This window comes from Mugil cephalus, chromosome 12 (genome assembly GCF_022458985.1).
Source record: "Mugil cephalus isolate CIBA_MC_2020 chromosome 12, CIBA_Mcephalus_1.1, whole genome shotgun sequence".
NCBI lineage: Eukaryota > Metazoa > Chordata > Actinopteri > Mugiliformes > Mugilidae > Mugil > Mugil cephalus.
Genome location: NC_061781.1, coordinates 7,467,740 through 7,575,613, shown reverse-complemented (window position 1 = coordinate 7,575,613; position 107,874 = coordinate 7,467,740). Strand labels below are relative to the sequence as shown.

The 107,874-nt window shown below is 43.4% G+C and overlaps 1 protein-coding gene across 5 annotated transcripts; it reads left to right on the top strand.

Moving 5' to 3' along the window:
- Positions 1–17,378: 17,378 nt before the first annotated feature.
- Positions 17,379–106,573, top strand: LOC125017365 (neuropilin-2-like). Of its 5 annotated transcripts, none has more exons than XM_047600401.1 (18): positions 17,379–17,449; positions 32,721–32,901; positions 44,249–44,430; positions 51,834–52,061; positions 54,106–54,261; positions 54,369–54,538; positions 58,291–58,446; positions 66,579–66,723; positions 70,285–70,460; positions 71,165–71,338; positions 72,534–72,678; positions 82,688–82,762; positions 83,667–83,834; positions 88,333–88,610; positions 88,902–88,998; positions 90,666–90,698; positions 101,498–101,560; positions 102,694–106,573. In XM_047600401.1, the coding sequence occupies exons 1-18, from the start codon at positions 17,407–17,409 to the stop codon at positions 103,017–103,019; spliced, it is 2,796 nt and encodes a 931-aa protein (XP_047456357.1). In that variant the 5' UTR covers positions 17,379–17,406; the 3' UTR covers positions 103,020–106,573. The 5 variants fall into 5 exon arrangements, with proteins under 5 accessions (XP_047456357.1, XP_047456355.1, XP_047456358.1 ...); XM_047600399.1 differs by lacking the exon at positions 17,379–17,449 and adding an exon at positions 20,658–21,801; XM_047600402.1 differs by lacking the exons at positions 17,379–17,449; positions 90,666–90,698 and adding an exon at positions 20,658–21,801.
- Positions 106,574–107,874: the final 1,301 nt, after the last annotated feature.

Below are 107,874 nucleotides of genomic sequence, written 5' to 3'. Positions count from 1 at the left end.
TTTCCAGGGACAAGATGACGAAGACTCAGTGAAGAGGTGCAAACATACAGCGATCCGATTTATCCATTCTCCTCATGTTCTGTTCTGTCAGTGTGAACGTGGGGAAAAAAATGATACAGCTTCTAATTCAGCTGGATGCAGCTGTGCATGTGAGTGTGTATTTTATTCTTAGACTTTATTTGTCATTTAGATTTACATCAAAATGAAATTTCGGTGCAGTGGCTCAGAGCACAGCAGGAATACTGACATAAACAAAAAAAAAAAGAAAATATATGCTTATAAAAACTTTTGTATAAAAAAAATAAATATATTACTAATTACTGGGTAATATTGAGGGGGAGTCTCCTTCCAGAGGCCAGCAGCCAGAACGTCCATGGTGGGACTGGGTGGGAGGGGTCTGTGGTGATGTTTTGAGCCCTTGGGAGGAAGTGGAATCCTGATGACTGTCTACAGCCCCTGACCACACAGATGCAGCTAGTGGTCAGTATGTTCTCTGTAGTTCCTCTGTAGGAGGTGGTGAGGATGTGAGCAGGTAGGTGTACTCTCCTCATCTCCCTCGCGTCTCCCCTTCTACACGTGTTCCAGCAGATCCGGCAGAATGTAGACAATCGTCAGCAGGTTCACCTTTGTTTTTCCCACTTTGTTGTGTTGTCATGGAAATGTTCCTCCGTCTCCCGTGGCCTGCGCTTGTGTTTGTTCATTAAGCTGATTGTAGGAGTCGCTTTTGATGCCGACACGTCGACCGGGAGACAAAGTTAAACGCAGGAAAGATTAAAACTGAACCAGATTATTTGCTGCTGGGAGGCCAGACCGAAGCCCTGCACCATCAATGTGGATTAAATTGAGAAGGACATTGACGTTAGTGTTTTCAGATCATTAAAAGTTTGTCGACACGCTTGTTGCAGCCTGCTGTCATTAAACATTATGAGTAACACACCAAATTACATTTGAAACGCAACATCTGCAACATTGAGAACGTAGTGTTTAGACTTTTTTGTCTAAATATTACATGCTGATATTACACTTTATTCAGGTTTATTGCGACTCAGGTCGTCATTGCGACTTTTCTTTGTAATCACGCATTGTGCGTTCCAGTCACACTGTGCGAGTACACCGTATGATCTCTCTACAGTCTCAATACAGCTGCTGAGGAAGATTTGTTTATTGCTAAACTTCAGTGGAACTTGGAATGAGTAGTAACACAAAACCTCAGGGTCTGCCTTCTTGGTTCGTCAGACTGCTGATGCGTCACATTAACATCGACCAACGCGGACGTTTCTGCTCTGAATGTGTGAGACTCCCTTAGAAGGACGAGGCAGGACGCCGTCCACCTCGGCTCTTTTGTTAGTTTATATTTATTAACTGAGGTATAAACTTCTGATGCAGTCAGATCGTTCTTCTCCCGCTGCTTCTGTCTTGTGTGTGTGTTCGTGTGAATGTGTGTTCTGTTCCTGAGGGGGAAGGGAGAAATGAAACCAAGCTACGTTTTTTTTTTTTTTTTTTTTTTTTTTTTGCCTCATCCTCTTTTGAACTGCCTCTGACTTCTCCTGCTCTGTCAGTCCGCCTTTACTATCACCACATGCGCAGCACAACTTGGAACAGTCGCAAAAATTCTCCTTGGCTGCCTCATTTATGTTGTCCTGTTGAGCCAGTGGTCTGGTCTGTATTTATTTTATTATTGTTTATGGCCACATCATTTTCTTTAAAACCGAGTCATGTGGACTTTTAACTGTTTGCACAAAGTTCCTGATGGAACTTGTTTATCAAAGGTGTGCAAAGCGGTCGATGGGTGTTATCAAGTTGTGCGGCACCTCTATTTCCTGCAACTTCATGAGCACCGCAGCGTCTGAGGAAACTTAATAATCACACATTTTTATATCTTCGAACGATCAGACATCCTGTTACACCAATCAGACAAACACACACATAAACTGGGCTCTGAAATTCACTCAAGTATCTGTGTGATGATCCACAGAAGACACTCCCCTCAACACATAGGACCCAAAGGCCCCCACTCACAACATGTTAACAGTCCCAACTGTTCCGGAGGCACAAGGGAGACCTACACAATACTGGGAAGGTGGTCATAATGTTTTGCCTATATACAGTATATTTATGTGTGTGTGTGTGTGTGTGTGTGTGTGTGTGTGTGTGTGTGTGTACACACTCACACGGCTGCAGAATATTGTATATAAGGTAACTCATGCTGCCGTGTCCTGGTAGTTGCCTGGCAATGTGCTGAACTGCGTTCCAGAAATAAACACAAAGACCACTGAATACATGTGGAAAAGTATCTGTTTGTCAGAATGCCTCTGCATATTCTTACCAGATGCAGCAAACGCTCGCGAAATGAAAAGCAGTGTGTACACGTTCAGGGAGAAATGCATACATACCTTTACCAAAACGCATCATTCCTCAGCTTGAGAAGTTTTCTCCGGCGCCTTTTGATTTACTTCAATAACGCCGATGTCCTGTTTTCTTCTTAATGCCCTTATAACGTGCGCGCAAAGCATGTCGAAGCGCATGCGGGTTTGTGTGCAATGAGACGAGGCGAACAGACAAAAGGGTTACAGACATTTGTATTTCTACAGCTGCTGAGTGTGTCTGAAAGAGAGTGAAACAGATTCATTCATCATCTTCACATGTGAAGGGGAGGAATGCGTCGGTTGCTAGCGACCGATTTAATTGACATACATCCATACATCAGTTGCGTGTGTTTATATTAGTTAAACACATCAAATATTACCCATCCAGAAATGTGTGTGTATGTGCGCGTGTGTGTGTTGTTTGTAAGTGGGTGTTAATTGATGCGTTCCCTCTTTTTGTCTGTTTAATGGAAAAGCACTTCTTATTAAACTGTCACTCACGAATCTGTGCTCATGTGTGCGTGGAACAAGAGCGAGGAAGAAGGCTGGGAGCAGGTCATTATAATACAGTGTGAAAGGAGAAGAGATAGGTTGTAAAAGGAGAGCACAGAGAGACAGAGAGAGAGAGCAGGAGACGTGCGGCAGGACAGACCATTACAACAATTAGCGTGCCTTTTAAAAAGCTTTCCCTCGCAGCCGTTTGATATTGAAATGAAACAATGTGTCTCTGCAGGAGGCTGTTGGGAAATTAGCCTAACAATACATTAACTGACACGCACACACAAACTCGCTCTTCATCACCTGTGGAGGGCTTGTTTCCCTCCCTCTCCAAATTCAGTCGTTTCATTTAAATTAATTTAAATTCTCTTCTGTTCGAATCAGTTCAATTATGTTAAATACTTTTCCGGGCTACCTCGGCGGAGTGTGCCGCGCTGCGCTGTGTCGACTCAGTAAATATTGTTGGCCAGACATCAAGATGCAAAAAAATTAAAATTTCAGGTTGAATCAGTTCGCTTTGGTGTCTGTTCGGGCTTCTCCGAGATTGTAACCCACCGCTGGTGGTCAGCTGGTATGAAGTGTCTGAGGAGTATTTCTGTTGCTCCAGATAAAAAAAGAAAAAAAAAAAAGAAAGCCTATATTCAGGAGACGGACTACAGTTTAACAAAGAAAGAGGTGAAAGACAAGGACAGGTGAGGATAATGAGTCTTTACTCTCTCTAACTACACACTTAAGGGCATTTTCTCCATTTGGATTCACACAGCCAGTAGAGCACTGAATTGAAAATAGCCAGCTGGTGGTTAGTATAGTGACATCACCTGCACAACAATTATTATTAATATTGCATGTAGTCTCCATAAAGCCTGGACTTGACTGTCGGCACGTCAACAGTTTATTATTATTTTTTTCTTATCCTGTAGCAGACACTTATAATTGGATTAAAATGCATTTCCACATGCGTCCCCAGCCAGCACGTAAGATCTGATCTCAGTTTCATGTAGCAGATAAATGCAAATAAACCCGACATAATTTGGGGGGCAGAAAACCCATTGTATCAGCCCCGCAAACCTCTATTTGTTGTGTGCGCATCAACATTAGTTATTATTTATTTATTTAACTCTGCTTTCAGTGTACTCATTTAAATACTTTCTTGTTATTTCTTGTTGATATTTATTCATTATTTAGCTAGTTAACAGCTTCAATGACCAAATAGTTATAATCTCATAACTAATTAACGGAATGAACAGACAGTGCTTTGTATGTATATGTTATGTATGTTAATGCAAGGTGAAGGTAAAGACATGTAAAAAGTGAATATTTCCTCCAGCAGTTATAGGATCTACGAAAATATTTCTGTAGTTCAAAAGCACTTATTGAAATGACTTTACCTCGTCCAAGACTGTTTAAAAATGCAAGAATACTGAGGGGTTGTAGGTGTACGTCAAACTCAACAGAAAAAGCTAATTATGTACAGTATGTACATACAGTGTATATATATATATATATATATATGTATTTAGTATGAGGTCCCCACTGTCCCTCCTGGCTGGTGGTTACATCATCCTCAGTGAAACAATAACAAAGGAACTCCTCGTCAAATTTAGTCAGGTCACAGCTTTTCAAGGATCATTTCCCAGCCTTTCATGTTTGGCAGACACGCTGGACATAAAAACATCCTTTGTCAGTGTGTTGTAATCTTGTGGGTGCCTGTCCAACAATGTGACTGCATTCATTGAGGCTGAAAGTAAAAGTGATTTATCCAGAAGTGACCAGGGTGCTTATTAAGACATGAGGCCAAAGCATTAAATTGCTGTCTGATTAACTGAGAGGGTTGCACGGCTGAAAGAAGACATAAACTCCATTCTTTTTGATGGCACGCTTCAAAGCATGCTGCAGAAGAGAGCGCAGTTGTTGAAAGCACATGTGCGCACGCATTGTACTCCGTAGGTGATGAATACGCTGCAAGGCGAGTCGTTCACTTTAAGGCAAACGCATTTTAAACATTCTAATCATGTGTGTCACCACGTGCGCTTAATTCAACTGCTGACCGTTTTGCACAAGTCGCTGTAATTGAAGAAGTGTTTTGGGAAAGTGCTGAAAAGGGCAGAGCTGAGAGTTTGCGCCCTTGCATTGGTTAGGGACACATTACAGGGCTGGAAGATTAGAAGTTATTGGGTTGCAGCGCGAGATTCTTCAACAGGGCTGGGACCTGGTTGTCGAGGGCGAGGCGGTAGCAAGTGTTTGGCTGCTTCTCAGCATGTGGCAGACGCTCTCCTCTGCTGCAGCTGGGGGCTCGCCACAGACACCCATTAAATCCAGCCCAATCTGAACCCGTGGGCCTGTTCACAACCACCGTGACCGCTTTACAGCTATCAGTTTGCAGTGTAACACAAAAAGAATCTCTCCTTTGGATCACTGACGGTTTTAAATGTGACTTGTCAAAACACAGAGAATTATATAATATATCATTGTGTCATTTGTAACTGATGTGGAGATGTATTTTACTTTCACAGACTTTTAATCATTTCTACTATTTTGGACACACTTCATGGGTTTTATTTCAGTTTTCTTCTCAGTCCTCTAAGGTGACACAAAGCGAGTGCTGTGCTGGATCGTGTGATTGAACAGACAAATCAAATTAGCAATGCAATCTTAGTTTTGATCATAACTAAGCCTCACAAAAGACCATTTGAGTAAACCTGTTGGATTCCCCCGACGGCGGCACTTGTAAGTTAAACATGCGTGCAGTGATCCGTACTCGTCCTTCAAACGCTTTAGTAATTTAGTGCCTATTTTACGCTTTTCTTGTGACTTGTACTGTTTTTGAAACGCTTCATTTTCTCACTGCAGTAAGTCTGTGTCCCAGTGGCGCTGGTCTATCAGAGAAAGAGGTCTGAAATTCCCGTCTTTTTATTTTGGTAAAGGCAAAGGACTGCACACTAAAGAACAAACCGTACAAAAGACTAATACATGTCCCAACATGCCTCTGAGTCCAGCAGGATCTTGCAGTGTAGTTACAGAAGAAGCTATGGGGATGTTCTGCTTCATGTTTGGCACCGGAAACTTGGAGTTGGACAAATATAAAAAGAAAAAAAAAACAAAGATGGATAAACTAAGGTCCTGGGTTCCATTGCTTTGACTCTAGAAGTGTATAAACACTGTAATGTAAGGATATTAGGGCTCACGAGATTCTTGAGACAGAGACAGACAGTATTCTAATTTGCGTGTGTGTGTCACAACCCATTAGTCATGATGGAGTGGGGCAGTAGTAGGGGGCCATATCAAGAGGCCAGCTGCACTTATTAGGAGGAGAAAACAAGTCTCTACATCACGTTTTTCATCATCACCCCTGGGACCCCCTACCTACTCTATGTGCTCTGTATAGAACTCAACCTACTGCTATTAATAAATATACATTGTTGTCATTTTGCATTCAATATTTAGCTATTCAAATAATAATAATAATAATAATAATTCATTCATTCATTCATTTATTAGGTAATTGGCTGATGGGAGCGAGCTAAATATGTAGGATTCATGTTGACGTGTATTTAAAGAAATTTACAATCGTGAGGAAAAATTTTTAAAATGTATGAAAATGTCTAATCAACCAAAGATTTTGAGATCCCCCTGCAGTACCTCTGCGGACCCCCTGTTGAAGACCCCGGCTCTACATGCTTGTCTATTTGTGTTTGTGTGCCCTTGCTGTGCAGCGAAACTTTTAAAGAACTTTCTTTCACGGCCATATTTTGTTTTTATGTATTTTTTTTTCTATTTTCTCTCTTTCTGACTGACTGTCTGCTGACTGGCAAAAAAAACAAAAAAACACTTTCTACTTGACACCTCCCTTCACTGCACTAAAGCACAGAAGTGACTGCCTAGCCACCTGGGTTGGGCACTGACTTACTATATGGTCGACGTATTGACTGGCTAACTGACTAGCTGAATGACTAAAGGCTACTAAACACATCTTGCGGAGGCAATTCTTCACTGACCATTTGTCCTTTGTCTCTTTTATTACACCGCCATAAAACCCCAGACTGAGAGAAGAACCCTAAAAAGATAGGGCTGTAAACAGAAAAAGCTGTGTGACTGTGTGCGAGAGAGCGTGTGCATGCTTGTGAGAGAGATATGCTTCATTAAATCCTTTGTCTTTCATCCTGTGCCTTGTTCTAAGGCCATCCAGAACTATAAAGACGGGAGAAAGGCGAATGGGAAAGAAGAAAACATAAAAGACTGAGTTATGACCATTACACTGGTCTTCTTCAGTTTCATCGACTACCACCGTCTCAGCCTGCACCCCTTTCTCCTATCGATAAATCTGCGAAATTTACCCTCATCCCAGAACAAACGCATTGGTAGTAAAGCCGCAGACCAATGCGTTTCAATACAGAAACTCACGTTGTTTCATTCAAGCTACATTTTAGGGCACGCGTTGGTCTGCTACATGTAGAAAACACACAGATCTCCTGGCTGGCTGTGATTTGTGCTTTGGCGTAACATAATGACCACAGCCCCGTATAGGAGTTTTTCTTGGGCTGCAGCACCATGTCAGTTATCATTTGTGACGTGGATCAAGTGTCTGCAGAGTGAGCTTCTTGGGTTCTTGTCTAATACAAAGTGGGCAGACCTGGCAACACAGGATATCTGAGAATTTGTTAATGATTTCTCATTGGAAGTTTAATATGCGTCCTTTAATGATGAATCATAAAAGTTAAATTATAAAGGGCCGTCAGTCCACAGACTCAGGTATGAGACTGCACATGGACATCTATGGGAAGATGACAAAACGTATGACTCGTGGGCCCTAGTAAACAAACGGACATCAAAAAATGGCCTTTACGGACTGAAAATAAGAAAACTCTAAAAGAGAGATCTCTGAGGGGGGTATATTTATTATGTTTTGATTTATTTAGTATATCTGTTTAATTTCCCTGCCTGCAGCATTGACCAATGACCAGAAATCGCTGCAATTTGTCTGTTTGACTCATAATGAAATATATATACAAAAATACAATACTGAGTTCTAATAAAATTCACATCTACATGTATTTCTAGTGTTTAGTCATATATTTTGGCAGCACAGTGGTGCGGCGGTTAGCAGTGATGCCTCACAGTAAGATGGTTCTGGGCTTATGATCTCCCTGAGCCTGCGTTGTTTTTTCTCCATGTACTCCGGTTTCCTCCCACAGTACAAAGACATGTTAGGTTAATTGGTTTAATTCTAAATTGTCTGTAGGTGTGGACCTGAGTGTGAATGGTTGTTGTTGTCTTTCTGTGATAGACTGGCGACGTACCCAGGGCGTACCCCCGCCTCTCTCTGAAGCAATATGGATGAATGTTATACTTCAGTATGAATATATACATGCTTTGCACAAACCTGATCATCGTCACATGGAGCTCAGGATCACTGGTATCATATCATACATATTAAAGGCTTGATCAACAGCTCTCTTCCATGCACACACCCCATCACACACAGGTCAGTAGCAATATTCTTTTAATCCCCTATCGTCACTATGTCCCAGATGAGATCTTTGTAATAGAAAAGTTAGGGGGTGACAGATGAAGGGACCACATGTCTTTATATCAGAGAGAGGTACGGAAGTTGGATCGGTGGAAAGAGGCAAAGCGTGCAAATACAAGACAGACGAAGTTTATTACTGTTCATTGCTGCTCTTGTTGCAATATAAACATTTTCAGCAGCGACAAACAAACTATGCGATTTACAATATTTCATTTGTGATTCAATGTAAGGAGGTATTCAGACAGTTCTCTGTTTACAGTGAGCTTGTACAGTTCTTGGCACTGTCCTAAAACACAAAGCCGGCTATCATTTTAAAACAACAACGGAGATGTTGTTTATATACAGTATGTTTTTATCATTCAGTCATAGAGCCCGGAGCCCATTTGCAAAAAAGGGGATCCTTAGTCTGTGACCCAGATTTCATGTTAATGATCACACATGATCACTCATGTTGCTCATAAACAGCCTAAAGGTGACCTGACAGTGCATGTTACACTCCCATGGCTGAGTGTGTGTGTGTGTGTGTGCACTGTAATTTTTGGGTGAACTCAGAGACGGGGCACTTTTTTTTTTTTTTTTTATGTGTTCAGTCAAGCTTCTATGACAGCCGTGTTTGTGTGTGTGTGCTTGGATCCGTCTTCTCTCTGTGTCATCAAACCATTCAGTGACACATGACAAAATGACACACTTCTTTTTGCGTTTGTGTGTGTGTCATCGGGTTTTTTTTTTGGTGTCCGTTAACACACTTTTGTAGGTCTGGGAAATGAAACAGCTGTTGACCCCTCCATCCCCCCCCACCCCGTGTATTCCATGCGTCTCAGACGCTGCCCATCAGCCAACGCTCCTCAATCAATTAGTGTCCACTAATGTGTGTGTGTCTGGATGGGGAGGGTGCCGGTGAGGGAGGCAGTCAGGCATTTCATTGAAGCTGCGGCTCCAAATCAAATTTACGGGCCAGGATGGCAACCTCTCATTTCCCCTTCTCATCGTTTCTTACGTAGTGCGCACACACATTCTGGTGGGTTTCTATCACTTCAGATTGACCTTGTGTGACTCAATTTCCCGGAGGCGCAGCCTTTCCGTCACCACTACTTGCCAAAAACAAACCTAAAACAAAGGTAGAGTTATTGTTCGTCCTTACAACATGAGCGATACACTCACTCACACACACACACACACAGTGCACAATCTGGTTATTTCCTCATGGTAGATTATTATGCTAATCTGACGACTCCAGGTGCTAAATCTACCAGCTGCAGAAAATAGGATTTTAGAGGAAGCATTTCATCCATCCATCCATATATCCATCCATCCATCCATCCATCCATCCATCCATCCATCCATCCATCCATCCCATCCATTCAGCCATCCATCTATCCAGCCAGCGGTCTCTCCTTTCCTCGAAACTAGACTGAAAAAAAAAAAAAAAATAGGATTTTTCTCCAGAAAGCAACTCCGTCTCCTCCAATCCTCCTTCCATTCACATGTCCCTCTATCTCTGCCAGACTGCAAAATAGGATTTTCCCTGGAAGTAACTCCAATTATTATATCACTTCCCCCTTCTGGTCCTCACTCCCCCTCCCCTCCCCTCCCTCCTCCTTTCCTGTAAACAGATACATAACTACAACTGCGCATTTGTGCGCCGGTAACGTTCTCCTTAATTCACATCATCAAAGTGGCAGTCCTTGAGTTTGTCACTTTTACAGTTTGGTTTGTGTAGGTGGAGTTATTCTCGGTTGTGTGCGATTGCAGCACATGCTAACTTCCTGCTTCTGCTGGTGTTTACTCTAAATAGACGCACTACTCCGCAACTGCCGGTGCCACAGGGTGAATCATTGTTGTACCACAATGCATGAAGTCACATGGACTCTCATTCATATCTTAAGGTTGTTTTTCTGATGAATGTGAAGTGGTACTACGTGCAACAATCATTCTTTTATTAACGTTTTCTTCTAACAGCAGCCCTGTATTAAAAATTTTGTCTGCACTTACTGTATGTAACTAAAGTCCTTAAACAGTGTGTAAATGAGAAACTTCTTTTGAATTTGGGTCAGAACACCACAGAATGTTTGTCCGCATGGCTACATAACTTTGTTCCTGGTTACTTCAATCAATCCAAGTTTCTGAGGCCACTGAGTGTGACACTTGGGGAGTCTGGTGAAAAACGTTGCCTCAGTGCATGTGAGTGCACATTCCAAGTTGAGAACATTCATGTTGCTGTTCATCGTGCAAATGTTCGCCACCATAAAAACTAGAGTTCTAAATGAATACATCGTTCTCTCCGTGCTTTGCCGCTGTAACCTTGTAGCGCGTTCTCCCAGCTTTATGGTTTGTGTTTCCTTATGTGTAGCAACATTCAGACACCAACTAAGCCCGTAGCATTTTTATGACATAGTGTTATTTTTAGTCTTAATGCTGCCTTACCCAATATCCCTCTCAATCTCCCTCACCCTGCACTGCCTGATTTTTGCCTTCCTAGTTTTCTCTGTGCTGATACGTTGGCTAAGCCATTTCCCCATTCCTCGGCTCTGCCGCCCTGCCCGTGTCTCACACCCCCCTGCAATCGCTCCCGTCTGCCAGTCTTATGTGTATGGTTGCATAAAGGTCAAAATATTTTTCATTTCAGTCACCTATGGGAGATGGAAATGCCACCTGTACTGTATGAGCTTTAGTAAACCTCAGACCTGAGCCGTGTGAACAATGCAGGCGCAAAGGGAGTCCTCTGTGTTTTTCCCGTCCCTCCAAAGTTAAACACAATCTTTGCAAGTAATAGTCCCCAGGTAAATAAAACAAACCTAAAACACTCTGGAGTGATGTGTATTAAATGTCTTTGCTGTAGCCCTGTTTTGGGATCAACGTGGCTCCGTTTGTGAGTATGCTTTCCCTTAATGGCATGTCAAGACAATATAGTATCACCTCAAGTTGTTTACGGTCCAGATTAGCATACAGAGGCTACTAAGGAAGTGGATCACAAATGCCCTCTTCCATTATTCTCTAAATAAACATGAAGGAAGGAAAGTGGGTAAAGGAGAAGGAAGTGGTGCAGTATAGAGAGCGCGTGGTGTTGTCTAATAATGGTTAGAATGAGTCGGAAAGAATGATGTAGGTGATATGAAGGCAGCAGAATAAGAAAAAGGCCACGTAAAAGAGGGAGAGACCGAGAGCCAGAGGGCTACAAATGCTGCAACGTGATACACAAACGCACTCACAAATCCAGTTTGTGTGATCAACCCTCTGAGGGGTTTCAGGCCACTTAATCAGTGTTAGGTTTCCTGACCCATCATTTTATCTTGATCACAGGCTACTCCGTCTCCGCGTGTGTGTGTGTGTCTGTGTTGTGTTTGTTCATAATTAAACCATTAGTGATAATCCTATCAGTTTGTGTCATCTAAGACCAACAACTCCTCCACCCCCCCCCCCCAAAAAAAAGAAAACCCCTGTTATTGTGCTTTTCACAGCCAAATGGACCCTCTCCTTAAACACAGACAGACCCACTCGCACACCTCCCCGAGGCTGTTGTTATTGATAACGTGATTAGACAGGGAAGGATGTGAAGATGCATTCTGTCATTTGAAGTGTGTGTGTGTAGACGTGTGTGTGCGTGTGTGTGTGTGTGTGTCTATACTATGTACTGGTGAGCAGTGACCCGTGCCTCTCTGTAATTCCAGTGTTACAGTTGAGCGACTTGCCGATAAACAGGTCCGTCTTTTGTTTCTCTTTAACAATGCCGCCATACATACGACTGTGCTGTCTGCGAAACTGTGAGAGCGTGCGCGTGTGTTTCCCGTGCACTACAGTACAGTTAGTTCCAATTACCACAATTCTATTGGAAGTGGCTTAAACGGAAATGAATGGGGCGACCAATGAAGAGATCTTAAGTTAGAATAATAAAAGAGTGAAGGAAACAATAGAGGCTCATGAAAGGGGGTAGAGAGCCGGATTGCCGTGGAGGGAGGAGCGGAGTGTGAAGGGTTTTCTCACCTCACCCCCCTTTTCTCCTCTATAAAGTGTCTTGTTGTCAAACAGTGACTGATGGTGCTAAACCCAGTGCCTCAGCTGTCACACCCAAACCACGTAACTGTAAAATTTCAACAGATCCCTGTAATCACGCCGATGCCCTGGCTCAGTGCCTGTACAAACTCGATGTTTTTGTTCTAGCAGGATGCTAAAAACCTTAAATAATTAAAGATGTGCCCCGCTCGTGAAAGCTTTTTCGCTTGTTCGATGTTCGCCACTCTGAGCGCCCTGTGCTCAGAGCCAGTATTCCATATATTTACACTTTATCATCAAAAATTCAATCGAGAATGGTCCAACATAATTGTCCCAACGCACCGAACATTGCGTGAAAAGCATTCAAACACTAAACTGAGCCATATTAATTTTTTTTTTACAAGACGGAAAAGTAATTTAAACCAGCTCACAACAAAGCTCAATGGCCATTCATCTTATGACTTATGATCCTTGCTCGGCTGAACGTCTATTTACACAGGACACAATTTCAAATCTAAATGTGTCAAACGACCGCTGCGAGACCACACATTAATCTAACCTCGAACGATAATTAACTCTTTAACTTATGAGCCCAACGTACTTCCAATCCATACTCTGTGCGGTTCAATAGTCCATTTGAAAAACACCTGGATATCAATTTATTACCTTCTCCACGCGCGCGCGAACATTTCAATTACAAGACTCCGACGAGTAGTTACAAAGTCAGTTTGACATCTTTGCAGCACCTGTCATTTCCCCACTGAGGAACACTAAGCTGCTTACCGCTGCTGCTGTGCTACCAGCTGAGTCAAACATCCAGGGAGGACATCCTTATCTACAACCGCGCAGAGGAGAGGAAGAGAGGGAAGGGAGAAAAATATATAGTACGAGAGAGTAGTAAATGAGAAAGTCAGACAGGGTGAGGCAAAAAAAAAAAGGTATAGGATGGAAGAGGCATGAAAGCACAGACAGTGTAAAAAAAAAGTGGGAAATGAAGAGGAGAGAATGGGTGAAAGATAGTTCAGTGATACAGAGTAAAATGAAAAAAAGCACAGAGACAGAATATGTGGGAAAACTGGACAGTAATTAGAAAGAGAGCGGGCATTTTTCACAAACTCTGCACAGCTCTGAAGGCCTCCAGTGATCCCTCTGAGCCGTGTGCATGAATCTGTGTATCAGTGGATGCCTGCGCGTGTCTGCCTGTGTGTTGCTGTGTATATATTTGTCTCTATCTATCACCTCCATGTCCTTGCTAATAGCTGAGTGGACTCCCTGCAGTCTCCACAGGCTGTACTGTGATTATCACTACTTAGATGTGCACCCACACAGGAACACACACACACAGCAGCACTAAGTAAGTATGTCAGTGCAGCCCATGTTAACTGTTGACACGCTAATTTATGGTGGCTTCCCGTAAGATCACTAATATGGCTTATTGATGAGGCCGCAGGGAGAGAGCGTGTGTGTTTCTGTGTGTGTTTGCATTACTTAGTGTTTTCAGACTTAGTTTACCCACACGGAGATGAAACATGTTTGGCACTACAGATAAATATGGTCAGTCCGTGGGTGCTGGTAAGTGTTTGCTTTTTCTGTGTGAACATGTCCGACACATGGAGAGCTGTGTTTCAGGTGACGAGTGAAATGGGTTTTCTTTTTAATTGCACATGTTTGTTTTGGATTATATAGAAAGCTTTCCGTGGATAGGTTTATGTACTTGACTCTATTTGTTTAACGACCACGATTATGTTCTAGTGAAGAGAAGAGAAGAGAAGAGAAGAGAAGAGAAGAGAAGAGAAGAGAAGAGAAGAGAAGAGAAGAGAAGAGAAAATTTCATTTTGGCCCAGAAATGAAACCCTGGCCAAAAATACAACCCTGCAGAGTCACTGGAGCCTGAAGGTATCAACAGGTCGACACTCCGCACACTCACACACAGATAAAAAAAAAAAAAAAAAATCCAGCTTCCAGCTATGTATTCAGACGTCTTTTAACACTTTGACACACAGACACATGCACAAACATTTACTCATTACCACACTCATGCTCAAATGAGGGGAGGCTGATGGACACAGGGCTGCTGGTCCCTCTGAGATCGCCACATTCTCCATGTGCCATTAACCTCCTAGATGGATGGAGGGAGAGAAGCAGTGGCAGAGTAATCAGGAGGATTGAAAGAAATCTCAGTGGGCCGGTAACATCTCGGTGTGATTACTTTGGATATACTAACATTACTGAGACTCATAGCACCATGAACTGCTTAAGCTCTGTGTGTGCAAGTGACACGCTGGCATCCACTCTGCGGGGAGGTAAAAGATGGACCTTTTCCCCAAAGTGTCGCAGTCCTTGTGTGACCTGATGTCTCAACAGTGGTCTAGGTGAGGTTCAGTTGTAAAAGGTGTTAAAAAAGAAACAAACGTGCAGTGATGAGCCTCTCGGTGCTTTTAAGTGCACAGCTTAATCAAACTATGCTCGAAATTCGACTTTCTGGATGCGCTCCTTGTCCCAGTTTACATGCAACGGAGAAAATCGAATAACTGACTGGAACATGTTTTCCTCCTCCACACTAGGTGGCGATACGTGTCTTGTCAGCAGGTTAATACAGCCCCCTTTCTAGTTGACCTACTACGTTGTATAATAAAGAAGAGTTGTTCATGTGTCAGACCAGCATTTCAGATAACAAGATGGCTAATAGTGATCTCCTATGTAATGTGCGCGCTACTTCTGGTAAGGTGCTATCCCTCAGGTGGTCCAGTTAAAAGTGATTAACTGTATACATGTTGGAGAAAATTGATTTCCAATTACATTATTTGGGTGTCTCAATCGGATAAGGAGAACTTAAATTGTCCAGTTAAAGTCGGATTAAGGCAATAATTTGTTTTGTTTTTTTCACGTGCATGTAAATGTACTGACTGATTATTATAAGAGAAGCTGATAATATGATTCCCTGCACAGACTTGTTATCAAAGTATGGTTTACGATTGCTTTCACTGTTAGTTGCAACTCAAATCTAAATTTGAACAACATTGTCCTGAGGTTGGGTTTGGAGTCAGAGGCTTTTGGTGGTTTATGGTTTGTTTCTAGTGGCCAGAGCTGTCCTTCAGTCCAGGGATGGGATTCTGGTTTTCCTTTGTGAGAACCTGGGAGAAAAAATATATTAAAGCTTTGCTTCCTGTATAAAAAAAGATTAGTTGCTGCTAATCGCTGTTAATTCAGGTTTGACTTTATATAAACAAAGCAAGCGTACACAATAACACAAATGGACTAACTGATGGAGGCAGTGGTAGACCAGCAGTTCCCATGGTAAAATGACAGTGTTTGTCTAAAGAGTCTGGTGGCTTTGAAGAAAGGATCGATCGATACAGCAGCTTCAGTTCCAAAACACCATTTAACAGAAAGGTAAAGTAGAGATCATATTCTAAACATAGCAAACATTTACACTGATATTGATGTTTTAATGTGGACCTTGTTTTAGCTGGCTAAAATAGATTTTGTTGTTGGCGCCGTCTACAGCAATTCATTCCTTGGCTTCTGTATTGTTATTCCTATCTGGTTCTGCAAACTAGGGGTTTTTCTGTGGGTGTGTTCTTGGGAACAAATATGGGAGATGTTTGGAAAGAAGCCAGGAAAGGGAAATAGAAGACGAAGAGGGAATAATAAAAAAAAATAAGGCAAAAAGAATAAATGAGATGAAATACAATGAGAAATAAAGCACACTCAAGTATAAAAGTGAGTGTGAGTGAATACAGAAGGAAAACAAATGAGAAGGTGGTAAAAATGAAACATGACAAAGAGGTTGTGCTGACAAGAACACAAAATGAGAAAACCGTGCGATGGAAGAAATGATTTCATTTCATATAATCAGTCAACAAATAACCGAACAAGAGAGAATAGTAAAGGTGCCGTGTGTTGGCAAGGTGTGGACAGGGCGAGTATTACTTGTCGACAAGCCAGCCAACAAGTTCTTCCCTTGACGCAGAGGAAGGATCATCTTACTCTCTGATGGTTTCACAGCTCTGTTGAAAACACATGCACACTGACACTCATACTCTCACACGTAAGAATGTTTTAATAAAGGGCCAATGATGTTTTAGTTATCTCCCGTCCATGACTGAAAAATCTAACAGGTAGAACTTGGATACTGGCTGCACAGCTGAAATGACTGTTGGAGTGAAGCTCCACGTGAGTGAATAAAGCAACGATATGTTTAAATGGATTTTCAGATTTTGGTTGTGTTTTGTTACAAATATGTGAAACTGGAAAAAAAAAGAAAAAAAGATTAAGTTAAAAGTTACATGGCGACAGGAGCATTACAAAAAGTTTGTGTTCTGAAGTGTGATGTGTTTTCATAGTATTTTAGCATGTATTCGCTGTTCACGTTCTAATTGTCGTTATGTAAGGTTGTCTAACAAACTCATTACATGCTCAGTGAAAAGAAAGTTTTTTTTACTCGCAGCCCTCATTTTAGAGTTCTGCGGCTTGCTCTCAATAGAACGTTTTTTCTCACGCGTCTGACAACTAGTTTGTGATTGGGCTGAAATTTGAAGTGGGCGTGTTTAGTGCGGAAAAACGGAAATGCTGGAGGCGACAGAGCGGCCGGCAAGGTGGCGACCTCTTATCTGAGGCCACTGTGAGCTCCCAGATGCTTGTCATCAATTTTATAGCTAATCCGCAAGAAGCAAAAAAAATAGTTCTTGTTGTCGAGGTGAACAAGAACAAACTTTGCTCTGTCTGTCAGTGTTTATACTTTTTTTAAAAAACCCGAGGAAGTCCTCATAGGGACCTCCCACTGCAGCATACGTCACACACGTTATTATTACTTTCGGATTACTTCATTTTACAAACACCCACACACAGTATGCATGCAGCACAGTACACTGCGAATCTTAGCATTGGGAAGCTCACCATTAGCTCACAGAGTGGACGCTGCTTGCATTTCCGCATTTTCGAATTGACCACGCCCACTTCAATTTCTGACCAATCACGGAATAGTTGTTGGACACCACACACAAAAAAAATGCTGCCCCGATTATGTGCCGAGAACAAGCTGCGGGAGACGAGGCTAACATCGTGGGTATGTATCGCTGTCTAAATATTGCCAGAATGTGTTTTTGTTTCACGGCTAGGACAGCATTGATTTGGCTATGTTTTCTGTATGTTGCGGTTTCACACATCTCATGTTGGTAAACCTGTGGCCTTTAACAAATGTTAAGGCAGAGTTAAGCTGGCTATCAGCTGTTAAACTCATGCAACGACCAAAAATATTATTACTACTATATAATTCAATCAGTATTAATGTTAATATAGTCAATATTATGGGACAACTGAAAATGCATTTGTTCAGTTAGGAGTCAGATGTAAAGATTCTGCTTTTCACACTAGGTGTGGGACAGCATATTAAACATGTTTTGGGTCATTCCTACTATTCTGTGCCATTTGAGTCCCCATGACTTAGTATGGTATATTTTGTGTAAAAATGGGCTAATACTTATTTCTAAAAGCTTGGCTTACGTGGTTAACTGCCCTCTACCATAGAATACAATGATATGTATGCAGGATGAGTTCAATTTAAATAATTACTCTAATTTTACCCGAGTAGGTTAAACTGCTAAACTGACAGAAGTTGAATAAATTCTACATTTTTCATTACTGCTGTATAGCCTCATTCATAATATTCCTCTCCAAATATGCTGCATTGTAATTAATGTTTACAATTTTAATGTCCATGTAAATGTTGAAAAAACTTTTATCAATGAAATGTGTTTTTCACTGATAAGAGGTCCACGCTGTTACGCCCTGTCCACCGTTACTCTTCTGTCCACCCTGTTACTTGTGTGTTTTTTTAATAATAATTAAATAACAATTACAAATATTAAGCATTTCTTTGTCTTTACTTGCAGTGTATGATTTTCCAAATTGAATTCACTTAAAAATAAAAGAAAATTCCACTGAAATTTCCTTTAATTCGAAAGAAAGAAACGTGTTGACATTACTGTCCCTTAAAATAGAGCAAGACTTTTTTGTGAATATACTTGTGTGTGAATATATTATTACTGTACTAATAATAATGATACAAAAAAAAATTCTACCGCCCGCTTAAAAACTTTACTTTTTTTAATGAAGTAAACCAGGTTGAAATGGCACAGAATAGTAGGAATGACCCTTTTATAAGATGCAGGTTAGATGAATAATTTGTGGAGCTCTCCAGTGTCACTGTGCCGTGATGGCAGGTGATAATTTTCAACAATATTTGCAACCCAACATACACCGACGCTGCAGTGAGCAATAAGGAACATTTCTGTCCACTGCCTTAAAGTGGATTCTTGGTGAGGTCTGCTGGAAACCCAGTCTACTGCTCGGCAAGCAGGAAAGTTATGCAGAAGAATGTGTGAAAGGAAAGTCTCTAAGGTTTAGGTCCATGCAGCGTGGTGTTGCGCACAATAATTCGCAAAGGTCAAAGGTTTCTTGAGGATACAGTCCATATTTGTTTGCCAGTTGGAGGATACTAAGATTTCAAAGTAAATTCAGCAACACCTTTAGAATATTTTCAGTATTTAACTTCAACTGAAGGATTGAATAAAAAATAAAAAATAGGCTATTCATTTATATTCAACAACAGCAGTGGCAAACAGCCTTTCGTCTTCTCAGCTAGGTCACTCGCAGAGCGGCGTCTACCTGTTCTCCACCGCTCGGAACAGAACGATTTCGTAAACAGTGACTCCGAGAGCTCAGATGAACGATACATTACCATGTGACTGTTATGTGCTCTCATCGCTTGGCACGTCCAGTAAACCAGGCTGGCTTTAGTTTCAGTGGAAAGACCCAGGACGACAGGAGCAAGAGGGGTGAGAGAGGCAGGTTACAGAGGTCGAACGACGAGAGCGACCTGAGGAATGAGTGGGGTGACAGTTACTCCCTCTCTCTTCGTCACACACACACACACACACACACACACACACACACACCGATCTGTCACGGAAAAAGAACCTAATACCTTGAGACCTCCAGAGATGTTTGAAAACATCTGAGTGACAGTTTGACGGTGTGTACGCGCGCCCGTGTGTCATGTGTCTCTGTTCTGGACTCAGAGGCTGATACAGGACACATGAATCTGATCAACAAACTAGAAAATTTACCACCTACCCACAATAATCAGGTATAGAGATGCAGAGAAACAAGTGATATCGCTTTAAGTCTGCTTGTTCTCAGGGAAACGTTCAAGGGGCTATAAATAATTGGCACGAGATGTAAAAAGCACCAGCAATCGTGTTATTATGTTCCCACGAGATCTCGGCGCACGGGAGATTTTCCTATTTTTTTTATTTTATCTTTTTCACCAAGTGGTCAGTGGTGAGTTCAGCTGTGTCATTATGGCCCACATGTGTGCGCATCTGTGTGTGAATGTGCGCAGGGTGTGTCCTGGGAAGGCAGCGCAAGAGCCAAGATTGGGCTAGTGTTTCAGACCACAGGCTTTGGTGTCACTAAAACACACCTCCCTCTATTATACAGCTGAGAGTGGATGAACAGGCAAAATGCGGAGCGTGTGTGTGAACAATAGCGCGCTTTTAAATTCAAACTCTCACGTCGGTAAACAGAGACAGATCCAGTCACCTTCTCATTCAGCCCCGTTAGTGTGTGTGTGTGTATCAATGCGTGCCCATGCCTGCGCCGTGGACGTCTTTATTCATGCGCGTGTTGCTATCCGTCCTCTGCCTCTTGTTTAAATTCTGTTTGCCACTGACCCGTGCGTCCTTGGTAAACTGCTTTTTGCCCTGGCTTGCAGACAAGTGTTTGTGTGTGTGCATAAAAGTGTGTGTGAGAATTTTTTTTGCATCCAGGAGCTCTGACATCATTACCACAATGGCTGCTCTGCATGACAAGTAAATCGGCCTCTTCCACAGAAAAGGCAGATTAACTTATTCAGCCTCATACCGTTACAGTTGCAGTATTTTTGTTGCCGATCAGACTCATCTGCATTCTGAGTAGTCTCCGCATGCACGGTGCTGCTACAGTACGGGGTCAGTGTTTCTCTTGTCGTGCTTTTAAACCAACAGCAGGTTGTTTTTAATGCTCCCAGCACAGCACTACAAAGCTCATAAAGCTGTGCTCTGGGCCCCTTCTCTTTCTTCTTTCAGCCTCCCTCCATTTCCCTTTATAACAGAAGGATTGAAGGAGGAGGGGAAAGTAGGACAAAATCCAGGGATAGAAAGAGAAGGTAGAAATGCATTTGGTGAAAGCTGAAGAAAAAAAAAATGAAGGAGATAGTAAGATATGTGGTGGCCAGGCAAAAGGAGAGAGAATGGAGTGAGAGGGAGATGAAACTGCTCTTTAATCAGTGAGGGGCTATGGAGGCGGGCCGAGGTGCCTACTGTAATCCGATACACGCGCGCGCGCATGGCGTGCACGCACACCGAGGCAGGGGACTGAGTGAGCAGTCCTGCTCGCTGCCACAAACCCGGCGGAGATCGGAGGGGAAGGAGCGCACTGTCGGAGCCTGCCGGGAAAGGGAACGAGAGAGAGAGACATACAGAGACAGAGAGAAAGAGAGAGCGGACATAGAAGAGCGCGTTTTAGAAGAGAAGCGCTCAGTTTTGTGGGAGGAGAGTGGAGAGGCACCACGTTTATTTTCTCCCGACCAGTTTTACGCACGCAAGTCGGAGCTGCCTCTTCCAGGAGATCTTGGGTTATCACTTGCCCGAGAGCGGACTGTTGTTGGGACAGCGTTGCAAGAAGAGAACTGATGGAAAAACATTTCGTGCCGTTACCAAGAAAATGCGTCCCTTGTAGAGAGATCCAGACTTGAGCCTAGATTTGAGGATATTTTATCGATCCGAGGAGGGCGGACAAACTTAATGGTTGTCTGCGGGCGGTTCTGGTGGTTCTCTGCGGCTACAGTCACTGATCTTTAGCCGACTTGACATTTATGATTTATCTGTCAACAAGGTGTGTATTCTCACGCGCTTTTGGGCTGACAGAGGGACTCAGCGCTGCCGACTGAGCGCACCGCAATGGATTTAAAACTGTGCGCAGAGAACCAATTTCAAAACCTGATTTCAGACTGAGTTGCACTGAATCAGCAGACTGGTTTCCACCACAGAAGACATACCGCCTCACCATAACGCAGCCTACACAAACTGTACCTTAGTACCAGCGTGATATTCTTGGAGAGCCCAGTGAACGCACGCCTGTATTTGGATATCGGGCACCAGTCGCGTTGCGCTCGAGAAAAATAGAGACCTGTGTGGAAACGCACAGGAAAGTGGAGACTACAGCTTCGTCTCCAATAAACTGAATAAAATCACACAGCAGGAGAAGACGTGTTTTTGTTCCTCCACACCCGAGGGAGAAAGATGGATTTATTCACATGGTTCTGTGGATGTATACTGGCTTTTCTTTTGCCTTCAGCAGTAAAAACAGAGGCATCGGGTAAGTTTGACACTCCTGCCGCCCGCTTAAAACAATGTGTCACACGAGGTGTTAAGTGGAAATTCTGAGCGAGAGAACTTCCCCTTGCGCCTCACAATTGGAGTAAAAAAAGAAGACGTAAGAAATCCCACGTTTTGTGCGGGAGGAAAAAGTTGTTTTTCCAATTCAGAAACAGCAGTGAATGTGAAAATGTCCACATTTACGAAAGCCAGTATTACGCATTTTGCTTTGTACACCTGCCCTCACTCCACTCCATGTCGCTCGTTGATAAATGATAGTGCTGAAGGGTATTGATTAGTTTGATTTAGCTCTGTTCAGAGATCACTGCTCCGGGATGGCATGTGTTGTTTTAACTAAACTGAGCTGACCAAACTCGCTCGGACTCCGGTAACCAGAAAAGCAGTGCGATGAAACGATAAGAAAACAAACTGAAACCATTAGTTCTTTCACTCGAACCAGAAATTTTGATATTATATCAGCCAGCCAGCTATATGTTTCCCTTAATTCACTCCACTTGTAGTTTCACTCCGCCCTAACTGTTGGCATATATCAATAAAAATGCATCACCTGGAGAAAACATGTAAATATGATTTGTATCTTAATCTGTAGATTAATTAATGTCCGTTCTCGGGGCGGCTGTCCAATAATGCAAACGGCTCTAAGTGTTTTGGAATATTTCGAAATGTCAGTATCTGCGATCTGCGATGTAACTTCTCAACAGTTTTTAGTGACCTTCTCGCACTTCGTTTTATTGGATAATCCGACTCTGGCGCACTCTGATGAAATTCCTCGAAACAGTTTTTTTTTTTTTTTTTTTTACTGAGAGTCTGCCAGCTAAATGCGCTTCATAGGTTTACGATAACCGCATGTTTGATACCAGTACGGAGAGATTGCAGGCGGCGAGTCAGACCGGGCCACTGAGCTCCTGCGCTCCGCGGAGTCCGATTCCTCTCCAAGACTCAATCTGTTACGCTCTGTCCAGCCCCGAGTATGTGATCTGCTGCCGTGTAACCTACATCAACCATTTACCTTATATGCACAGATTCTGGTGTGAGAAACCTCACAAGCTACGCGCATCATTATAGGCGGGTAGGCAAAATGGTACGCTGTGATGAAATTTGTGCGTATCCGGATAATCTTTACGCACAGCATACTGAAAAAGTCTAGTACGAACTCCCCGCAGGTTTAGTCTCTTTGGTTGTAACAAAACTACTTGACTTCAGGCAAAGATATATATATCCACACTTAAATTCGATATTAGGTCTTTTCTGCCACAGGTGTGCATTTATGGAACCTCGGCCCAGAACCGAGAACCACGACTGGCTGTTTTATAATCCAAGTTGGCTAAAAACACACATACAGACAAAAAGAAACGGACATATCACGCTGTATAGAGAGTTTCTTTCAGAATTTTTAGCAGCAAGATTTTTTATAATCTACTTTCAATGTGACTGATAAAAACAATTTAGGTTATTTGTTTAACGGAAACAGACATGGGGTCTAATATTTTCTTATCTATGCAAAAAATAAAAAGTCTGAGAAGTTAATACTTGAATCTCTCTTTAAGATTTGAGACGTGCATTTTCATAAAGGGGAAGGAAGGGCGTTGGGGTTGAAAAGGGGTAGCTGCACAGAAGGTTCGTTGCATTCTAGGTTTTATTGATTTAGGACTCTTTTCCAAAGCTTTTGCAAATCTCGTGACTTGGATTGAGTGGCCCGTCTGCCAAATGTTGTTATGGAGAGTACAGGGAGCACAATGGGGGCATTCTTTACATCATATTCACTTCTGTGCTGCTGTGTGCTGTGTCTTTGTATTTGTGATTTAAATGAAATCTGAAAGTGAGTTTGGGGCGCTGTGAGGAGTTGGCAAAGGACGTCACATCTAAAGGCTTTTGAATGATTTTTGCTGATTTTCACAAGCGATTAATAACTGCTGAGGTCGCCCTGACTGGACGAGCAACATCTAGTAATTTGATCAACGGCTTAGAATGTCTCATATTTACAGTACGTCCAACGCCAAAGCAGGAGGTACGGATTGAGGCTCTTATTACAAACGTTCACAAGGAAACTGTTGCATTCGTGGTGGATGAATGAAGTGTTTCACTTCATCATCACTGACTCTCAGCCAGTTTTCCCCTCCGTTGATCATTACTGTCCTAAACATATGTGTCATCTTGAAAGGCGCTGACAAACAACAGAGTTTGACCTATTTTATCTGAGGACCTGTTAATATTTATTTCTCGTTTTCTTTCTGACAACAGAGTATCTGCTGACAGTAGGCGAAGTCTCATATTTCTGGGACTCCACTCGAGGTACACCGAGGCCCACTGGAGCACGCGCGCACATTCTCAGCATTAGGCAGTGCAGAATGGAGCTTCCTCAGCAGTAAACTTTTATAGATGCCTCTGCCTCTGTTGTCTCCGGAGAGATGAGCAAGGGAAGCACAGTGAGACTAAGAAGTGTATATATATAGCGGGAGGCAGGAGGGATGGAAGTACAGAAGGGAGGAAGTAACCGAGACTGAAGCAGGCAGAGGGAAGCAGCTAAAAGAAGCGAACGAAACGGAAGAATGATTTTTTAGCCCCGCTGCTTGAGCCTGTTTCTTCATTCCGTTTGATCACAGCTGTGCCTGGAAGAGAGATAAACGGACATAATTGGCCACTCAAGACCAGCTGTCTGCTTCTATAGTGTCTCTGCTGATATATGCTGGATGATGAAACAGGATCACCACGACAGTGTGTGTAAGAAGTACACGAGCAGTGTGGCAAATTGCCCACAGGTATGCATTAAGGACTGGTTTTGATGGCTCGAACTAACCGTTGTTAGACTCCTGCTACGTATATGGAAATGAGTAGTTTTAAGTTTAGGTTTAAGGGTCACTCATTGATTGCGTTTGTGTTATTTATGCTCCAAGAGGTTGCACAATCCACAACAGGATATGTTCACACACCTGGATGTGTTTGATCATTGTGCTGCAGAATCAAAAGTCTTTTGCTGCTGCAGAGCCCCATGCTCACCGTGCATGGCGTGACCGGGCTTCCAAATGGATTTGTTATTTTTTAGCCTCGAGCTTCAGCTCCACATCTCACATAACGAGGTGCTGTGGTGCCCCATGGGGGTCAGCCTGTAATAATTAAATGTTACATTGGTGTGGGTCATAATGCTTTGTAAGCGTCATTTGTCCATCAATAAAACAAATCATCCGTGTCATTTGCTCACGTAGTGGGGTTACAGCCTTGTTTTAGCTCGCTACGTAATGAATTGACGCTCCGCCACAAACACAGTCCATCTAATTACTTTACATTAAAAAAAGATCAGCATTTAGCTTGAAATATTACACGTGTTATATGCTATAAATATCAATTTCACTGTGTTTGTGTCTTCCAGTTGTAATTAGAAAGGACTGTAATGCAGCTGTGCATTATGAAAAGTCAAGTAACGCACAATATAATGCACAAGTAATGCTCAATATTAGCGCCAAAACGCTGCAGCTGGCTATAAAAAGAAACGCAATTAGTGACTTTGAAACCAGTTTCTTTGTGTTTGCTTGTGTATTTCTCCTGATTTCATATCATTATTTCTTGCCCCCGTCGAGACATTCTTTATTACCACTGCATTGTCAGATGCTTTGAGTGATTTACTCGTCCTGGGAGGAGGAAATTGTAATATAGAGTCTATTTATGACGCTTAGCTAACATGGATTGTGAATTTTCCACCCTGCAAAGCACGCTCAAACAATGAAGCCAGAGAGATGGATAGAGCGAGGAATCATGAGTGCCCTGGAGTGCAAAAGAGAGAGGGAAGGGGAGAAGCCGAGGGGGAGAGAGTATTATAAGGCATTAGTGAAATAAGAGGAAAGCAGCAGAGTGTGAAGCTGTAGTTGAGTGGAGCCACCTGCAGTAAACCAACCCAGATTTATTCCTCAGCCTTTATTCCTCCTTCCTTTGCCATGCACAGGACTGTTCCTGGCAAAAAGAATATCGTTTTATTAATACGCACTCTGATTATGATACACAGAAGGTGAAATATTTTAAAATATAATATTTTATGATCAGGGGTCTTCAACATTCTTCAGGCCAAGGATCCCAAACTGTTGGAGAAATTAAGTAGGGACCCCTTACCTACTATATGTGTTCTATATTAAACTCGGCCTAGGGGAAATTAGAAATATACATTATTATTATCATTTTGCATTCAATATTAAGCTATCCCTTATCCTGTTATCAAAATATGTTTAGTTCATGTTAATGTCTATTGAAAAAAATTGTGTGGTGAAATAAATGTATATATATGTATATGAAAAATATCTAATCAACCAAAGATTTTGGGACCTGCCTGCAGTACCTCCACTGACCCCCTAGGGGTCATGGTCTCCCTGTTGAAGACATGTTCTAGGTTACAATTTCGATTAGAATTTAATTAAATTACAATTAAAGGAAGCAGTTGTCTTAAAGTAGCACGGACAGTTTTGTTCAATCTTCGCAATCTGCCTCTTCGCGGTGAAGCATTTTATTTGACAGACGAGTATCTGCGGTAGGTGAAGCTTTGCTGGAGACGGTTCTTCACAACCGATATCCTTTCATTATCCAGCAGTTGTCTTCCGCCTGGTTTGAGGATTAAGAGTCATCCTTGTTCATTCAGCGACTCAGGCTGCTGTCTTTTTCCCTTCCTTTTAAACCCATATGCAAACACGTTTCAATTAGCTGTGCAACTTAAAAAAGAGAGATGAAGGAAATCACGCGAGGTGGCATTAGTGTCTCAATTGTTCCTGTAATCATAGCCTAATAACAGAGGGCCTGTTCCAGTGACATCAACAACCTAGTTTGCAATGAGCGAACAAACATTAGGTCAATTAACCTTTGGCACAGTCTCCTTCTCTCTTTCTGTCTCTCCCTCGTCGTAAAAAGGGAAAGGACAATTAGCGGGTCCAGCAGGATGTTCTAATTACAGTTATCATGTCATTAGTAAACTGTTAGTATTCTAGTGTCTTCATTGGCCGTTGGTAATGACTGGAGTAATTAGGCAGGATAGGGAGATCAGCATGTGTGTGAGCGTGTGTTCTCGCGGCGGTACATTTGTGAAGAACTCGCGTCCTCAGAGGGAAACCGAAGATCATGGAATCGCTTCAAATGAGGGTATTTGCCCGTCCTCGCTCCTTTTAAGACCTCCCCTCTCAAAGGGAACTGTCTTGTGTGTTGTCGCCGAGCCTTGTGTTTCTCCGGCGGTCCCTTCAGAGCAGAGCGGTGCGAGGCCACAGGTTGTTTCCCTTTTTCTCCCTCCCTTCACGCTGAATCATCTTGTTGTTTTCCCCTTTTCACGGCGCTCGGGCTCTTCTTTAATGGCGCACTCTGTCTCTTTCTCCACACCTCCCCGTGTCAGTGTTTTCCCTCACCCCGATTAAGGAACCTCCCTCACCTCCGTTTCGCTCCACTTTGCCACGGTGGGAAATCTCTTTACTGTTCTGGGCCGCTCATTGTTTTTTCACCCTCAGACTCTGTCAATCCATGTTTTCTCATACGTTCACATGGCGCGTTAGAGAGCCTCATTCATACCCGCCCCAAAAGGACGATGGTTTTGCTACTTTTCCCATGACTTAAATGGAAAGACTGGAAGGATTTAGAGCCTACCGATCAACACTTATTCTTTACATCATCAGTAGCGTTTTAGACTGACTGATAACGTTGCATGGTAACAGAGGACAGATCGTCTCAGAATGACCAAACCTTTCTAAACTCATTCAATCTTTATTTCTGTAGAGCAGATTGGCTGATATATCTAACAAGTCCAGGTGGTGTCATGTTCAGGTTTATTCAACACAGGTTATAATCTGTTTCTCTTATCGTGTTAATTCTTATGTCTGTACTTTTTTTTTTTTTTTGCATTACACACGCAGCTTTATTTTTTATAAGTCATTTCCGCGTCCCCAGGTTCTTTCCCAGATCCTCTGTACTCCTCCACCATCGCCGCCTCTCTCTTCTTTATACAGATGCGCACACAAACACGCACCCGCTGTAGTTTTCCACTGTCTTAATGCAGGGCACCTGGAGACCACTGCCCCACCTGTTTGTGCGTATGCGTGCCTGCCTGTGTGTGTGTGTGTGTGTGTGTGTGTGTGTGTGTGTGTGCGTGTGTGTGTGGATTGTATTTTCTGTCCAATGAGCTTTTCTGAGCTGCTGACTTTCTCTTTTCAGATGATGAAAGACAGATGTTCTGGCATTAATCTCCCTTTCTTATTTTTCTCCTGCTCTGCCTTTTCTCTCCTCCCTCTCCTCAGTCTCTCTCTCTCTCTCTCTCTCCCTCTCTCTCTATCCATTCCTGAGGTTTCCCAGGTTTCAGTGACTAAAAGCTCCTTGGTCCTGATCCAAACAATACATTTCAGGTTGTTATTGTCAGTATTTCTCATATTCCCAGAGTCACACAAAGGGTTTTTGCTACAAATGTATCTCTATTTCTGCCGTTTAAGGGGACGATGCCGATCGTGAGTGCTTTCTGATCTTGGAACCAAGCCACTCCGCTAAAAAATGCATTTTAAATGCTAAAAGAAATGCATAGAAATCAATGGGGAAATTAGCGTTTTCCCTCAAGCTTTGGTGCAGATGCTCTAAATATATTGATTGTCACATTTTGGGACCTACTTCCCGCAAGGTCACAGTAATGAGAACGAGGCTGAGACTCGCTGGGTTGTTGGTGGATAATAAGTTGGTAGCCTTCGCCTTAACAAGCTCTCTGGTTTGGTGGGTAAGACACATTTTCTCAGTGTCATACCCAAACGCTTACCCAACCACTAATGCTTTCATTATGAGGTCTGGGCAATGGAAATTAATGCGGACTCCAGCGCATTAGCCAAGTTCTTGCGGGCGAGCAAATCGATCGGTAGAGGCTGAAAAGTGTCTGTTTGGAGTTAAATCAGACGCCCTCAGAGGGAAAAAATGAATCTGTAAGAAAGCTCAGAAACAGGGTCGGATCATTTGCATTTAGGGCCAACAAACAAGTTCTAGTTCAGTTGTGGAGCAAAGCAGCCCCATGTGGAAATGTGTGCATTTAGGCGTGTTTGGGACTGCGAAAAGTGTGATACATTTCTGTGCATGTGTGTGTGTCGAGGTATGTGGGGAAAAGTTGCTGAATAGGTGTTATCAGGATGCAATACTAAACGTGGCAGAGAGCCATAAATAATGCAGTGACCTGTCTTTATATCCCTGCTTCGCCGCTTAGCGCCATTTACCGCTGCTTATCTCGTGCGTGTCTGTTTGTGTGTGGCGTGAATTCACTGATGTCTAAGGCAGAGAGGGGCATAAGGGGCGTTCGGCAGGTTGCGTTTGCACATTTTGTGTGATTACGAGTGCTAAATGCAGTCTCTCCGCGGAGATCACGGATGCAGATGGGGCTTAGGGAAAAGCTGTGGGAAGAGGGGCGGGGATCAAGAAGAGGGAAGTGTTCGTGTGAGGGACAGACGCACTGAGGTAAAGTGTGTGTAATGTTTTGATGTGGTGCCTTTTGTCTTATTTAAGCACCCGGCGTATGATGCAGCACTGGCACCTCAGTGGCCGACTAGAGCGGGCTGGTTCGCGACATTAAAGGATGATTCTGTCTTTTACCTGCTTGATCATTCTTGACATGAATTCAGTTTTTTTTCCCCCAACTCAGCATCTCCTCTTTTCTGACTCGCACCGTCTCCACTTCCTTCACTGCAGGCCAAGTCTGAGTGCTACAGCGGGGAATGCAAATGAGAATCGCTATAGATTTATTTCTGCAAGCGGCATTTATGCACTCCCTCGTTTTCAGACGTAAAGATAGCAGTTAACTCTCCCTCCCCGTAACAAATACGTCTCCACCCCTATGCCGTCCTGCGGCTGCAGGGGCTTGACAGCCCCGGTGTGTGTATATCTGCAGCATTTATTTACTAGAATGGACTCCCTTTAAACGGCGCCTCGTGCAAGAGGACGTGTTGTCGTCCGTGCACCCACCACCTTGGTTGTGTTGCGCGCCGCCCTGTTGGGATGCGATAATAGTTGAATGACTTTGTGTATGTGAGCGTGCCTGGAGATTAATAGACCCTTAAAGCGGAGCAGACACAATACTTCATGCGCGCACAGCACCTGCCTCCCTATCACGCCAGCCTTATTCATCAGACACTCTGAGGTGCCGTCTTTATCGGCTGCATGCCAGAGGTGAGAAGGGGGGGGTGTGGGTAGAATGAGCCAGTGTGTTAAGAAAAATGATAAGCGTATGGAGGAAGAACTCTGAAGACAAATTCTGTTGGATTATGTCGTCTCGCAGGTGTAAATGTATCCACCCACTCCCACACCAGTTGGTTGGTTAACAGTCAGCTGGAAGAAGAAGCTAGGTGTGCGTCGTGAGTTCCAGGGAATTGGTTTTAGGCTTCAATTTCACGGCACAGCTACGGTGACGGCATCAGGCATGTGCAGACCCTAATGCTGTACCCTGACGTGCACTTCACTTCCACAGAAACGTAATTAGACGCTAAAAATTAACGCAAGTGGCAGAAAAGCCACAGCGCCGACTAGAGTTAGAGTGGCATTTTTACATATAAGCGTACAAAAAGCATAATTGGCTCGCGCCGGGGTAGGTTACTAGGACTGTGTCCTGCAGCACCCTAAAAGAGCCTTTAGATTTCACTTTCAGATTTTACAACCCCTGCATCGCCTCCCCCAGAGTTTTTGTTAGATACAGTTAGCTAAGCAGTGTGCTAAAAGTGGTGTTTGGCTGATGCTGCTGTGAGATTCCAGAGTGGTTAAACACTAATCCAGGTGGTGCTGAGATGAAATGTATCTGGCTGGGTTACATAGCTCTGGTAACTCTACTCTTGTATAACTGTATGTCACCAGGGAGATTGGATACAGAGAGGAGGAGATGGACGGGACTAGTTGGTTCACAGCATGGGGGACGAGGGAGCGGGGGGGCAGACAGACACAGAGAGACACTGACTGCGATCACTAATTGTTTGCGGACAGGGTGAGGTAGAGACCAGATATAGACGCCAACGTGTCAATCACGCTCTGTGCTGAGTGCAGAAATCTGACCTCTGCTTCAGCCTCCACTTGAGTCCCAACCGTGCGGTATTCATGAGACCACGTGCTCGCGCGTTCTGCATCCATGTCACAAAAGTGTGATCTTGAACATGCACGTTGGTCTGACCTTCCCTTAGAATTGATTTGAAAGACGGTGCCTGGGAAAGTGTTTATTTTGCGCCTGTGCATGTTACTGTTTGCATGTGTGACTCCTCTCAGAGTAGGTTTACAGTAGCCAGCCTATTAATAGCGGTAAAACATGTTGTGTTCTGCTGAGTAGTTTGACTTGGCCGTGTCACCCCTCTCAGCACAGCGGCAATAAATAAAACGTCACAGCGAAGCGGCCTCGGTGGTGCAGACCAAAAAGTCCTACAATCTTTGCACAAAGATATTGCTTCTTCTTCTTCTTTTTATTTTTTTTTACGTGGAGGCAGGTTCCTTGATGCGTATTTAGCCGTGATTGAAAGAATAACACAGACAGTCAGGAGCTTGATTGCGAGTTTGTTTTTTTCCTTTCCTCTCAAAAACAGGAAATTATTTTAGGCGTTGCTTTCCAGCCAAATATTTCCCATCAAGCAGCTGGCGTTCACAGATGCTTCTTTTATTGAAATAACCTGGCCCATTGTGACCATCATTTATTCCAAAATATTTGCTGAAAGTCCATCTGCTCTGCTGTAGATCTACTGTATCATACATTTTTTGTTTGCTGAAATAATTAATTGGATGCAGTCAGTTTCCTCTATTATAATTCATCCATAGAAAGTGTTTAAAGACTAAATACTAGCTACATATCATGTTGGAGATGTTAAGTGAGTAAATTATAGAACCTCGGTTCTTGAGTCGTTTCCGCTTGATTATGTCTCAGACCGTGCCATTATATTGGCAGTGAATGGACTCTACAAGGACCGCATTCATCGTACGTCAGCCCTGATGGTTTAACTTAAGTTTTTTGCAGATCTTAAACAATGAAGAAGTTCATCTCAGACAGCTAGCCTGCCCCTTGTGGGGCAGCCGGCGTCTTGAACAATAGCTGCCACAGATGTCATACAGTAGAGTTGTGTGTGTTATGCCGCTGGGTGTCACAGACATGTATGAGTTGCCCATCTATGTCAGGGTACATCTGCGGCGGTGAATGCGCGCCATTGTTTATGACATGACACAGACTTACGACTGCTGACAAGTGGATCCGCTCTGTGACAGTAACCGCGACATCTGGAAAGCCGTGCGCTGGCGAGTCACAGTCGGCCAGAATGAAGCCTCTGTGCATCGCGATGCTGCGTTGACCTTTGTCACCGTGCGCGCCGAGACACATGTGCACTTTTTTTTCGCTCGCTTCCTGTTTCTGCAAACGCAGCTCTTATCTGAATTTGATCTCTTCTCCTCCCCTTAGAGGGTAGAAACATCCACGGTGTACAAATATGAAGTATTTTAAGCTCATTTGAATGAGTCACACGTCCGGCTCGTAACATTGACCCTGATGTTGCTCTGCGCTTATCTGCTGCTTGGAGGGAAGTTATTATAATTACAAATTCTATGCTATTTTCATTTTAACTAAAATATTCTTTCTCTGGCAATAGTAATTTATTTCTTCACCATAGTTCACTCAACCTATGCCCTCTTGTTCTCCCGTTCTTTTGACCGTTGCCTGTTTTATCATGTTTGCAGTGTGTCGGCCTGTCTGAATATTAAGCACATACACCGGTTCTGGCAAAGTTTAAACGCTTAAAATACTCCAGTAGGTAGAGATCCATGTTGCACCAGGTGATGCAGTCCACCAAAGTCACGAAAAGCAAACAGGTCCACTTCTGTCCACTCGACTTCCCCCTCACTTGTCATGAGACGATGTCACTTTCTCTTCCCGATCCTCATTATCTTTTTCTCCCCACCCAGCAACCGAGCGATGCGGCGGCCGCTTAGATGCCAGCGACGCCGGCTATATCACCACCCCCGGCTACCCGCTGGAGTATCCGCCTCACCAGAACTGCCGCTGGATCATCACAGCCCCTGAGCACTCGCAACGCATCGTCCTCAACTTCAACCCGCACTTTGAGATCGAGAAGCTGGACTGCAGGTGAGCGCCAGATGCACGGCCGTCAAGGGTTGGCTGGATAACGAAGGGGTTTAGACCAAAGTAAAGCGAGCGGATTAAAAGATCTAAAGTTGCCGAGAAGTTAGAGGAATGATGAGAAGTTTTACATCTTTCCGTTTACCTCTGGAGCTTCTGCCTCCACCAGCTTGTCTCTGCGTGAGAACTGTGGAGAGGTATGTTTGATGAACTTCAGCCCACTCTCCTCCTGTTTTTCTGGCTTTAGCCGTCCCATAATAATCACTGTGGGACCTCCCTTGGTCCCACGTCTCTAATTATCAGAGTCTAATTACAACACATTTACTGTTCCAGCATTGGTTTTCGCACTTTGGAAGAATTAACACAGATTAGAGGATTTGGTGTCCATTGTTGTTTTTTTGGTTTTTGAGGCTGAATGAAAGGCAGGCGGTTACGCAACAGGAAATAAAAATACAGCGATACAGCAGACTGAAAGACAAACGGGCACGCAGAGAAACAATTAGACATGGTGCCCTTGTGGTATGACACTATTTAAAAAAACACAGAATATTTAAATGAGGGAGCGACTCAATACACACAACTGTAAAAAAACATTTTTTTTTTTTTAACAGTTCTTTTAATTGTGAATTTAAAAATTATAGAATTATAAAAAAAAAATAATAAATGACACTATCCCACCCCACCAAGGATACATACCCCAACCCCAGCTGTAACACAAAATGCGATATAGGTCCATTCTGTTCAAGACATGCCCACCTGATATGTATCTACATACTGAACCATAAAGGCATTTAGAAATAGAATACACGGATAAACGCGTTGATAACATGACAATAGTTTTATTAAAAATGTTTTATTAAAATAAATACTAATAATCACACAGATGCAGCATGTTGGGCCAGACCATATCATTCCAGTTCCTCCCAAAAAATACTGACGTTTTTATGAAGCTATCACATCAAGCCCAATGTCATGTGCTGACAAAAAAAAAACAACAAAAAAAAACCACATTGCTGATCTCTGTGACTGCTACGTCAAAGGTAGGTGAGTGTGTCCTACCCCCAGCAGGAGAGAGACCTTTGAGGCATTATGAGCACTGTGAGCGCAAAAAGCTGCCGATTTAAACCCAGCGACACAGAGAGGATCCACACTGATACTGAAACACACACACACACACACACACACACACACACACACACACACACACACACTCACACTTAAAGTTTTTAACCTCTCCCCTTATATCTCTGTTCCGGTGCTTTCCCATCCAGTTATTAACATTTCAGCCATATTAATTATAGATGGGTGAATTTCCCCCACTCACATGTCCCAAAATCATTCAGACATTTCTTTGTTGGAATTGAAGCATCAATATTTCACCGGCTGCCTGTTTGTTGAAAGGCTGAAAGGTTGAAAAAAGGCCCACTGTGCTTTGCTCTGTTTTGCTTTTTCTTTTTGCACTGTGGTGGGTAGAAATGAAGAACATGCTTCTCTCGTCTGTCTCCTCGTCTTTGTCATTTTTCCTGTCAGTTGCTCATCTCAGATGCCCTCTGTTTCTGTTTCCCTCTCTTCTCATGCTCAGCCCTCTAACCTCTTTCCTCTCTTCTTCTACCTCCGCTCTCATTACCCCTTCCACTTTCTTACATCCATTTAAGAACCAGTGCTTTCCCAGGAGGAGAAAATCTAGTTGAACTACAAGAAAAAACAGCCTCTGATTTATTCATCGTGGTGCCAGCGTACAGTATTCTGTGTACGAACAGTCAGTGTCTGTCTACATACTTTGTTCCCAGTTATGACAAAAAGCAAATGTCATAATCCAGCCTTTAGCAGTGAGAAAGTTGCAGTGTTGGTGGTTACATCTCAAGCTTATTCATTAGTTATTTACAGGTGACCTATGGTGCAGAGCTATTTAGGTCTACACGCGCCTAGTGCCCTGAGTGTGTGTGTGAGTGTGTGTGTGTGTTTGTGTGTTTGGGTGCAGCAGTAGGCTGAAATTGAGCTGTTGGGTTCAGGGGGTAAAGAGGCCAAGGAGAAGAAGCTGATGGACTGTGTGCACACAAGTACAGAGGTCACAGACCCTGACACACACAGACACATGCACACACATACACCAGTGTCACTCATAACAAAATGATCTACACTAGCAGACAAAAGTTTGGACACACCTTCAGTTCAGTGACAAGGTGTGTATATGCTTCTTTCCCCAAGCTGGTAGATTACATCTATGAAAAGCAGAGCCCTGCTGTTAATCGTCAGTTTATGGAGAGGAGAACACACACACTCATCTGCTTGGGACAAAGAACACGTCTATGTCCGCAGACAAAGACAATATTATGAACAGGCATATGGTTCCTCCTGGTCTCTTTTCATCATTTAAAGAAAAAAAAAAATTACAGTGGCATCTGTCAACGCACAATACACACACATTGCGCTGTTGTAAATCTGCATGGCCGAGTCAGACAAGGATTGTTATGTCACCATTATGAAGCAATCTCATCTATCATGGCCCTGATTGCAATTTAACATGGGGATCTGTAATCTATAATGCATCACATTTTGTCAAGCACTCTGCTGGCTCTGTAGTCAAAATCGATGGAGTGGTTGTCAGAGAGAAGAGAGATGTTTTCATTAAGATTCATCTATAGCAGCAACTTAAGTGCAAGGAAACAGCTGAGGGGACCCAGATAAACGAACAGGGACAAAAAAAAAAATGTCCCTGCTAAGATAGCTATATCCACGGCCTATCATGACACACTATGACTGTCCTTTTCCCATCCCATGGTACTCACCATGGTACCACAGCGGTCCATCATACATGACAAGTTTCTGTCGTATATCTGCTGTATTTTTAGGGCCTCTGCGTGTTTCGTTATGACAGATCCACATGATACACTAATACACAAGCAGGCTTTTCAGTTTCTCTTCTGCCTCTTCTTGAAAGTTTTACGGATGATTTATGATGGTTTCTATATGAAAAGTTTGTCAGTCATTAAGATCATGGTAAATCTCAAAACGAAGCTAAAGCAAAGGCAACTGGACTGAAACAAGTCCAACTAGTTTGAGGGAAACATCAGGTGCCCAATTATGTGGTGTCTTCTTTATTTAATCCTGGAGAGACTTGTGTTTGGGTTAACTTTTAGCCAACACACCTACAAGGGATTGTAGGAACCATGAAACAAATGGAAAACCAGCTGTCCTGGACGAAGGTTAGACACAGCCTTGTGTAAATATGTGTTTCTCCTTAAAGGCCTTGATAGTGTTGCGTTTGGTTGGACAGGCGAGGGTTCCACAAATAGTTGCGTAATGAATGGAAAAGCCATTAAAAGAAAAGCGGACCAAGCATGCTTTCTCACTTCTGCATATGGCATGGTGTGGGTGTGAATCTTGGATCTTAGGTTTCGGAAAGATAAAGAAACGGTCTGACTCAGCTGCCCTGATCTGGTGCTGGAAAATATGAAGGGAGGCTGTTTTGAAGCCATGACTATCCAACCAGCCTGAGGTCTTGTGGCGCTTCATCAGGCTCCAGTTCTCAGCAGCAGTTTGACGCCGGGTAGAACAACAGCGGGGAAGGATGTTTCAATCAGCAGCTCAAACGAATCAGTTTTTGGAAATATGCTGATTTGCTTTCTTTCTCAGAGTTAGATAAAAGTGAATGCCCGACATGCGCACATTAGATATGAAGCTCCAATAACGAGAGGGTTAGCTTAGCTTAGCATGAGGCTTAGGCTTAGGGTTAGGGTGATGATTTGACTGAGGATTCTGTGGCATGTTCTGTCATTTTTTTATATGATTTAATATATTTAACAGGCAGGAACAGTGTATATCCACCTCTTCTGACTTTTGGCAAGAAACAAAATAAACTTCAATGCAAAAATGTCAGACTGTTGCCAACGTCAAATGCCAAATCTCAAACATCTGCAAGTCCAGTTCTCAGACAGTTTTATTTCTAGATGTAGTGTTTGTGTTTTTACCCAGTTGTATTTGTGGCAAAATGTACTTGTTTTTGCATTCATAGAATAGAAGGGAAGCGCCTCTCTTGACTGACACCTTCTGGCACATTTAAGGTCAAAGCAGAGCTAAAATTAAAATGTTTCTCAAAGTTTACAGTATGTTGCCTTTTTTCAGCCGACGGTTGGTTTTGTACTTCACATTTTCCTCTGAGCTCACTGCACCGGTCTGTCTCCGCAAGCAAGATCTCTATTTGGAGTGTTGGGAAGGAACACATGGACGCACACACACACACACACACACACACACAACCGCTCAGGGAAAAGTGCAGCGTCAGGGTCCGTTGAGGGCAGGCTCAAATCATCTTGACAGCTACCTCTTCGCCCTCTCCCTCCTCTCCTCTTTCCTCCTGGCTCCCCCCTCCCGTTCTCGCTCCTGTATTCATCTCACCCCTCCTCACCCCTCCCGCACCCCCGCGCCACTGCCCATTGGACCCCATCTATCATCTTTCATCTGCTCTTGCAACTTTGTCAGTCCCACCTTCTTTTCCCTCCTCCCGCCTGCCTCCTTCCTCATCACCTCCCCTCCTCCTTTGGCCTCATCTCATCTCTCCGTACGCCTCTCTTTTCCCTCCTTCCCATCCTATCCCACCGTCTCCTCCTCTCTTCGCCTTCTGCTTTGTGCTGGTCTTTCACGTGCACATCATTATTACGAATCAGAAAACGCCAATTCAGATGCCGTAATTTCCCCTCCTTTCTCTTCTCCTGCTATTTTCATGTTTTCCTCTCTCTTTCTCTTTTTTTGTATTGGTCCCCATCTCCTTTTATCCGTGTCTACCTTTCACGTCATCCTCTTTCGGTGTATCTCTTTCTTCCGTCCTTTCCTCTCCGTGTTAAACTCAGATCATACCAGGCTGTAACGTACATGTAATTTAAGGATTGCAGAGGATTTCATAGAGAGTAGGAGGATAGTTAGCTGTACCGTGTAAGCCCAACGGGCTCAGACAGTCACGTAGGTCTTTTCATGCTTGTGTGACTTAGACAATAAGTGTGGAGTAAAGCAGCGAGTTAAGAAGTGATTTATATGACAGAGAAGCTGCAGTCAACGATAATGGTTTCACTAATGATTTAGACCTTGTCTTTGTACTCCGCCTCAATCAATCATTTAACTTCATGCCAGGTCTCTCTTCTCTTCTCTTCTCTTCTCTTCTCTTCTCTTCTCTTCTCTTCTCTTCTCTTCTCTTCTCTTCTCTTCTCTTCTCTTCTCTTCTCTTCTCTTCTCTTCTCTTCCTGTCCGTGCCAAGTATTGAATATGAACATTTCTACCTTGTAATGTAGAATTAATTCATCACACATGCACATAATGTACACGCACACCTGTGACTGGGAGGCAGAAGTCCCAGGGACGCGGCAGAGAGCAGAGCAAAAGGGAGACTGATGGGATGTGACACTGGCCTTAGGGCAAAAAGGTAAAATGGGAGAGGTGGAAAGACTGCATCAACGGAGGGGGGGTGGGTGAGGGGAACAGCACGCGGAGTGACAGTGGCTCTTCCACTACCAGCTGTGTGCATTTAGCAGCTGCCTGCATGTTTGAATTAACATCACAGTGACTGTGCCAGCAGGAGAGTCATGCATCCAGACGGGCGTCCTGACACAAAGCTAAAGGATGGTGTCGTTACAAAGCTGCAGAGAGAGACATGCTAAGAAATGCCCTTAGAACACAATGTCTGTACAACACGTAGCTTGGGGTTTATTTACCTACGGTTGCAGATCAAAATTCCTCACCAGGCCATCTTTCAGGCTCTGACTGCACCAGCTGCCTGCAAAGAAATGTGAACCATGCTTTTACTCCCAAAGCAGGGATCACGATCAGATTGCTCTTCTTGTAGAAAGACATTTCTTGTTCTGTTGTTAGGAAATCATCTGTTTCCCATTTGCCTGTTTTTGGCAACCAACAAAACAAGTAAAAAAAATAATCTATTTACTTAAACTGCTAATAATGTAAGATTATATTATTTTGTTTTTAGATGCTTGAGCTGTTCATACTTTCTCATGATGCCTGTTTGTTGAATCTCCCATGTCTGATTTTAGCTCCTTTAGTTTCACAGAAAAGTGAAAGATTTCTCTGGCTTTAGATGCTGATTGTTCTAGCACAAACAAGACAAAGGGCCTTCGGACCACAGCCAGTGCAGTGCTAATAAACACTTAACCCCGATGGAAGTTCTGATTAAGTTTCCCCTCACTGCTTAAGAGATGCAGTGTTATCAAAAAAAAAAAAAAAAAGAAATTTAAAGATTTGTGAAGCTCCAAGTGGAGTTTTTTTTGTTTGTTTCTCTCACACAAACACCCTCAGGTAGATTATATCAGTGCTGTGATTTACAGACACTCCCCAGGGGCCCTGAAGGTCTGTCTGATCGATGTCTGTTACTGTAATAACCGAGAGCGTGTGTGCGTGTGTATATGTTTGGGTCTGAATGTGTGTGTGGGTGAAGGACTGATCCTAATCAATGTGTGCTAAAGTCATAATGAGGAATCGATTGGTTGTCCTGGAGACTACTGCCGGACACACACGTGTACACTCCCATACTGTCCGACTGCCCGCAGTAATAGGCCTATTATTTGATATCAGTGAAGTGAGTTATCCTCCTCATGCTCTGTTAACTGGGTCGGTGACGGCCTCCTGCTGCTGTGAGTTTACACGGGTTTATGAATATACTAAACAGTGCCAGTGTGTAGGTCGTACTAATGTACTTCATATCTAATTACAATTTTTTATAGTATAGTGGCTACTCTAGATACTTTTAACACTGCGTACTAATGAGAAGTAGATTTTCTTAATCCTGAGTTCTGATAGCACTATACATGATAACTATAGGGACTGTTGCTTCAATGTTTTTTCCCCCAGTAGCTAAATGAGGCTTTTGGTTGCAGCAGAATTTAACAGTCTCCTATGTTATTTCCAAATGAGAATGCCTCTGAGGCTGTGTAATCATGAGAATAAGAACGAGAAGGAAGTTAAAAACATCAGAATCAACTGCTGAAATACAGTATGGCCTTATGGGGATCATCCGTATTGCAAGTAGCATCTGTGAACAGCCAGGGGCCTTGGCTGAATCCACCAATCTATACGACTCCTTCCTCCTGACTGAGAGCCAAAAGTCAGGTTTGACTTCCTTGTGAATAATTCTAAAGTATCTCTGTAAAATGTTATTCACGTGAACATGAAAAGCGGAGCATGAAAGAGTTGCTGTATGCATGCATGTATGAAGCTCTGCACAGCTGAGTTTTCCTTTCTAACTTGTTGCATGTGGCCACCAGTGATCACACTTCGCTCTCTGCAAAGTCTCACATGATAATAGGACAAAACAGCAAAGTACAAACAATACACTGGGAATGTAACAACTCATTAGTTTGAAAAATAAGTCAGCGAGTGGGCAGTTACTTTCGCTTCCAAGCTGATTTCATCATTACTATTTGTGCGTTCTCCAGGAACGGATTCAAGTCTGGCCTGCTCTCGGGCCTTTTTATTGTGTGTCTGTGTATGTGTTTACTGTGCAGACGCTCTGTCTGCCGCTAAGGGCTCCCTGATGTTTGAAAGAAACGTGCAGGTGTAAGAAGACAACTCCAAACCTAAACAGAGAGAGAGAGAGAGGCTGTGGAAAGGCAATTAAGGAAGAAGGAGGGGTGGAAGTTCATCTGTAGCCAAACCTCTTCCTTGGTTCCCGTCAGACAGCCTTTGGAAAGCTTTCTCACTGCTGAAACACCCCGACCCCCAAAACACAAACACAGACTCATAAATCTCCCAGAATGTCAAATGTTAGAGCCAGCTTTAAGGCTGCCTCCGCAACTCAATCTGTGCTCACAACCCAAGAATGCTTGTCCTTGTTTCGAGCTGTAATCCTCCCATGTTGCATGTTTTGGAAACAACATTTGCTTTTTTCATCCTTCCCTTCGAGTACGTGAGGGGGAAACAAATCACGTTGCGCGCTAGCGAATGAATTTTCGAGAATTTCGAACCCCGACAATTTGGGGTTGTTGTCATTCCCCCCGCGGCGGAACTCGCTGATTGGCTGAAATGAAATATAGTAGGGGTAAGGAGGGAGGAGGGAGCGAGATGATGGGATTAAACAGTTTGTTAGAAGCTGTGTACCTCCCACACACGGACAGATTGGGAACCTCAGACCCTCCTGTGTAGCCATGTGCGTGGCCACAGGCTCGGTGTGTGCGTCAGTGTGTTTATGTGGGAAACGGAGTGTGTGTATGTGTGTGTGCGCGCGCGGGTCCCTTGAGCGTGTGTGCGTGTGTGTGTGCTGGCTTAGAAGTAGCTGTGTATGTCTTTCTACTACAAGCAGAGCTGTAGGCAGGGAGGGAGCCCTGGAGGGACACCTGTCTCTGTCTGTCTAAGGTGGAGAGCTGGCAGAGTGAATGCAGTGTCATGTTCTCCCTCTGACTACATCCACACTGTGCCAACTACATTTAAAAAGCTCCTCTTCATCTTGACCCAGCTTCCACACACGAAAGCAGATCTTTTCCCTAAATGTCTGCAAAGTGGGTGAATGCTGAAAATGCTGGGATCATGTATTAAGTGTAAAGACAAGGGTTTGGGAAAGTGATTATGAAGGGGTTGAGCCATCGCTCTTTCTATCTCGTTCATTCTCCTTTCCCTCATATACTTGTAACGTGTAATATCCTCTTTCTTCCCCCATCTATTCATCCTTTCTCTCACCCACACGCTAGCTCCTGGCCACTGATTATGAGCCCGACAGAGGAGACAGCTACAAAAAGATAGAAAAAGAGAAAGACAAAGAATGACAGGATAAAAAAAGAGAAACCACTGCAAAGTGAAACGCTGAGAAATAATTAGAGAAGGATCATCCGTGGAAGAAATGGGGGGTAAAGAAGGGGGTGGGTATGAGAAGCTGTTAAATAAAGTTGTCTTCGCAAGAAACGGGAGGAGGCAACTGTCGCCACAATGAGGCGCACTCTCGGGCAAAAAAAAAAAAAAAAAAATCTCGACAGGAACTGTGACACGTACGCACGCTTAGCACGCGCCTGCGTGCGCGTCCACGTGCACAGATGCTCGCACGCATGCTGGCGCTGCGGCGGCAGCTTGCGTCATGGCCGCGGTGTTAGTTCCACGCGAAACACGGCGGGAGAGTAGGAGGTGTGTGACCCTCATTATGTTGGGAGGTTGCTTACCTGTCAAACGACGCACAAACTCACACGTTCACACCAAAGAACACAGACTTGGAGACAACTGCGTGCACGGGGAGAGCAAAAGTAAAAATACATCCATTTTTTTTTGTATATCTAAACACACCTTTTCTGTATACATGGCAGCATTTTGTAACACTATCAGGGCTCCGCAGTTGTGAGTCACGTCTTTTCCTCGTGGTTAATAGACATGTTTAATTGGTGTCACACTTACAGTGAGATTAACACACAAAGAGACTTTGACAGCGTAAAATATGCACTACTTTATTAAGAAATCTTTAATCATGTCAGCTTATGTCATGTGGGAAGTCAGCTCTGTTCACAGCTTCCATTCATCTCCAGCTTCAGAAAAACAATTCGTCCCAGACAAGCCAAAGCTCGAACCACAAACCAGAGTTAAAACTGAACTCCCGATGACGGGCGGAGGCTCAGTGACCCTCCGTGGAATTAACTTACTCGCCCTGTCCCCCCCGAGTGACAAAACCAGTTTATGTGTGTGTGTTTTGGCCCCTGTGTTCAGGAATGATAGTATGCATAACTGCGTATGCATGCGAACAAATAGTGAAAAGATTAACACCCCTTTTATATTCACGCATCCTTAATGTGTGTGTATTGTAGCGTCAAATCACCATGTACTTTACTTTTATTATCCCGTGGTACATGATACCTTCATCCACCGAGTCACCAAGAGGCCTCCTGCCACTGGCCAATACTATTTAAAAGAACACAAAACATGAGAATGTGCCTCAAACTGTACTGAAAATGTTAGGTGTTGTCTCAAGCTTGATTCCTGTTGATTAGAGTACTGCAAGTGCTGAAAAGTAGTGAATAGACTCCCACCAAAGTATTGTTTTGCTCCAGGACAATACATAATTGAAAGTGCAACGCCTTTAAATCGGTAACAAACTTTATTTTCCTTCCTGACAAGCTACTTGGAAAGGAATTTGTTTGCAGGAAGCTATTTTAGAGGCAGGCAGGTGTGTCTTTGGTATCCAGACAGACAGGCAACACTCCTGCTGTGGGTCTGGAGATAGGCCTGAACATTTGTGGTCAGAAAGACATGAAAGAAACAGGAATAAAAATAGATTTCGAGCCAGTACCTTCCTTTTATGGAGGAAAACAATTCTTAGCAACCTTTATTCGGTTTATGTGGAATGTCATTCCTTCACATGCTTACTAGGAAAGTAGCAGCGCCTGATTTTTATGTTATTAACTTCTCTTTATGGAGGATTCCTGGCTTATGATTCAATCCAGCCTCAAGTAGTAACTAAAACCTGACATTTTTTTCAACTCGGTAGAACCTGGGAACATGCTGAAGTGACCTAGATCTATACTGGAAAGTGGAAAATGCCAATTTGAAGGCTGGCAAGCGGAGTTGCAAACATTATTGAATTAGAACTGCGCAAGATGTAAACTAAAGTCATTTGTTCCACATCATTTCATTCCTAGCATCAAAGGGTAAAGGGTTCATTTCGAGTTCAGTTTGAACACTGCATATAGTCTTGACTTTGACTCAGGCGGAACATGGAGCACAAGACATGTGAGCTAGATGTCGTTGTTGATTTTTACATTTAGAAAGATATCATGTTGTTCATGTTGTCATTTCCTCTCTTTAGCAAAACTGTCTTTTAAATGCCCTGTTTTCATTATTTTAAAAACGAAGTTTGTTGCGTGGGAGTGGGATTTAGTTTGGGGTAATTGTGACACCACTGTTTCCTTATGCAAGCTGAAAAGGGGTGTGTCATGTTCTAGACCAGGAAGCATGAACCGTGTTAATCACTTACAACAAAGTTATATAATGTGAAAACATGTTTCTTTTTCTTTTGGTTTGTGGTTTCTGGTGGTTGTTTTCATCTTTCACCACTTGTGAACTGCCAACATCTTCTCCTATATTCATCTCAATTGTAATGACACCCACGCCTTTGCTGTAAGAGCAGAGCTTTCAAAAGTGTCTGTGTAGCTAATTATAGATGCAAACAATCTGCTTATTGATTCCTCTTTATAGCCAAATTTAATGTGATGCCGGCCTAATGAAAGAACCAATAAAGGGGCTACTGACATTAGAGTGAAAACAGCTTTTGTCTTCCTTTCCTCAAATTAAAGTTACCTTTCCACTCCTCCACCAAACACCTCATCGAGACGTATTTATGCAACGTTGAAAAACGTGACGAACGCCCGTTTGTCTTTTGCAGGTACGACTATGTGGAGATCCACGACGGGGATTCTGAGTCAGCTGACCTACTGGGGAAGCACTGCAGCAACATCGCCCCCGCACCAATCATATCGTCAGGCCCCTCGCTCCACATCAAGTTTGTGTCGGACTACGCCCACCAAGGGGCGGGCTTCTCCCTGCGCTATGAAATCTTCAAAACAGGTAAAAAGATACAACTGTTGATGCTTTTGCTATTTCTTTTTTTTTTCTATATTTTATAATTGCGTTGCTGCTGTGTTGCTTATTCGTCTACACTGGTCCAAACAAAAAGGGCAGCTGAGTTTTTATATTTTATATTTCACAGGTAATAGGTTTTGTGAATGTTTTATGCATTGAAAAAACAAAAAAAGAAACAAGAAAATATAAACTCAATTAAAATATTCTTTCTTTTGAGCCTATATCTATATTTTGAGAATCCAGCCCTCAAAAAAAAAAACTCATTATCTCTGTAAATAACCCTCACACATGGATGGACTTAACTGTAAGGGGATAGGATTTTATAAAGGCTACGCCCAAGAATAGGCTATTAGTTACTGTATTACAAGCTACTAGAGGACTCAACATGCTTCATTAGGTGACCAAGCCTCGTTTATCTCCCTGGTGTCAATGGAAACAGAGAGAGAGCGCGACAAGAGATATAGCAAAGGACCCCTGAGAGCCCTTTAGTCTGTCCAAGCAAGACATCTCTTCCCTTCATGGCCCTTTATGTGTGTGTGTAAGTGTGTGTGCCTGACATGGCTCCCCTTCACGCTGCCATGGGTCAGCCAAAGCGAGACCAATTGAGATCAAGGGCAAGTGAGACAGAGAGGCGCACAGTGTTGGCCCCACAGCCATCTTGTCCCGTTCCCCCTGAAAGCATTCCACACATGCTTGCTTAATTGAGTCCTGAGCCCCGTTCCCCTGAGACGCGCACGCACACACACAGAGGGCTGAGGTTACTAACACAACACGTGCGGTTTGCTGTGTTTCTCGCTTGCTGGCTGCGGCCTTTTGGGATTCATTCTGCGTGTGTGTGAGTGTGCGTTTGTGTGCGTCTCTTGCACATGACAGAGTCCACCTGATGAACTTTGAAACTACAAGGGTGTCAGTGTTCACACCCTGGCACCGCAGGGAGAAACGGAGACGCTGAAAGAGAGCGAGAGGCCGGTGGATCAATGCATTCGTTCGGCGTTTTAAACGTAAAATTAATCACAAGTTTCATGGGAAGTTTTGGTTTCTGCTTCGTGCTCTGCGCTACAGGGAGTTCAAATGGCTTTTCAGTTGTGTGTATTACATTCATTTGCATTAATTTATTCATCAGTTGGTCGCCGTTGTTCATGGAATAAAAATCTACGCCATTCAGATGCTTTTTGGATCCCGCAATTGTGAGATTATAACTGGTTTTGACAAGGCATCAAAATCACATTAATTTTTCCTACAGAAAGAACATGCTGTTCTGCACCTGAGATTAAAATGTACACAATATCATAAATGAAGTCTCTCATGAGCCAATTATTAATGAAAACTGTCCCCATATTAGGCATACACTAATATTCACCCACCTAGACTCAAAAAACATGATGCACTGATCAAGTATCTGTGGGATTATCCACAGAGGCCCCTCCCCTCCACCCATAGGACCCCACTAACACCATCCTGTTCCCAGACACCACAGGACACACTCAGAAGACCCATGTCCATTCTCTGATGAGTTTTTTAAGTATTAGGGAGACCTACACAATATTAGGAAGGTGGTCATAATGTTATGCCTGATCAGTGTAAGTAACGTTGTATATTTTATTTTCATTCAGTCCAAAGACATCCTTGTCATGGTTATTTTTTTAATGGCTCTAGGTGTGGATGTGAGTGTGAACGGTCGTCTGTTTCTCTGTATTAGACCTGTGACAGACCGTTGACCTGTCCAGGGTCTACCCCGCCCCCTGTGCAGTGATAACCGAGATAGGCTAAAGCACCCGGCGAGTCTCTAGGGAATAACGGATAAGTGGTAGGAGGTAATGAATGAATGAATTATTTACCATTCATGTGTATGAATGTACAAACACGTTTAAATACTGTCCAAGTTACAGCAACCTGTGACCAACAATATTACAACAACCTCCACAGGATGTCACTCGGTTTGTCTGCACAACTTTGTGTGTGTGTGTATGTGTGTGTGTGTGTGTGTGTGTGTGTGTTTGGGTCCAGCCTTCACTGGCAGTAATGATGGAGCCATTTGGAACATTCAAGCTGTTGTCATACTGCTAACAAGATCTTGTTATCCTGGAAGGTGCAACTGAACGTCTGGTTGCGTGGGTGACTAGATTTTGTGTGTGTGCGTGCGTGTGTGTGTGTGTGTGTGTGTGTGGGTGCATTAGACATACTGTGTTCCCTCATGGTGAACCATTTAAATATCTAGCTGTCTGTGATGCCTTCTCTCTCCTGCTGTATTTCCTCAGCCTCCACTTCCTATCAAATCTACTCTCACTACTGAACGTAATATGTGGAAAAAATACAAGGCTGACACACTTGTAGTGAAAGTACAATTCTACACAGGCACTTTTCATTATCAACGCTCATTTAAAATCTTTCACAGAATTTGAATTTGTTAGTTAGTATCAAAATCAGGATTCGGATTGCAAACACTGGCTGAAGACGTTTCCTGGAGTATCTTTTTAGGTCAGTCACCATGCTGGCAGGATCGCTTGGGGACATGAAATGTGTGCGGTTGACTTATTTAAATCAATTTGCCCTTTTTGATAATTCCTGCTATATTAAAAAGTTAAATTTAAAACAAGTTGGCTTTATTGTTAAAAAGTTGTTCAGTTACTTAGTCTCTGTGTTGCTAGGATTTCTACACCAGATGGTTGTTTCTCCTTCGTCCTCTTGACTGAATATTAACTTTTACTGCGGTGTGTTTTGTTGTGATGAGACAGTTTAGTGCAAGCGTGTTAGAGGAGAGATTCTAGTCGGACATCAGACTTCTAAAGGCATGAACACGCGCGAAAACCACTCAAAAATATATAGACGTGCCACACTTGTTATTGTTTACAGCTCTGCTACCATGGATACTGTAGTAAAACCCCGGCCAATCAGAACTCAGCTACAAGAACGTGTCAGCCAATCATCTGTCAGTGGCTAGGCAGAATGCCAGCTGTTATTCTGACCCAGAACTTGCCAGACACACACACGCATACACATGAATGCACTGATGCAGACTGGAGGGTCAGTTATTCACAAAAGCAGGGCAACGTGCATGTCTGCACGGAAACATGCATTTACACACACACATACACACATTTACAATATACACATTTTTGATTTACATGAACTGATATTGACTTATTCCAGCCTTAATCTTAACCTCGACCTAAACGTAAAATTAATTAACTAGAATTTTAAAATCTTTCGCTGTGGGCACCAGCTTCTGATATAACTGAGAAAGTCAATTACACACACGCACACACACACTGGGTGAAGTGTAACGTGGAAGCTATCGTGACAATCCCCCTGATTACGGCTGTTGTTTACGTTCTACCCAACGCCTTCAGGCGCTTCCTTCCTGTCTCTGTCCAACTACCCATCCAGTCAGTTTATTAGATAGTCTAACCAATCATGTCGCTCCGTCCTCCCTCCTCCGGCTTTCATTGAGGAAAGTGGAACCAGATCTGACTCAGCAACGTTAAACACGTTCTCTTTGGTAACGCTTCACGATCATTACACAAATATAAACTTATATGTTTATTGAGTTGTTTCTTCGATCTGCATTGTAGAATATTGTGCCCTAAACTCAAAGAGAGGCTAATATGATACTGAAATATGTTTTTCCCCTTTTATTTGGATGAGATGTTGGATGATTCGATTTTGCAGCTGTTGTTCTGACGGGAAAGCGTCGCTTGCAATGATTTAGTTGTAAATATTTGAATAAAGTATGACTATGGCTCTGTGGTAAACTGAAAATGTTCCTTGATACTTTAATTTCATCTACGTGTCATCGAGAAAACTTAGAAAAACATATCCTAGGAATATTACATCACTGAGCTTACAGTAAATGAACCGGGGGAGAGAAGTGAATGTGTCAGCAGTAATGTGGTTCAAGTGGAAGTTTATTATAAGACATCCCTGCTGTCGTTCAGTGGCAAAGGCTGAAAAGTAACGTTGAAATGAGCAGTTTGAGCACCACAAGCCTCCAGATTAAACGACTCTGTGGCGGAATCCAAACATACATATGGAAAAGCGAGGCTGTGGTTTCGCCGGGGCTGTTGCGCCGTGTGTGGTCACCCGCACTGTGTGTTCGTTCAGTGTATATTACAGCTAATCGCTTCTGTATGTGTACTAACACGTGTTTGTGTACGCGTGTTAAAGATGGAGGGAGGGAGCGTTGTAAATGTGGGTTTGGTCCAACTTAACAGCCCGATGGCATGAAGTATTCATGGTATTACAATACACAAACACAAGTTTCATTTTTATTGTATGAAAGTATTTACATGCCAGCGCCCGTTATTTAAAGCTTGTCCCGTCTCCCAGAGATCAATGAGCCGTGAGCGCCGACACCAGATCTGCCCAGCAACACCCAAACCGTACGAGTCAAACACATGTTTCTTTCACACTTATCCAGTTCAAACAGATGGGAAGCAAGAATGGCAAATGAGAAAAGGTGGAGGTAGGCGTTACAGCAAGAAAGCATGTGGGGAAAGGATGAACCGGAGAAACCCAGGAGAAAGAAGGGCATACGTGTTTCTACATTGTCCATGAACATGAAGTAATAAGAAGGGAATAAAATTGCTGCCGGCAAGAAAACTAGTCAGACATCCAGTCATATCACTCAAACACACACACGCACACACACACGCACACACAAGTGTACAGTCACGCAGACCCGTGCTATTCAGCGACGAGCTCTGTAGGGGGTCCAGACGCAAGAGGAGCCCTGTGAGAGACAGTGTGTGTCTGTGTGGGAGCCTATGTTTTTTTTTTTTTTTTTTTGCTTCAGAGGTCAACATATGAGGGAGAGGGTCACAATAACAAGAAACTCAGACGAGAAAGTGGGACGAAAAAAAAAAAGAAAGAAAACAGCGACGTATGAAGACAGGCAGTGTTTACCACACTAATAAGTTGTGGTGAAAAATGAGCGGAGGAGACATTTGTGCTCATTAGTAAATGGATTCGATTATTGAGAGAATATTTAATGCAGCATGAGTGTGAAGTGTGTTGAATATGAACAGCAGAGACACACTGAGTGTACAGTACGTAGGGTCTGACACGTAAAGTACACACGCCTGCTTCGTACAGTGTCTGCCATTGTCTATACTCATTTGATGTAACACGCTACTGTAATTTCCATGGAGATTTCGCTTTAAAGTAATCATTTCTGATTCTTTCTTTACGTTCAGAGCTTTTCTCCCTCTGATTTACAGTGTCTACACCTGCTATAGCCCAGTCCATTCAAACACAGCTTAAACAATGTGTGCACATGTCAGAGTGAAACCGACTAAAAACACACTTTGCGTTCCAGTTACACATGTAATCGGAGTCAGATAACAAGACCGCTACTGAAAAACATCAAAATAAAGTGTGTGTTTCAGATAGATATGAGAAAAAGAACTAAAACTGCACCTGGAAGATGCCCAGTGTTCAAGCTGTCACATCAACACACTCACACACTTGCTTAAGTCCCCCTTTCATGCAACAGTACACACTCTCTCTTAATGTGTCCTTACTCTTCATTTACTCAAGCGAGCATGCAAGTACAATAGCAGACACCCAAACAGACCAGAGAGAAATGGGTTACCATAAGAGGCTTAGCCAGTGTCTGAGTGTTTGGGCATACATGGCGGGCTGGTCTGGAATAATGGTCCAGTTGGCGCGACCGCATTCACTCCATTATGTGTGTGTGTGTATGTGAGTATTAATAGACAGGGTATTGCAGTCAGGTCACAGCGCGAGCATCTGTGCACGAGTGTATGAGTATGATGATATCTAAAGCGCCTCATAACTTCTAGACCACCCATCCATGAATAATGGTCCAGTTGGCGCGACCGCATTCACTCCATTATGTGTGTGTGTGTATGTGAGTATTAATAGACAGGGTATTGCAGTCAGGTCACAGCGCGAGCATCTGTGCACGAGTGTATGAGTATGATGATATCTAAAGCGCCTCATAACTTCTAGACCACCCATCCATGACAGTGCCAGCAGACTCTAAGCCTTTCACTCTCGCTCCTGTTTCTCTCATTTAGCTCTCGCTCACGTATACAAATGTTTCTTAAAGATTAGAGGGGTGTGGATTTTTCCAAGCCCAAGTGCTCTTTGGACACTCAGCCAGATGTATTTATACCTAGGGCTGGGCGGTATCCCGGTTCATACTGAATACCGGTACTTTTTCTGTTTTGATGTGAATTTTTACTATACTGGCATACCGGTGTAGTTGATTACACAGCATTTGGAAAGCTTTGCCGCAAGATACTATTTCAGACCGGACCATTTTCAGTGTAGCGCTTTTAAATACGCATGGTGTGACTGCATCACTGCGAGATGTGGTGAAGACAGAAAGGTTCGAAAAACAAAACGGCAGAACGAGAAGCCAAACAAAAGTTCTGTGTCTGTTGTTTGGGATTTTTTTAGGGTGACCAGACATCCCTGGTTTCTGGGACAGTCCTCATTGTCCCTGACTTTAGCTTTATGAATGAGAAAAACGTTGCGCACAGACAATAATTATAATTATTACGGTAGTCGGTCGTGCTGCTGTCGACATTACAGTATATTTAAATATGAATAAATATGTCAAAATAAGTGAAACTGGAACTGTGCCTGTCAACCAGTTGAAAATATTGAGAACACGTGATTATGCATGAAAAAAAAAACACACAATACTGTGATATACCATGATACCGTCAGAATTTTGAAAAACACTGTGATATACATTTTTGATCACACCGCCCAGCCCTATTTACACATTAGATGTCTTGGATTGGATTTACCACTTCATATACTTGCTTTGACTTTTTTTCTACACTTTAACAGATGGCACAGTGTGAAAAGATTTGTAGTTTTTTTTTTTTAATGTGCTGTCTGCTCCTCCACTACTATTCATATTCCCCAAACGTCCATTTTGAATTTACATCACTCTTGGGCTATATGTCTACCCACTGTATTAGCATTTATGTAAAACTACTATCACTACATGGCCATAACTATACTACAATTACTGCACGTTCACTTTCTAGACACTCCCCACCAGTCTCATTAACTGAGTACATAATGCGAAGTTATAGTTTTACCTCATGAAGTAAACTGAGATAGCAGAACTGGGAGCTGCGAAACTGAGAAACAGGTATTGGGTTGGCTGCGAATTCGAAAGCGCTCTCTTCTCAAAACAACGCCTCTGGGTGCTTGCCCAGAATAACATCATTAGTTTGAAGTATAAAGACAGTCTAAGGTGTCTGCATCCTTCTCCAAACAAATGTTGAGTCCTCATTTTTCATTTTTCCGGTTAATGAGCAAAATCAACATCAAGCGCCTATTAATACGCATTCTTTGTTTGATGTATGTATGGTAAAATAAGTTTTGCCTCTCTGTCTTCACCACAGGCTCGGACTGCTCCCGTAACTTCACCAGTCCGTCGGGTCTCATCGAGTCCCCGGGCTTCCCAGACAAATACCCCCACAACCTGGAGTGCTCCTTCATCATCATCGTCCCCCCCAGCATGGACGTCACCCTCACCTTCCTCACCTTCGACCTCGAGAACGACCCCCTGCCCGGCGGAGAGGGGGACTGCAAGTACGACTGGCTGGAAGTGTGGGACGGGCTCCCGGGAGGTACGGCTTTTATACATCGAAAGTGTTTCACTCTTGACGTCTCCAGATTGTTAATGACAGTTGCGGTGCACGTGTTGACAGTGTTAATGCGGATGCGGATGGAGGTGTTGAACAATAGCTCGACGGCGTCATGAGTCGGCGCGGAAAGCAGAGTGAAAAATGTTTGTATTCTGCCCTGCCTACATCATTATTGACTGAGGTGGAGTAGCAACTATTTTAGTAGCTGTGCGTTGGTAGATGAAAGCTAAGCTTACAGGCAGGATGCTGGCACCTACTGCGGAGAAAAAAAAACCTTTTCAAGGGGAAAATAAAATAGCAGTTGGTGAGCGGAGGGAGAAAAGAGGGGAAGGTGAGAGGAAGAATAGTAGATCGCTCGGATATTTATGGCCGTGCTAGCGGAAGAGTTTAGAGGGACAACACTAAGGCACAAAAACCTTCGATCTGATTTCAAGTGATGGAGGATGTGGAGAGTGGAGGAAGAACAGCCGAAAGGCAGCAAAAAGCCTTCTGCTGCAGGGAATAATGGAAGAAAGAAAGGAAATGTAGATATGGATTAATGAAGGCTCATCAGGTCTGCCTTCATAGGATTCCAGGGCTCCACAAGAAGAAAAACAGTACGTCTCATATCATTTTATCCATCACGTAATTGGTAGTTTGATCAGTTTTCTGTTCATCCATTAAACACTAGAATAGAATCAGAGAAAACCAATGATCTTGCTATGAACTTTACTGTAAATATAAATTTATCCTGAGGGGCAGTGAAAAGGCAGTGAGGCGGTACACAGAAAGGAGGCCGCCTCTGGAATTTACCGCAAAAAGAGAACTCGCTCTGCAAAAGGAGAGAGGTGAAAGAGGACGAGAATAAAAGACTTCTGCTCCGAGTGATGGAGAGATACTAAAGTCAGGGCAACGAGATGAAAGGAAAGGAAAGACAGTAAAACGAAGTGGGAGGGTGTGGAAAGGGAAGGAAATTCTCAGGGTTGGAGTCAGAGGTGAAGGACTCTCAGGTTTACCCTCTGCGATGGGTGTACGGTGGAGTCTTAACAGGAAGAGAGGACAGGAAAGAGCCGAGCAGGAAAAGGGAAACGTTTTGTACATTTCTTACAGTATGAGGTTAAAGGAGTGGGAGAGCCAGAGAACTCCCCTTTTCATCGGACAGAACATCAAATCAGGAAGGAGGGAAGAAAGAGAAGCGCATGCTACACTGTAGATAAACGTCTGAGTGCGTCCGTATTCAGTTTGGATCTCTCCTCACATGCTGCCTAGTCAACTGTTGCTTTCAAATCCATCCATTCATCTGTCACTTACTCATGAAGGAAAGGGAAATGGGAAATGAGACAATCGTGTTTTGTTGGAGTTTCGGTAAAGTATCAAATTCTTCCAGTTAATATATTGTAGTGCATAATCTCATCCCTTCTCTTCTTTTCATCTTCTTCCTGTTTTGGTTTTCCTCAACGCCATCAAGAAAAGACTTATTACCGTTCTTTACTCAAGGGCCCTATTTCAAACATCCACCCATTCCAAAAGGGAAGAGGAAAAAAATCAATAGCGCTGATCGATCGCCGGCTATTTTCTCTCCACCTCCTCCACAGGCCTCCTCATGTGTGTATCTGTATGCGTAAGGTGGGAGCAGGGAGCAGCGGGATGAATCTACTATCTGCGCCCTCACTACTTCATGCACACATTCAGACACACACACACACGCACACATGCGTGGGCTCTAAATCACGCTCATCTGTTTTCGATGACATATACAAGTTGCGGTATTAGAGAAGAAGACAGTAGAGGAATCACTTAGAATCGCACACGCACTCGCGCGCTGCATGCGTGTGAATGGAAGAGAGGTGATGACATGAGGAGGTGGTGTGATGAGTGGATGTCAGCAGAGGAGGGAGTGATACTGATAATAGATGAAAGGGAATGTTTCGTGCTCGGGCGAGTGAGATCTTGTGTGGCCAGCGCAGCTAGAGAAACCCTCCGCGAGTCACACAAAAAGAAAAGGAAAGCGGACGGCAACATCTGACTGGTCTCCTTTGATTGACAGTGGGCCCCGTGATTGGTCGATACTGTGGGACCAGGGTGCCTCCCGAGATCCAGTCATCCACCGGGATCCTCTCCCTGTCCTTCCACACCGACATGGCCGTGGCTAAAGACGGCTTCTCGGCCCGATACAACATGACTCACAAGGAAGTCAGCGAGAGTAAGTTTGACTCGTGTGTTTCATTTGAAAATGTAAAAAAAATGTACTGTTATATGGATATTGTTAAAAAATAAAAAAAATATCTCCGCCCTCTCTTCGTATTGTAGCTTTCCACTGTAGTAATGCCTTCGGTATGGAGTCAGGGAAGATCACAGATGAACAGATCACGGCCTCGTCAAGCTTCTACGACGGACGCTGGCAGCCGCGTCAGGCCCGGCTCAACTACAACGACAACGGATGGACGCCCGGCGAAGACAGCAACAAGGAGTACATTCAGGTACAAGTTTGTCCCCAGGTGCAGTTTTAAAAACTGGAGGTGTAAACAGAGTGGGATAGTCTTCCTCAAACTTACATCTAAGTTAAATATATTCCCCGAAGGTTTTGAGAGGTTTGCATCTTTCATAGGAACGGGGCGCCCGTTCAGTGCCCTAATCCACATACAGTAATTACTGATTCTTTACAGCAGAAGTTTTCTTTGCCTAAACTAAAAACAGACTCCACTCCTATTTTAACACCATATTTTTCCTTGTGTTGACATGTCGCACATAATAACTCTACCGCAGATATATTTGTGTCAGTGTGTGGGGGAGAGAACGAGCCAGCGAGAGAGAGAGAGTGAGTGAGTGGGAGGTGTTGTGATATCGAAGTTTAGCAGCTAGATGCCTGGGTAAGGCATTGTTTCCTGTATTCTATCACAGTGCCAGCTTTGTGCCATCCCTGAGCTGAACTTGAGTTATGACTGGGCGAGAGGGGGGAAGGAAGCGATGTTCATCCCTCCCTTAGACAGAAAAGACTTGCGGAGAAACTTTTCGGTCAGACACTTTCTGTAAACAGAAGATATTGTTAACGGTCGTCACCTTGCGATGGCCTTACGTGAGCAAGCTGCTTCTACTTCTATAACTTACTGGAAACAAAACTCAATCTTTAACTCTTTAACACCTAAAAATCTGCCTGTGGATAAAAAAAAAGAAAGTTTGCGGTAAAGTTCTGACTGTGACTGGAAAAAAAGCTGTCATTATGGTAATGATTTATGGTAATGATGACGCACCGCTGCTGTCGGCTGCAGGATGAGGGGTGACGCAAGACTGGGGAGTCCCAGGAAGAGAGTCGTTCGGAGGAATTTTTTGGTAAAAATGAAATTAATCATATCCGGACAAAAGCACAACTTCCCAGTCTTCAGCCACGCTTTGAATTTTGTCAACAGCGCAAACAACCGTGAGTTACGGTAATTCAAAAAACCGGGAGCTTTAACGGATCTCTGGCGATCTGTTTGGTTTTAAAAGGCTAAAATCATAGCACTGTAAAACACTGTAAAATATCTCATAAAGAATTCACCAATATAATAACACCTTTGAATTTTTAAAGCTCACCTAACAATTTCTTGCACATTTTTTTTTTGCAAACCCTTTGCATGATGTTGCACCCCAGATTGGAAACACCAGCCCTTCTCCGGGTTTGCTAGGTCTGGGTGTCTGTTGCGCAGCTCAGTATTATACACAGTCACACTGCAAGAACAAAGCTTGCCAGTTTTGGTCTTGCTTTGAGAGCCTAACATCTTCTGACCACTTTAAAAGCTTCACTATCCCTCAGTATCATGGTAACAGCTGGCTTTGGTGGCTGGATGCTGAGATTAAACCTAACTGCCTTGCTTGTACTGACAGCATCTTCAGCATTAGAAGGGTCAGTGTTACAGTTGGAAATAGTCAGAGACAGATGTGGAATGGAGGCAGTAGCCAGACTCACTGTAGCCAGACTCTGGCCTGGAAAAAAACAAAGGATGGGACTGTGGCCAAACGGCGGTCCCATCAGTCTCACACTTCCTTCCTGTGTTACCTTTTACAGATAACTCTCTCCGACTCTCAAAAGTAGCTGACATAAAACATTTGGCACAAGTCACTTTCCAGACTTCTCATGCAATCTCTCCCCTGATATTCAGATAACCTCAATCCATTGAAAGAGACCTGGTTTGAATTCTGCCGCTTGCGACAAATCAGGTCTTTGCATTGAATCAGCCCCAGAGCTGGCTGGAAACGGAGCTCGGGTCGGCCTCACGTCGTCTTTGTGCGCCCTCTCTGAACGCCGGTGTTGTGGTTGGGTCGCGGTGTTCTCCAGAGGCTCTCAGCTGTTCCGCAGCGTTAACACCTAGCTGAAAGCGAGGACCCTGCGTGTTTGTACGCGCGCGTGTGTATATATGGGTGTGCGAAGGCTTCAGGTCTTGGCAAGCAGCTGTCATAAATGCCGACGTGCCTCTCCTCGCATCATGCACCCCATGGTGTCTTATAACTGTGTGCGCAGCCCGAGCATGCATGTTTTGCCATGTTGGCTCAAGAGCCACGTGTGTGGTTTAAATCTTTCTCTAGGGCACTTTCTCTGATGTAGCCTATTCTATTCTATTCTATTCTATTCTATTCTATTCTATTCTATTCTATTCTATTCTGGTCTGGTCTGGCTCAGTGAGGTGTGGTGCAGATTGATGATGTGAGCGCTGGTGGCTCCGTTATTGTAACAGCTCTGTGATGGATGACAAAGCTTCCCTGGGAAGGCTCACTTAGCATCTCTCTCGTTCTTTTTCACTTTCTCTCTCTCTCTCCCTCTCTCTGTCTCTCCCTCTCTCTCTCCCTCTCTTTCATTTCCTTTCCTTTCCTCTCTTCTCTGCCTCTCCTTTACTCCTACCTTCTCTTCTCATCTGTTCCTCTCCTTGGTTCCGGACTATTGATTAGTTGTCTTGGTGGATTTCTGTCTGGCCCTACCAGGGCTCTCGAGTGTGTGTGCTTGTGTGTCTGTGTGTGCGCGTGTGTATGTATGTGTGTGTTGGAAGTAATCTAAAACACCTGTCTCTCTGACAGATAACAAACGCAGCATTTTACCTCCCCTGGTGTTTTGTGCTACACCCTAGTGGGACACACACACACACACACACACACACACACACACACACACACACACACACACGCTCGCACACGCCCCATAACAAGTTCTGATTAATCTACAGGTTTCAGCAGCTCTGCCAGAGGAGGATAAATGTTGTAACCTACAGTAGAACCTTTCTCATCTTCTGCTCTCCATTTGTCCGTCTTGAATTGAGAAAACTTAAAAAGTGTGAGTCACCTTAAACACGTGCAGGAGCTGTCACCACTATAATCCGAACCAAAATTACGTTTAATTCCAGATATGAGTGGCTTAATTATAGATACAAAAAGCTTTTAGTGGTGGAGATTTCAGCATGTCACTTTTTTCAAACCTTGGTTTTAATATTGATCAACACAGTAGTGAAGTTCTTGCTGACGTGAGCTCCTCATTAGCAGGGCTAAAATCTATTCCTAATTTGTGAAAATGTATTGTTTCATTACGGCCCTTATGAGAAAATCTTTAAAAATGCACATATATTCCGTCACTTCCGATTGTCTGGATATCTGCATTGTTCTACTCTGCCTTCTCATTTTGTGCTCTGTGGATCAAAACAAATGTTTATGTACTTAAGGGACCTTGAAATGAAGTAGTTTGAAGCCGGCATCCAGCACAGTGCTGTTCATGTATAATGCAACACCGCTAGCAGCATGCTAGACACGTAGCGTAGCATCCACAATCTGGATGGCGAGGTGATTATAACTATTGTATGGGAGGAAATTAAAACGAGCCCCGGGTCATTACTATTGATCTGCCAGGAGAGAGAGAGACGCAGAGAGGAAAGAAACACAGGGAAGGAGATGAGATGAGGAGGAAAAGACACTACTGGAGATGAAAGACCGATAATGATCACTCCAGGTGTACAGTATGTATGTAGGAATATGTTATGTTGTGATTATGCCCATCCTGAACTAAAATTTATACTTAAGGGACTTTAACAATTGGGCTATTTTGGAAGGTTTGGACTAAGATTAGTAATAAAATTACAGTACGGCATATTAGCAAATAGCCAAAATACATCTAATTTTTAGTATTAATTTGTTAAAGCCTCCACTTGATCATGGCGGCCCACACTCCTTTTATTATAAGATAACATTGAAAAATCTCTCTCCCCCTCAACAGGTGGACCTCCACACTCTGAAGGTTCTCACCGGCGTCTCTACACAGGGCGCCATTTCGAAGGAAACTCAGAAGAACTACTACGTTGCCACGTTAAAGCTGGAGTTCAGCACTAATGGGGAGGACTGGATGATCTACAGGCACGGCAAGAACCACAAGGTAGGCCCAAGCACACATGGTAGGAACGTCAAAACAGTCGGGGGTGACTGCAGAAACCCTATCCTGGGTGACACGCATGCCTCGACATGCGTTCTCGTGGAAGAGGTAGGGGGAAATATGAGATGGAATATATGCGGCAAGAGTTGACCACAAGCCTAAACTTTAACCGGCGTCTGCAATTACAGCCGTTCCACTGACATTCAGTTGGCTTCGTTTAAGGGTTTACGACCAAGCCAGAACCAGCACACGCCTTCGAGCTCCAAGTGATACCTTACATCATTGTGTGGAACTACATTTACACTGCACACTGCGTCCCATCTGGTTCCCGTTACTTTCTGGTCAGAGTTCTGGCTAATGTTGACCTGATTGGGAAGGTTTCTAAGCTGCTTCTCTCAGAGGTGTTAAGGCATGATATGTCATCGCTGATCGTGCTACAGTCTGTGGGGGTACCAGGTAGAAGTAAAGCAGGCAGCGCTATGAGCCTTAATGGCTGGAAGTGCAATTAAAGCAGAGGAGCATTCCAGCAGTTGTGGCTGGTTTTTCCATCACAGCCCTTCTCCTCATGCTAGCGGTCCCACATGTTTGTCCTGCGGTCTAACACCGCGTCTAGCTCTGTGCTATAAAGAGTTAGTCCTTTATGAACACTAATGCATGCACACACTCACATATGCATGCATTTTTCTCCGAGAGGTAAAGAGGCAATCCCGCTCAACCATCTGGGGCTCCTTTGTGGGCTGCAGATCCCATAAGGCTAGCAGCGAAAGCTAACTGCCTGAGAAGTGATAGATGGGCAAAGCAGCATAGAAAAATATAAAAGTACATTGAATGATGATAGAGGGAAGAAGCAGAGGCGTATAGCAAGTTTGGCAAGTTTGCAGTCACGTCAAACTGAAAAATAAAGAATACGCTACATAGTTTTTACAGGGTAGACAAGAGTTATGCTGTGATCATATGAATTATGATTTAAAGGCATGAAAGTCGGTGGTCGCGCAGTCCTTTTTACTGTCCGTTTAGTTGTATTACCACATACCAACCACAGCCCAGTTCACAGCATACTGACATCAGTCTACATGTGAGTGTTTTGAGGTTGGTTGTTGGTGTCACCACACATAATCCCCCTTGATTCCCTTCTAACTCTGGAAAGCCGCTTCGCGCTGAATACCAAGAGCTAGGGACATAGAGGAGCGTGTGTGCATATGAATATGTGTGTTTGAAGAGGACAGAATAAATAGCAGCAGCTTCGAAATACACACTCAAACCAATTGGTGAGGGTCTCTTGAGCCGTTTGGCTCCCTGGTGTGTCAGCCTGTGCCGTAATCTGACGGTTCAGCTCACGGTGGTCAGTCACTCCAGTTAATCCTGCCACTGTATCATAGTCTAGTTGGCACGGTGTGGATATTAGCCAGATGCAAACAGGATGCCGCTGTGTTGTGGTCCTTCTTCTGGCCATAGAGCGAAGTCAGAGCAGGGTGGACTTAAAATAAGACGCAGTGTGTGATGGTTATTTAACGGATGATGAAACAATGGTGTCAGCATCTTGGTGCTTAATGTCCCTTCTCAACTGACACGCCCCAGACGGCCATCAGCATCGGGTTTGCCACGCTCACTGTATCTATCATCTTTCTGGTTCGGAGTGTATGTTTTATGTTAGAAAGGCATAAATCACTCCAAAGCGGTGGCCAAGATATTTTGGCATGGTGCTTTATACTTTAGTTTGGATGTGTAAAAAATGCTGAGTCTGCATTCACAGACTAATTCAAGGAAATGGTTTTTAGGATTGAGAGCACATCCTGGATCACTTCATGCAGCGTTCAGTGTTTAGTCGTGTCACATTTTCCCTTTGTTTGATCTACGCTAAAGCCGTATATCAACATGGGTTATTTCTTACTTTTGTGGAGGTGTAGCTTTTTACTGCTGCCAGGAATATAAAGACCCCTGACCCCTTTCTGTTAGCTGCTTGAACCCGCTCTGAACTGTACACCTATCCATCCATCTCCTCCTTGACATTTTCATTCACTCACTCCTTCACCAGCTCTCTCAGAATCTCTTCATCCATCAGCTTCCCCCTTCCCGTCTTCGCTCTCCCTCCTCGTCCGCTGTTACACTGTTTTCCATCTCTTCCCTTTTCCCTCTTTAGAAACTCCATCATTTGAACTCTCTCCCCCGTATGTCTCTGAAAAAGACATCATGGAATGGACAGGCACGTTTATGCATGCTTTAACAAATGGCTTTTTTTGTGCTTGGCTACAGTGACAGTTCCGTGTGCGTGTGTGTAATCTGGGAGAATTATGGAATTAGTGTTTTATGAGCAAGAAATATTAAAGGAGGACAAAAATTTATGGGATCCACATGGATAAAAAAAAAACAAAAAAAAAAAACGCAGCTTATAATGTGCTCATGCAATTTTTTTGGATGTACGGTACATAGAAGCAAAGACACATGTCGTACACACAGATGTTCCCAACCTTATCCTTGTCACATGTACATTCGCCTCAGATGAGTAACTGTTAATAAAGCAAGCACCGTGCGCACACACAATGCACACACTCTGGCTTTTAAACATCTGGGATTCGGCCCTTAGGGGCGGCGCTGCTGTCACACGGCATCACCATGATTTGTGTGATCTGTAATGTATTTGATAATGTCATTAAAGGCCTGTTGTGAACCAGATGGGACATATGGAATACATGTTAACTTGCAGAAACTTTTTTTTTTAGATGGAAGGAGAGAGGAATATTCATACATATTCATGCATTTGGCCCTGCTTTGTACTGACAGATAGAAACAAGGGAATGAAACAGACAGATGGGCAAATAGTATTGCTCCTGTTTCTTTTGCTTTTATTCCAGGCATGCTTCTGTGCTCCTCTGTTCCTGCCTTTATAGTAGAGCAGCAATTTGTCATATTTCCTTTGACCAACAGTGCCAGATCATCCGACTGCTCATGTGAACTTGCGTTATAAGAAGAAATACGACCTCATCTGTATTACTTAAACTATTCGGTGATTCACAGCACAGAATTACCGCGGGGCCTGTTGATGGTGGAGTAGTGCACATGACAAGAGAAAAGCAGCATTTTCCAGCGGCCTGGGCTGACTGACGATCTTGTTTCAGTGTCGGTGTTTGCACTGACGTGTTTGAGACCTTCTGTGGAGAGGAACATTTTAGCTTGACACGGTACAAATGTCGTTTGGTGGCCCTCCTGAATTGCTGCAGGCGGACCTGTCTGCAGCCGCTACAACGCTGGACCTCAGCCAAGACCAAAAACCTCCTATTCCCACTTTAATCTGTGGGAGGGAGGATGGATGGAGAGGGAAGGCTGGAGGAGGGAGACGTGGGTTGAATGAGAGGGAGGCATAGGGATCCTGATAGGAGGAAAGTGTAGGGAAGAAAGGAAGAAAGAAATAAAGGGGGGAAACAAGCAAAAGGTTAAGGAGTAGAACTGATAGAGGGGGAAGAGAGAGTGCAGCGGGAGGAAGAGAGGTGGGAACCAGAGGGAGAGAAGCAGGACTCAGAGGGGAACAAGTGACTGAAGGAAGGAGGCAAAGGGGGGGAAAGAAGTGTTCATTGGGGAGCCACGAGCAAAAGAAAGAGGGATGGCTGGGTGAACAGAGGAGAGAGAGAGAGAGAGAGAGGGAGAGAGGGAATAATGAGAAAAGCAGACAAGGGTGTTGACCACAAATCCCTCTGGATAGATCAGAGGTCTCAGCAACACAGCCTGGAAGGATGTCAGGAGAGGGAAAGAAAATAAAACGACAGAGGAGAGGGAGGAAGGCTGTGAGGTGAGGGAGAGGCACAAGGGAGGGTGAGGTCAAAGCAGAGCTGGAGAGAAGAGCTGGTGACAAATGAAGGAAGAAAAGCCGAGAGAAAGAGAGAGGAAGGGACAAAGGGGGATATTATAAAGGTGCCATGTGTCATTTGGTTTGTGAGATTTGTGTATTGCACTGGCACACACACACACACACACACACACACACACACACACACATTTGGATCCAGCTGTCAAAGACAGGTTACCTCCCGGAAGTCTGTGTGTGGGTGTGTGTGATGAAATGAGAGGAGATGTCGGGGGGGGGGGGCTTTACTATTTTATAACCTGATGCACACATGGACACAGAAAACACACTCAGCGCGGACATTTGAATAATTCAGTGTGTCTGTGCTGGTCCTCTCTGTCTGACTGACTGTGGCCCTGCAGGCTTTAGACACGGCCACACACACACACACACACACACACACCTGTTCTTTACTTTCCCATGAAGAGAATGTATTCATTTGTCCTTTGCTTCAACATAAGAGCACCCAAATCAGCTACCCTGCTCTCAGTTGTTACTCAGTGGAAGGAACCTGTGTAAATGGAGGTGTATTCAGTCAGTGTCTGGCACCTTTGAACTTCATCCAGACAATTTGAACTGAAAATGAGAGTTTTCTTGTTGTATTTTGTAAAGCAACATTTCTCCTTGTTCTTGGAGGCTTACATGCGTTTGTCTTTGTGTGTGTGTGTGTGTGTGTGTGTGTGTGTGTGTGTGTGTGGGTGAGAGAATGAGATGGAGACGGAGGGGGGAGGGATGCGTAGGTAAGCATCTGTTCACCCTACACCTTTCCTGGTGTCAGCTAACATAGGTGGAAACACCGGACCATTAACAAACGCAGACAGACACACACACACGCACACAGACACACACACACACACACACACACACAGGCACACACTTAATAACCTGAGCTGGGTTGCAGGTGTAGTCCATTAGCTGATTATTATTGAAGCCTTTTAGACAGAGCCCGTTAACAGTGAATTTAGGGGTTTAAGACCTCAGGGATGCTACATATCACCTTTCACCTCCTCTCTGTGGAGTCTCGCTGCAAACCACAACTTGGGAGCTGTTACAGGAATAATAATATATTCTTTAGTAAGTGTGCACCGCCCCCCCCGTGGTATCCGTTATCACTCGATGTGATTTTTCATCATTCCCTTAAACTGCTCATTGTGATGTGGACTATTGATCTGTGTCACAATTTGTGCCGGCCTCCAAACGAAGACAAGCGATGTTCTGGAAATTAAAAAGGTCAAACCTGAGTTTGCATTTGGCTGTTTATCACAGTTCAACAAATAATGAATTACACAAATTGCCTTTAAATGATGGCTCCGGTGTTGGCTCCTATAGCAGTGAAAATACAGCAATCAGCCACAACATTAAAACCACTCTCAGGAGAAGTCAAGAACATTAGCCATGTTGTGACAATTCAGTGTTGTCCTGGGAGACTTTTGGACCTGCTATTCCTCTGGATGTTACTTAGACATGTAGCAACCACCTAGACCAGACCAGACACCCCAACTCCATAGCAATGACACTCCATGATGGCAGCAGCCATCCCCAGCAGGATGCAGCCTGACACACACATGGGAGACCTACAAAATATTAAACAGGTGGCCATAATGTTGTGCCTGATCGGTGTACATAATAAAGTTTTTACGATAAGGTCAGCTTATCAACATTTAAGAAATAATTTCTCGCCGGCTCCCATAAAGTCAGTTAGCGAGGGCTTCTCGTGTTTTCAGCTTGCTGTTGAAAGAGTTTACTCGTGAGGCCGCAGAACAACAGTAATGGTACATCAAGCAGTCTCAAGCAGAGCCTCTGTTTGGTGAAGCCGAACATGGTTGTTAATTGAGAAATAAAGGACACCAGGTTCGTGTCAGAGCACAGCGTGTACGTACACGGCCGTCAGAGGCCTGCCGCGCACACTCAGACACACAAAATAGCATTGCGGCAAATTAGACCTTCACACAAACATACACCAGAAGATTTATACACTACATACACTCCCATGTAGACATACAGTACATAGAAGTGTGCGCGTGTGTGTGCGCGTGTGCGTACATGTGCTGAGGAAATGTTTCGCCGTGCACCAAGGGAAATCAGAAAGCACCCTCCAGCCCCCAACTCCTAAGAGTGAGACTTCATAATTACACTTTTACACGCCGACAAACTCTGACACACACACCCACACACTTGTAATTACAGTCTGCTACCACAATCCCATTAAGTCTTTTGGGGCCTTTGGGCATTTTTCTTTCTCCCATCATTTAACTGGTCACAGTTTCCAGTATGAAGGCCTTCGCGAGGGCACGAGTTCACTGGGGCTTACTTTGTGTTGTTCACCCACTGGGTCACGGGTTCAATTCCCAGCTGGCCCAGAGGCCCTGCCTCTGTTCCCACAAGTCAGACACTCCCCTCATCCAAATTTCGTCACCGCCGATGGGTCTTGCGGTTTAATGCCCCGAGAACCGACAAAAAAAAAAAAAAATAATGTATTTACACACAGACCTGCAGACACACACACCTAAAACAAAGCAACCATCTATAAATGCGTATCCAAGCAAGTAATTGCAAGGCCTCTGGCTCTGTTGAATAAGGCTTACTGAGCTCTGTAATAGACACGCTATGCTGTGTTTTCGGCACTAATGCAACATAACAGAACGAGCGCTGCGTAGTGAGGAAAACCAGCTTTCCGTGGCGATGAAAGAAAAAGGATCATTTTATGCATTCACAGCTGCGCACAGTATCATGAAGGCAGCGGGAGAAAGGAAGATAGAGATGTCGGGGAGGAAGACAGAAAGAAGGGGAGGAAGTGAAATGATAGGGAGAGGAGCAGAAGCCCAGCTGCGTTTTCTGTGGAGAGCCCAACAGAGACGACTGTCTGAGAGGGAGAGGCGGAGGAAGAGATAGACATTACACTCTGTCAGACAGACAGAGATATAAAGTCTTGATGTCAAGAGACAAAAAGAGCTCGTCTTTTTGTCGGCCACGTGCTCTTGCATTCAGCTTCCTTTGATCAGTCTTTGTGTGTTTTCCATTTTGTGTGTGTGTGTGTGGAGGGGGTTACAAGAGCTTTGAGGGCAACGCGTGAGACCGGAAAGACGGTCTCTGTGTGTGAGAGACAGTTGTGTCTGGAAGCACTGTATAGTGTGTGTATTTGTGCATTGAGGGGTGACAGCGTGTGTTTTTCTTTGCACTGCATGAAGAAGTTCAGATGTTTCCCTGCATGTATTTCTGTGTGTGTGTGTGTGTGTGTGTGGCTGAGTCAAGAGGACGTGAGAAGAGGATGCTCTCCCACATACTTGCATCTTTGATTTATTACACACTGCATGCCCTCAGACTATGTGTGTGTGTGTAGTGTGTGTGTGTGTGTGTGTGTGTAAGTAATTCTCTGCACTCATTCATTTTGTCCATTAACTTCAATGTACGTAATCACATAGAGGAGAAACTCATGTTTAATTGTATTATCTTAAATAAACTGTGGTCATAACCACGTCAGTCCCATCACTTACAGTATATTTTCATACAAATGTATTTCCACCCCACCTCCATGCTTATTCAGACTGCAAACATCTGATATGAATGAAACAGTTGTAAAGGAAGCTAGAAGACGTTTAGGAGGTATATTGCCCACTATCTACATTATACTAGTTACCACACACAGTGCAGCGGAAATAAATAAAGTTTTATATCAAATGTCAGGGTAATCAGGGTATGCATTCAAGTTAGACTTGTATCTGAATTCTCAATGTGGTTGTGGTAACATGCAGTTTGGATTTCATTGTGTTGTGTTTAATCCGATACAGACACCAAAACAGCACAGTTTTTTTTTTTTTTTTTTTTTTTTTTTTACATGCTATTCCTGCTATTCCTAACAATTTGATCAGCACAGTAGATTTCTGTGTACCCCAGTCCCCCAGCTATTTAACACAAAAAACAGTCTGGGCAGGGGAGGTTGGTTTGGTCTCCAGACACTATCAGAGCACAGAAAATCTTCTAGTTGTTTAGATATTTCAGTCTGGCCCAAGGTAGTGAAGAGACAAACTGACAGCACTTTAATATCAACCTGGCCCTATAGCTCTAGTGTTTCTCCAGCAATTATATGAGGCTTGACTCCAGTGTCCTTGCACGGAAACCGATGTGCGCTATATAGATGTGATATAGAAATGATACCGCTGCACAACTCCAGCCATATCGAGCTTTATCCATTATCCACACTGAGCTCATATGTTGCAGCTCACTCACTCTGCCCTTCCTGTGTGTGTGAGATAACAATGTGGTATTATTAAATATTGCCCTTCCTCTCCGCCTACAGGTTTTCTACGCCAATACCGATGCCACAGAAGTGGTTCTGAATCGGATCCCGCAGCCGGTCCTGGCCCGCTTCGTGCGAATCAGACCCCAGACGTGGAAGAACGGCATCGCACTGAGGTTCGAGCTTTACGGCTGTCAGATCACGGGTAAGAAAGATATAGCACTTTTTCTTTCTTTTTTTTTTGTCCTTGTCAGTCTCTTCCTGGGATTCTCGTGAATCACACAGTAGTCATTTTGTCAAGTTTCGTACCAGTGATATATTGGCTTTTACACCAGGTCAGAAGGTGAGTCAGTGCAAAAAATAACTCCCTTAGAAAATATATCCTGGAACAGAGCACGCAAATGTGAAAGGGTTTTTTTAAATTTTTTTTTATTTCATTTAAATAATCAGACGAGAAAAAATCCTCAGTTTAGTCCGTCCGTCAATCTTGTCCACAGGTCTATTCATGCTTTCCTCTCATCCGTTTCTCTCTTTCACAATCACTCAACACACCCACTCTCGCGTGCACTCACGCTCTTGCCCTCGCTCTTTCATATACATATCCCCCCCTTCTCTCCCGTCTCCCACTCGCAGCAGATCACGCGCAAACGTCCGCGCGCTCGCGCACGCGCAAAGAGGCACACTCGGCCCTAATAGAATAATACTAGAGTGCGATGTGTGGGTGATAACATCAGAGAGTAACAGGCTCTCAGCTTTCATCTGCAGCCCTGGCAAACAAACACGATTTCAACCAGCATAATCAGCTCAATACTATAAATAGATAAAACTTAATTAGACTGTCTGTGTTTGTGTGTCTGCGCGTGCAGAGCCGGGGAAAGAGAGGGGGTTTCTATCCATTCGAGTGTGTCCACGTGTGTGTTTGTCCCGGCTCTACTGTATCATTATTAGGTTAGGGCCTCTCTGCCTCCATCGTAGCGGCCATTGAGAGGGACAGATACGCTCTTATCCAGGAGGGCTATTTCAGCACCCACACAAATCACAGTCACACCAAAACAATATGATACTGCTTGTGTTTGTGTGTGTGTGCGCGCATCTACGATGGAGAGTCAGGGATGTGGAATATATCAGGTATCTTGTCTGCGCTTTCGCGACCGATCGTTTTTTTTTTGTTTTTTTTTTTTTACTCTATTTTAACACCTGAAATTGCATTATATATCACCCTACTGTTCTCACTACTCTCTCTCGCCCCTTTTTCCATTTATTTTTTTATTTTGGGGCCATTTCCCTGCCTATTGCCCGTCTCTGCCGCCTCGCGATTCCTGCAATCCATCACGGCCCCCGAGGAAAACACTGACTTTATATGCAAAATCTTGACACTTTTCAGACCGGCTCGCCTTTTGTAAAAGAGGGATGACAGAGTTCGGTGCCTATAAGTGAACCTTTGGAAAACAAACTGTTCTGCTGCAGCTTCAGTAAAAAAAAGAAAAAAAAATATGACGATAATCCCCAGGGAAAAAAAAAAAACACTTTAACTCCAAACACACTTGCTAACAGCCAGGATGTTTCTGTTCCTTTCCCCGCGCACAGACAGACATTCAGACAGACACACAGTCCAACACACTGCCAGGGGGGATGTGATAATGCCCTACACAGGCCTATAAAGGCAGACATAAAGCAGTCAGTCAGTGACATGTCATTAACTTAAATCACACTTTTATGTCTCCTGCTCTACTTTCTTTCTCACTTCCGACCTATCTCTCTTCAGCGTCCGCTCAGTTTTTCCCCTCTGCTCCCCCCCTCGTCCTCCTGCCCGCCGCCTTTTGCTGACAGCTTCCACTCCCTCTTCTCCCTCATTTCGCCCTCTTTTCCTCGCGTCTTCGCCGCCCCGGCCCCGCCTCCGCCGCGTCTTCCCTAATCTCGTTTTGGCCCCGGCCTCGCTCCTCGATCATTTAATTTTTAGTGCCTTTATCATTTCTCTCGCCAGGCCCGCGCGGCGTTTTTGTAAAGCTATACGTGTAGAGGCCGCGTGCGCGCGCATCGCTCAGGTGCTCCTCTCGGCGGAGCCTACTTAACAGCTGCTGCCGAGACCCCGTTATCAGGAAAAGCACCGTGGGAGTACGCGTCCGCCCATGTGTGGGTGAAACATCAGAGCTTTTGTGTGAGGAAGTGGGCTTCAACCAACGTGAGACCTTGATGATTCAACTACTACGTGCTAGTGCGTGCCTGCGCGGGCGTGTGAGTGATTTTAAGGGCTCTCATGCCGGTGTGTAATATCTAACTATTTCTGCTATGATCAGTAGAGATGGTGTTCTCATCCACTCCCACTGCACTCCCGTACTAAAAGCCCTGCTGGGGCCGGCCGCTGGCGAAAAGCATGGTGGCAAAAAAAATAAAAAATGAGAGGAACGGTACAATAATGGAATTTTCTTTTGGCTAGTTAGCGCTCACAGCTGTGACAGAGCTTGAGGGAGCTCATCGAGCCTGGCTGTTGTTGTTTGTTGTTGATTCATTATTTACTATAGCGAGGCACAGTTGCAAACGTCACGGCATTAAACATTCATCTCCACGTAGACCTGAAGAATGTCACCATCAATCACCGTCACCCTTCGCTGTCAGCCTCCCCTCTCCGTCTTTCTTTCTTTTCACCAGCGTCTCTCTTTATCTTCCCCTCCCTTGTTTTTATTCACTTACCGTCTTTCTGTTTGACCTTTTGTCTATCTCTTTATCGCCCCCTTGTCCCTTTGCTCCTCTTCCTTACCTTTTCTATTGTGTTTTCTTCCTCCTTTCATGCCTCCTTTGACATCCTCTGTTTTCACTTTGCTTCTTTCTTCTTTTTTTTGCCACATCATGTTTTCACAGGAATTTTCCACTTTTTTTTTCCCAATCCCCCTTGTTTTCAACATTATTCATGGAAATACCATATTTTGATGCTTGTTAGACTAAATCTCGTTTGGCAGTGTAATAAACAGCATCCCTTTGATGTGCAACATACTTTCATTTAGTTCCTCCATTTGGGAGTTCTCTGGCTCAATTCCCCACGAAGAATCCCCTTTGGTAGCTTGGTTAAAGTTATGCATCAACTTTGCAGCGCCAGGAAGGGAAAATAATGAAACGGGCTGATGGAAAGCAGCTCAGAAGGGCTGCGGAGTGTAACACACCAGTTGTTGTTTTAGCAATTTGTGTCACAACCACACAAGAATTTTGCTCCAAGATTAGATCAAACAGTGACACCGAGTTATTCCAACCTTTTTTCTTTTTTTTTTTTTCCGTTTTATGCAAGTTGTAAAAGATGTTTTAGCTGTGCAGCAAAGGGGGAAAAAAAACTGGCCTGTGTCCTGTCATTGAGAGAATATCCAACAGGCTTTGAAGAGCATATTCTGGCCTGTTACATTCAAATTACTTTCTAAACTAAACTTATATCGCGGATGATTATCAAAGTGATTTTTTTTGTTGAATTTACACGTGGAGGTTTTGGGTTTATTTTAATGTTTTAATATCACAGGTTTCATATCAATAGATCAGAATTTATATCAATTTTATAATTATTACTGTATGGCAGCAAAGTCACACTGAATATGTGCCTTTTTGGCAAATGACTGTCATATGTGGAATGTGGTATCAACCTCTGAAGCACCAAGTTTAAAAGAAAAAAAATATTTTCCAGACATTTCTTTGGCTACATCAATATGTAATAACTGTTTCAAGAATGAACAAGAATCTTCTTTCCCACCCCGAGTATTCTCATTCCTTTCTGCTTTTCATTCAGATGCTCCCTGCTCAGAGCTTCAGGGCATGTTGTCCGGGCAGCTTCCTGACTCCCAGATCTCTGCGTCCTCCATGAGGGACATCCACGGCTCCATGGGGGCCGCCAGGCTGGTGGCCAGTCGGACGGGCTGGTTTCCCAACCCGACGCAGCCCATAGCTGGAGAGGAGTGGCTGCAGGTGTGTCACTTTAGCCTCACTAACAACATGGATAAAGCACATAGGACACGAAATTTAAAAGAAAAAAAAAACACAGTATGAGGAAAATGTAAACATCACAGGAGCTACTGTCCACTGTGACTGTTCCTGACTGAGAAAGTGCTCAGCAGTGCTCAGTGCTAGCTGCTTGCTCCCTGATAAAAAAAAAAAAAAAGCAACTGCATTTGGAGATGAAGTGCAGAAGGTAGGGTCTGTTTACTCACATCAAAACACAAAACTAATCAGCCTCACGATGGTCTAATCCCAGCTCACATCCTCTGATGTCTGCTTCACAATGATAAGAAGACATCGAAGGACAAAGATATTCCTTTTTATCCTTTTATCCTTGTGGGTCATCACATCGAAAGAAAGACTAATTAAGCAAACACAAAGTAAATTGCATTTACTGCCCATGCAGTAGCAACAAAGTTACAGGAAAATGGCTTTGTTGGGCGGCAATCTACACAAATCTCCAAGCGCACGTTCGAATTCATGAACTGACCTGAGTCGTGCGAAGAGGAACCTCGTTCCGAAGCTGTAAACGTGTTTGAAAGTTGTCCGTGGAAAGCCAGCGTTTGATTGATCGTGTTCTTGGAAAAGTCACAGGCAGGGGTTCTACAAATTGATTGGTTCCGTGGTTGCGGAGAGTGAGCCAAGGATAATAACTGTGTTTTTCTGTGTTGCAGGTGGACCTCGGTGTGCCCAAGATGGTGCGCGGCATTATTACCCAGGGTGCGAGAGGGCTGGAGGGCAGCACCAGCGCCGACAACAGAGCGATTGTCAGGAAGTACAAACTGGCTCACAGCTTGACCGGCAAAGACTGGACCTACATCACTGACAGCAAGACTGGCTTTGCGAAGGTAAAGGAGAGGAACGCGCACTCATAATCTCTCCCTGTCTGACACTTACACATGTACGCACTGTCCTCTGATTGCAACTGTCAGCTCTCCCTCATTTGCAGTTATTTATAGCTGTCTCTCAACTCTCCCTTCTCCTACTGTCACACTCTCTCTCACTCCTCCCCCTTTGCCTCTTCTCTCTCATTCTTGTCATTTTTTTTTAGAAAGAAAATATCTATTTTATTACATCCTCGGCTCTGATAATAATTAATTTTAATCACCTCACTCCTCATTCTCTCTGCTTCCTCTTTCTAAGTTCTAAGTACTCTCCCTCTCTGCTTTTCTCTGTCTCTCATCCCACTGTTCACTCATCGTCTATTTGTCTCTCATGGGTGTTAATTAAAAATGTCTTTCCTGCATCACCACTCAGCACTGCTGGCAGTCTAACGCTCTGTGAGACAAGGCACTTTAAACCCCGTTCTCCTTTCTGAGGCTATGTCTTAAAACGCTTTAATAGTACTACTGAGTGCCTTCTCTCCTGGTGCTAAAACCCTGTTCTCTCTCATCTGCCTGTCTTTCTAAATGAGTATCCTGGGAAATTCGTATGCGTTTTGAAAATTCCTGAAATGGGTAAGATAGCAGATACTGTTCAGTTAATGAAACCAATAGCACAGCCTTCACAGCCGCAGCTTTCTTGAAAGGATTGCTGCCGTCTAGCCAGTTTTAGGTTTGTAATAAATCTTGTGCTTTCGCCAGAGGCTGCTGCTGCTGCCTCAAAGATTATTTGAAAATCAAAGGTAACACAGTCTCTGTTGTTGTTGTTTTCATGACACGTGTCACGCCGAGCCGGGAAACAATGCTAATTAGTTGTGTTATATAGCTTTAGACAGGCTTACTGTTTTCTTCTTGTTTTCCAATGAGATGTGAATGTAACACAACACACTGGTCACACTGTGGTATCTGGTCACATCCTGACATACTGTATGTCACATAAGGTTGAGCTTATCACTGGCTCCTTTTGCCTTAAACCCCTGAAAATCTCTATCTGAGAAAGCAGCTGTCATGCGGTGAAGCAGCTCACGGAGCTGACCGTAGATAAATTTCACCATTGGAATAAAGTAAATTCACTGAAGTCAAATTTGGAAGGGACTACAGTTTAGGTTGGGCGACTGTTTATTCTCCGGACACTGATGACCTCTCCCAATTTTCCCCGCAGATCTTTGAGGGGAACAGCCACTATGACACCCCAGAGGTGCGGAGGTTTGACGAGATAGTGGCCCAGCACATCAGAGTGTTTCCGGAGAGGTGGTCTCCCACTGGGATCGGCATGAGGATGGAGGTCCTCGGCTGTGACCTGCCTGGTAAGGGCTCGCACATGCTCGCGTGTGATAACGCGTACACACGTGAACCATGGACTTGCAGGAAGGTGTACTTGTGCACACACATACGGATGTGTACAAATACACGGACGCGCTAATTCACGTCATCTCCTTAATTGATGAAACACATTAAACACGAGGCCTTGAAAACGTACTATTCAGGCAAACTATCCCCAACAACTATCAAGAGGAATCTAATGCAGCATATATCTTCATAAAAATCAGATTATACCTACATATATATGTTGTGTGCATGGTATGATCCTTAAACATCATTAGAAAGAAAACATTACAGCGTACATCAAACGACACCGTTAATCTCTCTGCCATCTGCGTATTCTCGTCTGCTATTGTGTATGGCCTTGTGTCTATATGTCTGAGCATGTACGCATATATGTGCGTCTATACGCACTCCGGACATATAACGGTGGCTGATGTTAATCATTTTGCTCCATAGGAGGGTTTTCAACATGTCTGGACAGGGATTAACATGTCTAGGTCATGGGACTTTCACTATTAGCGGCCAGCTGGGTTACTCTGTATTCACAGTGATTATGTTATTAACATGTAGCTGGTGTGTAGTGAAGGATTGGCCACAGTAACACGTATTTTGGTATTCATGACCAAGCCGAGGTAAGTTAGTTTTAGTGTAAATATTGCGTGTAGCGTGTGTGTATTGATAAATGCAGACATTGTCCTGTATGTTAGTTAACTGAACCGTGGAGGAACCATTTATGATCACATGCCAGCATTGCATGGGCCTTGTTAGCTGCGGCGAGCAATATGTTTCTCAGCTGCACAATATCCTGGAATAAAGCAGGCCATTGTAAAAATCCTGCCACATTTATTACTTCACTAGGGCCATAGTAATGTGCTGCGTAAATTCACTGCTGAAGGGGAGACATTGGTCTCCCTGTCACTATGTAGTTGGGATTTTTTTTTCTATGTTGTGTTATTAAATAATCACAGCCGACACAGTCGTCGCGAAGTCGTATAATTACATCTAAAAAACTGAATGTAAATTATGTTTTATGGCAGATACTTATTTGCAAATGAGCCTTAATGCTGTTACCCCCCCTCCCCCTTCATGTGGCATCAGATCTTACCGCTTTAGCCGGGTTGTGACATGTGGCAGGTGAAGACGAGAACAGGAAATGACACATACCCGCTTCCCAGTGGACACCAAGTGGGCTGTTGTGCGATGTAACTTATGGCCCCAGTCTTTCGTATTTCTGTACTCATCCGTGAATGTGTGTTTGTGTGTGTGTGTGAAGGAGAGAGAGCCAGAGCCCAAAGGGAACAATACATCCCAGATGTGTCAGGCCTGATGCTGGTGATGACGGGAGCAATGCGGGTGGCTTCCACTGTTACACAGTTTTTAACCACCGTGATGTTAGAGATAATATTTGGGCGCACAAACATTCATGAAACGCAGTTGACGTAGTTCAAATCAAGAGACAGATTTCCAGAATGAGTGAAATATACTTTTCAGATAACATTTGTTGATTATTTACCAAGAAACATGTGGCAGTCAGTGGAGACTGTATCGACTCAGAGTGAAACCTTGTGTTGAAAGGGAACACTGTTAATAATTCCACAGTTAAAACCATTTACTCGCCTCACATCTATTTAACAGCTTTTCCCATTAAAGTTTGTGGTTTTAAATCTGGGCCTCATTTAAAAAAATGCCCCCCCATTTAATGGAATCCTTTACGTCCTTAATGAGGACATACATGTGTGGCATATGTTAGAATATGTCACAGTCTTCCTTTACTCGTTTTGTCTTTCAGGTGACTGACACTAAGTAAGGTAACACTGAACACACAATAAACCTTCGTCCGTACAATAAAGTAATTAACTCTTAGATAACAAAAACTGACTACAACCCATATGGTCACACCAGCACCGTTTCCTCTCTGACGGTCTTCAGTGATCGCGCCTACGTGCACATAACGTCGGCAGCCATCTTCTTCATCTCCACGATCGCAGCAAACATCAACATCTCGGCTGTGGCAGTTTCACTGATCGTCTGCTGGCCTGGCTGTCTGCGCCTGCACGCCAGATGTTTGCCTTCTGGTTGTAATCCGTGCATTAGACATGATAACGGCTCATTCCCGCTTCACATGAACGCCACGGCAACGGCTTCTGCTACCATCGTAAAAAAAAAAATAATAATAATAAGTCAAAGCCACACACTAAGATAATTCTACATCTTAGTGGCTTTACAGCAAATGGATTCAGTTAAATTTCGCTTTGTCTGGTTTTTAATTGTCTCCGCACTGATGTGGGATGCAAGGATAATAATACTAAAAAGCACATAATCTCACTCATGGTGTCCCAGTCATTTTGCTAGTGCTATAAATGGAACTTGGAGAAAAACACATCTGACTGAAGACAAAACACACACAGTCTTGTTTTCTTGCTTGTGTGCGTGCGCGCTCTAGAAAGTTGTGTTGAGTTGTAAAAGACAATAAAATATTCAACAGTGCATCAGCTTCAGTCCGCTGAACACGGCTGTTTACCCACAAGCCGCAGCCACACAAAACTGCGCAGCCATTCAACCCTAGTGGGCCACTCTAAATAAATCTGAGACAAATGCACACACAAACGCGCACATGGAGACACGCAGGGTTACAGATAGGAAGAAGGAAAAACAGCAAAAGAACTAACAACCCCTTTCTATCGCCCACTCTGATTAAATGAGGTTGTTTTCCTTCTGCTGCAGAACACTTGCCGTCCCACCCGTTATTGTCTTTGAAGTCCGCGTTTTATTCCGTGAACTGTTCAATATTTAAGGGGCACTCTTTGTTAAATGTAAAATTGGAGGAGCTCCGAAATGTCCAAGTTTCGTTTCAAGCTTCGCAAGGCAAACATTCAAATCACAGGATAGAAAAACAAACAGAGAGGAACTGCTCCACCTGCATTAAGAGTTTCCTTGTTTTTTCCCCAGTCAGAAACACGAGCTTCGTTAATATAATCACAAATAAGCAAACATTTTCCAGCGGGTTGAGCAGTCACAGCAGCTCATCTAATTTTCAGTAGTTGGGTTCAGTCCTGTTCCTCTCCTGGTGACGTCCTGGTTCATCGTCAGGTCGCTGTTTTCTTATTGAGTGTATGGCTGTTATGATATAATAATATAATAAGAAGAAATCGTCTTGTGTTCAGGTGTACTTCTTGCCAAGTTTTGACATTACTAAGTAACTATTAAGCCTTCCAAATGAATAATTTACCCCACAACTGTACATCTACGCACCATATGTGAAAGTAGTAGTAGTTTTTTTGTTTTTTTTATTTGTTTTTTAGGTTAGCATTACCATCATCATTCAAATGTAGAGACCAAAGCAATATAATGTGATGTCAATCACAAGCCCCATCCTCTAAACATCAGCTTTAACAAACTCACAATAAATTGCTTTTCCATTACTGGCCCCCCGAATTGTTCTCATATTTTACAGTGAATCGCACTGACCTGGCCTCGGGGCTGTAAAACAATTTCCTCACATGAGAGAGACAATCACAGCACCCAATTACAATGAAGAAATCCAAAATCACGGATGCCGTTTTTTTTTTTTTTTTCTTTTCTTTCCAGGGGCACACAATAATATAGTTTAGCATCTCATTACCGGTGCCAAACCGTCGGCGCAAACACAGAAACAAAAGCCAGAATATTATTGCGGGACTCGTTCTAATCATTCACGCTAGCTACGGAGGCAACATGTAATTTAGGTCTTGTAACCCCCTCCCCAACTGTTGGATGTGAACTGAGAGCTTACGAGCTGCCAGTTTTGTTCACGTTTTAAATGACTGAGCTATCAGAACATCTGCTATGCTCTCATCTCTTTCACTCCACACCTAGCTGTTGGCAGGCACACAAGCAGGCGCATACACAAACACGCCACCTGTTTGGCATGAAGGCGAGGATTTGTTCTTAGTTGTGTAAATACATGCTTAGTGTCTCATCTTCATTGAACGCCGCGGCGTCATGGGTGGGGTACGTGGGGGAAATGACAGGGAGACACTGACAGACACAGAGATACAGTGAAAGCGGCTTTGTGTCCGCGGTTGTCTTTATTCATCTGCTGCTGGGATCATGCAAATCTCAGATACTTCCAACCAGACTAGCACAGCAACCACGCTTCTTACGTCTGTGTTGCAACAGAACCAATGATAAATCCAACAGGAGCATTATGACTGACTGACTTCATGACTAACGTCTGGTTCGTGTTGCCTGTCAGTCGTTGTGAGGTTGAGGCGGTGGTAGGTTGGTGCAGTGATTGGCAGGGTGTCAGTCTGGAGATCTGCTAGACCTGGGAAAATACCTCAACATCTACAGTCAATGAAACATGGAAGACAGCTCCTCGTCCAAAGGGAACATGTGTGGTTGTGCGCACCAAACCTCAGCAAACGTAGATTTTTATGAATGTGTTACGGAATATTGTCGACAAAGCAAACTGCACCAGGCTCAGTGAAGGTTGAAGTAACAGCACTTGTAGGAGTTAAGTTGGAAAATGCAGTAGCCAAGAGTTTTCACTTTGTCTGTCGCTAGCATGTGAATAAAGTCGGACCTGGAAAACATACGGACGCACACATGTATGCAGTTACAGTGGCACCCCGGAGGAAACACTGTTGTTGTCCTAGAATATTCTGGAGGTGTTTCGGTTCCAGGTTTCCAGCAGATCATGCAGGTTTAGCCAAGTGTGTGTGTGTGTGTGTGTGTGTGTGTGTGTGTGTGTGTGTGTGTGTGTGTGGATCATCAGGTCCAGCGTTACTGATCACTTTCACATGTGAGCTGTGGCTCCGGTCCAGACTCTTGTGTGCGATTGGTAGGATGTGTCCTCAGTTACACCCTCTCAAGTCTCCGCTCTTTCTTCCCCCCGTCTCACTCATCGTCTCACTGCAGAGATTAATGTGATGTTTGATTAGAAAAGTGTCCAATGATAACAAGAGCCTGTGTGCAGAAGATTTACAGTAAATCATAGGAAATCTTTTTTTTTAGACATAATTTCGAAATGGTGAAGAACCCAAAGTCAAAAGAGAATCTTAGATAAGAGTTATTGTACAGTTTTGGTAGTACTTAGGTCAGTTAGTGTTTAACTTCATGTTTGATTATTATCCCACAGAGAAAGTTTTTTTTTTTTTATAAAAGAAAAGAAATAAAATAAATAGCTAGACGTCTGTAGCTACCCCCACCACCACAGATGCTTTGCCATGTCCTCACTTTCCCTTCTCCTTTGACCATTATATATATGGAGCCTTTTTCGTTGCCAAAAAATACATTTTACTTTTAAAGTTCACAAAAACTGTTTTTATTTCCTGCAACCATTTAGTCTTCCGTGGCTCTGTAATCAAGCCAAAATCAGGAAGTTCAGGCAAGTAAAAATAGCAAGAGGCTCGTTTCTGAAAGAATAACTGCTCCAGGTTTTCACAGGACACTGACAATATGTCTGACAACAAAATGTGCCAGAGTGTTGGACGGACAAAAAAATCAATTGTTATTTACTGCAGAGATTTTCAATGCCCTGTAGCGCTGCGCCTGGCTTGGGTTTAGACAAAAGGCCATGTTTGCAGGTTACAGAGATGTTCCAGTGTTAAGTGCCTGAGAATCAAGTACACGCCAAGAAGTTAAGCTATTGTAAACCATAAACTGCTATGTTTCATTTACTTCGCTACAGTTAAGTTTATCCTTTCCTTCTCTTCCCCTCCTTGATATATCACACATGGAAACGCTTAGGCTTGGCCTCAGGTTCATTGTGGATTCCTGTGTGTTTATATGCGTCTCTGTGCAGAAACGCTTGTGTTTTTCAAATATAAATATTTAGCTCTGGCTCGACATGCCTCTACAGTGTTTCCCAGATATGACTGCCTCTTCTTTTGTCTATTTCCATCCATCCATCCATCCATCCGTGGAAAGGTCATATCTACACCCTTGTCCATTGGTCAGAACTTCATTCATTCATTCTAAGTTGGGCCTTTTAATGACATTATTCGCTATTGATGATATTATCTTTGTGACGCATGAAATCCCTATAAACCTATGTATCGGTAATGACACACAACATTTCAAACTGTCTTCCAAATGCAATTAAAAGTGGCAAAAAAAGTACAGTTAGCGCCTTGGAAGTAGTTAAACCCATGCGCTTGTTAACATATTAATGCTTGGTGAGCCAGCGAGCTGTCCTTCTCCTTTTCACAGATCATAATGGCATACTTAGCTTAATGATTTTTGCCACACTTAAACTCATTTCCTTTGTAGCCGACTATGGCTCACTGATGTATTTAGCCATTTATAGCCGGCAGCTTCTTTTTATCATTTCAGTTGTTGTCGTACTTAGCCTTGACACTCAAGGCTACAATTCCAATCACATACCTTACAGTGGTTTGTTGCACAATGGGCTAATGAGCAATTCACTGTCAGTAGTTTCCTGACATAAAGAGCATCTTGTACAGCCGGGGGCTCTGCCTTTTAACCTCACGTGAAGCTCCGTTATTGGTGTTTTTTTTTTCATGTGCTTACTTTTATACCAGCAATATATTTTTACTGGGTTACAGAAACTCTTCTTCCGTGTCTAATGGGCTTAAAAATTTGTGGTCCAGTGTGAAACTTGCCATAAAAACTGAGATTATTAGTTGCTTCTAGTACAATGAGTTAATTAGGCATTTAGTTTGAAAATAATTTCCTGCTGTAAAGAACTCGTTTTGTCAACCACTCATCTACAGAAGAGGGGATCATAATTAGCCTAGCGCTTTAAACTACATGCAAATCCAACCTGCAGTTTGGCTTTTTAAGAACAGTTTTGATTTGCCATTCAGATCCCTGGCACTACTTTCATCACACTCACTGTTTTCCACCATCTCTTCTTATTTTATGTCGTACTTTACATGAGCTACGAATGTGCGACGCCACTTTCTTTCTTTACACTTTCACATTTAACAGCCGCACCGTTCTTGGTAGTGCAGTGCCCCCATAAAATTGTTCCAGGATTTCTTTCACTAGCCCTTAATGCTCTACTGTGTTTTTGCTTCCAAATAGAATTTGTATGAAAATCCTTTTGGCAGGTTTATAGCAATTTTTTCTCGTCAAACACTACTGAACAGCGCTATAGTCGTTAATAAAAAAAAAAGTTAATAGAATAAGGAGGTAGGAAAATCTTTTTTTTTTTTTTTTTTTTACTTGAACTACTAATTACACTGACTAGATATGTATGGCTAGCCACCAACTGAAGCTAATCTAAGGAGTAAACTGTCACTGTAGATTACTGTAACGAAGAGGGCATGGTTTTCAACCCGTCAGTCAATCACACAGTCATTAAGCAAAGGACCCCAACCCCCATATGCACATACATGGACCATGCCACTGATAACTGAGCAGCCACGACATGCTCTCTGTTTTCCAGGCGCAGACACACACACACACACACACACACACGCACACACACACACACACACACTGTCAGTAGTCATTATTTAGGCTGACACAGGTAGATTTATACCAGAGCTCTTTCTATAATTGAACAGTTTTCGTCTGTTTCTGCTTGGTGTTGCCCAGTCAGCAGCTTTACAATGAGCCCTTGGGCCTATGACACCTTCTGTTTCTCTGTTTTAAAACGGCGTGTGTGGGGATGTTTGTGTGTGTGTGCGATTGAGTCACTGCTGGTTGCTAAAGCTCAGGATGGTGGTGGCCCATCTGCAGAACATGGACGGAAGGATAATGTTTTCTTATGCGTCCTTGTCTACGTTAAAAACATGACTGAGGTTACAGGCTTAAACTTGCCTTTACGCCGTAAAAGCAGTTCAGTACATGGAGAAAAAAAAAAAACGTTCTGCAACTCTACTATTTTTTACATTATCATGAAAATAAATTATAATTAGAGGAAAATGTTAATGAAAAATTATTTTACTGACCTTTACTGTGGCTTCAGAAGGGGAATCGGTGGATAAAAGAGGAGGGGTATGATGAAGGATGATGAAGAGGGTGGGGGAAAAGTCCGGAAAAAGGGGACTAGAGCAAAATTGGATCAGGCAGGGGTGGAGGAGGTGGAGTTGGAAATAGGAGGCGGAAGACAGGAGAAGACAGGAGCTGTGTGTGGTCACTAATTAGGAAAATGGTGGTGTGAGGTGGAAAGGGTTATGTTCCCATCTCCATGTCTCCCCCTCTCATCTCCATTCCTCCCCCTCTCCTGTCCATACAGGGGGGCTAATTACAGCGGTAAAGGGCATCAAATTAAAACAGCTTAATGTCAGCAGCTGGGAGCTGATTATCCAACGTTAATATCTAATTCTGTGCATGTGTGTGTGTTGAGACAGCGATATAAGTGTGTTTGGACTTACATAACAATCGCACATATTTCCACTGCGAGCGGACTGTGTAAACAACCCCACAGAGTCGCGCACATACACAGAACCCATTAGAGGACTGGAGGAACCGAGACACTACTAAGTCAAAGCTATTAGCGAAGGCTGGCGAAGGTTAACAGTTCACACTAAACAAGACTAACAGACAGACAGAGCGATCACAGTTTGAGTCATGGAAACATCTCGAACGAGTACACAAGCAGTAAATCAACAGTAGTCTCGGATTTGCCGAGCTGCCGGTTAGAATCTGAAGAGGCGCAATCTTAACAAAGAGGGTGGAAGACATAAGCAAGGGGGCGAGTGGAAATCAAAATATACCTCAGGGGGAGATGACAGAGAAAAGGGAGGGGAGAAAGAGTTATGACGAAGAAAATTACTGTTGCGGTGAAACAGAAACAACAGTAGATGGGATTTTACTCACATGCCGGAGAGGCCGGGAAAGAAAGAGATGTTGACTTTGTGTGTGTGTGTGTGTAGAGAAAGAGCTTTGTGGTGGTGTCTACAGCGTCTTTGCAAAGCAGAGCTGGATCTGGTCAGATTTATTGTGACAAATGGCAGAGAAGAGATAGAAAGAGTAGGAACGAAGTGGCTTGTGAGGAGAACTTGGTGAGAGGTTTGCGGTGTCAGTCTTGCGCCACGTAAGCCAAAAAATCTTCTGTTCCTTACGTCAACATATAGGCTCACACTCACTTTCACCACCCTGTGCATGTGTGTGTGTGTGTGTGGAGATGGGAAAGCCCCACGTAAGCGTTCTTAACCAACAGTAGAAAACCGCTTATTAAGACCAGTTCTTGGGGTTAAACTGGCATACCCCAACGCTGACGTGTTTGTGTGTGTGTGCCTCCGTTTGATCTATCATACACTGGTTGCATGCTGCTGTGCTTCAAGGTCAGTTTGAGTGCGGCATCCATCATCGTAGCATTGTGCGAATACGTGTGCGTGTGTGTATGTGTACCAACCTGCAGTAGATAAACCGAGCCGCGTGGCACAGTCCTCATCCAAGTGCCAGCTGGCTGCCTCAGCTCTCTCTGTCACTGCCTGCGTCATGACAAACTTCTGCTTTTATACACAGTCCTGCACAACAACAGCGAGGAGTTTGCGAACACCATTAGTTACCGTAAGGTCTAAATCTTGGCTTGAGTTAAAAATCACAGCTGCGCTGCAAAAATATTTTACATGCGGTGCACTGGAGCGGTTGTGGACCCGGTTGTGAACATTTAAAAATGAAAGGACTCGAAGTCCTCTATTGTCTGCACTTATTAGATTGTTTAAATGTGTCAGGAGTCGGAGCCGGTTACGAGCTGTTGCATGCTCCGCTGCGAGAGCAAAATTATGTCATTTAGTTCTCGCGGCCCTCGTCTTCGCGCCTCACTCGCGACACGTGAACCGAAGAGAGAACTTTTGTTCTCGCGCGGTGTTGGAGAAATTGGAGCTTGCGGAAAAGCAGAAATGCTAGCGGCCGCTCTGTGAGCTCCCAGATGCTAACATTCATAGCATGACCACAAATCTGTGTGTCAAAATTCTTGAGAGTTTGAAAAAAAAAACAAACCTAAAATGCTTAGTTCTATTCTATTCTATTCTATTCTATTCTATTCTATTCTATTCTATTCTAACTGTTTGTCTTATTTGTCCTCGACAGAAACCACCACTGTACCCGACACAATGACCCCCACCTCTCCCAGAGTGGAACAGACAACTCCTGCAATGAGACCTGGTAAGCACACACACACAGACGCACACAGACACTAACACAGACACACACACACAGACACACAGACGCACACTTTCTTCAAGCACTCTTACACACACAGTCTCCACTCTCTCTCATATGCAAATATCCTGCAAACACGCATGCATTTATCTCTGCCTGGGTCTCTTCCACACACACACACACACACACACACATACCCACACACGCTCTTAAGGTCAAACTCATGATGTCACTGCGCACCACAGGGCCTCTGGGCTTTGAAGTCTGTTAGATTCAAGAGTCCCACAGGAAGCCCTGTTTGAGTGAAAATAAGCTCTCACAGCCAGAGGATCTTGCCTTGTCGCGCACACACACAGAGACACACTTAATGGGAATATGATTTCACAGCTACAGGTCAGTAGCCTCACTGGAGTTAATGCACATTGGTGTAGTTTTAGCGTCTCACTTTTTAGCTGCTGCGTAACCGAATGCAGCGACTTTGACTAATTACGGCGTTGCGTCTCATTTTATTTCCCATTCTCTCATTTGTGCTCTCTTTCTTTCATGTGTCTTCTTGAGCGTTTTATTGCTCACCTTTTACTTCGCTGCTTTCTTTCCGTGTGTGTTTGATCTCCACAGTCTGCTTCAGACCCCTTTCTCACGTAACGTCTCCCATTGTCTTTTCCTCTCACATTTCTATTTATTGCGGTGTCACACTGCACAAGCACTGTTTCCACAACATCGAAACGCTATCACTATCAAAATGTAGCAGTCATAAGACGTCGCGTCTCATAAGAGGAAACTGGCAAGAAAGAAGTTTACTTTGAAGTGGAGAAAAAAAGAGACAATGTGTTGATTTTTTTGTTAAAACGAATGCATAATGAGGCATCTTTATTCATAATCTGCGTCTTTCTTTCTCGTCTCTCAGCCACCACTCCATCCCTGTCGGCCATATGTGACTTCGAGCAGAGCTTGTGCGGCTGGTCAGCTGATCCCAAGTCGGATATGAGCTGGACTTTGCACACAGTCAGCAGCAGCAGCTCCACGGGGCACGGCACCCACGGAACAAGGCAGGACCTGGCGCTGGGATCAGACGGTGAGTACGTGAAATGCCTTGGAGATGCTCGTCACGAGCGTCGAGTGAAAACAACGCGGGTCACTGAATGAACCGGTAGAATCATTATTTTTATTCAAAGACACGTTACGAAGCTATTACGCAGCGAAGCAGAGGAAATCACTGTCGCACCAGGAGATAGTGGCGCGTATTAACCCCTGTCTAACAGCTGGGAGAAGACACAGGCGGTAATAATAATCCAGACATTCGGGAGTATTTCACTGTGATATACTGACGTTCTTTGACTGAGAATTTCATTTCATTTTCTGTCTCCCTTAATTTCGACTGACCCGTTCACCTTTGTGAGACAAAGCAGATTGCCCGAAATGTCAGAAAGCTCCTATGAATCAAAGCGGGCCCGATTGTGCTCGCTAGCCAGTAAGTTGCAAACAGCCCATAATGCAGCTCTCCATTAGAGTATCTGCGGCTGCAGTAACATAAAATACCACCCCCACTTTTTCTCTTGTGGTCAGGACAGTATAAACACATACCCTTTAATAGTACAGCTGCATATCTGCAGGGCGTATTGGTATCTATCACTGACAGCATTCATGTTGCATCATTACTTTTCTGTGCACAAAGATTAATAATCTTCAAGTGAAGAAGCCTAGCTCCAACATTTCCGACCGTTCTCTTACTAAGGGAAAAAATAATTGATAGTTAATATATATGCAATATGTCACACAGACGCACACTGTACAAATTTATCAACCAGACTTTCCATCTTTTAAAAACCTCCACAGGGTTAGAAGCCATTAAAAAAGATTTATGAGTAGATCCTCTCTTCCAATTAAACATTCAAACTTTCCAAAAAAAAAAAAAAAAGAAAAACCTCATGTGCCCATTAGAAACCCATTCATCTTTCTGGTCATTCCTCATTTCAAGATATTTCTCATTGTTCAAACACAGAAGAGAAAGCACAGTCATGTTCAAATGTTTGACCTTCCTCAGCACAAAGGCTTCTTGAGCTAATTAAGAGCAAAGCACTTGTCTTGTGGTGGAATATTTTGCATCCCAACGCTGAGAGGAACCACTGACAGCAACTATGATGCAAGGATTTCGCTCTGATCCGCTGAAAGCGCATTCTACGTCTTAATTGGAGTTTTTCAAAAAAAACTGTTTAACAGCTCTGCTCTCGCTAACCTAGTTTGTTACTTCATCGGCTCCTCTGTTTTAAGTTTTCTCTTTTGTCAGACTTTCACAACTTTTTTCCTGTCATCTTGGTGTTTGACCCCTTCCGCTCATTTTATTCTCTCTTTCTATTTTATTCTTAGAGCGCCGTTGTGTAATTCTCTTCTGTCCCTGTTTGCACTTTCTCTTGTTTCTAGTTCTTGTAGTTCTATCCTGCAGTTTGTTTCCCCGTAACGTCCTTACAGATGTCTCTGCTCTCATCGTCTCATCTCGTTCCCATCACACCACCGTGCTTCTTTCACCCTTTAAGTCATTCACGCTTCGTCCTGTTTTATGTAATTCCTCCATTTCCTCAGCCCTCTCCCCCTCCAGAGCTCTCACTCCATCACTCTGATCGCCTCCTTCTCTCCTCGCTGACCTCTCTTCCATTTCCCTCAGTGGTACTTCTCCTTTTCCACATCTGTCCATCTTTAATAAGAAGAGAGGAGGATAGCCGAGACTGTTTTACCAGTCAGACACGCACACACACACACACGCAAACACACACAGATTCATTCCAGTCTCTCCCTCATGCGCGCATACATCCTTACTGTACTCGCACACCCACGAGGTACACAAACATAGCCCAGAGCGGTCAGATAAGTCAGATGATGGCTTTGACAGAAGTGCTGCCTTAGCTCTCCAGTTCTCCTCAAGGCTCCGCACACACCACAACTCAAGGTGGGAGTGTCCGTGTATTAAAAACTCAAGGTGTGTGGGGTTGTTTCCCACACACGCACACGCACGCAGTCATACACACACATGACCTTGCCATCCAGCAAGGTTTTCTCCATATCTGTTGAAACCATCCGGTTCATGGCTGACTGAGCAGCTCTTTTATAAACAGACAGGGCCGTGACATAAGGCGAAGCCCTACATCTCACTGGGCTGCTGTGTGCGTGTGTGTGTGTACTCTTACGGGTGTGTGCCTGGGCATGTGTCAGTGCGTGTAATTGACTTAGCAGCGTCCCTGTCTACGTGTTTGACAGCAACACGACATTAAGTCTTGTTCTACAGCAACATTAGCGTGGCACCCTGTCTGGAAGCTGTCTCGATATGCAAATCAAATCCCCAGCCCTTGTCATTAAGAGCCCTTTCAGGATTTTAAGAGAGAAAATCCGACCCGCACAGAGCTCATAAGTTATTCTTTTGATCTCAGATACGACAACATGGAAATTCTTCACATGGTGGAGATTTTAATCAAAAGAAACCCTCCCCGTTAGTCATTGTCAGAGATGGAATAGTTATTGATAAGCAGGGCTGAGAGATAACTGATGGCATGTAACCCCACGATGAAACTGTTTAGCTTTCCGTGATCTACATACCTACGTATGCAGTGGGCAGTACACGCTCCTCTTCTCTTGATTTCCATCAATTCTTTCCCTTTTCTCTTCTTCTCCCAAAGCTGAGCTCTAAATGCAGTCATTTTTGTCGATGAAGCCAGTAAGCACAGCGTCAAATGATATTTATATGCAAACATTAGGCGTAAGATGGGATTGGAATGAAATTAAAAACAGACTTAAAGAAGAGCTTCTCACATAGTAACTAGTGGCTCCTGCATCATGCTAAGCATGAACTGAAATCTTTGGTTGATTTGACATTTTATATATATATTTTTTTAAATTTTCCCCCACAATTTTAAATTTAATAATATATATAATGTATAATGTGTATTTAGAAACAATATAGAACACATATAGTAGGTAGAGGGTCCCTAATTAATCTCTCCATCAGTTTCTTGGCCTGAAAAACGCTGAAGACCCCTGATCTAGAGGATCCCAGTGATACGTACATTCAAAGAAACTGCACATAACAACACACACACACACACACACACACACACGATGCAATGAACTCACAAAACCACAAGGCACTGATGAGCACACGCTATGACTGACAGATGAACTCCAACACACATGCAGATATAAACACAAACAAAGACGCTTAAAATTGAAACAACACTCATGTAAACAGGCACACACACATCCCCCCCTCCGCCCCCCCGCCCCCTCCCTCGGAGACGATTCTGCATCCCTGCCTCTCCCTCCCATGGAGAGTTGTTAATTAATTCCCTCCCTTTGTACGCTCGCCAAGATCAAACGCGGAGCGACAGAAAAACACTGCAACTTTTCTCTAACTGTACTTAATGAGCAACGGTAATTTAGGGCCCCGTTTTCCATTGCCTCCCAGTGAAGAGTTGAGTTACCTCAACCCAAATCCATTATTCATTAAGCGTGATGTGCCGCGAAATGTGCCGACTGTTTTTCTTCCTGTCTTAGCTGCGGGAGGGAAGTCTATAGATAGATAGATAAATAGATAGATTGACGTATAGACAGATAGATATATGGATAGATTTCTAGGTTTCTTGGAGTTTTTTCTTGATTCTTTACCGATTTCACTTTTGCCTTTTGTTTCATCCTTTCCCTGTGTCTCCTCATGAGATGTCACACTCGGTGTCTGCCCGTCGATAAAATGACTATTTGCAGCTCCAGCGAAGCTTTTACTCTCTGGCCATAATAGACAAACTAGACAAACAGCCAAACACAGCAGCGAGCTAATGATTATGGTTCTGTTTGGGGAGGGGAAAGCACTACGGCACTGCCGCGCTTTTTCTCACTTACCATTTTCTTCCCCTTCAACCCCCTCACTCTCTGACTATCTTTCTATCATCACGCTTTAAGCCGAGGACAGGAAGGAAGGATATTAGTTTTTTCTCTTTTCTTTCTTTTTTAAATGATGGAGTTTGTGCAGAGGAAAAACACGCAAACACGCAAGTACTGTACAATCCTCATCCACAAACATTGTGGCCGCGCTGACTAAGTAGCAAAAACGAGGCAAGCAACAGAACGAGGTGTCAGCATTCAAAATGATTAGGGCTGTTTAGCAGGGCTGTGTGTGTGTGTGTACACGCGCGCATTTGTGTGTTTGCGTTCATTTGTATCCACAGCCATTAGCGGCCGTGATGAAATGGCAGTCTCGTTCGCGGTTAAGCCTCATACCACAGAATGATGCTAGCAATGCCTTAAACTCTGCAACAACCGCATCCCATCCCCACTGCATTACTACACGGCAGTGTCACAAATCATAAAATCCATTAAAATGGAATCCATTTAATGAATAAAATGCAAATAGCACGCAGAAAGCCATCCATGTGGTGGCGTATTTACCTCCCTATCGCTAAAAAAAGAGTGGCGACATGTCAGCTCAAAAGATGCGAATTTATCATTTGTTGCGACTCGTTAATGCGGAACGTGCTTCTCCGTTTACAGTGAGAGTGCAACAGTATAACGCCATGCCTCTGTCTCTCCAGTTTTACCAGACTTTTCCGGGAACTACCTCCACCTGGACGCGGGCGCCCGCACCCAGCGCAAGAAAGCCAGGCTGCTGAGCCCGGAGGTGGAGCCGGAACAAGGCCCCATGTGCCTCCTGTTCAACTACCAGCTGCACGGGGAGGCGGAGGGCAACCTGAGGGTCCTACTCAGGGACAGCGAACAGGACGAGACCCTGCTATGGGTCCTCAAAGGAGACCACGGGCCTCATTGGAGAGAGGGACGCACCATCCTTCCCCAAAGCCCCAGAGAGTATCAGGTAGGTGGTTTTCTCTCAGGTGTCATCTTTGCTGCACACGAGTTGCTCCCACCTTCCTAAGAGAAGCTAGTTAGGTTAATTGATGATTCTCAATGCGCAGTAGTTGTCTCCTCCAGCCCCCAATACATGACAAGCAGTTATAGATGATGGATGGATAAAGATGAAACTCCTTCCATACTTATTCTTCAGCATTATTACTCCTGTCCATCTGCCTTTGCGTGTCCTAAATAAAGACACTAATGAATAAGCTAACCTGTAAACGTCTCCCGTGTCTCTGCTTCTCTGCTGCAGGTGGTGTTTGAGGGGTTCTTCGATCACCCGACTCGAGGCCACATCAGAATAGACAACATCCTCATGAGCAACAGCATTGAGCTGGAGCAGTGCACACGTAAGTCCCAAAAACCTGCCTCTGTTCACCTGTTGGTGCACATTCGTTGACATGCTGCTCAGCCTATTCTCTCGCTCCGTCACGCCCAAACGTTTACTCCATGTTTTCACCAGAGACAGAGGGAAGAGGGGGAAAAAAATAAGATTTCTCGTTTACACGCACACATCAAAAAAAAGGGAGAAAAATATATATATATAATAAAGTAGGCCACAAACGGCCTTTGGGCATGGATTCCTATCTGTCTTTCATTAAATCTCCCTCTCTCTATCTCTTTCAGTTTTTTTCCCATACACACCATGTAGCCTACTTCCCTAGAATCATCTTCCGTTTATTCTCTGCCACCGAGCAGTGAAAATAATGCGCGTGCTTGTGCGTGATTACTGGAGAGGAACGCTTGTAGTTGTGATTAAAATACTAATAAATAATAAAGACTCTTTAGGTTCCGTGAGACTACCATTACTTTACACGTACTAGTGTGAGCGCAGACAGAAATGCTGTGTACAAATGAATTTGAAATATAGAGGATTTGACCAGGCAGGGATGGTCTGATAACAGATGCTATCGATACAGGAATTACAAGATCCAGGATTTATTAAACCTGACTCTGCTTAGGAACTTTAAGTCTTGTTCCAAGTATTTCTTCTTTCTCGTTTCTTTTGTTTTTCTCACTGCTTTGTTTTCACCACACTTTCTCTTATTATTTCATCACACTCTCCCTATTTTCCTCCATTATCTTTTTTTCCCCTTCTTTTTCTATTTTCTCACTTTCATAACGGATGTCACATCCTCCGGCAAATAATAAACAGCAGTAAATTTCAGTCCATGTTCCCATGACCCTTTAACTTACCTCCACCCTTACTTCCCATTCCCCCATTTCCCTTCTCTTCGCCCTGTCCCTCACCCTTTTAACCCCATCTTCCATCCACTGCCTCCTTTTCTTATTCCTGTGCCCTCTCTGACCAGCACGTCTGCCGCCATTGACACCTGGTGTATTAAACGAGCGGAAAAACAACGACAGAAATCAGAGGGAGCTGAGACAGAATGACAAAGCAAAGAGAAAGACAGAGAGGACACGCTTCCTCTCGTCGCTCCCTCTTGTCTTGACCTCTGTATTTTCTCCCCATTTGTATAAATAACTGTCACCCTGGAAAAAAAAATATGGCCGATCGGACTAAACTATCTCTGAACTCGACAAAAGTAAAAGAAGCGCCTTGGCAAAAACTGCAGCGCAATTTTTCAACTATATTAAAGTGCATTGCCGTTAACAGGCGTTAAATATCACCACATAAATTTAATCCTCAAGATATTCCTCATTACTCCGGGATAGAGCAAATCCCAGAGATAATCCATTTTTAGTGTGTTTCATTTTGCGATGATATGCTTTTTAATAGAACATTTAATCGAATCCTTTCTAGACAAATCATATTTTTGTTCAGCGGGTCAGTCAGTGGCCAGTTGAAAAAAACTTATACAAGTTATACAAATTTCAGATAGGAAAGAATGGACTTTTGGTTGTCTGGCATTCATACATACATAGAGCTATGAGGAAATGTGGTATTTCATCATAACATAGCTTTAATAAGTAGAGGGACTCATACATACTCATTTTTCATGCTTGTCCAGCTTTCCGGTAACATTTGTTGTTGTTTTTTGTCTCTCCTTTCCAGAGCCTTTCCCTGCCTTAACACCTGACTTAACCAGTAAGTTACTACTTCCTGTGCATTTGTACTTCCTGTGCCAACATGTCTGTGCTTCCTGCTTGTTGCTAAGCTCAGCTCGTAGCAACGCACTGTGCATAAGACTAGCAATACACACAGTTGAATAGGCAGGGCAAGTCTGAGTTATGACTTCACATCTAGACTAATCAAAATGCGGTTTTATAATTTTGAAGAAGATACAGATGGAAACAGTACGTAGGACTTTGAAACGTCTGATTGGCAGATTGTGATATGTGGTTTGGATACACACACAGTGGCAACATTGCAACTTGATGGAATGGGTCCGCTGCATTGTTTTAGCATGATTCCCTGCATGCTGGGCTGAAAGTCTTGGATATGTAGAAGCAGACACATGATTATTTACAACATCTGCAGTCTGTAACTTGTAAAATCAGGCAAGTTAATTGTGCGCCGTTCATCATTCTGTGTGTGATCGGTCAGACAGTTGTTAATTCGGGTTGTAGGCTGTGTTTCACGCTACGCACAGATGCACAGTGAGTTACTGAAGCAGTGTTCTCGTACGGAGTTATCAGATGACGCAGGCATGAACGCGAGGATCGTCAGGTCGAGGTTCATTGGCTCCGTCTGGTTTTTTTCTCCGGTCATCAGTTAAACTAAGAGAACCAAACAGATCTGTATTTGTGACCATTTATCAGCCCATGTCACACACTTTTCTGACTGTGACGATCTTGATCAGTTATCTAGTTGTGTTTGTTCTCTGCGACATCGCTTCCCCTACCACTTCTCTACTTCTTTCCCTTCTTTTTCTCTTCTTTTTTTCTATGTCTGGCTCTATTACTGAACCCAGCAAGACCCTGATCCCACTTGCATGAAATGCAGAGTTGATCACCATCCAAATTCCCCCTTTCTCTTCTTTTTTTTTCCTATTCATCCTCAAATAGGCCTGTTGGAAAGAAGATAAAAGGCCTTAGGCAGATTCTGCTACTGGATCTCTTGTTTTCAGAGCCTGGGTTGGGGCCTAAACCACTGTCTGTTTGTGTGTGCTATTATTAGAGACCCACAAAACACAAATACTGGCATTGTCGAAGAGTTGAGCTCGAGTGCAGACATTGGTTTTCAATCTCTGCCTAATAATGAAACATGCCTCTCTGATAAGTGTGAGAATGATGGACAACACGTTTTCTGTTATCACATGTTTATATTGTATGTGCAGAGACTGTTTTTAAAGCCGGGGGTGGGATGACAGCTATTGCATTGTAATTACTACACGTTTTCTGACTTAAGGCCTAGGACACCATAGGACCTAGAAGCTAGAACCTAGACACCGTAACTCACGCACGCAGGGCTCAACGCCACCGAAACACTAGTTGGCGCTGTGTTTTTTTTTTTTTACCAGTCGGGTTAATTTTTGTTTCTACCTCCTGCTTCACTTTCAACAACAGCAACTGAAACTGAAGACGAGTCTGAACCTCCTCGGTTAACCTTTTCTTGATCTTTATTGATCCAAAACGATCAATTTGAAATTGCGTAGACGGAGAAGCAGCCAGAAACACAAAAGCGGAAACTACCAAGTACTACAAAGTAAACCAATCACATGAGTGGACCGTCTTGCGCTCTGTGCTGCTACGGTATACGTAGTTACATTTCTGAGGAGGTGCACATCAGTTATGGCGTGAGGGTATGTGTAGGGGTCTGCACTGAAAGCCTAGCTTCTGCATCAACTTAACACAATTAGCTCCTATAAGTTTGCTCATGTGTTACTGTACTACTGTTTAAAATGAGCGGGCGTGCTAGGAGATTAAGGGTTAATGTGGTACACTTAACTTGGTCAATGCAACCTGTGTGTGTGCCTGAGTGCGTGTGTGTTTATACGTGCACATGTTCCAGTGTGTGAGTAGATCAAAAACATTCTTCAAATAGTGCCAGACACTTGAGCAACGCTCACTTTTGTGCCCCACGTTCAGTTGAATAAAACATAAATACCATTCCAAATATAGTAAAAGCCAAAGAGACTGACTTAGAAACCTCAAGTCACCTGACTCATGCTCATACCCCAAGTATTTGACCTAATCCTTGCTGGTTTTGTAGACAATTTTCAATCCTGAGGCATGACAACAGTTTCTAACACACATCATGATTTCACGAGACTGAGCCCCAGGACGACGGATCACGTTTCTCCTTTGGGATGAATGTTAACAAGTGATCCCAAATTGTTTCTCTTTGGGCAAGCGAGTGTAGTTTTTCCTTTTCAAGATTTACTGCATGTTAGAAATTCCCCTATTGTTTTTCTTTTATGTGAAGAACTGAAGTGTTTTTGACTTGGACGTTATCACTGTGACTTTATAACTGTGCTTTCTGACAACATACTGCTGGTCACAAGGAGGTTGAAACTGGCTTTTGACTAAACGGAAATATAATTTGTAGCAGGTTTAAGCTAAATTTAGCTGAACAGATGACTTAGCAGATGTCTTTACATGTATTAAATAAAACCACATTTCTTATTAAAAATAAAGTTAAGGCAAACTGAAGAGTGTTTTTCACCAATTAAGTGTTTCTTGGTAACATGTATCATTTTTACGCATCCATGACAACCGAGGTGGCATGTGGCTCACTGATCGTACCACACATTCACACAAAGAAGAGGCCAATACTTTCTTCAGTTTAACTATAGGAAGGACTCGTATTTCAACTCCAGTATTTCAAAATTCTCCATTTAGATGCTGGAAGGAGATTGTTGTTGTGTGAAGTAAGAGCTGATGTGTGTCTGTGAACGTTCTCAGTCACCCAGGGCTTGCAGACTGGATGTGTGCAGACTTTACCTCGGGATCGTTAAAGAATCTATCTCTATCTCCCTGGCTTTTCATAGAAACTGATTCAGAAACTCCAGTAACCAATCTTCCTTGAAAGCCAACATTTTCACAGTTTTTAACTTCAGGAATAGTGCTCTTGAGAAACTTTCCTTTTTTTTCCCCTTTCCTTTCCTAACCCCAAAGAGAAAAAGGAATGGTCCATTTTTTTTAGCCCTGGAAATTATCTGTCTCTTAATCCACTGGTGGGAAGGCTCTCTGTGCAGGCTGCTTAGAGCACAGCTTTACAATCAAAGCCAATTTTAAACCCTTAAAGAGTACGTCTGAACTTTAAAAAAGACTAAATTAAGCTCACTGGTTTCCTTGAGGTTCTGTATCTCGCCCTGTGCCTCTCCCGTCTTCTCTCTTTTTTTCGTTATTTCTGCCTCACCTCCATCTAGTTCCTTCTTGCCTGGACTATATTCCCTCTTTTGTCCCTCCGTTCTTTCTTGCTTACGCTCCTCTTTTTCCTGTCTCTTCCACAACCTTTCTCTCGGCGGGTTTCTTTCACAGTGAGTTGACAGAGTATTGAAGTTTCAGACAAACCCTTTAATGCAGGATTAAAGATATCATGGCAGGATTAGCTCTCTCCCTTCACGTCTCCACCCTCCCACCCTCTCTCCTCTCTCTTTCCACCACCCCTCTCCATTTCACTCCATTCTTCCCTCCTATAATGCCTCCTTTCTTATCCTTTCTCTACCCCTGTAAATTCTCTCTTTCCCTCTCAACCTCTTTCTCTCTCCACTCGACTTCAGCGTGATCTTGCCCTGATAAAATAACCGCATTCTACCAAAGACAGCCACTTAACACTCCCCAACCTTTGTGCAAGTCCGCCAGTCGCTGCATAATCAAGGCTTTGCATACTCGGGTCGAATCTGAACGCATGGCATGGGCCTTTGCGTGTCAATGTGCAGCTAATGCTTGTGACGTTTGCATTGATCAAAAGTACTATCAGTAAATTCATAAGACTTTTGTGCACCAGCATCTTCTTTGAATAAGGAAGTGAATTAAAACATAGATTTGGCTGTTTAACCATTGACTCATTGAGCTAAATCTGGAAGCTGTATGTTTGTTTTTGCCAGATCTTACATATCATGCTTAGTTAAATACTAGCCAGGCACAAAAATTTAGCACACTTCCCCAGTAATTTACTATTTGTCAAAACCCCTGCGTAGATACTGTCGCTAGGTCTGTCAAGCATTTCGTTCTCGTGCTGTTTACAGTGACATTGACATATTTGCCACTTATTTACCACTTCATCTATTTGAGCAATATGTCCTTGATTTCAGACCGGCACTCACACATTTGATTAGCACTGACTTCATAGCTAATTCAGTTAATCTTAGCACAACAAGCTCAAAATTAATATGCATTTGATCAAAGGCAAATGCTATATTTCAACCCAACATCATTATGTTATGGAAAAAATGTATAAGTCATAAAGAAACTGCATCATTCTGTGTTGTTCAGATATAATATGTAATAATATTATTACTTAACATTTCTGTACTGTACAGTTCCTTTCAAACATATAGTTTAAAAAACTGCAGTAATACTAAATCCCAGTGTAGCTAAAGAGTTTATTAGCTAGACATGCTTGGAATGCAATTTATGTTTGAACAGAAGCCCCCAGCACATTAAAATGCTTAGTATCAGTCTTTTTACAGATGCATGCTTTAGCATTCAAAGCTTGACAGACCTAGTCACAATTTGACCAGGGTTCAGTCTGCATGCCTGCCTCGCTCGTCTCCTGAGCCAACCAGTAATGTGTCCTCCTGCCCTCCAGGGGGTGCCATATCTGGGATGGAGCCCACAGTAGACACAGACAGAGTGGTGGCGCAGCCGGTCCCTACCTACTGGTACTATGTGTTGGCGGGAGGCGGTGCCCTCTTGCTGCTGGTCATTGTAACCGTGGTGGTGACACTGTGCTGCCATCGGTACCACTGGGCGCCCAAGAAGACCAGCAGCCATCACCATTCAGTGATGTACCACAACAGCCAACAGCCATATCAGCAAGGTCACCAAAACTGTTACCAGAACCAAAACCCCAGCTGCAATCTGATCAACATCCCTAACCAAAACCACCCGTACTCAGGTACCGGGCCGAGCCTCGAACCCATGCTCACCATTACACTGGAGAAAGATGACAGCTATGACTCCCGCTGTTGAAACGACCGAAGCGATACAGTTTTACCAGAATGCAACAAAGTGATCAAGGAGGAAGAAAACTCCCTGACATGAGTGAGCAACAGCATAATCACCATTCTTCACTGATGAGAATCTACATGGTTCCTTCCGCTGAGGACTGATCTGATCGGTATACAGTATACGGTGGTAAAGTTTTATACTGATATAAAACTTTACCACCGCCCCTCCATGAACAGACCTCCGTACATGAAAGTGTCCACATCCGATGGCTGAAGAGGCTCTCGCTTATAGATATGCACCCCAACATAAAAAACAGAAAATCACTGTCAGCGTAGTCCCCTCCTCTGTAAATATCAAAGCAGGATGTGTCTGTCTGCCTTGCTCTGACATGCAGCCTGGACACTGCCTGCTTCTGTCAGACAGAGGAGGGATTTACAGGTAGAGGAGACTCGCCGTGCTTGTGTGCAGCATTAAGAATGACAGATATTTCTTTGGGACTGAACAACGCTGCCATTCATTTGTCCGACTTGCCTTCGAGAGACTGAGGAGTGACGGAGGCAGAGGAAGAATTAGAGCTGCCCATCCAGCTGTGGCAGATTGACAGCTACATATCCAGCGAGTGTCTCAGCTCTGGTGCGTGAACAGCTGTGAGACGGCTTACATCGCATTGCATCAAAACATAAAAGCTCAGACAGTAAATGCACGGACACTTTTCACGGACTTTCAAGTCTCACATGTTACCTTGGGTGCATTTTTCATTACATCCTGGATATGCCTTTTTTTTCTCCTTCTTCTTTTTCTAATATGTGCTTTAAAACTATTACCTCTGCGCCTCCTGAATGAGGTTGTGCCTCAACGTGAAATAAGAGTATGAATGGATGCAGTTTTACTCTACGGTTTGTTGCCTGGATCTCATGGATTATTCGATGCCTGTGTCTGTTAATGTTCAAACTAAACATCTTTGTATGTCCTGCATACATTAAACTGGGTGAATGAAACAAAAGAGAGAAAAAAAAACAATATTTTATTGAATATTTAAAAGTGGAGGTGTGTTTTCCTTCCTGTCCCTGCAAGTATAACATATTTTAAAGTCTTTATTTCTGTGCATATAAGCTGTTACATCCTACGCCATACGTTTAAACACACTGCCAAATCCTGCATTAGTTACAGAGTCTGTTTCCATTCAATAAACGAGACCAAACATGCTGTGATTAAGAGCCTTTTAGAAACTCAGTTGTCCGCTCACTGGATGGTAATCATTTCATTCAGTTCAAACTGATTCCGGTGCAGCGCTACTGTCGCATTTATTTTTTTTCTCTTAAGTCACGAATTTGGCATCTCCCACTGCGAGTGTGCGCGAACACGACATGCGTACGAGTGTAACATGACGTGTTTCCGATGAGTTGTTACAGATTCTTTGCGATGTTGAGAATAACATTAGCACTTTTCTTCTTAATGTTCATTTACTGGAGGTTGATCATTTCTTGCATTTACTGTGAATCTTTTAAAAATGCGTTGAGCGACGCACTTGTTGTAAGTAGGCTTACATTTGGTTGTGATGTTTAATAGGTACACAATGATTGTGTTGGGGTTTTTTTTTTGTACTCACTGACTTTTGTTTTAAAGACAACAGCTGTGTTGATTCTGTTCACTGAGATGATCTTAATTTTTTTTTTTTAAGACTTTTGTTTTGATGTTGATTCCTGAAGTTGAACAAACGAAAAATGTCAAGCAGTTTAATTCAGAGAGGAGCGAGCAAATCCATATGTCTTGTGAAAATCGTGCAGATAGTGTGTTGTATTACTGAATGGGCCGCAGCGGCACTTATTTTCAGGACTCACCATCTTGTGTTGGGTGCTGCTTTACCCCCCTACATCATTTTATCCATGCCCAAATCCCCCAGCCTTTCTTTTTTCTTTTTTTTATCAAAACCCACTTGTTCCTATTCTACTCCTTCCCTTCATTGCAAATCCCCCCAGTGAAAAAAAAAACACAAGAGAGAAAATGAGATGGTAGAAATGGAGGGGAGCAAAATCTCTCAGAGGAGAAGGGCCCATTAAGTGAACCCCCTTTTTGCGGCCAAAGATGGAGGGAGATGAAAGAAGTAAAAAAAAAAAAAGAAAGAAAGAAACGTCCCTCTCTCTATACTTTCTAAAGATAGATTTTCCTTTTACTCTAAAAGGGAGGCTAACAGGGAGGCAGGTCGGGGATTGAAGGAGGCAGAGAATTGAAAGAGGAGGGCAGGTTGTTTCCAACACAAAAGCAGATGAAAGATGTTTTTTGGCAGAATGGACAGTGTGATGAAGACACACAATAAATGTGCTCCACACATACAGTAGCAGGCCCCGTCGAACGCGGGGACCTGCGTTAGCGAAGCCTCCAGATTTCCGACGAGCTCTCGAACGCCTCGTCTGATTTCACCGTATCTCATAGAGTCCTGTTTTGTGCTATCGTCGACAAGTATTTTGGTTATTTTCTGCTTGCATTTCCATTTCCCGCCTCCCTATCCTGCTCTCGCTTCCATTTCAATCGACTTGCGCGTGATTTACACATTATATGACTCATTCTAGCAGCCCCGTGCCATAACCCAATCAATGTGGGTCCAAATTCAAACAGAGGAAAGATATATGACTGTATTTATGTTGTGCTACCCGTGCACTTTTCCCTTTCATTCCGTCTCTCTCTATCAAACTTTTTTGCAAGATTTGGAATACGTTCTGGCGTCTTTTCATGCAGCACCATTAAATCAAGCTCCCCGCACTTCCCTCTCCCTTCTCCATCACAGACTACTTTGAAGCCCTTTAATATTTCTAATTAGTTAATGGTGCTGATTGCATTCATAAAGCCCTGCGGTAAGCATTTCTAGCCCTCAGGCCATCTCTATTTTTTCGCTCTTTCCTCCTCCTCCTCCTCCTCCTCCTCCTCCTCCTCAGTTTCCTGGAGAAATATTATCAGTACAAGCATCTCTAACAGGTCTTCGGGGTCCCCGCTGGAACAGCAAATGGTGCCAAAGAGCCATCCCCGTCTAGGCCTGAATAAAAAAAAAAAAAAAAAAAAAAAGGCTCCCTTTTTATTTTTCTCTTTACTAATTGGAGAGGGGAGATAAAATGGGGCTACAGGGAGTTTTAATCTCCTTTCAGATCCATGTGATGATTCTTCTCGGCATTGTAGCCCGAGGGCTTTAAGCCAGAAATCCTTAGAAAGTGTTCAATGGTCATCCAAAGAGTTTCCGAGCCACTTCTTTTCTTTTCCTTTCTTTTTTTATCCTTGCTTGCTTTTGCTATCTCTCTGTAAGTGATTTGATGTGTTGTAAAGGCCTGCAGTGATTTAAGTTGGCTGTGAGAAAAGAAAATGTAGTGCCTGGATGGTCTCAGGTGGGAATGTGCATTTAACACAACCAGACAGAGAACGTCTGGTTTTACATTAATCCATTAAGACCAGATGCAGCGTGTGTATATACACTCGCTTGCCGGTTCACTGGATACAGTCCTGCGCCAAATCTTAACTTCATGATGGTGATGGTGTTCAGCATTCGTTTCAGATAACTGAGGAGTCTGTTGAACTGCATTGTGCTGATACATGTTTCTGTTGTTTTAGTCACCACAGCACCACAAACTACATCCTCCAAAAATGATCATACAGATGAATTACCTCCTTTCTGACATCCATCGGCTGAACATTAGAGCTGTCATGGAGGGGGATTTAGTGCGGGACTGTTATATTGTTATATGAGTGCATTTGTTTTGACTTTGTGTGCCTAATGTTTTGGCAAGTGAGTGTATATCTCTTTAAGATGCAAGACTCCTGATTATTTTCGGCGCACATTGCCAATGAAATTCCCGTTGATATGCTGAAATACTCCTGGGGAAGACGAAATGTATCAAATGTTGGGTCTCAGTGGTTTAAGAGTACGTATTAGTGAGATGAAAGACGTTATAATATGACTACTGGGATCATTAACTTTGGAATAACTGCACTTTTTCTCCTTTCTTTCTTTCTTTCTTTCTTTTTTTTTTTTTTTTACATTTAAGAACATAGTATTAATTTATTTACTAAATTCACCAAGACCTCTGCCAACTCCGCAGGCCGCTGCAGTTTTTCTAAGTTTGCACGCTTTGAAATATCTTGTCTGGTGTGTCCAGATGGATTTTTAATTGCCATTGTTTTACTCCTTTGTTCTTTTCTCTATTGTTTTTGTCAGCGTTGGTGATGGTAAAATCACACATTTAAGTGCAACCACATGTTGAGTTTTGAAACAAAAAAAAAAATCAACCTTGATGATGTCATTTTTATCAGCTGAATGGATGCCATTTTTTTTTCTTTTTCTCGAATGTCTTTATTAATCCAAGACTTTTCTTGATGTGAATCAGTTGGACGCGGCGAAGGCTGATCATGCTGAATCATTGCCTCGGCGGGGTGCCTGCCTGAATCGGTTTTAATTCGAGCTTTGATTAGTTTAGACTGAACAATACCAGCTTTGAATAGGTAAACTGCTCAAACGCATCTGTCCCTGCCTTCAGCCACACCGCGATACTCAGTTTGCACTTTTCTGTGCTTCTGCGAAGGGAAGGCCTCGACTTTCTGATTGTCTTTTTGACTTGCGCTGGATTTCACTGTCTTGCACTTTGGGTACATTAAATATTGATGTTCAGCGCACACAGTCCGTGGAGACACCAATACAATCGAATAACTGAAATAAGAAAGTCAACAGTCCAACACTTGAGATTGAATAAACTCAAATTAGCATAGGATTTGTTGGTTGTTGTAATATTTGAATGGAAGCTATAGACAGTTTCTTTATTCTTTAATTGGGTTTAGAAATCAATTTTGGGTCAGCTTAAGCAATTAAAATGGATTTACTTTTTCATCTTAACTAAATAAGCTCATTCCTAATTCATAAGCCAATATTGCAGCAGGTGTAGGAAGCCCCTTACTGTTGTTTACAGTTCACATTTAGTTTGTAAAGGCAGTTTATAGATGTTACGATCCAGAGATGCCCAAATTGTCTCATAAAGAGAATGACGTTATCTAACTGAGGAAATGAGACTCTGTATCTCTTTTTTCATATGTACTAAAATTACTTTTTCACCTCTTATCTTCTGAATATCTATTACGGCTTCACTTAATAATGAGTTTTCTCTTCCTTTGCCCCGGCAGTAAATGATTATCAGCTGCCCAGATATTGCTCTATTTGTTTCTGGAGACTGTAATGTCAGTTTCCTGGAATAAAACTGAACCGAAGCAGTATTGAGCTTCAAAGCCTTGCACTCCGGCCTGCCTCAGACATTTAAAGTGGTATTTTAGCTTGTTGAATTTCATGGTCTTGGAATAAAAATGAAAATAGATTGTGGTGAATGTGAAGGTAATAAAAGTAATATTTTTCTATGAAACGGTTTGGTGCGTCTTTTTTTTTCTCTCCATAGCTCAGTTTCCACTTGTCTCTCTCTGCTCCCTACCTTTCCACTCATTCTGTCTGTCTCTTGACTCTTTATATAAAAAGGGAGCATTGATTCTTATCACGTAATGGAAGTCGCTGGTTTTATGCAGGTAGTCTCGGGTGAAAGGTTTAGCAACACTGTATGTCATTTTCCCTTGATAGACCGAGGACAGCAAAAAAAAAAACACAGTTTATAAGAGATCCCTCGCCTGATCTTCACTGTGACTTTAAACAAGATCACTCATTCTTTGAGCTGTTTGATTTCCATCTACAAATGTAACTTGTGCTCTGACAACGTAAGAGATGGTGTGATGTTATTGCAAGTCTGGAGTGTCTCTAGCATGACTGGATGGTGAAGATTAACACCGTCTATTCTGTCTTTTTAACAGATCCCAGGCCTATGGACTTTGGAAACGAGCCTGTTTTCAACCACAAGCCGCCTATCAATGGAGGTTAGTCCTCTCCTCTCCTCTCCTCTCCTCTCCTCTCCTCTCCTCTCCTCTCCTCTCCTCTCCTCTCCTCTCCTCTCCTCTCCTCTCCTCTCCTCTCAGCCTGAGGCTGTGCAGGCTGTTTTACAAGTCTCACTAGTGAAATTGCTCTTTAAGCAGAGGCATGCCTGTGGCTCTTCATTTTACTTGTGATTCCACTAGAACAAAAAAGCCTGTGGCTACAATGACAGACAATCTCTGGTGTGTGTATGTGTGTGTCAGAGAGAGAGAGGATTCAAAAGTGTGTGCACATGGTATGTTATCCCTATTTCTTTCATGTTCCACGGCAGACAGAGACATACAGCTTCCTTCTGGGCACCTAGAAAAACATCTGTCTGTAACAATCACAGTTTACACGCGCGCATGTGTGCGTGCGTGCGTGTCTGTGTTTCCTCCAGCCCCTTGACAGATACAAGACGAGTACTCAGACTTTACCTCACTAAACAAGTCTGTTTACAGCTTTCTTTTGTGCGTGTGTGTGTGTGTGTGTTTGTGCTCCCGTGTTCCTGTTTCAGAGTGTTCCTTCATAAAACACTCTAAATGCAGTACTTAATTGTGGATTGGCCTATTCATGTGTACACATTCATTACGTGGATTACCATGATTGCCTTACTAAGTAGATGCGCGCATTTCAACAGCCGCCAGACACCCCAGATAGTAGCTTTACAGTAATTAATTACATTATGTTTCCAAAGTTGTTATCCAAATCAATAACGACTGGCGGCGCCGCTGTTAACAGAATCACCTGGTCTTGAATATATCAGCCGTGATGCGGAACATTTCCCACTGAAATGGCTCATTTCCTTTAAATGGGGATTTGGCTTTTGAGAGAAAACCCATTCTCCTTCTTTCAAGTCAACTACTTTTCTTTTTTACGCAACTCGACATTTAACCATTTGACTGCCATGTAAATAACATTACCATCAATGACTTACATTTTAGCATTTTTTTTAGCATTTAACACCCACTTTAAAGGAATATACTAGTGTTCTTCAAATATACTACTTAACTATCCAGGCCATGATTGTTGGAATCACGACATCACTATAGTGTGTGATTTGCAGAGGTTAACACTTGATTCCCCGTTTTCGTTCCAGATTATCTCTTCCCAGGGTGGCCATCCTCCTTCTCCACCCCCTCCTCTGTCATGGACCCCCCCTCCGTCACCCTGATGTCGGAGAAAGACAAGGACAACGCCTGGCTGTACACTCTCGACCCCATCCTCCTCACCATCATCGTGATGAGCTCGCTGGGCGTCCTGCTGGGAGCCGTCTGCGCCGGTTTGCTGCTCTACTGCACGTGCTCCTACAGCGGCCTGTCGTCGCGCTCCTCCACCACCCTGGAGAACTACAACTTCGAGCTGTACGACGGGATCAAGCATAAAGTGAAGATAAACCAGCAGAGGTGCTGCTCAGAGGCATGAGGGAAGAGCGATGGGGAAAGGTGAACCCTGTGATCCCCTGCGGACGTAATTTTGTTCTCAGTTTGGACACGAAAAAGAAGCACTATGTGTAATTTCAGTCCCCAGTGCCCCCCCCCCCCACCTAATATCCTGCTACTCCCTTGCTCTGATGTCTAATGGGGTAACATGCCCAGAGTTTCTTGTTTATGTGCCTATAAGGCCTAACCACGAGGGAACGTCTGACCCCAGCCCCCCCAACCCAACCCAACCCAACCCAACAGTCTCGTTTCTCCTCCGCCTGCAGGAGAGAGTCTGCTTGATTCTAAAAGCCTGTGAATGAATGAAGGAATGAATAAATGAATATGAATGACAGATTTACCATAGAATATAACCCACCAGCCACTGGAAGGAAGCCGAAAAGGAGACGGACTGCCGCACCCATGGCAATCTGAACATTTGGGCCACAAGTGACAGCACAGTCTGGGGTTTTTGGTTATAATGTTGGTAATGGGACTCTTAGCGAAGACCCGTGACTGGTACAGAAGGGCAACATAAGATTTGGCCTCATCAGCTTTATTGTGGCCAGTTCAATGCGATCGCCTGCAGAATTACAAAAGTTCCGGCTCCGGCACCAGTGGACCTGTCGATGTGGGTACTTTTGACTGAAATCAACACATATCAAGCGAATGCCTAACCCCCCCTCCTCCCACCCCACCTCCTTCTCCCCGTCCTAAAACGTGTCAAAAGATATTGAACCACTCAACTCAAATGAATCTAGATTTCTAACAGTAAAGACGGAAAAGAGGATGAAAAAGGACATTTTCTTATTTCTTTTTTTTTGTTCGTTTGTTTCTGAAAGTTTTAGATATGAGTTCTGTGAGTTTTAACCGTCCATTAGCCTGCCATACGGCTCTCGCTCGCTCCTTTGTCTGCCCTCGGTCTGCGCTTTGTGAAACCAGTGGCATAGAAGAGTAATGGTGACTGTTTTTGTTCTGTTTTAGACTTGTGTCTGTTTGGGGAAAAAAAAAAAAAAAAAGGTAAAGAAAAGCCAGCTTCAGTTCGTAGCAGCCCTGTAGAGCTCTTACGCCATTTTTAGACTTTTCTTTTGTGTTGGACTCCATGGTCTTAACTGTTACTTCAGTCCTTTTCTATTTTTGGGACATTATTCATTACGGACGATCAGTCTTTGGGGAGTAGGGGGAAAGTAAAGTAAGAAAGAAAAAGAGAAAGTCAGAGGTTTATCGAAATCTAACATGCTGTTATGGAGTCGTGCTTTAGATTCAGTATTCTAGAGGTTGTTTTTGGTATATATCTATATTTTTTTGCTTTTCAGACTGTATGATGCCCAAATGATGGACAGACACTGTGTGAACAAAATGTCAGTGATTGTTTTATTGCAACCTATGGATTGCCAAAGAGCTGTGTATATGTGCACGTTAGAGCTGAACAAGTGTTAAAAGAAGCTGGGTGGAGTAAGAGTGATAAGGCTTTCTGCTGTTTATCCGCCACTCTTAAACCCGCCCTCGCAAAACAAGACAAAACAAAACCGGAAAAAAGGCCGCTCAAAAACGGAAGAAGAAAGAAAGACTAAAGGAGGAGAGTGGAAACCATGCCGTCGACTTTCTTGGACACACAATCGAGCCTTAAGCTAACTACAGTATACGCTGTATCGGAGGACAGCCATTGAGGAGGGCCAGTGCTGCTGGAGAGACTGATGATGTGGAGGAGACACACACCTACACTAACACACACACACACTAACACACACAGACTGGAAGACAGATGAAGACAGAAAGACAGACATGGTTATGTTTACATGCAGGAGAAGTCCCGTTATAAGCCTGGTGAGGATGCTGGGCTGGCTAAAGCAGATCAGGATGCATTTTAACCAGACTTAAGCATCTGTTCCATCCAAGAATTACTTTCAAATACCACTACTTGGCATTCGCAGCTTTGGCACAAACTTAAAAGTACCCTTGGAAAAGTTTGACCACTAATAGCACCGTTGGATGATGGGTTTTTTTTTGTTTTTTTACATGCCCATTGCGTTTGCATCTCACGCAGGTGCAAAAACAGCTGGTGGGAGTAACGTGCAAAGAAATGTAGCAGAAACGACACACGAGGAGAAGACATGAATTTAAAAGAGGTGAATGTTTGTTAGGCCTCAAGGAAACACAACGTGACTTTTAGGGGGAAACCTTTCTGTAAATAATCGAGCAGGGTACCTTTAACAGTGCGCCGATTACTTTGTTTTAAATGAACATATCAGCGAAGTGCTTGTGTTGAACATATCCGCTACTTTCCTCAGAAGTATAGGTTTACGTTGAGTCGACTAAAAGCAATTTAGAAACCTCCCTGCCGTTACTCTTGCTTGTGCATTACGAATACTGCTGTTGAATTATCGTGCATTGTTAATGGAAATATAAAACGTGGACCAGTAATTACGTCGCTGTTTATTTTCCCTGTATTTGAAGTAAATCACGGACCGTTACGATGTTCCATTTTGGACCATTCAAACTGTGTTTGGGACCATTGGACAACCTCCGATCAGACTGACGAGCAGGCGATCCTGTGAATGTAAACATTCCCAGTGAGATGACGAGCCTCGGTAAGGAGAGACCCCACCCCCTCCAAAAAAAAAGACCAACAAAATGAAAGGTAGAACAAGACGGTCAGGAGGACAGGTGGAGGATGAGAGAGGGAGACAATCACAACAGATAGAGACAAGTGACCCAGACAGAAATCTTAAAATTGGAGAGCTTAACACTGACCTCTCCCTCCCTTTTTTTTTTTTTTCTTCGGAAGAAGTTGCATCCGTGAGAGTGAGACCCGGGTCAGTTCAGTGTCCTCTGGGGTGTAAACTGAAAGTTCAGTGAAAGTAGACAGGGAAAAAAAACTGTCACATATATCTTTATTTGGACCGTTCTTTCATTTTTTTTTTTTTTTTTTGTCTTGCTCCCTCATCCCTCCATGTTCAAGGGCAAGCCTTGCTCTAGCAGAGAGGCTTATTGAGAGGAAATAATCGCAAAATAAAGGGATTATTGAATGGCGTTGAAGGGAGAGGAGAGACTGAGGAAGAGAACAATAGAGAGATGGAGCGTTTTCTGTCCATCTAACTGTGTTTTCATTGGACTGTTTTCCAAGTGCCTTGGAGCTCTTTTATTATGTCTCTATCTCTTTCTCTCCTCCCTCTCGTATCTTACTCTCTTTCTTTATTTCTCTCTCATACAAACACACATGAAATACTAACCAGCGACCCGTGAGTGCATGATATGAGACACATAATCATGCACACACACACACACACACAGACACAGACTTCTCTCTCTTCGGTTTGACTTTTCCAACTCGTTCCTTCTGGAAGTTCAGATAGTATTACCTCTTCTCTCTCGATGGACACTCGCACACATGCATGACTGACAGACACACACACACACACACACACAAATGCACACTACATTAAGACACCTACGGCACTGGCCAGATTACTTAAACTGTTGTTTGTAGACTTTGTACAGAAGAATTTCTTTTTTAATGTTATTATTATTATTTAATAAAGGCTAAATAACAAGTTGTTTTCTTTGTGTCATTTTTTTTGTGTGTAAGTTTGAAATAATATGTCAGTCACCGTGGATTGCACGTAAAGATGGACAAAACCCTTTGTGATGTCACCTACAGGATCCCCAAAGTGCAGTTTTGAAGCTCAGTACATGGTCTCCTGAGGTTGATATCTGACAATACTTGACACCTGTCTCTCAACTATTTCAAAAGAAATGAACATGAGTGGAGCTGAGGTGGGGGACACCCACCTCAAAGCAGCCAGACACAACTTTAAGCCCAATATAACACCTTGCTAGTAAAAGGTTGGACCCCCCTTTTGCCTTCAGAACTGCCTTAATTCTTCATGGCATACTTTCAACAAGGTGTTGGAAACATTCCTCAGATGTTTTGGTCCATATTGACATGACAACACCACACAGTTGCTGCAGATTTGTTGGCTGAACATCTATGATTAGAATCTCCCGTTCCACCACATCCCAAAGGTGATGGTCTATTGGATTGATCTGGTGACTGGAGGCCGTTAGAGTACAGCAAACTCATTGTCATGTTCAAGAAACCAGTTTGAGATGATATAAGCTTTGTGACATTGTGCACTATCCTGCTGGAAGTAGCCGTCAAAAGATGGTGCACTGTGGTCATAAAGGGATGGACATGGTCAACAAGTGGTTGTTTGAGTTACTGCTGCCTTTCTAACATCTGCAACCAGTCTGCCCATTCTCCTCTGTCCTCTCACATAAACAGGGCATTTTCATCCACACAGCTGCTCACTGGATATTATCTCTTTTTCAGACCATTCTCTGTAAACCCTAGAGATGGCTCTGCATGAAAATCCCAGTAGATCAGCAGTTTCTGAAATACTTAGACCAGCCCGACTGGCACCAAAAACTACACCACGTTCAAAGTCACTTAAATCCCCTTTCTTCCCCATTCTGATTCTCGGTTTGAACTTCAGCAAGTTGTCTTGATCACCTCTACATGCCTAAATGCATTGAATTGCAGCCATGTGATTGGCTGATTAGCTATAAGCCGCTGAGTGTACAGTGAAATAAGCTTAATTTGGTGCTTTTTATAATAAATAACAATAATGCATTTGATTTATATTGCGCTTTTCCAGATGCTCAAAGCGCTTACAATTGTATTATATGCATTATTCATTCGCTCACATAGCCACACCTTGGTGATGAACAGAAACGTGGCTGCCAGTTTGCGCCTACAGCCTCCGACCACCACCAACATCACTCACATACAATCACACACCAGGGAGCGTACACCTGGAGGCAAGGTGGATTAAATGTCTTTCCCAAAGATACAACGA

What these genes read in the sequence shown, in the direction of transcription:
- LOC125017365 (XM_047600399.1), top strand. Translation starts at nt 21,726, where the DNA reads ATGGATTTATTCACATGGTTCTGTGGATGTATACTGGCTTTTCTTTTG. An exon ending in GGCACGGCAAGAACCACAAG is followed by an intron (nt 58,447 to 66,578) that starts GTAGGCCCAAGC and finishes CTCCGCCTACAG; the next exon opens with GTTTTCTACGCCAATACCGA. An exon ending in TTACGGCTGTCAGATCACGG is followed by an intron (nt 66,724 to 70,284) that starts GTAAGAAAGATA and finishes CTTTTCATTCAG; the next exon opens with ATGCTCCCTGCTCAGAGCTT.